Below are 144,179 nucleotides of genomic sequence, written 5' to 3'. Positions count from 1 at the left end.
TTGGTGATGTGCTAGCCACCTTGATGTTATCAAGATCCAAGTCCCATGCTGCGTACCAGGCTTACTCAGCACCATCTGTTTAATCCAGGTCCTCATTGTGAGGGGCCTTGGCAAATATACTTGCAGGCTGTGAAGCTGACTTTTCCTTCAGGTGTTCAGCAACAGGTCAGTATAGGCCGGAGCCCTCCCTCCCTGCAGCCACTTCATGTGTTTGGCATAAATCCACTTCACTGCTTGATCCTGGACTTTGCAAATGGGTCGGAAGGAGCTTCTCCACTTATTTTGTTGGGAATCATTTATAATACTTTGGATGAGACATTAAACCGAGGCCGTTTCCTTGTTCAGATGGCCGTTCAAGATCCCATGGGGTTATTCTAAAAGAGAAGGAAGTTTCTCCTGGTGTCCTGACCAACATCCCCCAGATATAATTAGTCATTCACTTCGTGACTCTCTGTTGGACATTGCTGTGTGCAAATTGGCTGCCATGTTTGCCTACAACTACAGTCACTACACTTCACAGTAAAATCTTGAGAAACGTTTTAAGATGTCTCGATGACATGATAAAATGATATATTTAATGCAAGAAATGTTATTATCATTTTAAGTTATTCGTCTGATTAACAGTAACCTGTTGCTAGGACCTCCACAAGAATTGTTTGCTATACTCTAATCTCACAATTCTGTATCAGTATTCTACACTCCAGTTCTGTGTTCACAGTAAGTTATACAAGCCTGAAATTCCACTAATCTCAACCTGGATGATCACATTGTGACGGAGTTTAAGATGCTGATAATTGTAGAAAATGCTTCAACTCAGCATTGATTTAGTAGCAGGTTCTTTTTAAAAGCTGTGGAAAATCAGCTTCTAATTTAGGACTGAATGTAAGAATTTTCCACAATTTTTTGCAGTCTTGAATTTTAGGACAAAATGGTCTTAATAGATAAAACGTAACAGAATTTTAGACCTACGTTTTGATAACAATTATTATCTATTGCACCGTGTCATCTCCCAATCTGTATATTTCCTAGGTTTTCATTATATTAAAAAAGATACATATTTAATATCACACCCCGAAAGCTTTGACATCAAAGAACCTTTTCTAAAGAATTTTAACTGTTATATATTAAATATGCTAAAGATCAATGAGCTGCATGTGTACACTTAGGAAAATGCCATTCAAGAATGACTGTTGGTATAGATTGCATTTGATATGCTGACTTCCAGTAAATGTAAAATCTGATGTAGATAAATGCACACTCATCTGACCACTCTGCATTGTAACACGTTTAGCACAGCCTACACACTTCTGGTATCATTGAACAGGAAGAGAAACTTTACAAATTACCTTAGTCTTGCAACATGCAGAATACAGTAATCTGCATACTCTGTATATTTCAAAGTAATTCAGTGAATAAGACCAGTTTGATGATCACAGGTATGGTGAAATCTCAAAATGACAAGCAGTTTAATACAGCTACCAGAAAGGATGGCAAAAGTTTTACATTTCTACATTAAAATTTGTTTTAAATATCCAATTTACAATTTTAATGTAGAAATGTAAAACTTTGTCAAGTGATGGTGCAGCATCAAATTATCTATCCTTAACAGCAGTGCTGGCTGGCTGCACCATAACATTTTGTTAGGGCTTGAACCTGATTAAATCAATCCTGATCCAATTTTCATCAGTTATCTATTCATACGTTGGCATTTCTAACAGGCCTAAAGTCTGATTCAGTGTACTGTACTTCTATTCCTCAACTCTTTCATTTTGTGGATTCAATCAAGTATTCTCCAACAGGGAAAGTTAGGAGGAGGGCGGGGGTCTCATGAGTCCAGCTAATATCTGGAGTTTTCTCTCTATAATACAACTGATAACATGAAAGTAATATTATAATAACAGAATGAAGGAACTTTGAGTCAGCACTGAACTCTTGGGGACAATTGGTTGTATTGCAGCACATACACAGTCATACGACAACAAGATTATTTCCCAGTTGCCGGCACCAAAGAGCTTTTCTAAAACAACTATTAAGGAATATTTGTGCTGTAACAAACTGTATATTGGATATTTAAACCAAATTTGAATGTAGAAATGTAAAACAACAATTAATAAAAACAGAAAAATTCAACAAATGTTAACGTTAAGTTTACAATGTTGATTTAAACCAATCTGTATTTCAATATGTATTTAGGGCTGAAAGTTGTGACCTGCTCTGTGTCAATTACCACAGGTGATAACTAATGTATTGTTGATAAATAAGCCCAGTTGATGGATGGACTGACTGTATATGTGACCACCTATCCTGACTAATTACAATGGTCAGGCCTGAAGCCAGTCTGTGGCAGCCACTGGACCTCCTACTCTGGTTTGGCTGCAGTATTGGAGTCCCAGATAGCGGCATATTAATTTAACTCAACTAATAATAATCTAGTTAGACTGTAATCCTGTGAACCATTCCAATGTTCCTACCCAGACTGGCAAATCCATGTCAGTTTCGGTTCACCTTGTGATGGCATTGTCTTATTATGTTTTCAGCCTGGCTCAATTGACAGCACTCTTGCCTCTGAGTGAGTTGGAGGGTTGTGGATTCAAGTTCTGGATCAGGGACTTTGAGCTCATGGTCTGGGCTGACACTCCAGTGTAGTGAGAAAGGAGAGTGACATTGTCAGAAATGCCATACTTCAGATGAGATGTTAAACCGAGGTCCCAACTGCCTGTTCGGGAGGACCTTATAGATCTCATGGCATTATTTGATGAGAGAAGTGCTCATCCCGGCGCTCTGGCCACAAATCCTACAGATAATATTGATCATTCACTGCCTGGCTCTTTGTGGGTCATTACTGCAGAAACTGCTGGCCATGTTTGCCTGCAAAATACAGTCACTTCACTTAATGGTAATTACCATGAAGTGCTTTGAGATACTTTTAAATAATATGACAAATATAAGGATTATTATTGCTTGGAATCATTGATTAGGTACTCAATCTCAAGAAGGATGTACTAGCTTTGGAGTGTGTCCAGAAGATATTGACTAGATCAAATACATAGGCAGAAGAGGCATAGCTGTGATGAGAAGCTGGATAGCCTAGGGCAACTACAACAACAACAAAATTACATTTATAGAGCGTCTTTCACGTCGGGAGGACGTCCCAAAGCCCTGAACAGTCAGGTGTTGGGATCCGAACATGGGGGAGGGGTGGTTTAGGGGTGAGGGAAGGCAGAGAGTTGGGAGGGCGACCAAAGGCACGATTGAAGAGAAGGGTCTTGAGACTGGCTTTGAAGGAGGCAAGGGAGGAAGCGAGGCGAAGGGACCGTGGGATGGAGTTCCAGACTAGGGCACAGGAGGTTTGTGGAGGGATTTGATTGCGGTATTTTAAATAATGCAAGTAACTAACTAGTGGGATAGCAGGCACGAGTCTACTTCATGTCCCTGCCCTACTTTCCCCACCATCACCGGGTGGGCTTTACAATAATAATAATCCTTGCATTTGATATAGTGCCTTATCTCACATCTTCGAGATGTCTCAAAGCGCTTCACAGAATATACTGTAAAGTGAATTGACTGTATATTTGCAGGCTTTCAGCTTATCTGGCCACAATTTTTGGACTCCATCCCGGAGTGTATCCGAATTATTCCTACATGTTGTTCAAGATCCATCTCAAGTCCTACCTCTTTGATCGTGCTTTCGTTCATCTTTTCTCTCCCATCCCACTCGCCAACCACTCCCAGCTCAGGTGCCCAGACAGTACTGTTAAGTACTTTGGGATGTCCACCTAACATGAAAGGCGTTATATAAGTGCAAATTGTGCTGGATATTTCAAATTAATCTGCTGTTTTGAACAGTTTTGCAAACATCTCTTTTATGTGAAAATTACCATATAAACGTGTTGTTGAAAACATCGTAACTTTAACTACTCTGATGATATGAAACTTGATGAAGGATAATGGAGGGAGAAAAAGTCAAAGAGAGAAAAATAAAAAATAGATTTTGTAGAATAAGCAAAAAAGAACTACTTATTACTGATTAGAGTTGAATGTTCTGGGCAAATGATGACAAATGTGATAGTAGATGGATGCAAAACATGAGAATAGATTTTTTTTCAAGAGATGTCAATTCGTTTGATTACCCTCAATTATTGCAATTTCCTTATTTGCTTTGTGGTGTGTGCCTTATTAAGTTGTCACTGCACACATATAAATGCTTGTGGTCTCAGCCTCTCAAAAGATTTTAGATTCTTTGGTTTCAAGGTCACCAGATACTAGTCAGTGCTCTCAGCTGCCAAGTTGCAGCATGTCTGGTCAAATAAAAAGTTAAATATTTTCACACTGTAACTAGGCAACACCCATTTTACTTCCCTGGTTCGTAAAGTGATGTCAATCATTGAATAAAAAACATTCTCATTAATTAATTGTGTGCTGGCCACAACTAGTAAAACCTGATTTGTGTTATTTCTGCTGCACAAACACTGCACCATTAAACTATTGTTGACTTGGCTGGTTGTCATTAGTTCCTCTGGGAAAAAAAAGGTACTGTTTCAGGTGTCAGACACCGGATGTCTGAATAAAAGGGGCTAATCCCCTATTTGCTGACTATTTTCTGAATGGCTTGGGGTCATGGAAGAGCCAGTTCTATAGGTAGTGTGATATTGAAAAGAGTACATTATAGTTGGAGACTGTTAGTGATCCCCTGTCTGGTCTTGTGTTAACAAAACACAACATGTGGAGTCCTATTTCCTTACTCCTGTTTCCTTATTCCTTACTTGGAGCAAGTTTCCTTACTCCATATGCCTAGTAATAATCCCTCAAGAACAAAAACAATAATAAATTGGTCACTTCAACAACAACAACAACAACAAGATTCCATTTATAAAGCGCCTTTCACGTCAGGAGGACGTCCCAAGGCGCTTCAATCCATGACTATTTGTGGGACACTACTGTGCACAATTGGCTGCCGTGTTTCACCCACAAATATACAGTCAATTCACTTTACAGTATTTTCTGTGAAGCACTTTGAGACATCTAAAAAAAACTTGAAAAGCGCTATATCAAAATGCAAGGATTATTATTCTTATACTGCAAATGCTGGAAATCTGAAACAAAAACAGAAGTGGCTGGGAACACTCAGCAGATTAGGCAGCATCTATGGAGAAAGAAAGTGGGTCAATGCTTTGGGTCCATGACCCATCAGAACTGGGGCATGTTGGGAGGGAGAGGCTTTTAATGGCTAACAGAGAGAGGGGGGAAGCAGGGTAAGGAAGACAAAGGTGAAAATGGGGTAGAGGACAGGGGATGATGGGTTAAAGAGGTGTTAATGATGCAAAACAAAGTGGGAGGGAACTGGCAACAAAACAGACAGACCAGAGAGAGAAAAGGGGTGTCTGGGACCCAGATGATGTGGTAATGGTCACAAAAGAGGGAGAAGGTGAGCTGTTATGGTCTAAAATTGTTGAAATCAACATTGAGGTCAGATGGCTGTAAGGTCCCTTGCAGATAAATGAGGTCTGTTCCTCGAGCTTGCGCTGTGGTTCATTGGAATAGTGTAGGAGACCGTGGATGGAGAGGTCAGAGTGCGAGTGGAAGGGAGACTTGAAGTGGCAAGAAACCCGAAGCTCAGAGTTGTGCTTGCGGACAGAACGGAGGTGTTTAGCAAATCGGTCACCTAATCTGCATTTCGTCTCCCCAATGTAGAGGAGACCACATCGTGAGCAGAGAATGCAGTATGAGCCAAAGCGCAAGCTCGAGGAACAGCACCTCATTTATCTGCTCCCATCCACTTCTGTTTTTGGTCTTGTGTTTTAGTCCAAAGCGAGAAAAAAGTGATCACTGCACTCATGATCAGATCCTCAAATGTGTAACAATGAACTTACAAGATTTCTGAAATAGTAACATTGCACTAAGATTATCAAGAAAGATAATTCATGAGCTGCAAAAAAAACACTGCTAATTGGAATTTAGGGATTCCAGCTTGGGCCAGCCTGTCTCATTTATCAGCAGGACTGGAGGGGCAGACAGGTCATGGGGAGCAAGGATCCTTCCCATCAACTCCTGATCATACTACAAGCAAAAGCCCCAGTCAGTAGAGTGATCCAAATTAGACAAGCAGCTGGAAGCTTGCCAGACAGGTGGTATACATATGTGGAACTCTCAATGTGGTTGGGTTACTCTTAAGGAGAGTTTCCAGATATGTCATGCGCCCAGCTGACCAATAAAGAAACCTTTGAACACATGGGCCAGATCGTGCATCTGAGCGGGTGGTAATAGAGCCAATCTGTTCCACTTCTCAATGTGTGACCCTGCCAGCTCTCCACAGAATGGGATGCATCTTGTGCGGAGTGTCAGGGGCAACTGATATCCAGCTGTTCCACGACTTCAATTGCAAGCATATCAACAGGGTGCTTGAATGCCCATCATTGAAATGCCAACAATGTTTAATCCAATTAGAAGAATCTTTGAGGAACTGGTTCTTTACAATGGGCATAGACTTTTCTCCTACTACAGCTAATGGTAGCCGGGCAACACAAAAAATACCTACACAAAATGGAATCCCAAGGAAACCAACTTGACAGGTGACATTTGAAGGGACACAGTCTTTGTTCAAACGTGTTTGGCAAACTTTTGATGCAATAGCACAAGTTCTACTGAATCCCATCATTACATTGCAGCAATGTCATTGTGGTATGAGTGACACATGACTCTTCTGAATCTTTCTCTCTCCCACCAGCAAGAGAGTGCAACTTCAAATAAGAGTAGACAAAAAGGCCAGAGTACCTTTGACATTTTCTTCTCAATAAAAAAGCTTTAAAATTATGATTCGTCACTTCAACCTTTTTGCACACCGTGAGGAAGTGAAATAATATGAAAATGAGGGAAAAAAAGTAAAATGAGTTATTTAATTTCAACAACTGCAACTATTACAGAAGGAAATGAACAAGGAATGTTTAATTTAAAAAATACTTATCCAGGTAGTGAAGATGTAAAACTGACAGGTCTGTGCCTGTAGCAGATCTCTATAATTGTTTGGGGTTGTGAATCATTCATGTGATCATTAGTTATGGTTAATAATTTTTGCATATATGCTCTTTTACTTTGTCCGTTGTAATCATGCTCCCAGTGTTTCACTTTTCTGTAAGTGCAGCAGCTTCAAAGATGAATTCTATCAGGTTTTAATGCACTATTATATCACCAAGGAATGTGAAGCTAACCTGCACAACAAAATCTTTCTTCTACTTAGTTGAATGGAATGTAGAATTTGATTAAACAAGGAAATTCTTATCAGCACAACAAATCAAGTAAAATAGTAATAATATTGTAATATTCACAATATTAATGCATGAATCATTTGTGGAAAATGCAAACCTATTTCTTTAGTTTTCTAAAAATAATATGCTATTCAGTTCAATCAAATCTTTTAAGGTGCTTATATTTAGTAACATTTTATGTTTAGGTAAGCTGAATCTGGGGCAGAATCCCTTAAGTTAATTAGAAAGTTATAAAATTTGGTTCATGATTTTTAAAGGCTTCTTGCTTATAACATAGGATTATAGACAAGAACAAGAGGAGCTAATTCACCCCATGAGCCTGTTCCACTGGTGTATTAGAATCTGTCACATATTTTCATACTAATACCCCATATTTTTATTATACCATGCAATACCTCTAGTTCACAGGTATTTATCTCTCTTTTAAACATCCTGTTAATTCTTCCTCTACAGCTAGTTTTCCGGATGGAGCTATGAACATCTTCATAACCCTCTGTATGAAGAAATGCTTCGTGACCTCAGTTCTAACACTGGGAATTGAACTCTGCCTGGTGTGAGAGTGCTAGTATTGTTACCTAAGTGACAGCAAGAAGTCAACCTGCAAAAATATACATTGTGTGTTTATGAATGGATATGATTTGATATCCACACATCAGACAACTAAATGCATGCCATGTCATTGAGATCTCCAAGATTTTGTTAGCAAATTGTAAACCTGTCCTAATGTCAGTTTGGAAACTTTCAGAAGGTAAGATGTTTTGAAAAACACTCAAGTGATGTAATTTTTCTGACATACCTGAGAATTTCCTCTGTGCCTGTGTGTATCCAAAGCACATTCATATTTTAACTTAGCGGGTCGGATATTTTGAGTATATGCATAGTGATTGGGTGGCAACATGATTTAGTAAGTGCAAATTCAGGAGTATGCTGAACAGTATATCCTGTACAATATAGTGAATATTCAGCTCTTGTTATAGTTCTTCCCTATGTATTGAATCACAGAAACAACATTCAGTTCTTGTTTATAGTATTTAACACCTAATCGTATGGAATTTACATAATTTCATAACAGATTCAATGTGAATTAGAATCATAGAATTATCACATTGAATCTATTATGAAATGTGAGCCATTAAATTTTTATTTTACTGTCTTGCGTGTATTTTTACGGTAGTGGTGAGCACTGCATGAGTTGTTATTCTGGTTGAATTAGAGATGGTTGTGAGATTACATGATAATAATCCTTGCATTTGATACAGCAACTTACATGCCATTGAGACAGCTCAAAGGACTTCACAGAATTTACTGTAAATTGATGTAACTATGTGTATTTTGTGGTGAAGCCCAATTTTCATACAATAGTGCCCCATAAACAGCCATGGAGTGAATGGAGTGACAAATTTTATTTGGGGAAACCGGGAGAAATTCCCTTCACTTTTTCAATAGTACCTTAACATCCACACGGCACGGCATCTCTGACATCCAGCACTCTCCAGCACTGCACTGGAGCAACAGTATAGATCATGTGGGTTCAAAGTTCTGACATGAGGCTTGAAGCACAACCTTCTGGTTAAGAGATGAGAATGCTAGCAACTGAGCCAGGCTGACACATAATATCCAAGCAATTTTTATATCTGAAATGGGATCAATCCGAATTGGTAAAGCTGCAGGGCTCTACTATATCTGAACAAGGCAATAGGTTTGTGGTAACAGTGGTAAAGTCCACAAATTCAGGTATGGATTGCTGAATTTTAAGTGGCAATGGACCAAAGTCAAAAATCGTATTCAGAAACTTTAAAGAAAAAGAAAATATACAAACCTCAGCAAAGCAAATAAGCAGCATACCGACTTTCAGTAGATGCTCAATATAATCTGAATCTCTTGGCAACGAAATATGATTTGTACCAGCATTTGTAAAAAGAGATAATTTTATTCAGTTTCTTTCAACTGGAAGCCAAAATGAATACTTAGGAGTCATTTATCATATTTGCCTCCTGTTTGTTGTTTATTTTTACTGTAAACATATTCAAAATTATTTTGCAACATGAACCTCCCGTGTGCTTTGACTATCTTTTGCAGGTTAACATTGAAGTAGTGATGCTGTGCTCGGAGAGCAAGCTGATTGCAAAAAGCTGTACAGGCCTATAAACCTCTATCATGGTATAAAAGCAACAATACAGAACTCTCTCACTCAAGCAATTGGAACGTATATGTCAGCAACAAAATATTGGGGTCCGAATTGCGGTATTTCTCAACAGGAATCTGTAAGAATCCTGTTAAAATGTAGGAAGTTTGCCTCGGAAGTGGTTTAATTGGAATAGAGGGTTTGCATATCATACTCTCATTATCAGAAGGAGCCCCATTTACAGGAATCTGATTAAGGAATCCCATAAAGAAATCCCACATATTAAACCTCAACAACACTTTACCCAGCAACAGCTATGTGGTACCACAAACTAATTTCTTGAGTTATGAGAATGAATATGCTAACCCTAATCTTGTTGTAATCTCGGCGTGGTTTTAAGATACTGATGGCGGCACTGGTGGAGTCCTGTAGCTCAGTGATTAGCGCACTCGCCTTGCATTTCCAGACAGGGCAAAACCTTGGGCAAGTTTCCTTACTCCACACGCCTAATAATAATCCCTCCAAAACAAAACAATAATAAATTGGTCATTTTCAATCCACGACTGTTTATGGGACACTGCTGTGCGCAATTGGCTGCTGTGTTTCGCCCACAAATATACGGTCAATTCGCTTTACAGTCTATTCTATGAAGCGCTTTGAGACATCGAGAAGACGTGAAAAGCGCTATATCAAATGCAAGGATTATTATTATTTTATTATTTGGCATGCAATGAAGGAGGAAGTCAATGGCTGCACAACCTGCCAATTTGGCCAGCCGAAACTTCACCCTTCCAAAAGATGAGCAGTTTATTTTTTCACAAACGCAACTTACCCTTATTTTTCCTTTTGCAATTCATGCCTGCAGTTTGCTCTTTGGTTGAATTTTAAAGTTGTTGGCTTCAAATGGAAATAGCACTGTTGATATTTGTTGCTCTGATTTGATTTGTACCAGCATTTGTAAAAGGAGATAATTTTATTCCGTTTCTATGTCAGGACTTTGAACCTAGATAGTCCATGTTATTGCTCAAGTGCAGTGCTGGAAGCTGTGCTTCCTATAGGGTGTTTTGATGTATGCCACTAGATAATTGTTCAAATACTATTGTGGAGCTGGAGAGGTGTCATGATCATCTCCAGACGGAAAGGAACTAATAGGAACAATGGTTGAGGCATGAAATCACTGAAGCTGGATTACAGCTCACAACACACTATGTCATTGACATTAAACTTTATCTCACTTTCCTCTCTCCATAGATGCTGGCTGACCTGCTGAGTGTTCCCAACAGATACAGGGAAAAGCTACTGATCTGCTACCTGGTGAGCAAAATATATGAGTTGGATGTCAAATCCAATCCAGTTTCGTGGATGTTAGCATTGAGACTGTTGGTAGGGGACAGGGGGGATCACCTTACAGAAATTTGGAATGGATTACCAAGAATGGACTCATTTTAAAAATTCCAACCCTATGTTGTTACATTGCTATGTTCTATTAATGGCTTGTAAACATTAAGGTGGGTCAAAATGCATTATTGGATGGGCGTCAACACTAGTGACAGTACTGGTGTCATGTTGCTCGTCTCTGGTTCCACCATTTCACAGAGTATAATTTATGGCGATTTCTCATTGGTGTTGATCGTAAAGCTACCATTTAAACAAAAAAATTATTTCAAACAGCACTCGTACCTTGGCCAAGACTTATTAAGCAATTTCTAATAAAAGGATTTTTAATAAAAAATGTAATCAAAATAAGTGATGGTAATAATACAAAGATTGTTTATTCATAATCTCTTTCTGCAACAGAGCCTTGGGCAATGACCATTTAAGTCAAATTAAAATCTTGAGTTGTAATCTCATGTACTGAAAAACCATCAGGTAATTTTTAAAAGGTTAGAGAGTTTCAAAATTCAATGCACTGCTCCTAATGTAAAGAATAGTTAGTGCTTAGTTGTTTCACTCATTCAGCTGGATATGTTGTGTAGTGACGGCTTCTGTTATTTTATCTCACCAATCTATCCCAAAAGCTCAACAATCTCATCTTGTGCTTTTCCATTGACAACAACGACTTACTTAGTAAAATGCCTTGCGACTAAAAAAAATCACAAAGTGCTTTACAGATTGAGATCAACTAGAAATTAAGTGGAACGTTGTTACGGAGGCAACGACAGATGTTAACTTGCACGAGCAACATCCTGTAAACAATAATGAGATCAAAAAGCTGGGTGGAGAGAGAAGAGTTGTTAAGGTGTTTCTCGATTGCTGGAAGCAGAACCTTGTGCTTTGGCTGACCAACTTACTATTTAACTTATCGTTGCTACATGGGCTATTAACAGGTAGAGCAAGCTCCCATTAAACCTAACTATTATAAACACAGATATCCATTACTTCTCACATCCACTTTTTGATATTACATTAGAGAGACTTCTACATAAATATCTGCTCTGTAGCTGCTATTTTAAAGAAAGACAGTAAGCTGCTCTTATGACAGTCTAGTGAGTTTATTTAGTGATTAGTTGAGCCATGAAGACTGGGAAGGTCCTGTGCTCAATGCCTGGTCCGTGATGAGTTAGCTGGTCTCAGCTGAGCAGTAAAGGCATGACAACTGGTCTCAGTGATGAGGAAGAAAATATAGACAGGGTTAGCATTGCTCATTCCTGTGGATACCAAAGGAGAACAGGACTCTGGCTCCACTGAGAAATAAGCACTAATTTTTGATTTGCAGCGTGTTAGCCCCAGTTATTAATTCAACGAACTTATGATAGTTAACATATCATCTAGAAGTATTATCCCCACCTTGCCTTGGGCCTATGGTTCCCTGTGTGGAGAAGGTAACTCTCCATCGCTCTATACACCCTACACTCTACACAGTCACATTCAAAAAGCCGTCCAGTCACATTTCACAATGTGTCACATGTACTCCCAGATCACATGTGGAGTCCTGTAGCTCAGTGGTTAGAGTACTCACTTTGCATCCGAGAGACCGGGATTCGAATCCCGGCATGGCAAAATATTGGTTAAGTTTCCTTACTCCACACATCTTTGTTTACCTAGCAGTAAGTAGGAACCTGGTTGTTAGTCGACTGACAGATTATTTTTCCGGGGGTAATAATTAATTTTTAAAAAAATAAAAAATGGGTGACTTCAATCCATGACTGTTTGTGGCACACTGCTGTGCGCAATTGGCTGCATTTCGCCCACAAAATATACAGTCAATCGTAAAGTAATACACTTTACAGTATATTCCGTGAAGCGCTTTGAGACGTCTCGAAGACGTGAAAAGTGCTGTATCAAATGCAATGATTATTATTATTATCTGCTGTTGGGCATATGTTGATGATCCCAAGACACTTGAAAAGAGAAGGAAGTTTTTTTTTCCTGATCTCCTGATCTACAATTCTCCAGATAAAATTTGTCATTGACTTTGTGGCTGTTTGTTGGGCAATTCCGTGTTCAAACTAACTGTTAAATTTGCCTACAGATAGCATCACTATGCTTTACATTGTTATAGGCAACATCAAATGCAAGGATTATTAATATAAAATGTTTCGATTTACATAAATTTTGCTGCAAAATACACAGAACGGTAATATCTCTATGTGCTACAAACCAGTGGCAAAGAAAGAGGATGAACCAAATGAGGTGGAGAAAAGAAAATATGTAAAAGCGATGCAACTCAAAACTGAAGTGATATTTTACGCAACTCTCCTTATGAAGCACTATGATTTAAAACAAACTTATACGTTCTGTTTTTCATTATTGCAACAGGAAATAGAAGTATCTTGATATGTTTCATTACAGCTGATTCAAACATAACTTACAATTCCTGAAAAAATGTAAAGTGAAATAATGTTATTTAGCATCACTTATTCTCTGCCAAATTCAGATTGGTTGAGATTTAGAAAATTAGACAGTCAGTGTTTCAGACCCAAGCTGGGGGTCAGGATCAGGCAGAGTGGAGGACAGGGGGTGAAGCAGGATGATCGAAAGCACGGTTGAAGAGGAGGGTCTTGAGATGGGTCTTGAATGAGGCAAGGGAGGAGGCGACATGGAGGGACTGCGGGATGGAGTTCCAGAGGGTGGGGACAGAGTGGCAGAAGACCCGCCGACCAATGGTGAGGTGGGAGAAGCAGGGGACGTGAAGCAGGCTGGAGCACACTGAGCGGAGGGAGTGGAAACATTGGTAGGAGGTTAGGAGGTCGCAGATGTAGGGGGGGAGCAAGACCATGGAAGGCTTTGAAGGTGAGGATCAGGATCTTGAATTGTATCCTCTGTTTGATGGGAAGCCGGTGGAGTCGGGCAAGGATGTGGCTGATACGGTCATGGAGCCTGGTACGGAAGAGGACACGGTTGCAGAATTATTCCTGGGGTAATAATTCCTTTTTAAAAAAAATTCAATCCACGACTACTTGTGGGACACATTTGGGAATGTGGGAGGTAATGGAGCCACGTCAATCTCCGATGCTGAATTGTGAAAAAATACAGAACGCCCAAAAGGATGCATTTGACTTTCTTTTACAGGCTAACATTTAAACTATTAGCTCTAACTACAAAGAAATACACAGTATATTACAAAATATATAGTCATTTTACAGTATATCCCGGGAAGCATTTTGGAATGTACCACCTGACGTGAAAAGCACTATATCAAATGTAACAGTTATTATTTACAATTAGGAAATGTCCAGGAGTATAAGGTCCAAGGATTGGCCCTAGTGGGAGGTTTGCGACAGTAATGAAGTAAGTTATATTTTTACTAAGATAGAATCTGATTCTTTATTTCATGCATTCATTTCCATTGCAAATATTGTAAGTAATATTGCTGTGTCCAGGCATTCATGCCATATGGAGTTATGTAGATGATATCTGAACTGTAATCCTTGTGGCCTTTTAGAATGCTTTCAAGCTGTTGCTGGCATTTGGCTCCAGCATTTAATGCAGCAAAGAGAGAATGGCCACACAAGCTGTTTATTATTAATCGGGACCATTCATCCCTTCATAATGAGCAGTTAAAAATCTTTCAAAAACAGATTACAATTTCTTTGCAGTGCATAACACGTGGGATAGAGAATTCTGCACAGTGGTTTGGTTTGATTTTTACTATAGGAAATGTACATCGCATAGCTGTGCATCACCTAAGGTGGTATTGTGCTTGCCATGATGCCAAAGCCCACATGCCACCAAAGGAGCAAATTAATGTTATTGCAAGCTGAAGACATAACATGACTTGGTTGTTTATAGTCCTGCTCTCACCTTGGCAGTGGCAAATGAAAATTGTACCCTGGCCTTGATTGGTAGCTAATATTTTGCATATAATCACACTTCATATTTATAAACAGATTCGTCTCTAACCTGACATTTACAGAACCCAGCACAAAATTTATATTAATGTGCATTGGTGGGACTGAAACAACAAAATTACAACAGGCAAGCTCATTCTGTGATCCTGAATAGTTCACATGTATACCTTATATTTTTGAAACACATAAGATCAGAAACTGAAAACTGATCAAGCTAAATCTCGACATGCACTTACTATTACATATGCGTTCATTGTACGTTTCTCTAAATGTTATGTTGAAACGCATTACTCTATGGAGTTCAATGCAGTAACAAACAAAAGGCATGTCATTTGAGGGCACTGTTTTAACCAGACTTCCTGCCATTCGCTATTTCTTATAGATCAAGAAGTTATAATATAAAGTGTAATATTACTATAAGTTACTTATTACTTGAATATATATTCCGAAGTTTATTAATACCAAATGAAGTCCTGAATAAGCAGAGCAGGTAGTAGAAGGAATTGATGTGTTGTCTAAATGCACAGACATTTCGGTTCACCTCTGCCCAATTGTAAGCGTCCTCTGATATGATCAAGCAGAATAGTCTCCAGTGTACAATTCAACACAATGAGCTTCTTTAATCAGCTACATACCCTCTGATTAACATCATGATCAGAAATGGACTTCAAAACAATGCTTATGTTACAATGTCCTTACAGGTATTCTGGCACAAAATCCATCCAATAAGTCACTTTGTGCAATGCTGTTTCCAATATTCAGCTCAGCATAAAGGGAGTTTCTCTAAGTATCCTGGTAACAATCCCCCAGATAAAATTAGTCATTCACTTCAGGGCTGTTTGTGGGACATTGTTGCGCGCAAATAGTTTGTCACATTTGCCTTCAAATAAGACACCGTCATTTTACTCGGTATCCGGTGAAGCACTTTGAAATGCCCATCTACCTTGAAAGGCTGTGTATCAAATGTTATTTTACTTCCACTAGCATTGTCATCCCAAGTTGATTTAAGTTTTAATTCTTCGCTGTTGGAATTATATATTGGAAATATGAACTGCCACGGAGTCCTACAGCTTAGTGGTTAGAGCACTCGCTTTGCAAGTGAGAGGACTTGGGTTTGATTCCCAGTCAGGGCAAAATGTTGGGCTAGTTTGTTACTCTATATGCCACTTTTTATCTAGTAGTAAGTAGGAACCTGGGTTTTAATCGATTGGTGGATCCCTTTTCTGGGGGGTAATAAGCCCTTAAAAAAAATTTGGTCACTCAATCCACGACTGTTTGTGGGACATTGCTGTGCACAATTGGCCGCCGCGTTCTGCCCAGAAAATATACAATCAATTCACTTTACAGTATATTGGAGTCCTGCAGCTCAGTGGTTAGAGCACTGGCCTTGCAAGCAAGGGACCTGGTTTCAATCCCCGCAGAATGAAATGTTGGGCAAGTTTCCTTACTCCACACGCCTCTGTTTACCTAGCAGTAAGTAGGAACCCGGTTGCTGGTCGATTGGCGGATCGCTTTTCCAGGGATAATAATCCTTAAAAAAAACAATAATAAAATGGCCACTCAATCCACGACTGTTTGTGGGACACTGCTGTGCACAATTGGTTGCTGCATTTCGCCCACAAATATACAGCCAATTCACTTTACAATATATTCTGTGCAGTGCTTTGAGACATCTAGAAGGAGTGATAAGACTCTATATCAAATCCAAGGATTATTGTTATTATATATTATTAAAGTGCAGTGAACATGTGTATTTTACGCCTAAGGGTAATAAACCTGTGGAATAATTTTTCAGGAAAGAATATTGAACCAGATATGTTCTAGATGGAACTAGATGTGTTTCTGGAAAGAGAATTAAAGAAAGATGCTGTGAGATATTACGTATTAAGTTACATAGAGTGATATACGGCACAGAAACAGGCCCTCAGCTCAACTAGTTTGTTTACACTGAACACAAGCCCCCCCCTCCTTAAGCCCCTCCTATGTGTGGTTCAGATCAAACAAAAAGTGAGCGATTTTTCGCGAAAAGCCTCTACAGTCTTAAAAATTGTTATGTTCTTCGTATGTCCCTATCAGCTCTCCTGTGGCTGATTGAAGATTCTTTGTTTTATAATCACCAACCTTTAATTCCAAATGTCATAAAAAAATATTTTAGTTCAGCAAAATCAATAGCTCCCGTGCACTCTTTCTGTTCACAAAAAGACATACCAATATTGCATTATCATTTCCTCCCAAATCATTTAGCTGAAATCACTAGGTGTGTACCACCACTCAGTCTTTTAAACATAGAGAAATAGTCATTGTTATCAGATCTGAACATTTTAATACAAAGTATCAATGGATTTGCTCAATGAAATTGTTATTCAGGACAAATAGGGATACATCTTGAAATGGGAACTCAAAAAATAAAGTTGAGGGTGGGCCCTATATTCATACTGGGGTAAAAATGTACAAAAGTAAAGGAAACAACCTTTTGCATCTACATGAGCTGGGCCTGTGTTGTGCAGCTGACATTACATCCTGACCATGCTGAGGACTGTGAGCTGTGGTTTGTTGTACTTCCTGCTTGTGTTGTCTTCACATTTTTACTAATATTTGTCACATCATGCAAATAAAAGTAAAAAAAGATAAGTTGAGGTTAAGACTGCAGAGCTTGTTGATAAGATAATACAGACCTTTAGTAGCTCAAAGTTGAAAGACTGGACCAACATCTTCAATGAGAGAAATGTGTTAATAAATAATGCAAAAGCAAGGGATATATATTTATTACTTGAAATGCACTTCTGATAATAATCATAGTCAATGCAGAGACAAAATGCAAAACGTACTTGCTCTGAAGCAAATAATTTTGAAAGGTATCTGAACACACACTTGTAATTACCAATATCTTGAAAGAGACATTTTGAAAGTGCAAGTAGTTCTTTTACTTACAATCTAAAGAATTTGATGGATGTATTCCAGAATGTGTGTTACCAGAAGCCGATTGCTTTCTGCATTTGGTGAAGTAAATAAACTAAAATACAAACCCTTGAGAGAGACTGATTAGTTTATCAAGCTAGAAAAGTACCTTGATCATTCCAGACTACAAGATTCATTCCTTTGTTTTTGTGGTAAGCTTGAATTTTAAAGCATTGTCAATGTGGAGTCCTGTAGCTCAGTGGTTAGAGCACTCGCTTTGCAAGCGAGAGACCTGAGTTTAATTCCAGGCAGGGCGAAACCTTGGGCAAGTTTCCTTACTCCACACACCTAATAATAATCCCTCCAAAACCAAACACAATAATAAATTGGTCATTTTCAATCTACGACTGTTTGTGGGACATTGCTGCACGCAATTGGCTGCCGCGTTCGCCCACAAATATAGAGTCAACTCACTTTACAGTGTGTTCTGTGAAGCGCTTTGGGACGTCCTCCCGACGTGAAAAGCGCTATATCAAATGCAAGGATTATTATTATTATTAATTAATAATCCTTGCATTTGATATAGCGCCTTATCATGTCTTTGAGACGTCTCAAAGTGCTTCACAGAATATACTGTAAAGTGAATTGACTGTATTTTGTGGGGGAAATGCGGCAGCCAATTGCACATAGCAATGCCCCACAAACAGTCATGGATTGAAGTAACCAATTTTTTTTGAAGGAATTATTACCCCCGGAAAAGCAATCCAATAATCTACTAACAAGGGGGTTCATACTTACTGCTAGGTAAACAGAGGCATGTGGAGTAAGGAAACTTGCCCAAGGTTTCGCCCTGCCGAGAATCAAACACAGGCCTCTCACTCGTGAGGTGAGTGCTCTAACCACTGAGCTACAGGACTCCACACAATTGTAGGAGGATGGAAGGACTCTTAGGTTGTTGGAGGATGGGAGGTCTGAGGGAGATGGATTTCTATGGTATGGAGTGAGAAGAGTAATTTTGCCACAAACATTTATGCCTCGACGCTCAAAACTATAATCCTCCTTGTCTGCATGGATATACCTGTTTGGATGTAAAAAACACATTAAGGATCAAAACTATTCAAAAATTAGGAAGGCGTGCCTCCCAGAATCCTGGTCAGCAACCCCTCACATAAAATTGATCGTTCACTTCACAGTTGTTTGTGGAACATTGCTGAATACAAATTGGCTTCCACATTCGCTTATAAAGTATGCAGGCACTACACTTTATGGTAAAATCCTGTGAAGCACTTTGCAAAGACCCCCTGACTTAAAAGGCACTATATCAATTTCTAGGATTATTATTATTTTTAACAAATAAATCAACAAATGTTAACAAAATTAACAGAGAATACAGAGAAGAAAAAAGCACATAAGCATGTGATTCTACTTTTTTTTCTGAAAAAAGAAAACTAGCCTGATCTTATTAAAACCTCAAGAAGGTCATCATGGCAACTGTAAAATTTCAAGGGGGGAATTGCAACTGGGTCTAGATTTATTCAATTTTGTTAAAACTTCAGATCATGCAAAATTTTTAATATTCTTAAATATAATCTTATATTTGAAAATGGTTTCCTGTAAGTTTTTTTTAAAACTAGGAAAACAACTTCAAAGTTAAGACTTAATTCAATAATTTACCAACATTTCGGATGCTCTGAATACTAAGAAAATAGTGTAAATCTGGACCTGGGTGGAATTTCTTCCCCGTAATGTTTGGCTCCTTCATTTACAGAAAATGACATATAGACCACTTTCACTGTAACTTCCTCTTGTAATAAAGTAATCATTGGAATGCTGCCCCCAAAATAATGTTATATAGGGGAATTGCCGAGATGGAAATGCCTCAAGTTTCGTGGCAAGTACAGTTTCATGGGTTAACCAGGTGAGAAACGCAAAGATTAAAACTGAAGTGAAGGAGGTCAAAAATTGACCCACTTGTCTCTTCAGAGTATGTAGAGAAGCTTGTTAAATGTTATCATATCTATAGGTAGTGGCCAACATCCCATCGTAATGACTTTCATGTGGTTCACAAAGATGAGTAATCATAAGAAGGGGGGAAATAGTCCAGCTACAACCTAAAAAAATGAAAGCACCTTTTTCTAATGAGACATCTGGGTTCGAATTGTTACTGAAACACTGTCAAACAGACCAGGTTGAATAATAAAGAGAAATGAAAAGGAATAATTCTACAGCAAAGATAGAAATGGAGAGAACAATAGACTCTGGCCTTGTTTCCTGGAGTATCTGATATAAAAGAAAAACAATGTTTAATTATTGCTCACCCATAGCACTTTTTTGAAGGCCACAACCTGCAGGGGAAAGGCCTGATATTTAAATCTGTCAAGCTAATATTTAAGCACTTTTATTAGCAGAGAAAAACACTGGGAAATTGACTGTTGTCATTATCAGGGAGTCCAGAATGTGATTGAGATTTGAGAAAGAGCTGAGGGCTAACAGCTGCTCTGAACTGAATTACAACAGGAAATTTAAATGCATTGAATGTCAAAAGGACAACAATTACAGTTAAAAAGTGGATCAGCATTGATTTGAATAATGGGCGTATGTGTGTGTGGGTGGGGGGGGTGTTGTGCTTATTATCTTGGATTACTTTTCAGTGCTTTTCTCACTTACAGTTTTTATCCATTGAAAGATTCAGTTTTCATGTTAGCTTCTGTTTCCTTTTATATTTTTCTCTGTTTATTTGTTCCTTTTCATTCTTTACCATTTAATTCTTTCTTTTACAGTGATTTGCATACCTATTCCATCATGGTCAAAGAATAGCTCTTCAGAAACATGTGTAGTGCTTGTTTGAAGAGTCTTACACATGTGTAGAGTACAGAAATCTCAACGCAAACAAAGAGAGAATAAAAGCACAGTATCAGGTAAGTATGGATGTGTTGGGAGAAAAGTTAGGAGTGATTTGAAGCATAGGTGAATACTACAGTGCAGGGACCAGGCTAGTTTGTCTGAGTTGGCGGAAACTTGGAAGAAAAGGAATGAGTGCAGTTAGGGAAAGGAACAACAAAAGGAAAAGCGAGGAAGAATTAGCGTTGCAATGTGATGTCATATGAGAACTCTTCAATAATAATTTCCAAACAAAATATAAGCCTAAGGTTCGGTGCACAACTCAAACCACTGGGACCACAGGAAAGGGTGCAATGCCTGAAGAAAAGAGTAGAAAAGGATTCAGTGTAGTCAGTCCAATAAATGATCCAAGCAGTCAGGAGTGTAATTAGAATTGAGTCTCTGACCAGCCTGATATCCTCAACGCAGAGTATAAGCAACATGTTATACAAGGGGAGCTTTGAGGCAAGAGAACTACATAGCAAAGTAAAAAGAGGAAAGGAGTGTGATGTCTATGGAAAACAAATACCCTATTAATTTATTAAAGTGTTATTATTTTAGAGGTACTGCTCAAGGGTAGGCTGTTCAGACAATTTGTTAGTTAATTGAATACAGTTTGCAAGTAAGTTACAGATTTTGATTTATCAATTAATAGAGCACGGTGCAGAGTAAATTATTAAAGTGATTCATTAATAGAGCACAGCTTCTGGCATGTTATTAACATGATTCATTTATTAATATAGCACAGCTCAGGGTAAGTTATTAAAGTGATTCATTCGTTAATATAGCACAGCTCAAGGTAAGTTATTAAAGTGATTCATTCATTAATATAGCACAGCTCCGAGAAAGTTATTACATTAATTCATTAATAGAGCACAGCTCAGGGAAAGTTATTAAATTAATTAATTCATTAATAGATCACAGTTCAGGGTACGTTATTAAAGTGATTTATTCATTAATAGAGCATAGTTCAGGGTAAGTTATTAAAGTGATTCATTCATTAATAGAGCATAGCTCAAGGCAGGTTATTAAATTGTTTCATTCATTAATATAGCACAGCTCAGGGTAAGTTATTAAAGTGATTTAACAAATTGTTCAACATAACTTAGGGTTAGTTTTCCAAGATGATTTGTTAATTTATTAAGTTAAGCTCAGGGTAAATCATCAGGAAAAATGTTGGAATGTGTCGAAGACAGCTCTTTAGGGGGACACGTTATTAAGAAAATGTAGTAATATATAATTTACTGAGCCCAGCATGGCATCATTCATCAAGTACAATTCATATGTAATTCATTGAGAGACTTCATTCATTTATTGGTTGGAGTTTCAGGCTAACTTCCTATACTTGGCTTGGGGTTTATTCATTGGTGGTGATTTGCTCGTTTATTGAAGATAGCTCTAGGATACCCATTGATAGAAAGGAATCAATACATTTGTGGAGCACATCTCTGAGATAGTTCAATCAGAGCCATTCATTTATTTAAGGAGCACATCCTTGACGGGAATGTCTTGAATGTAATTGAATAGAATTCCTGAGTGGACTTCTGGTTGAACCACAGATAGGAGGTCATAAGACTGAACAGGGACATCACACGTATGAAGTCAAGAATGTTGAATTAACTTGAGGGGCAGTTTGTGTGGAAAGTGAGGTATAAACCATTCTATTTACAATTTACATTTATATAGTACTTTTTACATTAGGAGGAAACTCAAATGTTTCACACAGTGATTAAGAGCTGGGGAGGGAGGAGGGAAGCTGGAGGGGGGAGGAAGCAGGGCTCAGTCAAAGAGAGAGGGCTTTGAAGAGTGATTTTGAAGGGTGGGAGAGTGGAGGCAAGGCAGAGGGACTCTGAGATGTCAAATATCTTGGTGGTACCATCAGCAAATTGTACAATGTAATAAACACTCTTCTCTAACCTGCTTATAAACAATAAAGGATTCCTATGGCACCCCATGAGGTGCTGTTCCCCAGTCACACCATAATGAGTTTCCAATTATGTAATTAAATCACTTTAATACATTGGGGAAGCAGATTTATAATATTTTGCTGACGTTTAAAAAAAAGACTTGAGTGAAGGTTCTGTGTCAATCAACGAGAGGTTCTATAACTGAGAATCCTCTTTGAAATGTACTGCATCTCCAAGTGTAGGAAAAATTGTTGAAATATTAACATTGGCAGTTTCCAACTCTTTGAGTGCAACATAATAACCATTTTCTGAGTGATTCGATGGTTAAAGATTACTCCCTTTTTTTGAAAATATATATTTATTTGAAAAATATTATATATTTGGTACAACACAAAATGCAACATCTTCCATTGGAGAAATGTGATGGACCGGGCTACGTGGTGTGCACACGTTTGTGGGACGCTCCCCTTTTTTAAAAAAAATTATATTTATTTATAAATATAATATTTGGTACAACATAAATCCAAAACAAACACGACGTATAACATCTCATGTTACATTTTTTCCTTTCTCCTGATGCAAAACATTGTGTTCTTTATGTTACATTCCTTCACCGCGCTTGTTACAGACCATTACACCTCTAAGAAAGGAACCATTATTTAGATACGTTTTTCATCAAGTATCCTCAGCCAAGCACTCTTACTCTCTCATGGCGGAAAGACGAATGCAATTAATAATTCCAAGTTAAACATTACACATCACCGTATTCAAAAATGGAAAACTCGCAGAGCTGTTTAGAAGAGTATTGTCACAATTTATGCAGCAACATAAGTGAGTTAGCTCAGAAACCTTTGCACCTCATGGAGTATGCAAATTATGCAAATAAGTGTGCTTCCTTAAAGCTGTAATGTTCCAAAAGTGGCCACACTTGTACAAGTTCACACAACTACCGCATCCCATTTATAATAGCAAACAGAATCTATTATTGAACTCCCATACTTTAAATGGAACCGTATTTTGACTCTTTTTGGTAAAATCAGCCACACTATAAACTGTTAGTCACACTTTTGAAAGCAGCATTTTATTACAAAAATCATGTACAATATAGATTTGTATCAACATATATGCTCACTTATTTAATGAATAAATTGAATTGACTATTGAACTATCTCGATGCTAATATAATGGCTAGAATGCAACATTTTTTGCAATTAGATACCACACAAAGTCTTAACAACTCTGCTGCAGAAGTAAAATCGTCAGTTTGATGTGCTTCCCACCACCAAACTGATAGAATATTGGTGGTAATATTAATCTTGAGACTGACTGGTCAATGTTAAGGTGTTAGGTTGATTAACAAATGAAACACAATAATGATAACCAAAAGAAAGTTAACAGAGCATATAAAGTGTATATATCATTGTAATTTTTTTNCCATTCAATATTTCTCTCAGTACTTAATTTCATTAATTTTTTAATCCTTTATCAATGTTTTTCCATTGTATGCAGAAACTGTCACATTCTTCCTATATCTGATCATTTTCTTGATCATATTTCTAGTTAATCATTTCCATCTTTTCTTTCCTTCTTTCTGTATTTCTCTACCTCGTCTCCTGTTCATTCATTTTCAGTACCTCCTCACTGTGTGTGTGTGTGTGTGTGTGCCATAATTACCGTAGAACAGGAAGTGAACAACACCAAACCTCTTACAAGCTGTGCACAGGAAGGGCTCAGCTGTGATCAGAGCTTATTAGAAAATATCAAGCTAACGTGAGATATTGCATTGCAAAGTGACTTCACTCAGGAAGTATGGGTTCTGACCTCAGAGCCAAAAGAAACTTCTCACAGTGCAGAATAAAGATGAGATTGCCTTATGATACCATGTAGCAGTTCGTCCTTGTCCAAAAATTATACAACAAAAATACTGCCTTTCCTTTGAATATTTTGGTGAAAATCCACAATACTACCAATTCCACAATACTTGAACTGTTCAGAACATCCACACTTTGATTCCTTGTAGCAAACCTTTTTGAGCTCCAGCATTGAGTGAAGCTGAAGCTGAAAGTTTTAATTTTTTTAAATTTAAATTTTAAAAACCAATAAATCCTTTGGGATGGATTAATTGTACCCTAGGGTATTCATAGAGGCACATCAATATTTGTAAAGCACTGACAGATATTATGAGAGAGTCAAACATTACTAGTTAGATTCCTGGCTAATTTGGTAGCACTGTTGCCTCTGTGTAAGAAGGTTGGGGAGCACTGCATTTTCAGAAGTGCTGTCCTTTGGATGAGACATTAAATTGAGATCCCGTCTGCTGGTTCAGAAGAATGTTAAAGTTCCAGGATACTGGTTGAAAAGAGAGCTTATAAAAATAAAATATAATTCTTGCATTTGATTATAGTGCCTTATCACCTCATCAAGATTCATTGTAAAGTGGTGTGACTGTCCATTTTGTGGGTGAGCTTCTCCTGGTACCCTGGCCAAAAAATCCTCCAGATAAAATCATGTCTGCTTGTGAGGCATTGCTGTGTGTAAAGTGGCCACCACGTTTGACTACAAATACATAGTCACTAAATTTGAGAGCAATTAATCATAAAGTATTTTGAGACATTTCAACATTACAGGTGCTAAAACCAATACAAGGATTATTGTTATTAATATTATTGAACAGCAGCACCTCTTGTTTGACTCTGCATGGAGTTGATGCATTTCTGGGAGAAATTGGTACAGGTCATTTCATTGTCCTAAATGGTTCTTCCTGCTGGCTAGTCACAGTATAGTATTGATAACAGGTAAATCAAACTTGTGAGTCACAATACTGGGAGTGGCGGAAACAAGAGCTAAAAGTGATATATAATATTTAAAATATAAAATGACCAAAATCCTGAGGTATATTATCTCGTTAATATAAAACTGGTATTCAGAGAGTAGATTTTAGTGCTTAGCTAAACCATGAAGATTTTGTGGTTGATAAACACAGTGCAGTGTAACTCATGGTTGGATGCTTCAGAACCAGATTTTACTGAGCCAATGATCATCGTCAGGTTGAGTGTTAGAATCTGCTACAACTTGTAATGCATCCTTTAAATTATGTGGAGCTAACAAAGAGAGGGTTCAGATGTTGTTTAATCACAAGAGCACTACCATTTCTAACTGATCTGTGTGCTAACCGAGTTAATGGCTTGACTCAAATCACCAGAAAAGTGTTCGTGCTTTTGAGTGTTACATTGTTAATGCTGAGATTCGATCCTGTATTCAGTCTTAGCATTGAAATCCATGCAGGTGCACTGAATGCAGATATCTCAATTATACCGCTGGGATCTCCAGCCCTTTTTTGAGATTTTTTCCCCATGAGCTCACGTGCTGATTATATGCATAGGGATGTCAGAAATGCTGCATAAAGAATGCAGTGTGTGTATAATTTCATGGTTTTTAATTTTCTCCCCACCTCTTCTGAAGGTCACAATTCATGCTTTGATATAGTTATGTAAGAACATGGGAAAATATACAGGACCCAAAAAGATCATTAGGCTCAACATAGTCCCAAAGAGGCAAATAATAATAAAAAACTGTGCTAACGTGACCAACTTCATAGCAATTTACAATGCAAATAGAGAACATTCGGTCCATCGAGTCTGCACCGGTTCTCAGAGCAAACTCTTCTTTCCATCCCACTGCCCTGCCTTATGTTTGTATCCCTTCAAGCCTTTCATGTTCAAATACTGCTCTACTTCCCTCTTGAAACCCACGATGGACTCTGCCTCTACCATCTTATTTGGCGGGGATTTCACATCCCTATAACTCTTCACCAAATAGCTATCTTATGTATCAAATAGCCTCTTGCCACAATCTGCCTCCATTTCCACCCTGAGTCTTCTTTAAGATCATGGATACTTAAATAAGATCTTAGCTGAGCTTTCACTTTAGTGCAAACATTACCAGCTTCTGTATCACCTGATGCCTAGTTATAGCGAGCATTCCAGTTGCCCTTGTATTACTACTTGATCCAAATCCAGGGTTTGTTAGCAGCTTCTTTGTCAATCAAAATTCTCAATAATCCACCACTCTAAACCACATGTTTTGTCCCACTCCCAGTGTCTTCTTATTGGCCCTTTTGTTAATTGTCAAGTTACTCTTAAAGGAGAATCCAACAGCCCTTCACTGTGCTCCCTTCAGTGCCAGTGATAAGCATGATCCTGTCCTCTGACTCAGTCGGTAGCATTCTTCCCTCTAGGTCAGAAGGTTATGGGTTCAGGCCCCTTTAAGCTATAGCCTAGGCTAACACTCCATCACAGTACTGCATTGTTGGAGGCACGATCCTTCAGATGGTCCCGTCTAATTGTACAGGTCCCATGGCACTATTTGAAAAGAGAAGTGTCTATCAAAGCACCCAGATACAATTGGTATTTACTTCATGGTTGTGCAATATTGCTCTGTTCAATGTTGCTGCAATTTGCCTACAAATTACACAGTCATTTTATTTTACAGCAATTACTTCTGAAGTAAGGTGCTATAACAAATGCAAGGATTATTATTGTTATTAAGTTCTTTGAGATGTTTTGATATTGTAGGCATCATAACAAATGGAAGAATAATTATTATTATTATTTAACATCAGTAAATACACACACATTTTCCAGCAGAAATTGCTGATTAGCACTGAACAACAGAGTCACTGGCTGGTATAATATTATCCCTCCCAAGCCAAGGAATCAATACAGGGTCCCCACTATAATTTCTTTTGAGATAAATCATTTTAGCACAGATCACCAACGGTGTAGCCCATGTCAATTGATAGCATTCTCACCTCTGAGGCAGAAGATTGTGGGTTCAACTCCTATGTCAGGACTTTGAACTCACTTAGTCTAGGAAGACATTTCAGTGCAGTGTTGGGAGTGTGTGCTTCAGTGTCAGAGGTGACGACCTTCAGAAGAGACATTAAACCCTTTCTATCTGCCTGTTCAGGTGAACGCTGAAGATCCCACTGTGCTAAAAGAAGGGAGTTTCTCCCCTAATTAATTATGGTCATCCACTTCACAGCTGTTTGTTGGACATTGCTGTTTGCAAAATGGCTGCTGTGTTCATCTGTAAATGTACAATCACCACCCTTTACAGTAAATCCTGTGAAGTGTTTTGTGACATCTCAATGATGTAATAATTCACTATATCAATGCAATAATTATTATATCATTATATCAAGGATCACAACCTAAAACGACCTGACTGTTGCGAAGGAGACAGTGCATTTAGTCATTGGACCATCAAAGGAAACCTCTTCGCTCTCTCAGAGGAAGGTTTCAATTAGAGTGATAAGAACAGATGTGCAATATAATGGGTGTTACACAGGGGGTATGGCAATGGTGGGCAGCATGCAAATGTTATAGTCAGTAGGGAACAAGACTGAGAGACTTCTGCCACTTTATACTGATGTGCAATCAAATCACCATCAGCATGAGAAGTATCTCTGATTTATGCCAATGCCGGTTTGAAACATATAATTTGTCCAATTTATGGTGGCAGGCAGTTTGGACTTCATCCAGTTTTAGCATGAATCTGACCTTTGTGCTTCACTACAGAAAGAATCTCATCTTGTATTGAATAGACAGAACTGTGCTGTCACGCACTCCCTTCTAACGGTGTAAAGGATGAGTTTTGTGACTTTTCACACTCTTTACATTTATGCTCCTTACTCACATCCATGTGAAGGTGAACACAGCAGGAGGTAAAACTGAGATTCACACCCTCGTCTTACATAGCTGGATTTCTGGTTCTGTCTATTTAATATTCAAGCCTTTAATTATCTGAGGGTTACCAAGGTTTTACTGTCCCTTTCAAGTCTGCACTGCCCGACTTGAAAACAAGTAAATGGTCTGTTAAGTTTGATGAGCTGAAATGAATTGGAAAACAGATTTTTTTTTCACATTCACCCCACCGAGGACAAAATACATAAATAAACATAAATAAAAAGTGCAGTACAACAATTAAGCAGTTCATTAAAGAAGATACACAGCCGTCAATTAACTATAATATAGATGCACTAATTGAACTTTTTAATGTATATATTTTATATATTATGTGTTATTAATATATTATATTATATTTTCTTATATATGTATATATTCCACCCACAAAATCCATAGTATCATCACTTTATAGTATATCTTGTAAAGAGCTTTGAGAAGGCTTGACAGTGTGATAAGGCGCTATACCAAATGCAAGGATTATTTTCTTTAATATTTCAGAATACAGAGTAATAGCCAAGGAATTGTCTGAGTCCATTCCCACAACCCATGAATTCTTACATTAATGTAATCCCTTCAGGAGATATGGATATGTTATTTGCCTACAAATATAGTCACTGCACTTTACAGAAAACTCTGAGAAGCACTTTGAAACATTTTGCACTGATAAAGCACTATATCAAATGAAAATATTTTTGTGAGCAGTATTCAGTTAGAATCTTGTCCTTTAAGATATGGATTTGAATCCAGCACAGACTACAAAAACGTATAATGTCTTTAACCCCTAAAATACCAGCAATATAATTCTACATGGGCACCTTGGGCAGACATTTGTATTTTCATTTGTCATTTCCACTCTCAAATTTCTGCTTCATTTCTGAGTTGGAAATTTGACAGAGTAACTTCAAAGATCTGAACCTGTCCAGTGTAGATCTCTCAGCTTTTAATGCATTGCAAAGGCAATCTATCATGCCAGATTTGAGCCAAATAAAATAATTAAAAACACATTTGTTTATAACATTAAAAATGGACAGGAGAAGCTGGAAGAAAAAAGATTTACATTAAGTTAGAAAAGAGATAGTAAGAGGTAAAAAGTAGAAAAAAAAGTGAAACAAAAACTAACACAGAAAGAATCAATAACAACAGTAAATTGCATTCATATAGCACCCTTCGTAGTCTCAGAGTATCGTAGTAGATTCTTCCCCCTTCACTGTGTGTGAGCTAAAAGATACAGAACCATATATCACCCAGAAACAGACGTCTGTGTGTAGCTGCTGTGAGTCTGATGGTTAAAACTGCAAATAGTTCTCCACTAATTGTCCCCAACATCAGTCAAACTCAGAGAAGCAAAATGGTAGCTGATGTGTAGAAGATGGAATATATCAGCTTGGCTCAGTGGTAGCACTCTAACTTCTGAGTCTGTGCTGAGTCAGAAGGTTGTGGGTTCACGTCCCACCTTGGGACTTGGAATCACATAGTCTAAGCTGACACTCCAATGTAGTACTGGGGGAGAGCGCATTGTCTGAGGTGCCATCCTTCAGATGAGATGTTAAACCGAGATCCCATTTGCCTGTTCAGATGGACGCTAAAGATGCCTTGAAAAAAGAAGAAAGTTTCTCCTGGTGTCCTGGCCAACAATCCCTCAAATAAAATTGGTGACTCACTCCCTGGCTTTTGTGGGACTTGCCGTGGGCAACTGGCTGCTGTATTTTGGCCACAAAAGCAAAAACCATTTTACAGTAAATCATGTGAAGCACTTTGAGACGTCTCGATGACTTGATAAGGCGCAGTATCAAATGCAAGGATTATTATTATATATTATCCTGTCACGCTGGTGTATTTGAGGTTATCCTGAGCTACATTGTTGAGGCTGAGTGCAAGAGAGAAATTCACTTGTGTTTAACACACGTGGTTTAGATGTGCTTGGTGCGGCCAAAAGTCTCATATTCTGTTTTGAATCAATGACCTCCCTCACTTAGCTGTGCAGAAAACATTCACTGAAAATAACCAAACCAGATGACATTGAGAGAAATACAAGACTAAATTGCCCAGGAAAAATAGCAAGATTTCCTCTGTTAAGATTTTCAGCAAAGGTTATTTATATAATGATATAATAATTATCCTGCAGTGCCTTCCATGACTGCTTATTTGTTTCCAATCCACTTGATCACTTTAACTTTATATGCCCTACTTTGTACAGCACGACAAACATCCAGAATCCAGACTAATGAATGATTCTGTAAAATCCTGAATAACAGCCCTTTACATCGGTAACATCTCAGAGCACTTTAATAATAATAATGATAATAATCTTTGCATTTCATATTGTGCTTATCACATATTCAAGATGTCTAAAGCGCTTCGCAGAATATACTGTAAAGTGAAGTAATTATTTTTTGGGGGGAGAAACGAGGCAGACAATTGCACACAGCAGTGTCCCACGAACAGTCGTAGATTAAGTGACCACATTTTTTTACATTTATTTTGAAGGAATTATTACTCCCAGAAAAGCGATCCACCAATCGACTAACAATCAGGTTCCTATTTACTGCTAGGTAACAGAAGCGTGTAGAGTAAGGAAACTTGCCTAACGTTTCACACTGCCTGGGAATCAAACCCAGGTCCTCTCACTTGTGAGATGAGTGCTCTAACCACAAAGCTACAGGACTCCTTACAGGGACTTATCTATTGAGCAAGGGAGAGGAGAGTAGGGTGAAAGTGAGGTGGTCATAGCCATGTTCAAAGACAGAAAGAGATGGATTTGTAGAGGGAAGGCATTCCAGAGGTCCTCGGATAAGAGAAAATAGTATATTTTTGTACCCTAGTTTTGAGTATCTATGGATTTAATGATGGTGATCTTGTCTTTTAATATTATAAATCAACTTTTATCATAAGTTCTATAGGCTCCAGTTTGCTCCTTTTGATAATCATGTGCGTTAAGACAAGTAAACTGCTGCTGTAACCTTTAAGAAGTAAGAACTGGTAGAATACTTCACATTTGTTCCGTAGAAGGTGAATAACACTTCCTTGTATTCAAATTTTATGAATTTCTATTCCTCACACACCCTTGACATTTGATTTCCATTCGCAGCCACTGACCCGCACTGTACTAACAGTCTACACTGTTACTGTACTGACACTCTGCACTGAGCTATACTTGACAGTCTACACTGTACTGACTGCCTACACTGTACTGACAGTCTACACTGTTACTGTACTGACAGTCTACACTGTTACTGTACTGACAGTCTACACTGTTACTGTACTGACAGTCTACACTGTTACTGTACTGACAGTCTACACTGTTACTGTACTGACAGTCTACACTGTTACTATACTGACAGTCTACATTATACTGTACTGACAGTCTACACTGTTACTGTACTGATAGTCTACATTGTACTGACTGTCTATACTGTACTGACAGTCTACATTATACTGTACTAACAGTCTACACTGTTACTGTACTGACAGTCTACATTATACTGTACTAACAGTCTACACTGTTACTGTACTGACAGTCTACATTATACTGTGGAGTCCTGTAACTCATGGTCCTGTTGGGTTGGCTGCCCCAGCCCCAACCTATGGGATAATGCCATCCACCTGACTGCTCGCTCCCGGTCCCCGCGTGCGCACTATGACTGCCGCTCTGACCCGAGCCCCCTCACCCCCTCCCTCCCTCCTCCCTGCTCTCTACCCCCAAACCCTTCCCCCTCTGCATCTCTCCCGCTCTGTCATCCTCTCTCTCTGTGCCTCTCGCCTTCTATCCCCACTTGACCCTCCTACAACCTCCCTCTGTTCCAGCCTGGGAATCCTCCGCCGGGCTCACCGTGGCACTCAGCGTTGGCTGTCCAGCAGCAGCCACACCGAATGCCCCATTCCCCACCACATTCGCCAGCCACCCCGGATACAGACCCGGGGAGCCAACCTCTCCTCCTTATCCCCATTTCCCCCACCCAAGCTTCACAACCTGGACCCCCCTCCCCTCCCACACACCCTTCTGTCAACCGCTACCTCCACATCAGACTACAAAACGTCCGCTCCCTCTGTAACAAGGCCCTGGTCATCAACGATCTCATCCTTGATGAGAGCGTTGACATCATGGCCTTAACTGAAACCTGGCTCACCCCAGGCGACACCTTCCCCCTCACGGAGGCCACACCACCCGGCTACACCTCCCACCACATTCCTCGCCCCAACCGCCGTGACGGTGGTGTAGCCCTTATCTCAAGGACATCACTTGCCCTATACCCCTACTCCTCTGGCTCTTTCCCCACTTTCGAGCACCTCACCCTCTCCCACCCCTCCTTCCTCTCGCTCAAAATCCTCCTCCTCTACCGGCCCCCTAAAACCTCTCCCACCTTCATCTCCGATATTTTGACACTTCTTACATCTCTCTGCCTTTGCTCTGATCGCCTCATCATCCTGGGTGACTTCAACCTGCACTTCACCCCCTCCTGCTCCATTTCCTCAGACTTCTCTTCCCTGCTCTCCTCGCTCAACCTCTCCCTCCACATCAACTCCCCCACTCACAGTCACGGCCACCCACTCGACTTGGTGATCACCCGGGGCCTCAGTGTCTCGGATGTCACTATCACCGACAAGGCCGTCTCCGACCACCACTTCATCTCCTTCACCACCTCCACCCCCCTCCCCACCTCCACCAGACCCACCACCATCTTCTACCGTCCCTGGAAGAAGTTACCCCCACAATCTGCTGCCTTGGAGTCCTCTGAACTCCTCTCCCTCTGGCCTTCAACCCTCATTGACCCCTCTTCTCCTCTCACCCTCCTCCACAACACCCTCTCCTCCACACTCGATACTCTTGCCCCCATCACCTCCCGTACTGTCTCCTACTCTCGCTCCTCCCCCTGGTTCACCACCCACCTCCGCTCACTGAAGAGCCAGGTGCGGGCCGCTGAACGCACCTGCGTCAAATCTGGCCTAACGGTCCACCGACAAATCTGGCTGGACCTCCTCAAAATCTACCGCTCCACTCTAGCCTCGGCCAAGTCGTCCTTCTACTCCAGGATAATCCTGGAGGCGAAGAACAACCCCAGGCTACTGTTTTCTACCACATCCCGACTCCTCCGTCCCCCCCGCCACCCCGCGCAGGTCATCTCCTCCAACCTTCACTGCGAGGAGATGCTGGATTTCCTTGAATCCAAAATCAAGGGAATTCGCTCCGCAGTCACTTCCCCTACAACATCCACCCACCCCCCAACCCTTCCTCCCACACTCCGACTCCTACCCATCCTCCCCTACACACTTTCGTACCCGTTTCCCCACCCTCTGTCACCAAACTCATCCTATCCCTGAAACCCACCACCTGCTCCCTTGACCCCATCCCCACTCCACTCCTTATCTCCCAGCTCCACCTCCTTGCCCCACATATCACAGACATCGTCAACCTGTCCCTCTCCTCTGGCTCTGTTCCCATTCCCTTAAAAACTGCCACCATCACTCCCACCTTGAAAAAACCCTCCCTTGATGCGTCGCAGCTATCAAGCTACCGGCCCATCTCCAACCTCCCCTTCCTGTCCAAGGTCCTGGAACGAGTTGTCGCCTCCCAGCTGCGCTCTTTCCTCTCCACCCATTCACTATTCGAACCCCTTCAGTCGGGTTTCCGTGCTGCCCATAGCACAGAAACTGCCCTGGTCAAGGTCACCAATGACATCCTGACCATCTGTGACCAGGACTCCCTCTGCCTCCTTGTCCTCCTCGACCTATCGGCAGCATTCGATACGGTTGACCACGCTATCCTCCTCCACCACTTGTCCTCCCACCTCAACCTTCAAGGTTTAGTTCGTACCTCTCCCACCGTCTTCACTTTGTTTCCACGAATGGCTTCTCCTCCAGCCCCCGCACTGTCTTGTGCGGTATCCCTCAAGGCTCTGTCCTCGGTCCCCTCCTCTTCACCCTCTATATGCTCCCCCTTGGTGACATCATCCGCAGACATGGGGTTAACTTCCACATGTATGCGGATGACACCCAACTCTACCTTTCCTCCTCTACCCTCAACTCCACGACCACCGATGTCCTGACAGCTGCCTGTCCGACATCGAGTCCTGGACGAGAGACAACTTTCTTCAGCTCAACGTGAGCAAAACTGAGGCCCTCCTGATTGGCTCACGTCAGCGCCTCCGCACCTCAGGCGCTGACAGCATCAGCATCCAAGGCTGCACTCTCCACCTCTCAAAGCCAGTCAGGAACCTCGGGTTCTGTTCGACCCTGAGCTGTCCTTTCTCCCTCATATCCGCGCCACAACTGGCACCGCCTTCCATCACCTCCGGAATATCGCCAGACTACGGCACTACCTCACCCCTCACGCTGCTGAAACTCTGGTCCACGCCTTTATCACCTCAAGGCTGGACTATGGGAACTCTCTCCTCGCCGGCCTTCCCACCACCTCCCTCCACAAGCTGCAGGTCATTCAGAACTCTGCAGCTCGTGTACTGTCCCGCACCAGGCTTCGCGACCACATCACTCCCACCCTCGCTCGCCTCCACTGGCTCCCCATCCCCCAGAGGATCGAATTCAAGATCCTCATCCTCACCTACAAGGCCATTCACGGCCTTGCTCCCTCCTACCTCTCCGACCTACTATCCCCCTACTTACCTGCCCGTACCCTCCGTTCCTCTGGCTCCGGTCTGCTCCACATCCCCCGCCCCAACCGCCCTACCATCGGTGGCCGGGCCTTCAGCCTCTCAGCCTCTTGGCTCTGGAACTCTATCCCCCAGTGCCTTTGCCTTGCTTCCTCCCTTTCCTCCTTCAAGGCCGGTCTCAAGACCTTTCTCTTTGACCGTGCCTTCAGCTCCCCTCTCGACTCTCTACCCCTCTTCGCTCCCTCCCTTCCCTCCCCTCACCCTGACCATTTCCCCCCTGCTCGAGTCCTGACCCAACTGTACAGCGCCTTGGCACGTCCTCCCGACGTGAAAGGGGCTCTATAAATGGAATCTTGTTGTTGTTGTTGTTGTTGTTGTAGAGCACTCGCTTTGCAAGCGAGAAACCTGAGTTCAATTCCAGGCAGGGTGAAACCTTGGGCAAGTTTCCTTACTCCACACGCCTAATAATCCCTCCAAAACAAAAAACAATAATACATTGGTCATTTTCAATCTACGACTGTTTGTGGGACATTGCTGTGCGCAATTGGCTGCCGCGTTCGCCCACAAATTCAAGTCAATTTACTTTACAGTATATTCTGTGAAGTGTTTTGGGACGTCTAGAAGACGTGAAAAGCGCTATATCAAATGCAAGGATTATTATTATTATTGTACTGACAGTCTACACTGTACTGACATTCTATACTGTTACTGTACTGACAGTCTACACTGTACTGACAGTCTACACTGTACTGACAGGCTACACTGTACTGATAGTCCGCTCAACTACGATATCCAAAATCTGGAATCATTTTGAACTTTAGGTTACTCCAGTATGTCTCTTCCATTTGTTTGCAGCCATTCAACTCAGGTCTTATACATGTTTGCAACCCTGGGTTTCATTTAAAGATACTGACCTCTCAATGCATTTAATTGATACTTTTGAATACTGCAAACCTGATAAAATCATAGTTGTTTTCTGCCTATATTCTATCATATTTTACCCATATTGTAATGCTCCAAGGTGCTATCCTACATGAAGGGCGCTATATAAATGCAAGTTGTTGTTGTATTTGTTTCCAAACTACCAGTGGAGGTCTACCTTCAAGCATAAACTAGCATGAAAGTAGCAGTAGTTACTTTTTAGATTGTGTAGTGTACAATAAGATGTGATTCTGAATTATTATTTTTGAGACAAATTTCAGTTTGGAATAAGGGATGATCCATAAGCACCACTTGTGACAAATGACATTTTGTCCATCTGCGACCAGGGTTCCCTCTGCCTCCTCATCCTACTTGACTTCAATGCCTTCAATACTGTGGACCACTCTATCCTCCTCCACTGCCTCTCTTCTCACCTTAACTTTCATGGTTCTGTGCTTGAATGGTTCAGATCCTACCTCTCACACCATCTCCACTTCATCTCCACACACAGTTTCTTCTCTATCCCCTGCACCATCTTGTGTGGCGTCCCTCAGGGCTCTGTCCTTGGTCCCCTCCTCTTCAATATATATAGGCGCCCTCTTGGTGACATCATCCACAGACATGGGGTCAACTTCCACATGTATGCGGATGACACCCAACTCTATCTCTCTGCCTCCACCCTTGACTCCAGGACCACTGCTGTCCTGACAGAATGTCTGTTAGACATCGAGTCCTGGGTGAGAGTAACTTTCTTCAGTTGAACGTCAACAAGACCGAGGCTCTCCTGATTGGCTGCAGTCAGCGCATCCACATCTCATGCGCTGACAACATCACCTTCCAAGGATGCACACTCCATCTTGCTAAGCCAGTCCAAACCTTGGCATCTTATTAGACCCTCAATTATCCTTCCTACCCCAAATCTGTGCTGTGGAGTCCTGTAGCTCAGTGGTTAGAGCACTCGCTTTGCAAGCGAGAGACCTGAGTTCAATTCCAGGCAGAGGGCGAAACCTTGGGCAAGTTTCCTTACTCCACATGCCTAATAATAATCACTCCAAAAAAAAACCCCAAAACAATAATAAATTGGTCATTTTCAATCTACGACTGTTTGTGGGACATTGCTGTGCGCAATTGGCTGCCGCGTTCGCCCACAAATATAGAGTCAATTCACTTTTCAGTGTGTTCTGTGAAGCGCTTTGGGACATCCTCCCGACGTGAAAAGCACTATATCAAATGCAAGGATTATTAAGACCTGCTCTGCCTTCCTTCACCTCCACAACATCGCCCGGCTTCGCCACTGCCTCATACCGCAGGCCGCCGAGACCCTCATACACGCCTTCATAACAACGAGGCTTGACTATGCAAACTCCCTGCTTGTCGGCCTCCCCAACTTCTCCCTCCATAGGCTGCAGATCATCCAGAACTCTGCAGCCCATGTCCTCTCCCGCACCAGGCTCCGTGATCCTAATGCCCCCAACCTTAGCCGACTCCACTAGCTTCCCACCACACAGAGGATACAGTTCAAGATTCTGGTCCTCACCTCCAAAGCCCTCCATAGTCTTTGCTCCCCCCTACCTCTGCATCCTCCTAACACCTTACAAACCTACCCACTCCCTCCACTCGGCGGGCTCAGGCCTGCTTCCCATCCTCCGCCTTGCCCACCCCACCATAGCAGGCGGACATTCAGACACTCTGCCCCCACCCTCTGGAACTCCACCCCACAGTCCCTCCACCTTGTCCCATCCCTTCCCTCCTTCAAGACCCATTTCAAGACCCTCCGCTTCGACCGTGGCTTTGTTCATCCTCCGTCCCCCCTGCCCTCCACCCTCCCCAATCCTGACCTTCAGCTTGGTTCCAAAACACTGAATGTCCAGCACCTTGGGATGTCTTCCCATTGAGAAAGGCCCTATCCAAATGTAATTGTGTTGTTGATGTTGTGATGAGTGTCTTTGCTGGAAGTATTTAATATCGTCTCTGTTATTGAATTTGGAAAACAAATTTTAATTAAATTTCTGTGTGAACTTTACAGAAACTGCAAGAAGCACTAAATCTGAGAAGCCTCCCAGCAGGAATAGCAACTGTTCCACTGTGTTTGATAATATACAACAACAACAAAATTACATTTGTATAGTGCCTTTCATGTTGGGAGGACGTACCAAGGCGCTGGCACTACAGTCTACCTGTGTAACATACAGGATGTTGTACAGTATATACTTAAAAACGTAAGAAAAACATGAGTTTTCTAGCAAAGTGAACAGTGGACAAAGATTAATCTATGTTTAATGTTATATCTATCTGTGGGGTAAACATTTTGTATGTGATGCATAAATGAGGACCAGTGACAGTTATCACACACATATTCCATTTTCCATACCTATATACTCCATATTCTAGAATTTAAAGAATAGGAAAGAGTTTTAAACTGTTTATTCTCTCACGATATATAAAGTAAAACACCACTGGATGGAGACTTTAACCAGTCAATAAGCCTAATGAATAACAAACTAGTGACAAAGTCCCAAGTGTATTACTTTGTCAGGATGCTTCTTGAAGAAATATCACAATTACTAAGACACCTGTGTGATTGTTTTTATTGTTATGTTCCATGGATTTTTGAGAGTAATTATTTTTAATGTTTTAAATTAGGGTTATTGAAAAAATTAAGTTTGGAGGATCAAACTTTTCTCTCTAAGTCAAAATGACATTGTCATGGTAAGACGGAAAGGAAAGGTTCTGTGTGGTTCACTGGACTCGTGGAGACTGTCAGCCTGTGCATTAGGCCATTTAAATCTTACGATTTCAAACCAAAATATAATGTTAACATTGAGCAGCTAAAATCCTAATCACTGGTTTTGGAGGGATTATTATTAAGTGTGTGGAGTAAGGAAACTTGCCCAAGGTTTCGCCTGCCTGGAATTGAACTCAGGCCTCTTGCTTGCAAAGCAAGTAAATATACTGTATTTAGATAGTACACAGAATAATCACAGATCTTGCACAGCAAAGTTATTGATGCTGGTGTATATTTTTACTCCTTCAGCTATAGTGTGGTGAAAATCGGAAATATTGTAATCATATTTGTCTCATTCTTACCAGCCAGTCAGGTATGGAGCTTCTATAATGGAGATGGAAAAATTCTGTGTTCTGTATTCTACGTTTTGCTTATTCCTTGTGATTAGGGGATATCTATATGAAGCTTTTCTCTAGAGATAAAAGTAGGTAGAGCTAATACCATGATAGGATAGGCTTTGCATGCCTGAGGAAGTAGCAAGCTTGATTGGTCAAATGGTCTTCCTTCATTACATGCATTCTGATGTTTTGCTTATGAGACATGGACCATTCCATCTTCCTCGATCACCTCTCCTTTCCTCATCCACTTCTATGGGACCACAATTTCCTGGTTCAAATTCTACTTGATCGACCGCCTCCACTTTGTCTCCTCCAAAATGTTCTCCTCCCACGCTTGCACAGTCACCTGGGGTGTACCGCAAGGTTTTATTCTCGCCACCCCCCATACTTTTCCTCATTTACATGATTCCTTGGTGACATCAATCTCAGACATGGAGCTAAGTTCCACAAAAAATTGGATGACCTGTAAATCTACTCTTACTCCCCTAGTTGTGATCCCAGGTCTATTGATATTCTGCTTGCCTGCTTGTTAGATATCAAGGCCTGGGTGTGCACCAACTTTCTGCAACTTAACATGGACAATAACAACAACAACAACAACAAATGACACTTGTATAGTGCCCTTCACATTGGAAAGATGTTCCAGGCCAAAATATGACAAGACATTGGCCACATTTGCCCACAAAATACATGGTTAATTCACTTTACAGTATATTCTGTGAAACGCTTTGATAGTCTCAAATGCATGATAAGGCACTATATCAAATGCAAGGATTATTATTATACCCCTTGTCTCCTGCCAACATCTCCCCACCTCCAGCTCAAACTCCTTACCTCCCCGGCCCATCTCTCAAACTCACTGAACTATTGTACAGTCTTGGTGTCTGATTCAATGATCAGGTGTCCTTCCTACCCTCATTCAGTCCTTGATCAGGGCTGCTTTCCTCCTTCTCCATTACGTTGCCTACCTCCGACCCTAATGACAAACCAAATGCCATTGAAACCCTCATCCATACCACATCCATATCATCTGATTCTATACATATCATAGAATTTTACAGCACAGAAGGTGGCCAATTGGCCCACTGTGCCAGTTCTTTGATTTCTTGATTTCTCAAACACTCCACATTGGTGTCCCCAGTTTCACCACTCACAAGAGCCAGCTCATCCAATACTCCACCACCCGCATCCTCATCCAGACCAAACTCAAACTCTGCATGACCATTATCCCAATCCTCACCAGACTCCACTGGGTCTTGACTTCAAGATCTTGAAATTGATATCCCTTCACATCCTAGCACCTCTCTATCTCTCTCTCTTACCCACCTCTTTCACTCAGATAACACTGGTTAGTTGCGTGTCCTCTGACCTCTTTGTGCCATCATTGGTGGCCGTGCCTTCAGTCACTATGCTTCTAATCTCTGGAACTCCACCTCGCCACCCTCTTTGCCTATCTTTAAATGTCACCAAAAAATTTCTACCTCATCTGTGGACACCTCATCTGCCCTTCTTTACCTGGCATCCAGCCCCACTACTCTACAGCACTCTGCGATGTCATCATACGTGAACGGCACTATATATATACAAGTTGTTGGTTTTCTGTAAATAGATTACCACTGCACTCCATATGGAAACATGGCTTGTGAAGTAGTTATTAACTGCTGATGGAATATTAACTTGTTTTGGAATATGTGCCCTATAAGACTTTAAGCGCTATTGATAAAAAGCCACCAGGTTGACTATTCTTGATCATACTCAAGAATCACTGAATAAAGTTTAGTAGAATTGCATGTAGAATTGCATGGCAACTAACACATACCCACTTATTTGCATTGGGCTCCAATGTAGAAGTGAATGCGAGATTCCGATAATGGCAAAGAAAATTTGGTGTGCTTGCTTATTATATATTTTCTGAGCCCACAATTTATCTGCGTAGTGCAATTGAGGGCAAGTCTGGTAGCCTTGTAACTCACATGTGCAACCTTCATCTATAACCTCTTGCATGCACACAACTGGAATTTTTTTGATTTAGACGTGTATAGTTAGAGTCAGAGAAAGAGATTGAGAGCAACAGAGAGAGAGGTACAAGGTTAGAGAAGGAGAGAGAGAGAAAGAAATTTAAGAGAGAAGGAAAAAGTTAGAGGAGGAATCGGAGGGAGCGAGAGACAGTGATACATTTTGGTAGCAGTGGCAGCATAATTCCTAGTGCAAGATCTTTTTGTCAGTTCTGTATTTTGAGTAACAAGTCTGATCAATTATCCACACTGTTTTTATATCCACAAACACCTGATCCCAATTTGTGTGGATAATCAGCTCTCAGCTATACACTATAATTTACATTTATATAACGCTTTTCATGTTGGGAGGATGTTTCAAAGCATTGTTTGACAATGCAGGCTGGACACCCAGCCCATATAACAATGATAATATGAAACGTGATTTGCCTAAACTAACCGAAAGGGAATCCTATTGGAATGCTGTAATTGAAGCAGTAATGTGCTTCCCAGCCTGTGATAATTCCAGGTCATACACCAACTCTTTTTAAAAAAATGCACATGGAGAATACTCCTCTTGAGATTAGCTCCTGACAACAGTAAAGTACTGTCCTACCCACCTGTCTTGAAATTGGAATTCAAGTAAATACAGTGATTAGAATACACTGCAAATGTTTTGTTAATCAGACTAGTAGGTGGTCTCCTCTTAAATTATCTAGCAAAACTGACAGTTTAATAGTTGAAGTATGCCCAAGGGGCTCTTAACCTGCCAGCAGAATTCCTAGTCAGGTTATGAGTTATTGCCATTTCCTTTGCACACTGAACTTGCTGATACACGTCAGCCTGAGATCTCGTTCACACTACACTTTAGTTCACAACTAATGGTTCTCTTTGCAAGAAGGGTACAAGATTGTTGATCTAATGGATAAACATTTCTATGCAGGATGCCTATAAAATATGGTGACTATACTTTACAGGAATTACGTGGGAAGCCTTTTGAGACATTTTGACATTGTAGTGGCTATATTATATCAAGGGTTATTATTAAATGAAAACCTAGCTGGAATTAAGATTTTAATACTAATCCTTTCATTTAATATAGCACTCTAACACGTCATCGAGACTTCGCAAAGTGCTTCACAGGATATTCTGTAAAGTGGATTGACTGTATATTTTGTGGGCGAAATGCGGCAGCCAATTGTGCATATTAGCACGGTCCCACAAACAGTCATGGATTGAGTGACCAATTTTATTTGGGAGATTGTTGGCCAGGACACTGGAAGAGAGAAAGTCGCTTCTCTTTTCGAATAACTTCTGGGATCCTGATGTTTACCTGAACAGGCAGTTTATCATCTCATCTGAAGGATGACAAGTGACAGTTAAATTAGTTGCTTTCACTTATGTCAAAAGCCCAAGATAATAGATCTCTGATAATAAGAAGTTAATTTTTGAAAATCGGATTTAACCTTATAATAATAATAATCCTTGCATTTGATATAGTGTCTTATCACGTCTCTGAGATGTCTCAAAGTGCTTCACAGAATATACTGTAAAGTGAATTGACTGTATATTTTGTGGGTCGGAGTGAAAATTTGAGCAAATGCTGCATTTGTGATTCCTTCTGAAAGCTGATTGGAAGCCTGATCTGGAGAAAGGGGATGGAAGGAATGTGACTAAAAGGACAATCAAAAAGAGATATTTTTGCACTTTAGTAGAAAGAGAAACTGCCTAACTCGAGAAATGTACAGATCGAGTTTGCTCTTGCTGAACCGTATGAGATGTTTAGAATATATTAGCTGTCTGCAGAATAGCTGAATTTGACTAACTGACTAATGTAATAAGGAGGAATATTGTAGAGATGGAGAGAAGGGGGGAGGCAGAGCAGACTCATTTGGATAATGCTGGGTATGAGACGATATAGATATTTCCTGATATTGTCCTAGGCCAACTTACCCTGCTGCCTTGATATATCTGAAACTACTGTTACTGGTATATTATTTCTAACCCACTAAACATCTTATATACCTGTAATAAAATATTCCCTGAGACATAATGACACATTGTTACATAAAGAAATACGGTACGGAATCAGACCATTTGACCCAAATAGTCCATGCCAGTATTTATATTCCACATTTATCTTTTTGAGCTTGAAAAGCCCTGTCGTATGCAATTGTTTATATGCAGCTTATCCGTCCATCAATGGGGATCAGCCTTAGTGAATGTGTCAGCTTGGCGCAGTGGTTGCACTTTGACCTCTAAGTGAGAAGGTTATGGGCTCTAATCCCAAGTCAGGATCTGAACTCACATAGTCTAAGATAACATTCCCATGCAATGCAGGGGGTGTGTTGCATTGTTCGAGGTGTCGACCTTCGGATGAGAATTAAACTGAGGTCCTGACTGCCTATTCAAGTGGACGTTAAAGATCCCATTGCACTATTCGAAAAGAGAAGAGAGTTTCTCCTGATGTTCTGGCCAACAATCCTGAAATAAAATTGGTCACTCACTCCATGGCTATTCGTGGGACATTGCTGTGCGCAAATGGCTGCCACATTTCACCCACAAAATACACAGCCATCCCATTCATAATAATTCCTGTGCGGCGTTTTGAAATATCCTTCAAACTTGATAAGGTCCTATATCAAATGCAAGGCTTCTTCTTATTATTATTAATTCTTATTGCTCTTTTCTGCTCTGGGTCTTGGATCCGTGCCCCTATCATGTCACAACATTGTATAGACGTTATGAGCAACAAGACAATTAACATCCAAGGTCTCTTTCAAATTGTCCTGTTGAAGTCTCATCCATAGATGTGCCTCCTATTATTAACTTCTTACATCAGTACCTTGCATCTGTGTTGAACAATGATTGAAAAGTAGCTTGAAGAAACAGGTGAAATTTCTCAAACATGAATAAAATATTTAAAACTTTGGAGTATCTGACACCTACCAACATGTTTTCACTTGCTACTTAATGTTATAAACCCTAAGAAGTTCTTTCTGGTTAAATAAGTATTTTGAAAGTCAAAAGCGTGGGAGAGGATTGTCATAAATGTCTTAATAATGATGTTGAAAGGAAGCCAAAGAAAAGCTGGTCCCAAATGACAGAAATTCAAATTCAAAACACTTGAGAGTTTTCATTTTTTAAAAATTATTTCCAGCCCAATCTATTCCCCTCCTCTCCCGATTGCATTGACATAAAGTTTAATAGATAGTGACTACCTTCTGGTACCTCTCCCATTTTCCCAATCTTTAGTTATTACCCCTACTCCAACATCATTTCCACGGCTAATCCTTAACTCAGACAACATCTCTGCATGTATACTTTCCAGCTGGATTTACTAGATGGTAATCAAGGTGGAACTCTGTGTTTTCCTACATCGTAGCCCAGGGTCACTAAGCCAATTGTAGCACCCTTACTATTACTCCAATTAATACAGACCAAGAGAGAATCTATAGAAACTGGGCTCTCAAAAATCATAGAGACTACAGCACAGGACGCATCAGAACCTAGACTGATGCAGCTGCTCGGTTGGATCCAATAACTCCAATCCCAATTCTCTGCTCTTTCCTCATACCTCCTCAAATATTTATTTAATTTTCTGTTAAGTGTTAATAATAATAATAATCCTTGCATTCAATATAGCGCCTTATCATGTCTTAGAGCCATCTCAAAGCCCTTCACAGAATATACTGTAAAGTAAATTGACTGTATATTTTGTGGGCAAACTTCCTGCTTGTTAGCCTCCCCAACTTCTCCTTCCAAAGACTGCAGGTTATCCAGAACTCTGCAGCCCATGTCCTCTCTCCCACATCAAGCTCTGTGACACTATCACCCCCATCCTCACCCAACTCCACTGGCTTCCTATCACATAAAGGATACAAGATCCTGGTCCTCACTTTCAAAGCCTTCCATGGTCTTGCCCCCCTACCTCTGGACCTCCTAACACCCTATCAACTTTCCCGCTCCTTCCGCTCAGCGGGCTCCGGCCTGCTTCACCTCACCAGCCTCACCATTAGCAGGTGGGCCTTCAGCCACTCTATCTGCCCCTCTGGAACTCCATCCTGCAGCCCCTCCACGTCGTCCCCTCCCTTGGGTCCTTCAAAACGCATCTCAAGACCCTCCTCTTCGACCATGACTTTGTTCCCCCTTTTTCCCCCTCCATCCCCCACCCTTCCCCAGCTCAGGTCCAAATCAGTGATTGTCCAGCGCCTTGGGATGTCCTCCTGATGTGAAAGGCGCTATACAAATGTAATTTTATTGCTGTTGTTATATTGTAGACTCGGGTTCAGTAACCAAAAGAATCGTTTAACAAAAATAACACTGCATGAAATAAATCTATCTTCCTCCTTAATTCTTCCAGTGATAATCTGATGCTCTCTTCTTACTCATTTACCAACCAGTAGAACCTTCTTGGTCCATGTGTGTTCAGTACCACTTTGGACAGTGCATTTACTAACTGAGTTATCCATGTTTCTCCTGACAGTTCAAATCTCTGCTAGGGCTGAGTAGGGAAGCACATACATTTGTTAAATATAGAATAGGTGGAGTTCATCTGCCAGATGTCTGAAACCATATTGGATCTGAAGATTAAAGGCAGAAGGGCACATGTGTATGTGAGTCAATACCTTCAGCTTCTATGACCCTAATGTCTGGAACTCCCACCTCAATCCCTCCTTCTTGCTCCCTCTTTATCTACCTGTACATCCCATCTTAAGACCTACTTCATTGGCCTATGTTGCTATGGTCACCTCTTCTTTTCTCTTGCTCGGCAACCAACCCTATAATAATAATAATAATCCTTGCATTTGATATAGCGCTTTTCACGTCGGGAGGATGTCCCAAAGCGCTTCACAGAATATACTGCAAAGTGAATTGACTGTATATTTGTGGGCGAACGCGGCAGCCAATTGCGCACAGCAGTGTCCCACAAACAGTCATAGATTGAAAATGACCAATTTATTATTGGTTTTGGTTTTGGAGGGATTATTATTAGGCTCTGTGTGGAGTAAGGAAACTTGCCCAAGGTCTCGCCCTGCCTGGAATTGAACTCAGGTCTCTCACTTCCAAAGCGAGTGCTCGAACCACTGAGCTACAGGACTCCATGGACCCTACTACTGTATCCGAGATACTATCCTGGGTGAAGGGCTTTATAAATGCAAGTTGTTGTTGTTAGAAGCATAAAACATAAAAACACAGAAACATAGAAGCATAGAAAAAGGAGTAGGCAATTCAGCCCCTCGAGCCTGTTCTGCCATTCGATAAGATCGTGGTTGATAAGTACCTCAATTCCAATTACCCACCATAGTCCCATACCCCTTGATATCCTGACCTAAAAAATATCTATCTGCCTCAGTCTTGAATATATGAATGGATCTAGTTCCCACATCATTTGGGGGAGGGAGCTCCAGATTTCCACTACCCTTTAGGTGAAAAACTGCCTCCTAATTTCACCCCTAAATGGCCTACCTCTAATGTTAATATTATGCCCCCTTGTTCTGGATTCCCCGACCAGAGGAAATAGTTTCTCTGTATCTACCCTATCGAACCCCTTTATTATTTTACAAACCTCAATCAGATCACCCTTCAACCTTCTAACCTCAAGGGAATAGAGACCAAGTTTATGCAATCTGTCCTCATATTTTAACCCTTTAAGCCCTGGTATCATTCTGGTTATTGAATAAGAGGGAAGAGCGAAGAGAAAGGGAGGGGACAGCGACAGATAAGTATTTGCGTGCATAAGAGTTGGAGAATTGTTGGCCAGGGCATCGGGAGAACCCCCTTTCTCTTTTTAAATAGTGTAAAAGTCCATCTGAACAGGCAGGCAGGATCTCACTTAAATGTCTCAACCAAAAGAGAGCACCTCTAACTGTGCAGTGGTTCCCCTCCATTGCAGCATAAGAGAATCTGCGTGGTGTATGACGAGCTCAAGTCCCAACATGGAGCTTGAACTCACACCTTTTGACCCAGAACAAAGTGTGAACAATAATAACTTGAAAGTGTGTTAACTTGAGTAATTAATGGACATGTATTATTGTATTACAACAACATTGTGATCCATAATTTATAATGGAGGATTTAATGCATTTTCATTTTTTTNAAATCATCACTTCAAGTCATGAATCAGTGTTGGATAGAAGCACTCCTGGGTCTGTAGACATCTATCACTTACTGGCAGCAGAATGTGGGTACAGTTTGCTGATGTACAGAATAGTTATTTTAAAGGCAGTAATGTAATTGAGAAGATCAGATAATATCATAAACAATGAGAGCTTAGCTCAAGTGGTTTATATGGGAGTCCTGTAGCTCAGTGGTTAGATCACTCATCTCGCAAGCGAGAGATCTGGGATCGTTTCCTTACTCTACACACCTGATAAAAATCCCTCAAGAAATAAAAAAACATAAAATTGGTCGCTTCAATCCATGACTGTTTGTGGGATACAGCTCTGCGCAGTTGGCTGCCATGTTTCGCCTACAAATATAGTCAATTCACTTTACAGTATATTCTGTGAAGCGCTTCGAGACATCTAGAAGACGTGAAAAGCACTATATCAAATGCAAGGATTATTATTATAACTCATCTGGACCACCCAAACAAAGGCCAAAAATTATTCATTGTTTTAGCTATAAAACTATTGTCTTGAAAAATAGGATTATGATGAATTTTGGAAAATGCTTAAATTCAGTCTTAATTCGGAAGGCAATTTTGAAGAACCATGAGGAATTCTGAACGTTAGATTGCAGGTTGAAATCATCCTCTGATATTTTTTAATACAGAATTTGCAATGTGTAACAGTGAACGTTCTCTGTCATTTTTTGCACCAGCTACTATTGTCGGAGCAGAGGCTGAGCATCAGTAAATTCTATGTCCTTGATATAATTCACACCAGAGGATTAACAATTAGGACATCATTACTACCAGTTTATTGAGAAATAATCTGCATCTGATTACTGGGAATCGCTTTGTCCATTACTGCTTGTAAAATTGTGAGGACTGAAGAGACATTATCATAAAAGTTCCTAGTGCTGTGGTGCACTCCAAACAGAATTTGGCATTTTCCATTGAAATGCAAGTGCAGTGGTATTTCAGTAAACACGTGCTGTTTCTTGAATATTCATCGCACTCTCAAGTTCCTGGGGTGCTGTGAAAGAATTGAGGAACACTAATATTACTGGTAAAGGCACCAGCATGCTGTGCTTCCGCATCAATCAGCATTCTATTAGGAGGAATGTGCAGGTTGTGTTCTATTTCAGTAAACCAGTCATTCCCGTAGTAAACAGATGGCTCCATAAACAATCTGAGCTGGTGAGGCAGATCTGCTTTGCACTCCAATTTTTCTTTAATGGTCATTTGTGACTGAACCACAATTGTACCTCGAGTGAGCTATTTGACACATTTTGATCTGCACACCGTTTCTCTCCAGCTTTGTTCGGGTGCCAAGTTGTACCTTCCTTACTGGCTTTGTACTGTAGAGTGGGAATGAGTCTGTCGTGTGACCTTTCAGTTCAAGTGATCCTGGCGATGCTGAGCTAGAGCTCCATCTCACACATCTTTTCAAATGAAGGTTGTATTGCTCGTCTTTTCTGCCAACAACCACATGGCATGTTACAAATGTGCCAGGCATTATTAGGTTCAAGTTCTGCGTCACTGAACCTCTCGTGCCAGACACTCTCAACTGATGAAGATGAGGATCCTAGAGCCAGCTCTGGCTTCTCTCGTTTGTTGCTTGTTTCAGCCGAATAGCAGCCGTGGTACAGCACATTTTTTAAAAATAGAACAGCTGCATGGTCTGAACAGCTACAGAGAGCTCTGCTAACTCAGTCCGTATCAGTTATTGGAGAGCAACAGCAATGTTTTATATATGACAGCAGAGCAAGCCAACTCTGAGAATGTAGCACATCCACAAATTGCACTTATATAGCAATTTTCATGTAGAGCATCTTAAATTGCTTTACATGGATTGCGTGGCACCTCGAGCAAGGTGGGAAGAAGGGAGATGAGAGAGGTGACTGAAGGCAAGTCCAAGAAACAGATATTCATAATGGTTTTGAAGTTAGGGAGAGAGAAAATGATGCGGTGGGTTATATAGGTAGCTATATCCCATTTATTAAAACTCCTCACACAATATTATTTGTTATTCTTTCCCCTCCTGAAATTGCAGCTTGCATCACTCCAAGATTCACCCAAGAAGCTATTAAGCCAATATCCTAATGGGTTGGGCGGTCATAAAGTTTTAAACCCTGTCATTGGGAAATACTGCCAAGTGTAGCCACTATTTTTGTAAGCAAACTCGATTGCAAAAGCCATTTGGACACAGTGAGAAACTTCCTTCTCATTTTAAATGTTGTAACGGGACCTTAAAGCATCCACCTGAAAACAGGCAGATAGGATATAAACAAGTGGTTTAAAAGTCTCACCCGAAGGACAGCACTGTGACAACATTCGAAATACAAAGGAGGCACAACAATGGAATAAAACATGGTTGGAGTTACAGGCTGAAATACTATTGAGACTTTTCAACCTACCAACGAAAGGCATGCAGGTTTATAAAGTCTTGCCACAGACTGTTTCACATAGTAATCCACTTCCACAAAACTGAATGATCACTTTAACTGTAAATGTTGAAACATGTTATCGTCCAAATATTATTCCTCCTGGATACATTTCTAGAATCAACTATTAGAGTTATGTAGTTATGTGGAATTCTGTAGTTTAGTGGTTAGAGCACTAGCCTCGCTAGCGAGAGACCTGGGTTCGATTCCCAGGCTGGGCGAAACGTTGGGCAAGTTTGTTTGTTCCACACGCTTCAGTTTACCTAACAGTAAGTAGGAACCCAGTTGTTAGTCGATTGGCGGATCCCTTTTCCGAGGGTAATAATTCCTTCGAAATAAATATTAAACAATTTGGTCACTCAACCCACGACTGTTTCTGGGACACTGCTGTGCGCAATTGGCTGCCATGTTTCGCCCACCAAATATATAATCAAATCACTTTACAGTATATTCTGTGAAGCGCTTTGAGATGTCTCGGAGACATGATAAGACGTTATATCAAACAAACATTCAGAGCTCTTCTGATAGCTCTTCTGATAGCTTCTGATTAATTGTGACACTATCTCATACTGATCAGACAAAGTCCCACATTAAAGAACAATGACTGTGTTTTGTGGCCAAACTCAATATCAAGAAATAATTTTTTTGCATTTCTTGTTTGTCATTCACAAAAGCAATTATCCAGCAAAAAAAAGGATAGTACTGAACACAGAAGTGAAACATGTCATGCGATTTCCTATCATCCAAAAGTTGGGATCAGTGATTGCACTCACTGGCTCGATTCCTAGATAAAACTGAAAACCTTCTGGGAGGAAAATTAATTTGCTCAGTAGACACAGAGAGTTACAAATTGGACAGGAATGAAAAGTTATGGAGCTAAGACCGCTGCAGACGTCTTTCTCTTCCGCACACTCCCTTGCTCCTATCCTCCCCAAGTTCCATTGTACAATTTAAAAAGTTTAAAAACTTTATAATAATATAAAAATAATAATCCTTGTATTTGATATAGCAATTTATTATATCATTGAGACTCAAGCACTTCACATTGCAGTGTGGGCGAAACGTGGCAGCCAACTGCTCACAGTAATGTCTCACAAACAGCCGTGGATTGAGTGACCACATTATTCTTTCTTTATTTCTTTTTTGAAGGAAATATTAACTCCAGAAAAGCGACCCTCCAATCAAGTAACAAGCAGATTGCTACTTACTGCGAGGTAAGCAGAGTGGTGTGAGTGGAGAAAGGAAACTTGCCTGAGGTTTTCGAAGAAGTCCAGGAGATCACTCAATATTTTTAATATTAATAAAGAGTTAATAGGAGGATTGATTTCAAATCCTTTCTAAAAGAACACATCTTCAACTGTGCTTTCAATCATCTCCCTTCTACCTTTAATATGCTGTACAAATGTAATCTTGTTGTTGTTGTTGGGTGGTGGGGTATTAACAACAACGACAACATTACATTTGTATAGCGCCTTTCACATCGTGAAGACCTCCCAAGGCGCTAGACAGTCAGAGTTTTGGACCTGAGCTGGGGGTCGGGGAGGGTGGAGGGCAGTGGGGGAAGCAGGGTGATCAAAAGCACAGTCAAAGAGGAGGGTCTTGAGATGGGTCTTGAAGGAGGCAAGGGAGCGGATGAGACAGAAGGACTGCGGGAGGGAGTTCCAGAGGGTGTAGGCAGAATGGCAGAAGGCCCGCCCACCAATAGTGGGGCAAGCGAAGTGGAGGACATGAAGCAGGCAAGAGCCCACTGAACTGGGGGAGTGACAGGATGGTAGGGGGTTAGGCAGTTGCAGAGGTATTGGGGAGCAAGACCATGGAGGGCTTTGAAGGTGAGGACCAGGATCTTCTTCATCTGTGTGATGGGAAGCCAGTGGAGTCGGGCGCGGATAGGGGTGATAGGGTCACTGAGCCTGGTGTGGGAGAGGACACAGACTGCAGCCTGTGGAGGGAGGAGTTGGGGAGGCCGACAAGCAAGGAGTTTGTATAGTCAATCCTCGATGTAATGAATGCGTGTACTTGGGTTTTGGCGTCCTGCGGTGTGAGACAGTGGCGGAGCTGGGTGATGTTGCGGAGGTGGGGGAAAGCAGAGCAGGTCATGGTGCAGATGTGGGGTAGAAAGGATAGTTGAGGGTCAAACAGGACGCCAAGGTTCTGGACTGGCTTAGCAAGGTGGAGGGTGCATCCGTGGATGGTGAAGCTGTCAGCGCCTGAGGTGAGGAGGCGCTGACTGGAGCCAATCAGGAGAGCCTCCGTCTTGTTGACGTTCAACTGAAGAAAGTTATCTCTCATGCAGGACTTGATGTCTGACAAACATTCCGTCAGGACAGCAGTGATACTAGAGTCACAGGTGGAGGCAGAGAGGTACAGTTGGTGTCATCTGCATACCTGTGTAAGTTGACCCCATGTCTGCGGATGATGTCACCAAGAGGGAGCATACAATCCATCTATGTGAAGAACTTTGTGACATTTTCCTTTGTGAAAGGTGCTGTATAAGTGCAAGTTATTGTTGTAGGTACTTTTTTTTGGCAACCTGCAAATGTTTTTGATATAGATTTTTTCAGTAGTATAAGAATTCCTTTCTCCCACAGAAGTAGAAAAAAATTGAGGTTACACGTAATTTTCTTCAACTTCCCACCAGTGTACAACAAACAACAAACCACACTCATTTACAAAGGTCAAGTGCTGCATTTCCAGTTACTAACCTAGTTAATTTGCAAGACTCATTGAACTTTCCATTGGACAGTCTAACAAACTATTGACTGTAAAGTATCAAGCAAGCATTCTGATGATGCTGCACTTCTGTGTGTAACAAATTTGGCAATTTATATGTGTTTATATTCACATATAAAATGTTAATTTGGGCATTGCTGAGACTAAGTTGCATTTTGATCTCACTCATTTGAAATTGTTAAGAGAATTTAAGACATCATTTAAACAAATTATTGGGGACTGAATTAATTTATCATTTTCCAATATTTTAAGTCTTTATCCTGCTGTATAATACTATGGGTCCCAATAGGACCAGACTTTAATGGCACTCGTGATTAAAACCTGCATAATAATAATTCTTCCATTTCATACAGTGCCTGTTCACATCATTGAGATGTCTCAAAGCGCTTTCACCGAATATATTGTAAAATGGATTGAATGTGTATATTGTGGCGAAACAGAGCAGCTAATTGAGCACAGCAGTGTCATGGATTGAGTGACCATATTTTTCTTGTTTTTTTTGGAGTGATTACTACCCCTAATTGTGATTATGAAAGTAATCTGCCAATGGACTAACAACCGGGTTCCTACTTACTGCTTGGTGATCAGAAGTGTTTAAAATAAGGAAACTTACCTAAAGTTTTGCCCTGCCTGAGAATTGAACCCAGTTCCTCTCGCTTGCAAGGCAAGTGCACTAACCACTGCACTAACCACTCAAAGCGCTCAGAGACACCGTCCGGCATGGAGGGCGCTATATAAATCCAAGTTGTTGTTGTTGTTGTTGTTACACGACGGGACTCTACATATAAGTGCAAAAAGGATGGCTTTGGATAATTTGCTGCCAGAATGAATTTGTCCAAAATGGAGCATGACATAAAGGTGTGGTTTGATGGTGAGGTGAGAGTTGGTCTAATTCTGGGTGAAAGGAAGAAGAATCTTGATTTTTCTGCCTATGATATCAAAACATTTCAAACTCTTTACAATAATTGCTGTGTATTTGTAAGTGGACACAGCAGTTAATTTGCACACAGCATCCCACAGTCAGGTAGTGATCAACACCAACACCAACAACTCTCAGAAGTCATTCCCTTCTCATTTCGAATAGTGTCATGGTTTGTTTAACTTACACCTGAACAAACAGACATGACTCATCTGAATGTCTCATCTGAATGACTGCACCTATTACAATTATTTAGCAACCTCTGCCCCAACTCTGCACTAGAATGTCAGTCTAGACTGTGATCTCAACATCTCCCATATGGGGCTGGAACCCCCAGCCTCCTTCTAAACTAGAAGTGAGAGTGCTACCAACCTCAGTTAAATTTTCTCAGAGGAGCAATCAATTAGGAAATAAAGGCTCAGTGGGGAAATCATGACTGAACTGTGCATGGTTAATATTATACAGTAGCTAATGTGCCTTAGTATCTAACTCCCTTCTCTTTTTGAGTAGTGCCATGGAATCTTAAACATCAGTGTAATGCCTCATCTGAATTAAACAGCTTAATGCCTCCACAATACAGCCCACCCCCAAGCACTACACTGGAATGTCATCCTGGAATTTGAGTTCAAAGCTAACTTTCAAACGTGAGGCTTGAACACACAACCCTCTGACTCAGATGCAAATTAAAATTGGTGCATTGATCGATTGATCGATCGATAGATTGATTGCTTGAAATGTAAAATTGTTACATAAATGTGGCACCAAATACTTTTATAATTTTGCCACAATTGAAAGAAGAGATTTTGAGATGGACTTTGAAGGAAGTGAGGGAAGGGGCAAGGTGAAGGGACTCCAGGATGGAGTTGCAGAGGGTGGGAGCAGAAAGGCGGAAGGCCTGACCACTGATGGTGGGAAGGGCAGGGCAGGGGGCCTGGAGCAGGCCAGTGTCGCCGAGCGGAAAAAGTGTATATGAGGATCTTGACTCAATCCTCTGGGGGATGAGGAGCCAGTGGAGCTAGGATGGGAGTGAAAGGCTCGCGGAGCCTGGTACGGGTGAGGACACGAGCTGCAGAGTTCTGAATAATCTGCAGCCTGTGGAGGGAAGAGTTGGGAAGTCCTGTGAACTGAGAATTAGTGTAGTCAAGCCTGGACATGATAATGCATGGATAAGGGTCTCGGCCCAGGGGAGAGCTAGTGGCAGAGGAGGACAATGTTGCAGAGGTTGGGGAAAAGCTGAACAGATCAAGGCATTTATGTTGGGTTTAAAGTACAGTTGGGAGTCAAATAAGACACAGAGGTATTGTCCTGACTTGGTGAGGTGGAGAGTGCATCCATGAATAGTGATGCTGTCAGCGCTGTCAGCAGGTGAGAAGGCGCTGACGGGAGCCAAGCAGGAGGTTCTCTATCTTGTCGACATTCAACTGGAGAAATTTAGCTCTCATCCAGGACTTGATGTCCGACAGGCAATCGGTCAGCACAGAAGTGGTCCTGGAATCAAGGTGGAGGCAGAGAGATAGTTGGGTATTATTTGCATACATGTAGAAGTTAACCTCTTGCCTGCGATGATATCATTGAGTGGGAGAGCACTGAGAATAGAGCCCTGAATAGATGTAGTATTAGAGTATATTTCATTGAAGGTACACATACCTGTACAATGAGTTTTCTCTAATCCCTATCTTGCATTACAGAGCTAAGAAGCACTCATGAAGAGACCGGAACCTGCAGAACTGTATTTTTCACAGGTCACCCAAAACAATGAGTATACTAAGTCGAACACAACTTAAATCACCTCTTGTGATCAGTGACCTTTAAACGGATGGTTTTTTTTGCTACACTTTCAACCCTCACATTCAAAAATCAGTGGGAAGTTCATCAGCCACGAGGAACAAGCTCTGAGTGGAGCTCAACCACTTTCCCACAGGGAAGGAGATCCTATACGATGGAAGGAGCATTAAATCACTCTCCTGCTGGATCTCCATATAAGCTGTAGAGCAATATTTGCTGAGATCTGATAAAGTAGGTTGTCTTTCTGCCCTTTCATTCCTGAAATGTATCTGATGTGGTAAAGGCAGTGGGGAAACTCTAGTGCGAAATGGAATAGAAAATGGACAATGAAATTATCTCTTGCTAGATGTGACTTCATTTGTTTGTTCAATTTCATTGTGTTTCTTTAGCTACACCTTTTATTGTCCCATGATTAGAATCTGCTTGAGCCAGGAAATATAGACAAGATCTCTCCAACCTGCATCTAGTACTCGCCTGAATGAGGTAAGCAGGGTGCAGCCCTCCAGGAAGAGTGTGAGCATTTCATTCCAGACACTGGGAAATCTGCATGTGTAGGCGATGGCATTACATATATGGAGCTGTCAGTCTATTTTAGATATCCTTAATTGTGGTGAGCAGTCCTTCATATTTCTGACCAATAAAAACCTCATAAAAATCAATTGGAGAACAGTTCTCAGAAAGGTTTGGTATTTTTCAAAATACTGTATGTGCCTAACATGTAAAATGTGAAAATCGATCTGCATTAGAGTTCTCATGTGATTGTTGCAAACTAGAATTGAGGAAATGGACAGACACAGAGATAATTTCTTAAATTATACCAAGGCAGTATGAAACACAGTCTGAACAACTCTCCATTATGTTTGTTGAAACCATGTTGAAATTAAAAACAAAATGAGACAAATCGGCAGCATATTGTAGTTACCTATATTTTGAATAGCTCGCTCTGAACTTGCTTGTTGTGTGAGGGTAGTGGTTTCACCAATACTCAATATGAGCTGAGCTTTAGTACTCATTTTATCAGTATACTGTATTGCAATATAATCTGCCTGTCAACTTTAATGTAGTGCAGTTTGAAAATACGATATGAAATTATACTACATGTTAAATCTGGAAAGTTTCATGAAACAGGTCGATGTGCTCAATTTAGTGGGGTGTTTGAATGCATCATCGGTAAAGAAAAAGCTACAAAATGTTATCTCCTGGAAAAATTTAGAAATTCGAGTGAACTCCTGTTGTCAATATAGTTTACTCATAGTCTTCACTTGATTTTAATTATAGGGCGATTAACTCACATTTTGCATTTGTATTGTGCCTCAACGAGAAAAGGAATGCACGACAAGAAGGGTGTGAAGTGAATCTGTAATGCAGGCAACGTGAAATATGAGGAAACACTTCATTGGGTTATCTTTCCACTTCAGACCTCTGGGAGTGGGGATGTGTGTGCAGGAAGCTCTGCAGCGCGCCATCTCGTGGTCCCTGTTACAGGGACCAACCGAGAACTGTGGGGATGATCACCAGTCTTCCAATACTGCATTTCATTCACGGTCATTTAACTTCTGATCAGCAAATAAGTTACATCAGGGCTGCGCACAATTAGCCCCCAAAAGAAAAAGAAAAATGCTTTTGCTATTTTAACTGATTTTGATGTGGAGTAAGTAGCACAATTATAATTGCAGTCGTGTAAATTGGAAACACCCATTGCCTGGAAAGGTAATGAACCTGGTCATTTTATCTCTTCAGCTTTGCTCAATTTGAGCCGTGCATCAAATGTTACCTTAAAGTCCTGCAGTTGCTTTTCGCAGCGAACTGTACATCGCAAACTCTAAACTACATCATTTCAAACTCTAAACTAATATTTAGGCTGCATCTGTTTGGGATCCACCTGGCGATTAATAAAATGTTATTGTTCGCTGTGGCGCCTCTCTAAACAGATCAGTAATTATTTCTGGTGTTAAACATGTTGTAAAATGCACACAAGGTAAATGATACCTTACGGGGGAAAACTAAGAATAGTGCCTAAGAATTTGAATTCTTACTTAATATCCTAATGCTCTGAAAGTTTTTTTTTAAAAAGTGGGAAATATAAATAAAACATCTTCCCTCGTTAAATAACTAATGCATATCCACTCAAGAACATTGCAGATAAGTGCAAGTTTCATCCTTTTTTTTAAAAAAAAATCCTCAATAATTCTCACATTACCCTCACGGGGATGACAGTATCTATTAAAAAGAAGTATATACATATATATATATAAATAAAAAAGAATGTTCTCTGGTCATAACATGCATCTGTACCCTTAGGTTTCTGAAGCCCCCAATTTGCAGTGTTAGATTTACATTATTTTATTCCTTTCTGTGCACTGGATGGGGGACAAGTTCCTTGTGGTTATCAGCAAAGTGATACAGTTATCAGCTGGAAACCAACACGATGCATTTCTGATGAACAAGTTTCACTGTCAGGTAAAAGAGCCTGTCCTGATAACACAGGCCACTCAGTCTCAAATCTCTTCATATCTACGAGGCAATGCAACGCCCCATTTGTGAATCAACCGTAGGGGAGAGAGAAAAACAAGGCTAATCGTTTCCTTCGCTCTCAATTCGAAGTCTCCTTCAATGCCAAATAATGTCACTCTTTGAACATCTTTTTTTTGTTCTCACCTGGAATTCCTGCTGTGGCTGCCCCCTGATGAACGCACAGCGAGAGCAACATAGTCTGTTACATCAATTTATCGTTAAGTGGCGTTATCTGTCAAACCCGCGTTGCAATGCCTTTTATTAAGAGCAATGCCCAACTTGATTCGATGTCCCGGTTAAACAGCACCACCGAGAGAATGGGAAATGAAGCTGTGCTGCAAAACAGCAGAGCGCCCACCAAATCCTTTGATTCCTACACCCGACCCTGTTAATGCGTTCTCGTGTGTAAACCACTGCCTGAGCCACTAATGGGTCTTTAATGGGGCCGGAGGACATGGGAAGGAGTGCGGTGCCACCTCACATTAGCCGGTGCACACGATCCGCACTGCAGAGCCCATCTTCTCTGCACACGTGCGCTTAAAAGATAAATGGATGAAAAGAGACAGCGGAGTATCCCGAAGCTTCCCGGTCAAGGGATCTGACCTCCTCGCACTTTTCCCACCAACTTCCCGAAGCCCGGCATCTCAGTGCCTTCACAATATTGGACCGAGGAGGCGCCCGGCACAGGGCAGGGCTTATTGCCCTGATAGTGAGATACAGGCAGCGTGTGATCAGTCTCTCTCTCTCTCTCTCTCGTGTTCTCTCCCCACTTAACCCCTCCCCACAAGGCTAATCCCAGAGTGATATCTTGGCTCCCGAGGGGGCGGGGGGGGGGGGGGTGGGTGGGGGTTGGGGACGGATTTCTCAACTGAGTCCATGTCAGTAGGGTCTTTGAGCTAAAAAAAAACAACTCATTCTGGTCAGAGTTTCCCCCCAAACCCGAGGCACTTCTGCTGAGCTGCACTGTTAAGACCGATCGGTTCAAAACTAGTGCGTAGTTTCATGAAACACATATGTACAGTACTCTCCACACCCCATACGCCCCACTCTCTCTCTCTCTCTCTCTCTCTCAAAACACTTCTCAAGGGGTGCACTGCTGACCTGCTGTGGGAGTGGGTGGGAGTTGGTGTGTTGAGTGCAAACTATGTCACACTCCCTCTCGTCCCACCTAAAACATTCACTCGTCCGGTCCTGTTTGAGAGTAACTTTTGCTGCTGTACCAGACGAGGATTATATTGTACCAAAGTGCTGCGATCATCGGCAGTAGTTTAACGGGGGGGGGGACGTGGGGAGGGAGAGGAGAGGGTGAGGCGGCTGTGAACCTCCCCGAGGGGTGCACTGGGCGCCCTCCCGGGGAGGGAGGAAATAAAATAGGGTGCACTTGCCCTGGTGGGTGGGTGTCAGCGCTGGGAGCCCACTGGGTGCTTTGACTGCCTTCCAGCACAGCACTGCACAGCACTGCACGGCACCGCCCGCCCCAACCCCCCACCCCCTCGCCCTCCCCTTTCCTGTTGCGGTTCACCTCCATTCAACAAATAACGACGGCGGGAAGTGTTTGCATATGTTGACGGGGCTGATTTCCTGCGAATCAACCGTGTACCCGCCACGTCCCCGGCAGTGCCCGCGCCCTCCGACTGCCCTGATATGATCGCTCGCTGTTTATCAGCGAATCGCGTGGTACAGGACGCTGATCCGGGACCGGCTTTAGCGCACCAGCTGCTCGGTCGCGGGACCCGGAGCGCCTTTCGCTGCTGATTCGTAGTGGGGCGAAAGGCAAGAGAGCGCGAATTCGTTGCCAGTCCACTCCGCTCTCTGCACTTTATTCCGGAGAGGAGGGGGAGGAGGAGGAGGGGGAGGGCAGCACATCAGGACAGGACATTAATGCGTCAACAACTCCGAGGTCCCTGTCCCTGTCACCTGCCCAGAGCGCTGCCTTCCTGAAAACACCACTTGACAGGTCGGCGGGTGTCTGTGCCACAGCTGTGTTGGGGTGAGTCCTGGACAGTGCTCGCGGCTTCACACCGCAGTCAGTGTGTGTGTGTGTGTGTGTGTGTGTGTTTTTTTTCGTGTACACTGTGTGGAGAACTTGTTGTTGTGTCTCTCGGTGCAATGTGTTCTGGTTGTAAGGGCTACGTTTGAGTGTGTTGCGTCGTATCGTTGGAGAGTCGACCTATGCAAAAAGACACTTTTTAGTTCGTTATCTAAAGAAAGCTCCTTTTTTTTGAGGGGGGGGGGGGGGGGGGGTGAGGGCAGTGTTTTTTTGGGCTGAGTTAAATGTCACACTTTTTAAAAAAAAACTTTTTTTTTTTTGGCACGAATGCCGGATCGCCGCTGTGTAAGTTGGCTGTACAGGAGGAGATGCTCTCAGAGCATTCGTCTTCCACATCCATGACATTACTGACCATTGCTAAATCAAATGAGGTATTTCTGTAATCACTGGTGGTACTGTGTATAGTTTTGTGGCATTTGTTCGGACGTGTTACAAACACAGTTTGTAAATATTGATCTAAGTTGGTTCTGATAAAGTATTTTAATGGAGAGGTGTATGTGTTTAATGAAATATTTCTGGTTCTGTTTTATCAGTATCATACACAGCATATCTATGTCTTCACTTCCTAATAATTTAGAGACAGTTGGATGTTAACTCTAAACAGTTTGAGATCTTTATAGGTGTTCAGCTAAGTTTGTGTGATCCATTCCTGCTTTAAAATTTTATCATATTCATCCCATATGTTATTACATTTGTGAAGATTTTGGCTAAGGTTACATTGTTAAATAACCCTTTGAATTTATACATGGATTCCTCTATATATAATATGTTTAACCTTAAGCTACATTAAAAATATATATCTTAAATTCAATGTTCTACCTGAACAATATTCTAGTGTTTAATCCCTGCGCTTTCAAATTCTGATGTGAAAATAATAGCCATATTAACTCATATTAAACAAAAATGAAATATAACAGTTAGTGCTAACATATTGTGAAATACAGTATGTTTTAAGGAAAGATGTCAGATTTGAAATGTTGATCAATAAATTCTTCTCTCAGGTCAAGCCCTTCTCTCCCATTGCTTTGTAATGCTGTTTTTAAACCACCACAATCTCTGCTCTCCTACAACAGATTCTGTCTCAGTTCCAGTTCTGGTACAATCTTTTCTTCCAGCCTTGTATTCTCTGCCTCAGGTTATTTCTGCATCCGAGCTGCTGTGATATCTCCCTGAACCCACCTTTCTCTTCCCAGCCTAGTTAGTCACATTCTCCATTCCAGTCCCCTGCAGTTTCTTCTCTATCCTGCCAAAAGGAAACTTGGGCCATTGGGAGACCTATTGAAATCTTCTTGCACATAAGGATCCTCCTCAAAAAGATCTCTAGGAAAGGTGAATTGTCCTTGGTGTTGTGCGAAGCAGAACATTTTCTGTCTACGGTTCCTGAATCTTGTACTTTTCTGCATCCTGGTATAACAACATTTATCGTGAAGCACTAAATGATATCCCTTCATAGTAGAGACTGAGCCCTCTGTTAGACCATAGTTTTAAAGCAATCAAACACATACGTGAAATCTGTATATTAGTTTCATAATAGCCCTGATTCCAACTATGAAGCTGACTTTGTGCAGGTTAGCTTAATATGTATTGTGTTTATTTATGTTATGCTATTATAATAGTTATGTTAAGAAAAGGTGGCAAAATCATCTTCTTACAAGTTGTGTATTTAATGTAATCTTTTATCTCAAAGTTCAATAGGTTCTTAAAATAAATAAATAAATCTATTTAAGAAGAAAGTTCACTTTATCACTTAGTAATATCTTATGACTGATTGAAAGATGATATCTTGGGGGCCCTGCACAAAATCAGTACAGGTAAATTTACAATGTTTTATAAGGTTTTATACACATGTTGTAATTCCTATATTTAATGAGACCTTAAACCAACAGATACTAAACTATTTCTGTCATCTATCTATGTATAATTTGATCAGCAATAACTTCTAATACAATATCTATTAATAACTGGTCTAAAAACTGACCTCAGCTTAGGTATTGTTGAGTAACATTTGATATTGATTTTGGCTGTTCTCATTCATTTCTATTTTAATTAAAGTTCAGCGAAGATGTAAAATCTCTGCAAAATAATACAGTAGGTGCTCAGAGCATATTATTCTGTGACAACATGAGACTGCTTGGGCTGAGAACTAGCCCAAGATCTCGAGATTGTGGTAATTGAGCAAAGAGATTGTACAGATACTACCACAGAAAGAGACTGAAACAGACAGAGAAACATCAATACTCTATGTGGAAGGAGCAGCAATAAAATTAAAAATACTGTAATCAGAATAAAAGAGGCAAACTGGTCAGTGAAATAAGGATGAAAAGTGCAGACAAAGAATGTGGGAAAAAGTACAAAGCAAATCAAAGCTGTAAATTAGTAGCATGAGAAAAACTGTGAAATAAAACAAACAGATTAAAAGAGTACAGAATTAAAAAAAGTACGATATACTTTTTCAATACAGAGAAAATAAATAGGATTCACAGGGACAGGTGTTAGTATGGACAGCTGTTAGTACAGTTTATTTGAAGTACATTGGATTGGAAAACAACAAAATGATCCCTGGAAGATTTATACTTTAATACAAAACAAACCTAGACCAGGTGTGACATAGGCTCGTAACAATCTGAGCTATTGCTCTGTTTCATTTGCCCAATGTTGTCCTGAGTCTCAGAAAACTGTTCAGCTGTCTGCACCATAAGCATCTCCACCCTTCACACTTCCAAAGTGGGGCTTCAGATACCAAATAACATCAGAGGGTTTAGTGAAGACATGCAACAGGGAATAGTCCCAAACAATTCAGAATACATTCAGTGCTCAATTCAGTTCACAAGGGGAGAGTGTCGCCATGCAGGAGTACAATTAGTAGAACCATCTAGAAGTCCACTAGATGTCTATACTCCATACACCAGAAGTCCACTAGATGTCTATACTCTATACACCAGAAGTCCACTAGATGTCTACACTCTATACACCAGAAGTCCACTAGATGTCTGTACTCTATACACCTAAAATGCAGGGCTTCTCTATAAGCACAACTTTACATTCAAAAAAATAACTAGATGAGAATCAGACTGGACTAAAAGCATTTTAGTTGTCATTAAAACATCTAGCATTATTAGTGTCAGGTGGTTTAATGACAGCCAAACATGCCTTTGTTTTAAAATTTAATAACACACACACTTGTGAAAAATTCTTAAATTCACTCTTAATGTATAATCTGTTCTTCAGCAGTTCTTAAACTAGTTTATGTATTAAGACTGAGTTTAAGTAGATTCCACAATTCTGTACGGTATTAAATGTTGAGACAAAATAGTCTTCCAGGATAAGACTAGGCAAAAGGGTGTATGTACCAATATACAAATAATGATTTAAACTGTAACAATATCATTTTACTTCAAACTTCTTGAGGTGAGGTAACTTATTACGATTCCTTATACAAGCACAGGGCTAAAAGATGAGATTCATACTAAAAATTAATTTAGCATATTTATATCTTTTCAACATCTATGCTCTGTAGTTAAGTACTGTATTTGTTTTGGTTATAAAAGTCTGACTAAATGTATTTCAAATCAAACTACGTATTTGTATTGTTATCTAGCCTATTGTATATGTTCCTGACTACGCAAATTGTATCTAGGTTATCCATGCAATTTATACGACTTTGTTCAAAATGGGCATTTAAGATAGAGCATTAGATTGATTTGCAATTGCGTTCAGAGGATCTAATGTCTGAAACTATTGTTATACAGTGTGTATTTTATAAGACTAAATAGCCAAGAACAAAGAGCAATCACTAAACCATCAGGTTCTTAAGCACATAAAAAATGACATAACCACCAGGTATTAATCCCTCACTCACTGGAATTGCAGAGACTAAGATTCATTTTCTTCCTCCTTCTCTTCTTTCATCAATGAGACATCTGAGACTCCAAACTCCATAGGTACGTCCTTCCACAATCATTTGGGACCCTCTTGCTAAACTAACAAAAAAAAGATGCAAACCATAAGTGTCATTGAAAATATTTTAGCATTGGATTTAAATATAGTTTAAATTAAGCAAAGAAGATCTTCTCTCCCTTTAATTTTAAGGTACTCTGTCTCAGGGATTCGGGCAGTCTGTGAGAATAGAAGAGATTGAATGCAGGGATTCCCACTGCTTGACCTGGGATTCCTTCCTGTGGGACTCACTGGTTGCTAAAGGTTCAAAAATATTTTCCAACCCTAAAATCCTTTGCCTTAATGAGCATAAATGTTTACAATGCAATCTATCAACTTTTTGTTGACAAGCTCAGTGGTTGAAGTGCAAAGCTTTTGGGGCAAAACAGAAAATAAATGTTCAATAGATTATTATGTTTAAAGGAAGAGGTCATGTCAAAACATTAAAATCTGACCCAGCCCAAATTGGATCAGTTCCAATGTATTTAAATAAATCCAAATTTGGATTCTGTGTGTATATATTTCTGCACGTCCTTGCCTTTAAATGTACTGCAATAGACCTCATGATAAAGGTGAAATTGTTGGGTTGTCAGGATTAAAGGAAAAGTAATTGAATGGAATAAGTATTTGAAACAATTTAATCAGTTGAACAAACAATTGATAGTTAGAACCAGGTAATAGCGATTTCACTTTTTTAATCACTGACTTTAATTTGTGAAAGATGCAACAGAAAGGTAGGGATCCTTGGTGAAGCACAATTCAACAATTTTATGAAGAAAACCTTTACTCTGTGAAAGGATTAACCTTGGATTAAACATGCTGACTTTGTACAGTACAGACTGTTAAAAGATAAGTTTGATATATGTATTATGGGTGAGCTGTATGCTATTTGTGCAGGAGGTGAATGCATTCAGAAGACTGTTGTGCCTAATTGAGATGTTAGACAAAGAATGCTCATTCCTTTGACACTCAACTTCTTTCCAATAATATTCCTATAATTTGGCTTCTCTGAAATATTGGCAATATGACATAGTCATTTTGCAGCATATAAGTGACATTTAATTCCATACATGAACGAGAGTGTGCCTTTGACCTAAAAATTCAGAAAGGTCAAAAATCTGACATCTCCTTTGCGAAACTCCATGGTTTTGTTCATGGTAAACATGAACCTTTTGACAAACACATGTCCCTAAAAACTTACATTTTGCGGAACAATTCTTATTTATTTTAAATAGTGTTGCCGGACATTCCCAATTTGTAAAAAAGCTATTTGACTGTGTCCTCGGCCACCTCCCCCTGCTACCTCCATCCCTCCTTAGGTTCCCCACTCAGTCTTTTTAAAGCACTTTTATATTTTTCCCTACATGAAATGTGATACAAAAGTGGAAATTTCTATTTATTTGCCTCATATTCGGATGGTGATCTATGAACATTTTTTCTTGCGATTCCAAATTGATTTTATTATTCATAATATTTATTTTGCTAATATCAAAATGATTGCAGTACTGTCAACAAATACTGAAGCTTTTATAAAGTTTAATATAAAGGCTTATCTCATAATAAATTTGTATGGCAAATACAATTTTACTTTTAGTCGCAAAGGTTTTTTCCCCTAAATTTCTCCCTTTCTGCATCTGTCCAGAATGCACTGATTTATGATACAAATGACAGCAAGATTCAGGTATCTCCCTCACATGGTCATTCATCTAATGATTTTGAACAGTGATTAGCAATAGGGTATTCAAAGACTTAGTGCACCCAGGACTGTCATGACCCATTATACACATAGGTTCACTTTCCTGCAAAAGGAGTCAGGAGATAGGAGTACAGAGGAGTGATCGGGAACAGGAACTCATGTTGGTTTATTTTCTGTCTTAAACCAGAGGCACTGTGCCATCACTGGCTGAGATGAACTATGATAGAACAGACCAAAGTTTTGGAGAGGAGTTTAATTGATCTTTCCGATAGTGAAAATGTAGTGTCTAATTAAGCATTGCACTTTGTAGATGAAGCTGAATTAGAAGCTCAAACTATCATTGCTTAATGCTTCAGATGTGAATTTTAGGAAAACAAAATTTAATATGCCAATTCTTGTTCGCTCTCTTGTGTAGAACTTGCATAACAATAATTCCAGGAATTAGGATGGGTGGTCAAGGGTTGTTGTTTATTCTGGCAAAATATTCTTGTGTGTAATCATTTCATTTTTATTTGAGCTAAGTGTGTATTAATAAGTGTTACAACCCATGACTGAACAATATTAATGTTGCAAAATCACATTGTTTTACGTTAATTGTTGTAGGTTCAATTAATAGTCGATATTAATAAATGGATTTGCACATTTGTGCATTTTGGAATTAAACACGTATTGCAAGGGTAAATCTTTAAATGAATGCTTACAAGGCTATACTTGCTACAGTCAAATGCAATGTATCCAGAATACTAGGGGTTAAGGTTTGCATTTTGGCTGAAGCCCACACTGCCAGTTGGATACTCTGTTAGATCAGGCCTGAGGCATGTCATGTTTATGTGTAATTATTTCCTGTCTCCACTAAATGGTGTTTTGTCTCTTTGTAAATATCTAGTTTTCTGTCTGTCAGGTGCAATGACTCCCACTCTATCTCCTGCCTACATAGGTTAAGGTGGTTAAAGAGTGCCAATTTTTCCCACATGTTTTACTTATTTGCCTGTGATTAAATGTACACTAATTTATATCCTGAAAGTGGCCTTTGAGGCATTGAAGATCATCAAATGCACTGGCACATAGGGCTACTTCCATTGTGCAAAGACCCAGGGCTACACATGGAACAGCTTTGAAACCGCATTGTGGCATTATTTTATTCTGCCTTTGTGGAAGTGAGTGAATACGTAAATAAGACATTTTACACTTGATATAAATTATCTCTTAAATTTTTTTAAAAGCACCTAAATTGACCCAAGCACTGCTATTTCCATATGAAATGCGTGTCTGAAATCAATCATTCCAGATGCGACCTTAATTCTATAAACCGGTTATGACTTCATTGTTTGCAAGTTCAAAAGCCAGTCACTTATGGAATCATTTCCATATCTCTTGAATGTATTTGTATGTATTAATCAGATATGGGGCTCCGGCTTCCAGTGTAGCTTATATAGGAATAATAAGTTATCTGAATCTACAGGTAGACATAAGCAAAATTGAGCCACTTTGCAAAAACTCTCCTGTTGACATTTGGGAGGTGGGTAAGGAAACTGTTGTACTTGACAGATTTTATCATCCATCCGTGGATAAAATAGACATGAGCCGCCCACATATCTTTATTATGTATGATGTATATAGTCAGTCTTGTTATGACAAATCCATGGGGTCCAATAAAAGGAGTTCTTATCTGGGATTCATCTTGTTACGGTCTGAGCTCCTCTGCTGACTATAATAAGGCTGCTTCTGGGACTGAAGGAAAGGTCTGTATTAAGTTTTTTTTAATGAGGTTAAGCTATATGAATGAAGTCAAGTTCAAAGGCACAGCGCTTCATTTTGTGATTTACCTTGCTTAAAGACAAAGTCTATTATGAGTTATTCATTTTACCCTTCTAATTATTCTGTAAATGTTTTTTATTTAAAGGTAAGCCTTCAGAAACTCAATGCTCACAAAATTCAGTGTTCTGTATGGAAAGCAATGTGACTTTAGCTGGTTAATTTCCTACAGTGCCCCCAATGCACACTCTGGGCTCCCGACACCTTGGCTTTTGCCTAATATTCTCTGAAATTAGCTAAGCGAGGTGGGTCCTTGCAGGTACATAAGAGTGTGATATAGTACCTTTAAGGACGGTGATGAGTTTCCTCACATGTCAAATAGCAGCTATCGAAATAAAATCACCCTCACATAGCAACATATCAGGAGACTAATTCGCTAATTCATCTGTGGCCGCCAGTATGCGTCTAAGGAATTGAAGATTAGTTGAACAAATATGCCCCATTGGTCAAAAGATCCGGCAGAAATAATATCTCCCTTAAACTTATCAGGCAATGTGATCACACTTGCCTGATATTAATCAAATGTTGGGTTCTCAAGGTGATTAATGTTTTTGCTCAGATTTTCGTATAGATCCAAACCCTGAGAGATTTTACCTGATACCCACTGGCAACGTTTCATGATAAACTGCTTATTTCTGACACAAACCCATAACTATAGTCGTTTGTTGACAAAAAAAAGTCACTACAGTTGACAGTAATAACTTGTGAAGTGCTTTTAACAAATTTGACGTGATAAGGTGCTAAAGAATGCAAGTTCTTTCTTTCTGAAGCTTTGAAGTCAGAGAGCTTTAATCCCAGCTTCAGCTACTTGGAACATGCCTACCTTCACTGGATGGGTTTTGCCAGTTTTCCTTTGGGTATCTGGATGATTACCAATGCATAACACTATAACCTTCTATCTGTGGGGTGGGAGGCAAGGAAATTGGCACTGTGGAAAAAGCACATTTGTTAGCCAAGCATTGAGTGGCAGAAAGGATTTGCTGACCAAACTGCACATTGTGGACAGACTAAAAGAGGATGCATGGCATCAAGAGGGTACCAAATGGGAGTGCAAGTGGTTTTAGGGGAAAAAAACACACACACACACAAAAATGCAGCAAGCGTACAGCTTTTGGTGGAAAATGCAGAATTTAAATACCCACCTGCGCACATGCATAAACATGAAGGCACATAGGTACAGCCTGAACCCAACAAATGCAGAGCTTGCGTGTGCAAAGCATACCCTCAGCCTTCGTCTGAGCGTTGCACGCGTTTCGTACGTACGTGTAGTGTGTGTCCATGTGCGGGTGGTTGGTTGGTGTGTCCTCTCTTCCTGCACACGACACGACACGACACGAGCTCTCTGGCCTCCCGTGTTTGTTGGCATGTCTGTCGCCTGCATGTGTGTGTGTGTGTGTGATGTGTCTGCGTGTGTATCTGTCCATGTGCAGGTGATCTGTGTGCGCAAACCATCCATTCTCTCTCTCTCTCTCTCTCTCAATCCCTTCCCTGCTCTCTGGCTTCTTGTGCGGGATATGATCTCCGGCTGTTGCTGCTCTGCTGCTGCTGCTGCGATGTGATGTGTTTGTGCAGTGGGTGGAAATAGGAAGAGGAGGTTGGCTCTGAAGCGCCTCCCGATGATCCAGCCAACCCCTCAGCTCACGGCGAGCCCGGGCTCTGGTGTCCCTGTACCATCGCCTGTTCGCTGAGGAAACCTCAGTCAAGTCAGTCAGTCAAGTCAGTCAGTGACAGCAATGACGGGTTAAAAAAAAAAGCTCCTCCTGTTTGTTGTTGACTGGCTCCCCCCTCCCTCCCTCCCCTCCCCTCCTCCCTCCTCTTCCTTTGCAGCCCTGAGGCTGAGCCCGGGCTATAATAACTTGATCATGTGGTATTATTATCTGTAATAAATGCAGAGCCCTCTTACAGTAATCAAGCTGATTAAAAATTCTTGCGCGCCAGCCGGAAATTGTCCTCCTCTCCCTCTCTCTCTCTTTCTCTCCTCTCCTCTTTCTCTCTTTCATATATTATTCCCTCCCTCCTCTCCTCTCCTCTCCCCTCCCTCCCTCTCTCTCCCTCTCTCCCTCCCCAACACATTTTTTTTTGCTCTGACAGTTACAAGGAGTGATGCAATCGAAAGGGAGCCAAAAAATGGCAGAGCCGGACTGCACTGCCGGCGCCTGAGAGACAGACAGACAGACAGACAGACACACGGGGAGGGGAGGGAGGGAGGGGGAGAGGGGAGGGAGGGAAACGTGATGCTTGTTTTCTGAAGGCTTATTTTCTCAGCACTGAGGGGAGAGGAGAGGAGAAAGGAAGAGGAGAGGAGTGATGTGTCTGTGGGAGCAACTAATAATTTAATGTGAAGCCGCTTCGGCTCCGTCCTGACTGAGAGAGACAGACACACAGAGAGACACACACACACAGAGACACACACACACAGAGAGACACACACACACACACACACAGAGACACACACACACACACACAGAGAGACACACACACACACACTACACTCACAGCTTTTCTCTCTCTGGGCTTTTAAACAAACAAAAGTCAATGACTTTCTCGCGTTGAAAGAAAAAGAAATTGTCACATTTCAGCCCCAAGTTTTATTTTTTCCAATTTTTTTTTTGAATTATCACAAGTCTCTCTCTCTCTCTCTCCCCCATAACCCCCAACACCTCCTCCTCCAACCTCTCTCTCTCTTCACACTCCCTCCCCTCCCCTTTGCCTTCCCCCAAATCTAAGGATATTTATTTTTATTTATTTTTTTGCAGTGGTGGTAGTGGAGGAGGAGGAGGAGAGGGGGAAAAAAAAGGACAGACTTTTTTTGGGGGGGGGTTTATTGTGTGAGAGGGAGGTGTAAATTTTTGCCCTCAATCTCTCTGTGGAGAGGGAGAGAGAGAGGAGAGGAGGGGAGGGGAGGGGGTGGTGGTGGGGGGGGGGGGGGGTATCAGTGCAGAAACCCACCCCACACACACACACACACACACACAAAAACGTGCGGCTCTCTTTTAGTTCTCAGGAAGAGTCCCGAAGTGAAGAGTTTGCGAATTTTTTTTTTGATTTTTTTTTTTTTTTTTTTGGGGGGGGGTCTCTCTCTCTCCCTCTCTCTCTTTCTCTCTATGTCTTCGAAGTTTGGTGTCTGAGCTCCGCGCAGAGAAGTGGGTGAGTTTTGTTTGCGAAACGCAATCGTCTCCTTTTCCGATACTTTGTGTTACCTGCGAGACCAGACGGGATACCACGGCGGGGAGTGTTGGTGCGTGAAGCCGGGGAGAGCTTCCCACAGTTTGTTTCTGTGTCCGTCCTTCTCTTTTCTTTCTTTATATATATTATCATGATATGTCGTTCGTGAAATAAAAATTTTCTGAAAAAAAATAATAAATAATAATATAAATAAAATGTCAACGTGAAATCCTGGAGTGGAATTCGCACATTGCACGGGACCGCAATAGTGTGTGTGTGTGTGTGTGTGGGGGGGGGAGGGGGGGGAGGGGGGAAAGTTGTCAAATCAAAGGAGGAGGAGGAGGAGGAGAGGGTGAGATAGGTGCTTTTTTTTATTCGCTGAACAAGGTTGTGTTGCCTGTTAGCCTTGTGATACCTGGATGAAAATGCATCTGTCTGCCTTTTAGTAAAGGGGAACTCGGCTCATCGTAGCGTTGAATGGAAAAGGAAATTTGCTGTAGTGCAGAGGAAGAACAACATGTGCTCATAGTTGTTCTCCCTCGTGTTTATCGTGTTGTCTTGCAAAGGGCACCTATAAACCGCGGTCGCAACCATTTATCATCTTGTACCAAGTCAAAATTGGAACACTTCGAGATGCGAGCATTGCTTTCCGATGGGCACTATTGGCCTGGAGTCTCAACTCTGACCCGAAAACTTAGGGGGAAATGAACCGTGATTAAACTGAATGATATGTCAGATTTAGGGTATATCTTAATGCCAGATGATGAAGTTATCCTTGCGTAATTCCACCCTATATCCATGAAGCCTGTTCTGAAGAATTTGCATCTTGTCTTCTTTAAGCAGCTGCGTGGATATACTATGCTTAAAAAGGTTTTGAATACAGCCTTACTACTTTTCAAAAGTTTAACAGTAGATTAATCTGGACGCTCCACATGAAACCTTTATAGTTGTTGTCGAGTTTGACCTCAGTAATATCTTGAAGTGGTTTTCTTTAAACTTGGTAGGTGATCTCTGAGTTGGTGGTGAGCATGGAAAATCCCAGTGAAACATTGCAAGTGAAGGAGAATTCAGAAAAAAACAACAATCACATTGATCCTAAAGGTCCCCCGGCTAAGATCCCCCGCTTGGACCAGAATGGGAGTCTTTCCACCCGAGGCAGACTGGGTAGCATGGGTGCAAAAGTGACTGGAGGTTCGCTGAAACACACGGGCCAGCTGATGAAAATCGGTAATAAAAAAGGTACCAATGTGTGCTACCTATTTTTATTAGTGTAGAGATATTTCTAGGTGCTTCAGGATTCTGTGGTAATTTGCTTCGCAATCAATCCACTTTTCCTTTACAGCCCGGTTCAAATTTATGCAATCCTTTCACAAACAAGAATATTTATGAAAATAAAATAGTTTGAAGGATAGAGTTTATTGTTTGAGCTGCCATAACATTTATCGTACAATCATTTATTTTTCCTCTGTTTGCAGACAACAAGGAATGTATTATTTATGAAATGAATGGACACAGCAGTCTGTATTGTTAGATCTTTATCTATTAGAACTGGAAAAAGGCACTTCAGCAAATTCCTTGGCCTCTGCTTATGATTGCCCTATTTATTGATTGTTAGCCAAGTATATATATATTATATATATATACAAAGGAAGCCAGGTTACAAGTACCAAAATGATAATTTATTGTGGTTTTTGAATAGAGTGTATTAACATCCACCATCAGGAACTGGAGCAGAATCAAAAGGTCTTATGATCCTTGAAAAGTTATAAGTGCCATAAATTCCTGAATAGAAGATTTCAGCTGTCTCTGGTATTATATGATATTCGCAGACTGTGATGCCAGTTCAGTTTTAGACAAGGATTCTACACACTTGATTACTTCTTACAGCCGATGTGTTGTTTACATAGACTCATAAACTTAATGTGAAAGCTTTATGCTGCCTTTCGTATTTATATCATCGAGTATTTTTAGAATTGATCAGTGACCATCACTTGCTACTTTCACACTGGGAGGTTATAAAGTTGCTGGAGTTGGAAATGGTAGCCAAGTATTAGTAATGGTGAAGAGGTAGTGGAGTAAAACGACCACAAAAGATTATGTACTTTAAAAGAAGGAAGTTGATGACAGTTTGGAAAAAAAATGTTAGGGAATTAATGATGTCATATTTAGTCAGTGTTCTGAGTGCTGTATAAACAGTTTTTTAAAACTACCAAACATATGACATTATGTGACTTAGGTGGTTCTACCTAATATCCTCCTCCAAGGAATTGATTGAATAATAGTTGTGACTTTTGTAAAGGCAGAATATAAATTTTGAGTAATGCATGATTGTGTGCATAGCTCAATGTTTTTGATTCACTGAATTTTTTTAAAAAAATTATTTACCATTTGATATAGCTAAACTCGTGATCAATATCGTTGGCAAATTAAAGTTTTTTTTAAAAAAATTGACGTCCTAAAATGGGACCTTCAGATATCGGAGCAACCTGATCTCATGAGATGCTAAAATGTATGATTCAGATATATCTTTAGTGTAGTTTACCATGTTATGTTTTTCTTTCTAAAGTTACACTTTGCAATATTTTATAAAGCAATAGCACAATAATAAACATCCATAAACCTGATGTGATGTACTTTCCTGAACTGGCAAAACAACCCATCTGTGATAGAGTACTAAAATACATAAACTTATTTTTATTGTTTGCAGGAAATATGCTCCCTGTTTTCTGTGTGGTGGAACATTTTGAAAGTCCCATTGAGTATGAAAGCAAAGAAGAACATGCAGAGTTTGTTCTAGTACGGAAGGACATGCTGTTTAATCAGCTAGTAGAGATGGCACTGCTTTCTCTTGGATATTCCCATTGTTCTGCTGCGCAGGCTAAAGGTACATCATTTTATATTTATATCCTGATTTAGAAAAAAATGTTTTTCTCTGTGTGAATTAATAAAATATTTCTTCGGTAATGTTTTTAACAGACTGGAAAAGCAACAAGTGTTTTATTTTGGGTGATATGTTCAAGTATTGTTCACCTAAGGTAATGGCAAGCGTGTTCTGCTCAGATTTAGAACATGGAAGAGATGAATACAAAAAAATCTAGTGATGTGATGAAATGCCGAAGAGATTTTCCGTTATTTATGATTATGAATGAAGTTTCCCAGGTCAGCGCTGATGATTTTGAAATCGGAGAATAGTGACTAGACATTTGAAGGTTGTGAATTATTTTTGTAATGGAATTATCGTAGTTATTTTTCTTAAAATTTGTAAACTGAAACAAATCGAAATAATTAGTTCATTTAAAATTGGAGTTTAAGGGATTAATTTTACATACAATGTCCTTTTCCTTTCTGACATAAGGTGTATTGTTGTAACATCACCAATGTAAAAGGATGCGCATTTACTTTATGTAGTTTGCTAGTTAATGAAAATGCTTGCAGACATTGAATAGGTATTTTGCACATAGCATATTAAAAAATCTATTGAGAATATTAAACACAGTTGGAAGCATGGTATATACATCTTAAGATAGGACTTGATTGTTTTTTTGGGTGGGGGATTTTGTTCTTCATGTTTCTTTTGGTCATGTAAACAGGGATCAAATAGAGAAACATCAATTCCATTTTTAATGATCTGTGTTTAGTAAGAGCAGTTTATAGTTCAACAAAAGACTATAGCAGCACATCTTAAGTAGTTTTGTATTAATCTTTTTCCATTTAGGTTTCCTCCAAAAATCAGTAGCTTATATCTGTTGAAATCCAGTATAAAATAGTTTAGAATCATAGATTCTATAATTACTTGTAATAGCAGTCATTTCTACTAATAGCAGTTATTGCACAGTACGTTTGAGACAATTATTGGGAAGGAAGAGAGAAAGAGTACTTAATCACTTATCATTCAGATTGATTGATTAATGGTAAATCTGAGCTGTATTTTGTGTACATTAGCACAATAAAGGAAACGTAATGTTGAACCAGACAGAAATAATTTTAAGGAATGTTATTTGTTTCTTGTTTGGAAGTATTAGCACTTTATAGGTGAATTAATGACCAATGTTTCTCACCCTAACCAATGTGTCTGTCACAGGCCTGATCCAGGTTGGGAAGTGGAATCCAGTCCCTCTCTCATATGTGACAGATGCACCGGATGCCACAGTAGCAGACATGCTGCAGGATGTGTATCATGTGGTCACACTGAAAATTCAGTTACACAGGTTAGTCACAATTCACAAGTCCCCAAGCCTCGACTATTGCATGGCATCATTATTATTTCATCTCTGTCTTTAACTCCCAGATCTCTAAATGCCTGAATTATTTTACCAAACGCATTGGAGCAAGAAGGTAGAAGTAACAAGAAATAATAGTCGCCACATGCAGCTGATGTATAATTCATGCATCAATACAGCAGATGTGTTGTATAAAGTAATTAACTAATCAGAACAATCAGGAGACTGAGAGCAATCTCTAGATGCATCTGCTTGATGCACCAAATGAAATCTGTCTATCTTGAAGGAATGTTGCACCAAGAACCTGTTCTGAAGTGTACTGTTTTTTAATATGATTTTTTCTATTATGCAGTTGTCCAAAACTGGAAGACTTGCCACCTGAACAGTGGATGCACACAACTGTTAGAAATGCTCTGAAAGAACTACTGAAAGAAATGAATCAGAGCACACTGGCTAAGGAATGTCCCCTCTCACAGGTATTTATAGTACTTTTCATTACTAACTTTGTAAACAGTTATGGCAAATAAAATATGAACTCCAGATTTGAACCTATGTGTATAGCATCAAATATGAACTACAGTACAGTTGGTTTGAACGCTATGATGATTGCACCAAAACTAGAAACCAAAAAGATGAGATTTTATTATTTTTCCCACAAAAATTCAAATTTAGATAGGATCTCTGCTTTTCTCATTTACATCACATTCCATTAAACTGTTGTAAAGATCTTCAATGAGCAATTGGAAATTTACATTTCCCTATTGTATATTGTAAAAAAAAATCTCAGTAGTTCATTGCAGATTTATTTCTGGGAAACCATCACAATAATGTTCCAAATTAGTGTAATATTCTTTGCAATTTTAATTTGGCAATCGGATGTTCTGGAAAATTACACCAATCCTGCTATTTACTTGCAAACATCCATACAGCATAAATGTCATGCAGAATATCCGTTGCTGGGGAGTGAATTAAAGGCTGTGATATATTCTTTGGGCTGAGATAAAATTTATACACTTCAAGTTTTGCTTTAATGTCTGCTGATTCCTTCAGTTGGATTGCAATTCACTCCTAGTTATCCATTATTCAACATATACTGTATATGAAATAAATTGATTTGGAGCTTTAAACGTATTTCTGTCTTGAAGGGGTTAATGCTAGATACACCATTTTTCATCACAGTAGAATGGCATGTTCTGCTGAAAGATGTCACTTGATGTTACAGTAGCAACATTCTTAACAGTGGTGTGCTTCAGTTTCCAAGGAGCAGTAGATAAGGTCAAGGTTTCCATGCAAATCAGATAAAATTTCTTTCAAAAGATTTGAAGAGTTCTAGGTCCACATCCAATATTGTATATCATGAACATATACTTCCCCTAGGATGTGCGAGAAGGATAATATTGCTTCTATAAATTAAATAAGCAGTTCCTGAAACAAAATTGCTTTCAATGGCAGTTCTGTTAATATTAAAATAATAAAAATATTGTTCGTTGTGAAAATATCAGTTTGTTATTAACAATAATATTTGTGAACTGGTTCACAAAAAATAGCAGTAAGTCTAGCAAGACAACACTACATATTAACACGCTTGTTTGGATCATCTTAAGTCACATTTCAGTATGCACTTATCTTTATTTGCCACTGTCTTCTTGCTGTTTTCCTCTAAAAAAAATTCAAATGAGTAGTCTGTAACTGCACGCCATATTTTACATTTCTCCTCCGACTCCAGATTTGTCTATTTGCCAGCAGTTCAATTTTTGAATATTATTTGGTACACAGGGATTTCTTTCATAGATTAATCAGGGTAAAGGTTGACATTGAGTTGGTGGAGTTTATCTGGACCACCTGCCGTTCATCAGTGAAATGGCTGTTATCCCGTTTCCTTTCTAGTCTCTCCTCTTCCCGCCCATCCCCCCCCTCAAAAAAAATCCTTTGCAATATGCAGCAGCACTTAAGCCATTGCGGGCAAAGAATTAAAAACTGCTTGTTGTATACTGCAGATGGTTTCTGGTCTGGTCAACTGGATGTATTGGTGGAAAGAGTTGAAATGCTCTTTGTACATGGATCAGATGTAGTTCAGACACGTACTTGAGAGTTGCAGGTGCGCACCTAATGTGTTCCTAACAGCATGCAAGGAATTCATGTAAAGGGTTGTTGCACTGGCAATTAATAGTGTTTTGAACATGCTAATATTGATTGAAGGATAAAACGATAGAATTATTATGTACAAATAAAAAAAAGTAAAAATAATTCTTTATCAGTTTAAAAACCTTATGTTTTAAAAAAAATGTTTTAGGTTTTATGTTTCTCTAAATCTCTTTTCTGCAGTTGAGCCATTTGATTGACAACATAGTTCCATTTGTAAGCTGTGAAACCTTCAGTACTACAGTGAAACTCTTATTATAACATGTTCTATTGCGACATGGGTTTGCTTATTGGGGTTTGGATCCCAATATTTACTGACTCAAAAAATTCAAAATGCATGTGCCGGCTTCAATGATACTACGAAAAGCCAGCCGGCACGTGGGAAGCCAAATTAGCAACCTTCTGGTCATTAGATTGTCGCCAATGCCACATTCCCCACACTGCCTTATGTTCTGAATCGCCGACGGAGCCGTCGTTCTTTCTGTACTCATGTGCAATGAATACTGAAGCGTAATAGCACCCTGTTTATGGAGCTGGTTGGAATATTATAATAAGCCTTGCATTTGATGGGAGTCTGGCTACCTGTTATAACTGGGGTCTGTTGTATATGGCATATTTTTGGGGCATTTTAGACTTCTACATGTTAAAACTGGTCAAGTTCAATTCAGAGTGTGTTTCCCTCAGCAAAATGCCTTTTTTCAAGTTTCTTGATTAATAGTCTCAAGATTTAAAATGCATTTGCTGCTATACACATGACACACGAGGAATGCCTAATAATTATTAAGATAAGAACAGCGAATATTTAGGAAAACTTCTATTGCTTTGTTCGAACTTCACAGAGCCTTTCTGATCTTTAATGTTAATACACCAGAGTTATCTTCCGCAATAGCCTTTGAATTATTAAGTTTTTTTTACCAGCTTTAAAATGTAAAGAAAAGGATTATGGGGTTACTTTATGTCTGTTGCAGAGATACATAAGAAATCTACTCAAACCTACTTACTGTTTGTCATGAATATTTCACATTCATTAGAACATCATTATGTATATTTTAATATCAGCCATTTTAAAAGGGTGATGGCAAAAGAATATAGGAGTAGTTCATTTAAAAAATTCTGAGCCACTCAATTACTGTACATCAATAATTAACCTCTTCATACAGATTTGTGAACCCTAAGGCATTGCGAAATGTTCATTATATCTGTGTTTTTTCTACCATGATTAATTGAAATAAAATGTCAAAAAAATCCAGTTTACTAATAATCAATTAAAATGTAAGTGTAACTTTGTTCACTATTTTGCCAAACCATCTATTGGTATTGCTACAAATTACTACTTTTCTTGTTGCTATGGATTTTAACAAATTCGGCCCATACCATTGTTCGGTCTAGAGGAATCCTAGTAAGGTGCATGCCAAGTCAGTGTTGTTAGAGTACAGAACAAAACATATAAAATATAGGCAATAAAGTTCTCTAAAAATTTGACTTACTTTTGTAGGAGGAAAATAATTCTGTAAAGATTACCATAATTTTCAGTTTAATGATGGCATATACCCATTTCATGTGAGTTTCACTTTAATGTTTCAGAATAATTTTGAAGAGGTTATAACACAGCTTTTGCTTTAGGTTTAGAAATGGATCTTGAGCCAGGGTGCAGTTTGGCTTGCAGTGCAAAGATGGATTGTTCTAACATCTTTTCAGTGTTTTGAAAAGAAATTATGGTGGTATCCCGTTCACCCTTAATCACACAAGGTCTCTGAACTAAAATTCATCTCAGTCTCATTTGTTAAAGTGAATGTGATTGAATATCACATAGAGATTTTTTTTAAATCCGAGGAGCACCTATAAAAAGCTAGATATTTCCAGAAAGATTTTCATAATTATTTGAAGTAGATTTTTAGAGTATTCTCAATAATTAATTATTTTATTTTACTGTCTATACACCAGATTACAGGAATTCTTGTGCACTTAGGTAAAGCTGTCTCATGTATCATTTTCCACTGAAAATCTGTGATTTTCTAACAAAATATTGCGGTGAAATGAATGCCAGCTATTTTATTAAAGAAAAGCCCTTTGGTTCACAAGCTCTTCGAGAATGGATGAGTTGAATAGACTCTGCTGCTGAGACTTTCAGTTTACTTTATTATTTAGGATCATTGCTCTGGGTAAACCCTTTAAAGCTATGTAACCCCACAACGTTCTTCAGTTCATTCTGAACTCCTTTTCCAAAATAGTCTTCACTGAGTCTGGATCCAATTCCTTTTTAATGACATTGAATGTAAAGTTTGTTGCATTTCCCTTCAGAGCTGTGAGACAGCCATGTGGGTGTAACTAAGATCATAGACTTCACTCTTGACAGAAACTTGTGGTTCTTGTCATGCCCACATGACTGACGAACTCACTGTAATGATAAACAAATACAACAAAATTTACCATAGAATAGTAATTAAAGGGAATTTGGTTCTGTGAAGTCTTATGTTTTTTCCCCAGTGATTCGTTTCTATTACGTATTTTAGAATTAAAGACAACTCTAGAGATTTGCCAAACATAAGTATGTATTTTAATATATTGTGAACCACCCCACATTATAACTTACCAATTGTATGTCCAATAATACCATGGATATTTTACATCTGTAAAATGATGATGTGGCCAATGAAATTACCGATTGTGAGCATAAAATAAGTGATTAATATACAAGACTAATTAGGTAAAAAATAATGCCATATATATTTACTTTAGAAATCACTCGGTTTTAATGTAAACATTTTTCTTAAAACACTTTAGAATAACACACTTGAATGGCATGCTGTGTGGTTATGCTAATGCAGATACGCATATAAGAATGGCAGTGACACGATCACACCTGTCACTTCACTGTGACGCTATAAAAATTGAAGGGGCTACAGGAAGGAAGGTTTGTGTTCTACAATCATTTCAGTTGGAGTTTCTAAGAAAATGCACCTAAAAAAAGGTCACGTCCGCATGTTCTCTCTTCACCCTTCCCCTCTTAGAAGAAAACCATTTTTATTAAAATCAAACTACATCCCCAGTGGTTTAGTGGGTCGAGCACTGAGCCATAACGACAACTATTATGAAAAGTGCCTCTTGGCTAGGGAAGGTATAAAATCAAACATGGTTCATTATCCATTGATTCATGCTGGAAAGTGCATAAATGTTGAGCAAGAATAGGATCAAGGTTCGTTTTGACTCTCTCTATAGTTAAAAGCCTGACCAGCATTTCCAGTTTAGCCTCAAACTGGGAAACAGGGCATATGGGCCAAAGCTACTAGGATTTATGGGACCATAACCCAAAAGAGTTAGTTCCAGCAGGAGGGAAAAGTAGAACATTGGGGGAAAAATCAATTGTATTAGATTTGTTGTATCATGACTTCCACCACTAGGCAATTGATGCAAACAAGAAGTATACATGATCTTATCTGCTTCTACTGGTTTATTTAGGCTGTAGCTTGAATTCCAGACCTATCTCTGAGCTTGATATTCCTGTGTTCCCTAATTATAATGAAAATGTAGGCATGTGTAAACAGGGAAAGAATGTGAGGAGATTGGGCCAACAGATGAATTATCCGTGTTTAATGCTACTCTGAGAATTGTTATTCCTCTGAAACCAGAGTTAATGGTATCATTCCTTCCACCTTTTGGTACATATAATAATAATAATAATACTTGCATTTGATATAGCGCTTTTCGCGTCTTCTAGACGTCTCAAAGCGCTTAACAGAATATACTGTAAAGTGAATTGACTATATTTGTGGGCGAACGCGGCAGCCAATTGCGCACAGCAATGTCCCACAAACAGTCGTAGATTGAAAATGACCAATTTTATTATTGTTTTGTTTTTTGGAGGGATTATTATTAGGCATGTGGAGTAAGGAAACTTGCCCAAGGTTTCGCCCTGTCTGAAATTGAACTCAGGTTTCTCGCTTGCAAAACGAATGCTCTAACCACTAAGCTGCAGGACTGTACAAATCTTTTGATGTCAAGCCTGTATTATTCTCTACTTGTTGCTAAATTACCAAAGGGGTAAGAAGACCCATGTCTAGAACTAAGCTGAATGATCAATGCCAGTGTCTTTGCTATCATTGTGAACTTGGTGCTCTCAGAAATAGTGCCTACTGCCCTTTGTGTAGTTTTGCAAAATGGAACAGGACTGCAACTGAAACAATCTCCTTAAGATTTTCATTGATTTGGGAGTTTCTTAATCTGTACATTGTGGCTGTCTACAGCCTTCCAAGAAAGTTGAAGGCAACCTTGATTGTATTTTGGGGATTTGTCACCCATTATTCTCAGCAAGCAGCAGTTTGAGCATTTGTGAGGTTCTCCCACGGACCCCATGGTCTAAGGAGCAGCTGTAGATGACTTCTCAAAGTTGATTTGACCCATCTTGTAATTCATGTTTCTGCAATACCTTTTATTTAAAATACTTTGAATTTCATGGGAATACTGGTATGTTATACATGTTAATGTTTTGGTGGTGTTAAGGATCCCCGGTGTTCTACAGGCAAGTTGAAGTGCAAAGCTGAGTGAGGCTCAAATTCACAAAGGGTTGCACTTTATTTGCACCTGGCTGCACTTTTCTGCAACAGAAAAATCTAGAAAAAAGATAACGTGAAGTTTAACTTTGAAATTCTATATCACTTAAAATATGACAGTTAGCTGCTTCTATAAAGTGTATGTTGCACAGCCCCATGTAATTCCATTTTCCCCCAGAATACTGTTAATTGAAAAGTATATTTTTGTAAGTTGCAGTATTGATTTGGTGTCTATTCAAATATTTTTAAAAGTGTCTTCATTTGTGTTAGTTCATCTCTGTAAAGTCCTACTTTAAGTAATGCCTTTCTATCATTAAATAACATGGTGATGAAATTCAACCACATTGTAACAGGTCAAACCTCTTGAGGATGAGGACTACTGATAATTTACTCTTTCGATGAACTTCTCCCGTTTCCCTACCCCCACCGCTGACTTGGGCTCTCAGTTAGTTGTGTAAAGTACTTCGAAATGTCCTCCTGATGTGAAGGGTACTGTATCAAATGCAAGCATTATTGTTATTTTATATTCAGTCATGGTTTGCAAAGTCATGTTACAAAGCAACATTACAATGCAATATTGTTACTGAGTCAAGTTAATTTTATGCAAGTAATGCAGAAATAGGAGTTCTTATACCATATTAACTTATACCGTCTACAAATAAAATATAACTTTGTGCAGATGAATCATTAATCAGGAAATATGCTATTGTCCAGTAGAAGTAAAACAAAATAGAAGTGGTCTTTCCTGAAAGTTTATCGCAGCTTACAACCAAGTAAGAAACGATAACTATCCGATTATTGATTTCCAAATTGTATATGTGTTATATACAAGGGTAATATGTATGAAACTCACAAATTTGTGATTCAGATTCGTTTGCATACATTCTGCAAAAGCTGCAGATGACCATCTGTGACAGAATTACATGAAATGTTACAATACAGTAATAAGCCATTCACCCCAACGAGTCCATGCCATATTCCACATGAGCCTTCATTTCTCCTGATCCCATATCCCCTGTGACTAAATTATTTCACTGGGTTTAAAGAGTTTTCGAGCTATAATTGATATCAATCAATAATTATAAAGTTGCAATTATGAAGAGAGGAAGAATATTTAAAAACAAGGAAATAAAAACCTAAAGTGAATTCTTCATTAAAATAGCTGTTACATAGATTTACTGTGGATGCATGCAATTTATCTTAAATATTTTCTTTGTAATGTCTGCCTATGGTTGAAACTAGATTGAAATTCTTTGTTACTGACTGAAGGTTTTATGTGTCTTTTTCGATACAGAGTATGATTTCCTCCATTGTAAACAGCACTTACTATGCAAATGTATCAGCAGCAAAATGTCAAGAATTTGGAAGATGGTATAAACATTTTAAGAAGACAAAAGATATGATGGGTAAGCAAGAATAATCTGGGATCTGTTTATTCAGATGTTCATGTTAGGCGCATACCTTTCCACTATGTGCCTGAAACTATGTCTTTCTCTGTATGGATAAAATAATTTTAATCAGCATGCACATTTGCTTCAAAACTTTTATTTGAATGTGAGAAGATTGTGGATCTGTAAAAGTGGTGATGCGGTAATTATTCAGAAACCAAAAGGAGACAGTTCTGAAACCGAATTTCAAAAAAACCTCACTGAACAAATATATAGTTGCATAGTTGCCAATGAGAATTAGCTAGAATACTGTTGGATTTAATTATTCCAAAAGAGTTACATTCAACTGAAAATCGTAGGATCCCTTAATCTGTGTGTAGAACCATAATTAAAAATTTAGGACGAAAGTTTAAATATGTCTTAAGTATCACTGCTGGCAAAAGTATTCTTAATATTGTTAAATGATCATATGGAGGAGGAGGGGGCATCTTGATAATCAGAAGTTTAGACACCAGCACACAAAATTCCTCGAACTGTATTTGTCATTTTAAGAGATCAGATTCAGCATATATGAATCACACGCAATGCAGATGAAGGCCCTTGTTTCAGGTAGGGTAAAAGCAGCATTGTCACAATACTATCTAGAATATCGTGTTGTTTGTAGTAGGACTACATTTGACCTTATATTGTTGCCTATTGTCGCTACATAGATAAAAGTGAAAAATAAAAGTTATGATTATTCACCATTGCCAATCTTCTACCCTTGAAACCAAATGAATAGAATAGCAGTATAGTGAGTTATAAGGGTGTAAGTTCAAGTGCTCCAGTACCTGGAATGACCCTGGTTTAGAACTCTTAAGTGAGATAATGAAAAATCCTCCAGGAAATTATGACAAACGTTTCTATATAGTAAATTTTGCCCATTTGTATGATACTCTGAACGATTCAAATCTGAAACATTTTTTCAGTAATCATTTTTCATAGCCTCAATATTATTCATCAAACCACTGGACTATAAGAGGAAAATTGCCGTATTAGGACCAAAAGGTGAAGCAACACTTTTCAAAATAATGTCACAGCGAAAATGATTGTTGTTAACGACTGAAATCAGTAATTATGATGAAAAAATGATCGCAGATGCATTTTCAGAATCTAGCCCCAGGGGTATTACATAACGCACAATAAATAAATTACATGGACATTTTCTATGTGAAATGAAGCAATGACACATTTTGCTACAATGTTGTGAGATAGCAATATTTTAATGAAGAAAAAAGAAAAAGAGCAAGTGGATTGGTTTATGCTAACGTTATCAGGAAAGCTATAACCTCCTGACAATAAGTGTCTCTTAACAGGACATTTGAAATCCAAAATTGTTGCGCTTCCATGATTTCACAGATGTTTGTTGGAAGACCTCTGTGTAAGATAATGTAACATTCTCAACGTAATGCTAATATGTTTTTCTCATGTAGTTTCTATCTGGAATTCATGATTATACCACATAGTAAATAAGCGAAGAAGGCATAGTGAAACTCAAACTGCTGTCTCTTGAATAATAACAATAATCTTATTTTACCATAAAAGGCAGTTGTTTCAAATTCATTGAGCGGATTATTATTTATACCTTGTAAGATTCCTTCTGGGGAGTGTAACTTTTTATTTCCCAGACTAGAAAATCCAACCTAGTGTAAATATATAATATATAGCTGCATATATGATAACTATTTCAGGTCTGTTTAAGCTTTGTACTGAAAGTAATTGATTATGTCATTGATTATTTGAATAATTGATTGGATACACATATTATATTAAGAGTCATGAAAATCGTACAACCTCCTGCTTCAAGAGTGCTTTCATCATTTTGTACAGTGTTTAAGTATTAATGGATGGCTGTCTGTTCTGTACCCTGGAATTAATGGTAACTTGAATACTGATCCCTTATCGGGGGTGGCTCTTTCAACTAGCATCTCTCTCTAAATCAAGGACAGGAAGCAAGAAACTGATTTGTGTTCTTTCTGTCATACCTGTAGCCTCCAGCGTCTTTCTCTCTCTTTCTCTGCATCACAACCTGTCTTGTCTTTCTCCATTTTATTAAAAATTTAGTATGTGTCCCCAATTCAGAATGTGCCCCCAAACTCTGGAAACAGTCTCTAGATGTCCTTTCTCCTCCCCCAAACTCTCACTTTGTTCAAATCAAGCTTATCTGGAGTCCTGTAGCTCAGTGGTTAGAGCACTCGCTTTGCAAGTGAGAGACCTGAGTTCAATTCCAGGCAGGGCGAAACCTTGGGCAAGTTTCCTTACTCCACACGCCTAATAATAATCCCTCCAAAAAACCAAAAACAATAATTAAATTGGTCATTTTCAATCTACGACTGTTTGTGGGACATTGCTGTGCGCAATTGGCTGCCGCGTTCGCCCACAAATATACAGTCAATTCACTTTACAGTGTGTTCTGTGAAGCGCTTTGGGACGTCCTCCTGACGTGAAAAGCGCTATATCAAATGCAAGGATTATTATTATTATTATTATTATCATACTGCCTCCTAATCAAACTCTTTACAGGTATCTTTATAGGGTGTCATTGTGAAATGTTTCACCTGTATCTTCCTCCTGCAATCTATAGGCCTCTAAAACCTAGCCTTAATGTCACCTAATTCATACTTCATTGTTATACATTACCTTGATTTTCTTTTTGAACTTTTTGAACTTTCAAAACTTGTGCTTTGATTCACATAGAACACACCTGGGCAATGGGGCCATTATTGCTTACAAGTTGAAGAGGAGAACTCATAAAACCAACAAATTAAAATTGTATAGCACTTTTCATGTAGGGAGGATGTCCCAAGGAGCTCAATATTTCCCTGCCTCATGTTAAAGCATGCTGTGGCAGTATCTTCAGTAGACTATCTTCTTGGGGGGAGAGAAAAACAGTCTCCTAGGAGCTAAACAAACTCCAAGGTGAGATGCTTGTCAATAGAATGTTAGAAACAGGTCAATCATTTGTGGTTGACAAGATAGTCCGGTTCCTGAGCTCGGCAGCTCTGCAGTACTCCAGCTCACCTCCAGCCAGCCCGGCATTTTGGCGTGGCTTGATGTATCTTGTTAATACTCCAAGCCAATGACCTAATAAGCAGAGTGGTCGTAGCTGGACAAGCGGACAGCAGACATTGCTCTCAATGGCAAACTATGTGGCTTTATCTCCAAGAGTACCCAAACACACACTCTAGTGTCCCCAAAGCGTCAACCTGCACCTAATACTCTACGGAATTAGGTAAGCAGATTCTGGATTCCATTTCAAGACACAGCAATATCCATGTGCAGGAAGGATGCATGGAACGCTCATAAGCACAGTGAGGGGTTACTGCGTGTGCCAGAGACTCAGCCAACCAAACACACATCTGGTGGAAGCTGATTATTCTCAATGAAGCTTGAAGATACTCAACAGCGTTCAGCCAATCAGAATTCAGTATAATATTTCCAAATTCTGCAATCAAATAAGCCCGGGTTACATCAGCTCGGTAGGAGAGACCAGAAAACATCCAACCTTCTGATTCCAAAGTCATATCTCTCAATCATCAGCAACAACAAATTGCATTGATTTAGCGCCTTTCACGTCCGGAGGACGTCCAACATTCAATTTCTCAATTGATTTCAATAGTAGAATCAAAGGCATCCTCTGGCGCAACATCCTCTATGGTACGGGTGACAGCTAATCTTGATACTGGTTGAAATCTTATTGGGAACCTAATTTGACACTATTGAAGTCAAACTTAGGTGAACCCTCCCGCTCTCCGCTCCCTCCAGCTTAGTAGGACTGTATTTTCTACCAACGCAGAAGTCTGTAATTCAGATAATCGTAGAATATTACAACACGGAAACAGATTATTTGGCCCATCAAATCTGCACTATTTTTCTCGACCTGAGCTACTTTATCCAAACCCACTCTCGTGCCGGCAATTCACATTGTTTACTATTCCTCTTTTTCAAGCACCTATCTAATTCTCTTTTTAGAAAAACCTATAGAATCTACTTCATCAACCATTGTGGCAAAGAATTCCCACATTCTCTCTGTCCTCTGTGTAAAGGAATTTTATCTAACTTAATTCTTGAATGAATTGAAGACTTAAAATTAAAGGCATTTGAAGTTGGTCGACTAGTCAATTAACTGATTAATATAACAGGCTCCAGAAGATCATATCCAGTTAGTCGTTTGGCCAGTTCAGACTCAAGTCAGCAGCACAGTTGCTGACTAGTGAGAACAGCCTGTAGTTTATCCCTCAGCCAGGGTCAGATGGCTTTTAAAGTTTACAGTTTACATACTGGGACAAACTATAATATTGCATTAATAAGGCAACTCAAATTAGCTTTATTATTGTAACATTAACTCTATACAACTTGAACAGATAAAAATGTTTTAAAAAATGTCTCTGTCCTTTATTCTCTTTCTTGGTACTGTTCTTCCTCTCTTTTTAGTTTCCTTATTGTTTATCTTTTCATTTAGTAACTTTCGTGCTAGTTTGATTCACCTTCTTAATGTAATAATGTAATATAGTTTGTTACAGTGTGTGAACTGTAAATTTTAACATTCATGCTAAAATTCTAGCCACATTGTGTGTGGTGGGATCAAAAGCTCCATGATTACATCTAAATGAAATAAATCATCTGTAGCATTCTAAAGGGTTAATAAAGAAATAAAATAATTTAAAATGAGATCTGCCCTTGTAGCTGTGGACATGACATTAACTACACAATACAACATTGTTTTTAAATTGCCAGAATTGATCATTGTTAAAATGCAACAAAGTGCTATGATCAGCCCCAGTCTTTGGATCTATATCAGCCGATTGACGATTTTGCTGCAAATAAAAGAAAAAGCTACATTTTTTTTTAAAAAAGTAATGAATCTTCCCCCACCTCCCCAGTTTGACCTGCTAGAATCTCTTTGCAGGATTACCAACAACAACTTGGGTTTATGTAGTGCCCTCCACGCCGGACGGCGTCTCAGAGCGCTTCACAATAACAGATCCCGGGGCCAAGCCAGGGGGACGGGGAAGAAGGTGACCAAAGGCGCGGTCGGAAAAAAAGGTCTTTAGCCGACAACAACAACAACACAATTTCATTTATAGAGCGCCTTTCATGTCGAGAGGACGTCCCAAGGTCTTTAGCTGGTCTTTAACCAGTTTACTGTTGTGTTCTCTGTCTGATCACAACTGATCACAATTGATCTGTGCGGTTCACAAAAATAATGATACATACTTCATTTAATACCTATTGTATAGATAGATGTAGCAAGCAAATGGATATGTTGATTGATTTTTGACTATGTGATCTCTTTCTTATTCTTCTTATAAGCTGTTGTTTTTAAAGTATGCTGTTGCAATGATTCAATTTAAGGAAGTCTTAAGGTGTTATATAGTGGTAGGTTGATTTGGTATCAAAGGTTAGTGCTGGAGGTTTAGTTGAATGCTAAATTCTACTATTTTAAAAGTGCAATATAAAAAATATTTTTATCCCAACTGTTGATAATAAGAAGGGTTGTTCAGAAATCAGTGTGATGTAATGGATAGAGCAACAGCTTATAACAATAATAATGATAATAATCCTCGCATTTGATATAGTTCTTTTCACGTCTTCTAGACATCTCAAAGCGCTTCACAAAATATACTGTAAAGTGAATTGACTGTATATTTGTGGGTGAAGCGCGGCAGCCAATTGTGCACAACAGTATCCCACAAACAATCGTGGATTGAGTGACCAAATTATTATTGTTTTTTTCTTGAAGGATTATTATCCCCTGAAAGCGATCCGCTAATTGACTAACAACTGGGTTCCTACTTGCTGCTAGATAAACAGATGTGTGTGGAGTAAGAAAACTTGCCCAACATTTCGCCCTGCCAGGAATCAAGCCCAGGTCTCTTGCTTACGAGGCGAGTGCTCTAACCACTGAGCTACAGGAATCCACATATGGATGTGAAGTTCGTGGGTTCAAATTCTGTGTTGGTCTCAGCAAGGGCTGCTAAGTTGGCTCTGGCTATTCCAATGTTATGGAGAAAAATAGCCAGTGTTCCTATTCAAGGTCCCTGTATAGTACCCTTTTCCGGTAGTGCATCTTTGTGGCAGTTGGGTGAAGGGAAGTCATGCTCAGCTGTCATCCCCTATACAGTCAAGTGGCATTCACTGCCAAGGCCTCACACATAGCTACATGGGTGGGATACCGGAGGGCAGCCAGTGCTTACTAAACCACATCCCAAAATGACCAGACTGGGACCAGAACCAGAAATTATAAACAAAAGGTCTTTTCAGCAATTTTGTGGAATCTGTCTATTAGCTGGTTTGATAATTCAATTAATCTAATAAACTATAAGGTTTTTTAAAAAATTGTGATATATTATAACTGGTTATAACCTCCTTCAATGAATGATTCACTTGTGCTGCATTTTCAAATGTTTTTACACCAGCCATCGATGATTATGAAAGTTAATATAATTTTGGTCTTCAGTCATGGTAGGTATTTTCCTATAGGAAAATGTCCTTTTATACTTCTAAAGGAAAACATTAGAATTCAGTGAGGATGATCCCCAGTGTTAGAGAAGTGAGCTATGAGCAATCATTAGGCTGGCTAGGGCTCTTCAATCTTAAAACAGCTGTCTCAGAGGGCACTTCATAGAGATATATAAGATTTTCAATCGGATTAAGAAAGTAAAATCAGAACAATACTTCTAAGAGAACTTAAATTTAGAGTTGCAAAGGACAATTTCAGGACAGTCATCAGGAATATTTATTTACCTAGAGAGCAATTAACAATTGGAACTGGTTTACCAGGAAGGTTGGTTGAGACCAGGACACTGGACTCAATTTTTTTAAAAAAACTGCTAGATGGTGTGATGGGAGGTTGAATATTCTGGAGTAGTGAAATTAAATGAACCAAAGGGCGTTCTTCACCCAAACCTCTTTTGTGATAATTAAGCAAATTGCCTTACAAAAGTGTTATAAGAGAGCAATATGCAAAATGTATGAAGATCCTGAAGGGTCAATGCTTCTCATATGTATAATTTTCAGTTTGTATTTTGTTTCTGACTTTTGTTTTTTTGTTGCTCTAGCTGAGATGGAGACCATGTCTGAACTATCCGTTTCTCAGTCAGGAACAAACCATATAAATTTTGGACCACCATCAGTCCCTGGAAATGGTACTGAACTGGCCCAGCCGCCATCTCCTGTTCAGCTTCCGCACAGTGGACAGACCCCTGCCCGATCCCAGCTTTCCAACCTGCACCCTGGACTTATACCTGCACCACTTAGCCCACAGCTGGTCAACCAACAGCTGGTTATGGCCCAGATATTAAATCAACAATTTGCTGTCAACAGACTTCTGGCACAGCAATCCCTGAATCAGCAATATCTGAACCACCCACCAGTCAACCGAACCATGAACAAACCTTTAGAACAACAGACTTCGTCAAATGCTGAAGTGTCTTCCGAAATCTACCAGTGGGTTCGTGACGAGCTGAAGCGAGCAGGCATCTCCCAGGCAGTGTTCGCTCGTGTGGCTTTTAACCGAACTCAGGTGAGACGTAAAAATTATTTTCTATTGTGTACTTGGCGGAACTCCAAAACAGTAGGTGGAGCCTTTTCACGGTTTACCTGCACCATCAGAAAAAAATATTTCAGTTTTAGTACAAGGAAAGGTAATGTGAAGACATTCTGCAATTTTTAGAAAGGTTTCAGCAAACCACAGACCTTTTCACTGCCTTTGATGTTCTCTGAAGCTGATAAAATCTATTTGAATCGGTAACTACATCTTTAAAGTTATGAGACCAGACAGACCATGTTTTTATGTATATCAACAGACCCTCTCAATTTATCAACTCTTTGTTTTCATAATTGCAAACAGCTTTTGAAGGAATTTGGTAAGGTTTCATTCTACATTTCTTTTGCCATACGATTAAACTTAACGTGTGACAACTTGTTTTTTTTAGCAAGATACGAAATATAAAATTTGAGTAATCTTTTTCTTCAATTACATTTCAATGACTGGAGATAGCACTATACAGCTGCAAAACTGTAAGAAACAAAATTTATTTTAGAATTCTCCCTCCCACCCCCTTCATAGAAGATGAGATATGTTCTGGCCTCTAACTTATATGTCAACAGTCTGTGCCCCATTTAAATGTTGGTTTGTAATCAACTCCGCATTCATACACCAGAGTTACTGAAGTGGCTGTTATATATATATTCTGCTCAAGAGAACCTTTTTTGTAATTCTTTTTAAACTAATTTAGAAATAATAGGACACGTTCACAAAAAAGTAAACCTTCCTGTGAAAGTTCTTTTATTTTGAAGATGCTAAAACACACAAGGAGCAACCATGTAGTTGGTTAAATATGCTTAGAGTGCAGACCTGACTGATTGGGCAGTAAATCTGTACAGGCTACAAAAATCAGTAACCTAGTAGTTTAGTTTTCTCTCAACATAGCAAGCATTTTATTATTTTTCTTAGCTTCCGTTGGCTGTTATTCAGAACTATTGAAAGTTTATTCCAGCTTCTACAGTTAGAATGTTTTTGTCTTTGTTCACAATTTTATGTTATACTTTTTATATTATATTTTTTATGTTATGTTTTATGTATGTAATTTTATCCTTTTATGTTTTATGTATGTTATTTTTTCCTTTTTCTGAAAACTATGGCTGAAAATCCTACATATGTGTGGTCAACATATGAAGGATTACGGAAAATACTGAACACATGGAAGTGTTTACAAAGCAGCAATTTTAATGAAAGTGGTTGAGATGATATCAAGAGCAAAGACCAAGCAGTTTGTAACAATTTATCTGAGCTTCTCATTGAGATTATTGCTTGAAATCATTTCCATCATCTTAATACTACATAATACAATGAACTACAGATTTACATTTATAGATTGCCTTTCCCGTTGGGAGGACTTTCAAAGGCGCTTTTACAATATTGAATAGTTTGTGGAGTAGATTTTGTGTTTATTTTGTTATTGTTGCTGATATTGTTTTCAGCGGGTATCTGACACATGCAGAAACCATGGTTAAGAGTATCAAAACCAAACTGAGAGCTCCATACATCTGACCTATACATGGAAATTCCTGTGTATTGGAATGGAATGCACACTCTCTCCCTGGAGGGATGCATCCTGCTTACCTAATTGCAGAAAGCAATAGTCACAGGTTGACAAGAGCCAAGGCTTGGGGACCCGAGAGTGTACATTGGGGTACTGCTGGAGTCTAACCAACTAAAACCGCATAGCTTGTCATTGAAAGCACTGTCTTGCAAGCTTTCCTGCTGCTTGTCCAACTAGGACTAGCCTACCCATTAGGGCTCTGGCTTGCAACTCAACAGGATCTGAGTTGATCTGCCCCTCTCGGTTTTACTGATGATCCAAGCTGGCTGTGCTGTCATCAGCAGTGCCCAGGATTACTGCAGACCCGCCTGGCTCAGGAACTGGACTACTGAGACCTCCACAGAGGGTTGACTTGATTCTGACATTCCATTAGCAAGCATGCCACCTTGGTGCCAGTTCAGCTCTAAGGAGACTCTGCTTACCTGCCCCCTCTCCCAGGAGAATAGTTGCTTGTTGGTAATTTGATATCCGACAAGCAAGGGTTGAGCCCTCACAGGACCAGGAACTGTGTGGTGAGCAATGTACCTCAGCATGAAATATATGAGAGCATTACCACTATCTTCCGGTCCATAGCTCGGCACACATCTCTTCCTATTGAATGATGGTTCCATCAGTTGGAGATGAAGAGCTTGAGCTGATCACGAATATCATTGTAGACATTGCGGACAGTCTGTTTATCTATAATCGGCTGTTGCGTCCTCATTGAAGAATTCATGATTGTAATATATTCAAAAAAGTTATTACATTACAGTCCACAGTTAATTACTAGCTAAGGTATGTAGTATATATATGAAATGTATGTAAAATTATTTTACAATGTTCTAGTAAAATTTGATTTTGGGAAGAAGGCATAAAAATTTTCCTTAAAATAATCCAGTATGTGGATTTAGCTGTGACGGATGGTTTAAGTTTCAATTTAAGGCAAAAGTACCAGTAGAGTTTAAGGTTGATGATTTTATTTAGTCATGTAAATTGCAACTTTTTTATGTGTGATTCAAATAAGTTGTATACTTTTCCAGATGTCCATCAGATTTCTTGTTGCTGGATATATACTATAAAGTGCAGTGATGTGTGTATTGTGTAGGTGAATGTGGCCGCCAATTTGCGCACAGCAACGAACAACAAACGGCCATGGTGAATGAATCAATTGTACTCGGGTGATTGTTGCCCACGACACTAGGAAAAACTCTGTTCTCTTTTTGAATAAATTGGTAATAAAATAAATAATAAATTGGTCACTCAATCCACGACTGTTTGTGGGACACTGCTGTGCGCAATTGGCTGCCACGTTTTGCCCACAAAATATACAGCCAATTCACTTTACAGTATATTCTGTGAAGCACTTTGAAACTTTGATAAAGTACTATATAAAGCAAATGCCAAATAAACCACAGGACACTGATTCTGCAACAAAAATGCAAGGATTATCATTATTATTAATAGGGCCAAGTGATGTTTTACATCCACCCGAACAGGGACCTCGGTTTAACGGCCATAACAGCTCAATACCACCAACAATGCAGCTCAAATTGTATGAGGACTGCATGCTCAGCACTGCATTGAAGTGTCATCCTAGACTATATAAGTTCAAAGTCCTGACAAGGGGCTTGAACCCACATCCTTGTGACACATTCCTCCATTTTTATGAAATAATGGCCCAATGCAGACATAAATAAGGCCACTTTTCATGAGTAACTTTTTGAAAAAAAGGTTATTTGCTTGTGCAAGCATGAATTGAATCACAGTTGAACATAATGGATTTGTTTGTGCATTCCAACTAGTTATACATTGCCTTGCTTGAAAATGTTCATGATTTTTAAAACAAAATCAAGTTGTAGTTTTGCAGCAGCAAAGAAATGAGCTGAGTTTGTGGAAACTTAAAACTGAAAACTTAGTTTTCCAAATAAATATATTAGATCAAGCATAAGATTGTCACTACAAACTCTAACACTGAGTGTGTAAGAGAGTGGGAAATTGTCAAGATTTTTTAAATAATTAATTTGCTTGAGATTTTGAAAAAATAATATTTGGTTAAAAAAGAAAGTAAAAGATTAGAATGTTTCCCTGATTCTAGGTTGATTGCTGAGTATTCTGTTCTGCTTTTGACACCTTGGCTGTCCTCCCAACATGAAAGGCGCTATACAAATATAATTGTGTTGTTTTGTTGTTGCTTATTTTATATAAAGAAGTTAAGTTTAATGCTTCCATGTATTAAAGCTGTAATGCCTTGCATTTTAAGAATTGTGATTTGGAGCTGTAGTGGACTATTCATTTGGATGTGTTGCTATTTTGTGGGGCATGCTGAATGGATTTATAGCCATATTAAAATGTTCAGATATTAGGTTATTTTACCAGGGTTTGTCCAATATCATCATATCCCATGGCACTATTCATAAAAAGAATGGATTTCTCCTGGTGTCCTAGCCAACCATCCCCCAAATAAAATTGGTGATTTACTCCATGGCTCTTTGTGGGACATTGCTGTGCAGAAATTGGCTGCCACAATCATCCACAAATCACACAGTCACTACACTTTATAGTGTATCCTGTGAAGTGATTTGGGAATCCTCCTGGAAAGGGGCAATACCAAATTAAAGGATTATTATTATTATTGTTATTAAATGGTGAAAAGATCTTTACCACTAGAAGCTTTTACTGTGTAGATGTTTTTCTTTACTCAGAGGGTAATCAATTACTGGAACAGGTTGCCAGGAAGGGTGGTTGTGGCCAGGACACTGGACTCATTTAAAAAGCAACTTGTTACTATAAGGGACACATAGGGTGTTCTGCAAGGATGTGATTGGATGGGCCGTAGGGCTTTCTTCATCCAAACCAATCTTGTGATCTTGTGATGTCTGTGCTCTTTCTCCTTGTAGGCAATCAGCCATCAACACTTCCAATTACCCCACAGTTCCAACAGTCTTCAGACTGATATTGTCCACCCTTTGCTACTTCAGCCCCTGCTATATGGCTTCCAATTGCTCTGTTGATCTTTGAATTTCAAAGGTGTACATTTGAAGATCAGAAGGTAGATTGGACTTCAGTGTAGTACAGCATATTTTGTGCATATGCTGCTGCTTCCAGTTTGAAAAAATGAAAATCTCTGTTTCAAATTGTCAGAATGAACATATTTTACTTTGTATATAAGTCAGAATTTCAACCTCCCAACTGCAGACAGGAATACTCATGGTGAAAACTGTTGGCAAGTAATAAAATCTAGCTGTGGTAAATGCTTTTGCACAAAGTGATATATTTTCCTTATGCACTCATGTCATGTGGTGCACTTTCTGTAATAAACTCAATTTCGCATGTTTCTCCTTAGCAGTTGTGACAAGAATGGTAGGAGTTTCAAAGTTTGAAACTTTTGAGGGCTTTGAGGTTGTCTTCCACAAACTATTTCATCTCTATTATGTTTAGGAACATGAATTAAGTGCAACATTTAAAGGCAACGTTGATTAGGGTTGGCATCCAAAGATTTTAGATTATTGTCTCCAGAAAAAAATCTCTGCTGCTGACAAATTGTTTAAAAAGCTTGGACACAAACAAAAAGGAGCAGTGCAGATGCTATTCAGACTTCTGTCCACTGTTGTTCTATTAAAGACACCTCCCCACTGTGTTGCACTGATTCTTGTTGTAACATGCACTTTACTATAACACTCTACTTGGCTAGCCTCCAAGCAGTGCATTATAGCAAGCGTTTGCTGTACTTGCCTGGTAAATTTATCCTCTAAACAATTAGCATTTTTTCACGCTTTGATTTTCAGATATTTTGAATTAAACCTCCTTGATGTGCATCAAAAAGAGTTAGTTGATATCATCCCGCTGTCAATCACACAGGATCTGGGAAGAAGTAAAAGCTTCTCCCCAAATGCCATGTGATTGGCAGCAGGTTGTTTTGTCATTCAGTTCTCTGAACACCCGCTCCCTAATCAAGCTTGGCAAAGGTTTTAACTTAAAGCTTCATAACTCCACAGGACTCTTTTTGGGGGGAGGATTATGTTTTGAAATGATGAAACATGTCTGAGTTTTACTTGTGGGAATGTTAATTGTGCCAGGGGTGGTAGAATGCAAATCAAACCTCATACCTCGGCTGCATAGGCCAATTTCCCCCTTGTGTATAATATGTAAAATTCTATTAGTAAGCATTTTGGTATTCCATCACTTTACAAAGAATTGAATACCTAAACACTACCTTCCCCATTGTATGTGAAAGTATTTTCCCATTGCATGTTCCCCTTCAGTGAACGAACACTTCTCTACTCAACTGACTTGTCAATGTATTCAATGCAAAGTTGCATTTTAAGATTGTCTTGCTAGGATGAACACAATTAATCCAGTGATAAATAAAATTACTCCAATTTTGTTTCATTCAAAAATGAACTGTTACATTTTTTAAAATTAATTTTTGCTATTTGGACATGGTAGTGACCACCTCGCAGACTTCTGACAAGTTGCTTTTGAGCTAACAGCATATAGGTGGCCTGGGCTGAATTTCTCTGATTTTTCTTTTACCTTTCCTGATCTGTGGGGATGCACTTTACCTCAGTTCAGCAGCTACCCTAACCTCATAGCCAAGACTAAGAACTCACTGTGAGCACAATTACAAGCATTAACACTCCTCACTCTTAATCTGTAAGAATTACACTTTTTTTTCTCCTTGAGTTAAATTTAATTGTTCTTAAATGATTGCATTCCTTTACACAAGCTTTTATTTTAAGCTAACTATATTCTCGAACTGTTTTAAAATGATGATGCACTGCATCTTCAACACTTTCCTTGTTAAATGCCTTTCTAATTAAGTAATCCTGTGTTACTGATAGCAGCTAGTAAAATTATTTCAGTAACATGTAATCTGAAACCAAATTTAAATAATATCAAGAAACAGGCATTGCTTTATGAAAGTATGTGGGTCTTCGCACATAATTTACTTATGAAATATGACCTACTTAATTGTTGATTATAAATAGAATTGAGACTGTCGTTCCTTAAGATTTGATGAAAATCAGAGTTGTTTCCTCTGAACATAATGACTATGATTTCAGTCAGTATTGAATCTGGGAGGAAGGTGTTTGTAACGTATTGCACAGCTAACTTATCTGGTTATCATTCGGTAGTGAGGCTGAAGTTGCTATTGTTGTTCATATTCGTGTGATAATGTTCTTATACTGCATTGAAAATGTTAGAAAATCTGAAATGGGCATTTGCATTTATTTTCCTCTTTTCTCTTTCTTGGGCAGTTGATTCACACAAAATCTCATAAAATGTAATGGACCCAACACAGCTGTTACTTTGTACTTTTCTGCTTCAATAATTACTCCTTATTTAATGGACTCTCAAAACCATATTTAGATAACTGCTTGCAAGCTGAAAGTGGAATTGCTAGCCAGCCAGTACAAAATTGTTCAGTGTGAGGATTGTTAAGCATATTTCATTAAACTAATGAAGAACAATTTGTACATTTACTGAGGATGCTTGCATATTTTCATATTTTATTTACTCAACATTAGTAAAGTTGATCTAATCAAGAGAAAGAATTTATGGACTGTGTTCTATTAAGATCAAGGATGTGGCAATGGATTATTTTGTTAATTGAATAGTTTGGTAGATTATTAGAATAATCAATTGACTATCAGTTTACATTAAACTATTATAAAAATGTACAACTTCCAGGTTAAATGTGTGATCAGTGTCTCGCACATTAATGTATTGATGCTTCACGCCGAGTTGAACACCCTACAAATTGAGATGACATTTTCAGTCAGTACATGCATGCATTTTCCATCTAATAAGCTAAAGATAAAAAGTATTTGTTTTGTTATGCCAGCAGTATTACTAGTCATTTGTAGAAGAGGATCGGAACAACAAATGTGTACTGTACTTGTCCACACTGATTGGCTTGATGAGATAGATTAATTGATCACAAATTGTAATGAAGTTGATTTGCACAACTCTGTATGAAGGATTATCAAGGATAAGGTAAATTTGCCTTTTCTCTTTAGTTTTGCAAAGGCATATAAAATTATCTCTTTACCTATGTTTGAATTTATGTTGCTAGTTTGATCGTAATAATGTTTTTTTCATTTAAATGTGATTGCAGCAATCTCTTTACTGACATCTGAGTAATCAATTTGGGACTATATAGGATTCACTGGATGGTTCATTTTCAGTGTTGTGAAATTAACAATTGGCCATGGATTGCATTTTTAATAACATGGGGTATTGCTCCAAATTCTTAGCTTTCCCTTCCCCCTTTTTTATTGCAAACCAGATAATGGTCCTGTGCACAGCTGCAACCATCCATAAAGTGGTTAAAAGCATGGTGACTGTTCCAAAATGAGCATTAAAGGTAGTCAGCCATTTTATGCACAGTCAGGTCTATAAGGAACAAATCTTTTTTGTTGCAGAATCAGTACCCTGTGGTTTATTTGGCATCTGCTTAGGAGTTACTGAAGTGTATTCTAACACTCGCTCGGCATCACTTTGCAACAATATGTTACCTGCACTTTAAAGTTATAGAAGTATAACTGATGCAAATAATTAATAAGAGAAGCTTTCTGAGAACTACATCGATCTCTCTTTTAGGTATTTGTGTATGTATGAACAAAGAATTTGTGCAATCTCAGCAGCTGACGTCAACTAACATTTGTATCTATTAAGATATTAAAAAATGTAACCTTTTTCATGGGCGTCTTTCTACATCTAGAGTAGAATCCATAAGCGGATGACAATGAAAGACATTAACATTTATGCACATAGTGAGTGTTCCATACTCGTCAGACGCCTTGCAGAAATGTTTTCTTGTAGGCACATACCTCAGAAACATCAGAAAATAATTGGGTTTTGTTTCCTTTTGCCAATTATTTGCTTCCTGGCAGAAAGTACTTTTTGTTTTTAAAATACATTTTTTTCATGGAAGTATGTTTACTACTTCAAAAATTGTTAATATATTTTAGTTTCTGAAGAATGTGCAGAGAAACCTGTTTGGAAGAAAAAAAATGCATATGATTTGTAGTAAAAATTGCCCTCATTAAAACTGAAAAGCTGTTCGCTTACTATTTCAGTAGCATCTCTTATATTTAGCCTTTCACAATTGAGTAGTTGTTTTTCCACTTTAAGTTTGTGGAAGGACTGTATAGTGATCATCTATTTTCTGTTTTACGCCATGAATGTGCGTGCACTGCTAGAGAAGACAGTTATAAAATTAGGGATACAATCGGGTCTTTCTTTCAAAGTACCTAATTGAGCACTAATGTATTCTTAGTGCCATTGAAGGTTCACTGAATCTCCAGCAATGCAGTGAGTGAATAATTAGCAGTCGCTGGTCAAGTTCAGTTGACAAAAATACCATTATCTTGTTTGTACTTTTTGCAGGGTCTGCTGTCTGAAATCCTTAGAAAGGAAGAAGACCCAAAGATGGCCTCACAGTCTTTGCTGGTCAACCTGAGGGCAATGCAGAACTTTCTGATCCTTCCTGAAGCAGAAAGGGACCGTATTTACCAGGATGAAAGGGAGAGAAGCCTCAATGCAGCCTCAGGGATGGGATCTGCGCCTTTGATAAGTTCTCCCGGTCGTCCTCAACAGGTAACTTTTTGAAAATGCCCTACTTTTATTTTTCTCCCCGTTGCCCCTCATAAATCTATTTTGAGACAAAATTCTCCATCACTTCACCAATTAAGAAATGCAGTACTTTATTTGGCAATTATTTTTTCTTTCAAAGGATATTTTGTTCTTCAGCATGATATATTATGATTTTCATTTAATTTCTTTTTCTCTGTACCTTTCTCACATTTATTCTATGTTGTCAACTTCAGCAATTAAAAAATATTCAAAAGAATCATGTTTGCAGATGTTAGATCTGCCAAGCAAAAACTGCACAGTTTGAAAGCACTAAAAGAAGTGCTTTACTGAGACGTTTAGCCATCCTTTTCATTTTTTTAATCGTTCAGTTTGGAGATTACCAGTGTGGTTTTTTTTTTACACACCCTGTGGGGAAAAGTGCTGAGAACTTGAGTGATTGACTAAAATTATGCCAGTTCCTTTTAACATTTATAAAAATAATTAGGGTATTATATTGCTTTAAAAATGCAAGGAATATTATTTTGGGGGAGGAGAAGAGCCAAGAGGTTCTTGCAGATTTTTTAGATTGGCGGAGTGAATAATAGTAAATATTAATCCTTGCATTTGATATAGCATCTTATCACATCTGTTAGACATCTCAAAGCGCTTCACAGAACGTACTGTAAAGTGAATTGACTGTATATTTTGTGGGTGAAATGCGGCAGCCAATAGCACACAGCAGTGTCCCACAAACAGTTGTGGATTGAGTGACCAAATTATAAATTTTTTTTAAAAAGGGATTAGTATCCTGGAAAAGCGATCTGCCAATCGACTAATGACTGGGTTACTGCTTACTACTAGGTAAACAGAGGCGTGTAGAGTAAGGAAACTTGCCCAACATTTCACCCTGCCCGGGAATCGAACCCAATTCTCTCGCTTGGAAGCGAGTGCTCTAACTGCTGAGCTACAGGACTCCACAGTGAATACAGCTCACTGACCTTTCACCTTTGGATACTCGTCTGTGTCTGCAGGGCTCATAAGCAAAATGAGCTTGAACAGTCTCAGACCAATTCCCAGTGGCTATAAATCCACAGCACAAAAGTAGTAAATAATAATCCTTGCATTTGATTTATCATGTGGTCAAGTCTCAAGGCGCTACACAGGATTTTACTGTGAAGTGTGGTGATTGTATAAAAAGTACCCACTTTTTGGTTAAAACTGACGTTAAATTGGTGGTGTCATTCAGAAAGAAAATGGGTATTCTTTGGGGAGATTAAAAAAAAGTAACAGTGGACTTTCAGTTGTTATCGGTCTACCACATTTTCTGAGGTGTTTTTTGCTGCTCAAACCAACAACTGGACTTGATCAACTCTGGTTACTTCTTCGAGTTCACAATGATTTGTTTTACAAAAGTATACTACGTTTTTAAAAAAAGGAAAGAAATGCAATATTATAAAATGTTCTCTGTTGTTGCATTGAAAATCTGGAACCTTTTGATTTTCATTTAAGAAGTCTTGCTTTGTTTTAAATACTGCCTGATGAATTATAGTTTTCAGCAGAACCACCCACTCAATTTCACAGACTTTGACCCCATTACTTGTATTTGTCTCAATATTATAATCATTCATTGGAGAAAATCTACTATTGTAGTGTTACATATTTTCTGCTGTCCTAGTGTTACCTACTATCCTAGTGTTACCTACTGTCCTAGTGTTACCTACTGTCCTAGTATTACTTACTGTCCTAGTATTACTTACTTTCCTGGTATTACCTTTCAATATATTGGCCTAACAGTCCACCGACAAATCTGGCTGGACCTCCTCAAAATCTACTGCTCCACTCTAGCTTCGGCCGAGTCGTCCTTCTACTCCAGGATAATCCTGGAGACGAAAAACAAGCCCAGGCTTCTGTTCTCTACCACATCCCGACTCCTCCGTCCCCCCCGCCACCCTGCGCAGGTCACCTCCTCCAACCTTTACTGCAAGGAACTGCTGGATTTCCTTGAATCCCAAATCAAGGGAATCCGCTCCGCCGTCACTCCCCCTCCAACTTCCACCCACCCCCCACCCCTTCCCTCCCACACACCGACTCCTACCCATCCTCCCCTACACAACTTCGAACCCGTTTCCCCGCCCTCTGTCACCAACCTCATCCTGTCCCTGAAACCCACCACCTGCTCCCTTAATAATAATAATAATCCTTAATAATAATAATCCTTGCATTTGATATAGCGCTTTTCACGTCGGGAGGACGTCCCAAAGCGCTTCACAGAATAGACTGTAAAGTGAATTGACTGTATATTTGTGGGCGAACGCGGCAGCCAATTGCGCACAGCAATGTCCCACAAACAGTCGTAGATTGAAAATGACCAATTTATTATTGTTTTTGTTTTTGGAGGGATTATTATTAGGCGTGTGGAGTAAGGAAACTTGCCCAAGGTTTCGCCCTCTGCCTGGAATTGAACTCAGGTCTCTCACTTGCAAAGCGAGTGCTCTAACCACTGAGCTACAGGACTCCATACCCTTGACCCCATACCCGCTCCACTCCTTATCTCCCAGCTCCACCTCGTTGCCCCACTTCTCACAGACATTATCAACCTATCCCTCTCCTCTGGCTTTGTTCCCATCCCCCTAAAAACTGCCACCATCACTCCCACTTTGAAAAAACTCTCCCTGGTGCGTCGCAGCTACCAAGCTACCAGCCCATCTCCAACCTCCCCTTCCTGTCCAAGGTCCTTGAAAGAGTTGTCGCCTCCCAGTTGCGCTCTTTCCTCTCCACCCATTCACTATTCGAACCCCTTCAGTCGGGTTTCCGTGCTGCCCATAGCACAGAAACCGTCCTGGTCAAGGTCACCAATGACATCTTGACCATCTGCAAGCAGGGCTCCCTCTGCCTCCTCGTCCTCCTCGACCTATTGGCCGCATTCGATACGGTCGACCACGCTATCCTCCTCCACCACTTGTCCTCCCACCTCAACCTTCAAGGCCCTGTCCTTGAGTGGTTTAGGTCGTACCTCTCCCACTGTCTTCATTTTGTTTCCACAAACGGCTTCTCCTCCAGTCCCCGCACTGTCTTGTGCGGTGTCCCTCAGGGCTCTGTCCTCGGTCCCCTCCTCTTCACCCTCTATATGCTCCCCCTTGGTGACATCATCCGCAGACATAGGGTTAACTTCCACATGTATGCGGATGACACCCAACTCTACCTTTCCTCCTCTACCCTCAACTCCACGACCACCGATGTCCTGACAGCCTGCCTGTCCGACATCGAGTCCTGGACGAGAGACAACTTTCTTCAGCTCAACGTGCGCAAAACTGAGGCCCTCCTGATTGGTTCGCGTCAGCGCCTCCGCACCTCAGGCGCTGACAGCATCAGCATCCAAGGCTGCACTCTCCACCTCTCAAAGCCAGTCAGGAACCTCGGCGTTCTGTTCGACCCTGAGCTGTCCTTTCTTCCCCACATCCGCCCCACAACTGGCACCTCCTTCCACCACTTCCGGAACATCGCCAGACTACGGCACTACCTCACCCCTCACGCTGCTGAAACTCTGGTCCACGCCTTTATCACCTCAAGGCTGGACTATGGGAACTCTCTCCTCGTCGGCCTTCCCGGCACCTCCCTCCACAAGCTGCAGGTCATTCAGAACTCTGCAGCTCGTGTACTGTCCCGCACCAGGCTTCGGACCACATCACTCCCACCCTCGCTCGCCTCCACTGGCTCCCCATCCCCCAGAGGATCGAATTCAAGATCCTCATCCTCACCTACAAGGCCATTCACGTCCTTGCTCCCTCCTACCTCTCCGATCTACTATCCCCCTACTTACCTGCCCGTACCCTCCATTCCTCTGGCTCTGGTCTGCTCCACATCCCCCGCCCCAACCGCCCTACCATCGGTGGCCGGGCCTTCAGCCTCTCAGCCCCTAGGCTCTGAAACTCCATCCTCTGGTGCCTTCGCATTGCTTCCTCCCTTTCCTCCTTCAAGGCCGGTCTCAAAACCTTTCTCTTCGACCATGCCTTCAGCTCCCATGTCGACTCTCTACCCCCTCCTCGCTCCTTCCCTCCCCTCACTCTGTCCATTTCTCCCCTGCTCAGGTCCCGACCCAACTGTCCAGCGCTTTGGGACGTCCTCCTGACGTGAAAGGCGCTCTATAAATGAAATCTTGTTGTTGTTGTATTACTTCATAATTTCACTGACAATGGTGCAAAGGCTGGTGCAGCAAAACGTATCCCAAGAGTTTTAAGTAAACAATTAAGCACGAGACACACAAATGCAAAACGTCTTCTTCTCTGTGGGATTGAATATTGTGACAATTTTAATGTGATAATTCAGACCAATGAAAGAAAGAAAGGATATAAGACAATATAAATTACCACTTCACAATTGGCATGCCATTCAAGAATTTATTTCAAGGCTACGTATGATTCCAGGGAGAGTTCTCCTCCACAGACTTTTTAAAACGAAACTGCACCTAGTTCTGAGTATTGCACTTGTTTAAGCAAACGTGTGCTTGTTGTGAGTTATGGATCACATTAATGAACTCCAAAGTAACACGCTGTCAATGGGAAGATATTGGGATATCTTTATATTATATTATATTATATTATATTGGGACTTGTCTCAATGTACATTATTAACTGAGATTGAAACTTTATCTAGGTCAAAACGTCCTCCATTATAACTGAATGGAATGGTAAATCAGAAGGCTGTCCACTTAATATTAATGCTTCCATTTATGATGAGATTCAGCAGGAAATGAAGAGGGCCAAAGTGTCCCAAGCATTATTTGCTAAAGTTGCAGCATCAAAGAGCCAGGTAAGGCTGAGATGTTGTTTTGTACAGTAAAGATGTATTGATGTTCGGGCTAATTGTTCTACCCATTGCATGTTCATTTGTTTTTACATTATAAAAAGGAAATGTTACTTCACAGTAGATGGCACAAATTATCAAGAGTGTTGAAAGTAATCATGAACCAGCTAGTACTGTCTAATTATTGGTTTCTGACAGTTGATCACAAGCACATGTGGTATTTTGATTTTTTTAAAAATAAGGTTATTTTATTCTGCCATATTTGTCTCCTTGTAAAAAAAACAGTCATTGCTCCTTTATGTGAGAGTGTGGCGTGATTAGTGTGACAGATTTCTTCATGACTGCTTCAAATGATTCAGCAATTGGGTGGCACTGGTAGGACAGGCGCAATAATGTCAGTGTTTCCTCTTGAGTTCAAACACTTATCCTCCACCTAGCTGTGCACATAGGCCCTGGCCAAAGTTTCCCAACTAATCTGAGTGAGTGCACCCTTGGGAGTTGGGATTTATGGTTTAATGCTGTGGTGTTAAGTGTTCAAGAACTGTAATGGACCCCTTCTATCTTCTTCCTGTGTTTTCCTGTCACACATTAATATATCCAGTGAGTATATATAGATAAGCTTTAATCTCATCATATTTAAAAAAGAATGTGACAAAAAGCAAAGGGTGTTTAAATTTAGTATTACCTTTCCTATTATAACCTTGCAGCACAGTGTTTCCCTGACTGAAATTTCTAAAGTTGTGAGTCAGTCAGATTTGCCTTCTACATATGGTGTTGCTGACATCTACACTTCTTTCCCCAAATTAAAAATAAATGACACTACAGGGGAGGGGGTGTCCACACAGGGGTAGGTCTAGTGCCATGAAAAACAGAAGCAGCTGAGTGAATGAGAGGTGTGGAACTTCTCATTCCCAAAATGAAATATTGCCATGTTAGCATAAGTACTGTTGACTGAAAATAAACAGAAACTGAGAAGTGGCCTGGTAGCTTTGCAGTAGGGCCCTGACATCCAAAATAAATTAATATGGGCTCCCAGGGGCAGAATGAGTCGGTTTTTTCCCCCTTTTAAATTCAACTTCCACAGATTGGAAAAGTTTAGTCAATTCTCTGCCGAATGCTATTGAAGGGATTCAAATTAGCAAAATGCTGCTTAAAGTGGAATGGAGAAGAAGCCATGACAGTCTCCCCATAATGTGAACAAACACATACCTCCTGTTTCGATGATAACAGAGCAGCGTTTTTGCAGAAATCCTGTGGCCGTGCAATCCTGCTCACTGAAGCAGGGCTCTGTCAAGGTTGGATAACGTAGGGAACAATCTGGGCTGTGCACAAACATAGAATAAAAATATAGCTGAGAACAGTTGTATGTTTTATATTATTTTGGAAATATGTATTTTGTATGAATGTGAAGCATTGTAACCAGTCTGCTTGTGACAAAATAAATTAGATCTTCGGCGGCATGTTGCTGTGTAATAGGGGACCTAATCCTTATTACCGGTTTGTTGATGCAAAAACTCCTTCAAATTGACCATTTCAACACATGGTTTCCCCTGAAACTAGCTGTGATAATTAGCGTAGGTCTAATGAGACAGAATGTCACTGATCCTGTGCTGAACTGTTGTGTATCAACGCCGCAGACAAGAACTGTCAAGCCTGCCATCTGTGACAAGTCCTGTGCAGGCCTGGCATGTTAAAATTGCAGGCTTGTGCATGCTCACTAGAGTGTGATGAACCAATGGCCTATCCTCATCTTTGCTAAAGCTGTGTTGCGTATTTTTTCCTCTGGCAGACCACACAGGGGCTTGTTCTGAAGAACATTTTCACTAATCTGATCAGTCAGCCAAATACTTCGGGAAAACTGCTTTAATGATCCACTAATTACCACAAGTCAATATGAACTATATTATTAGTCTGAGGGAAAATATTCCATTAGGTCTCCCTCTTGGGAATCCCTCTGCTTTGTGATGTCACGGAGTCATAGCCTCTGCTTGTAATTAATTTTATTTACACACGCAGACTCAGAAGGTCACACCTGCACAACCCAAGTCAACCAGGGAGCTGGTGGCACTCAGGTTTAATCAGATCTGTCATAATTACCATTATGCATGTTTCTGACACACGCTGTGAAATATTTCAATTTAACTGCCGCTAACAGAAGAACCAGATGTACTGTGAGTACAGCAGTACTGGAAATATTATTCCTAAAGATAAGCTTTCCCTTTCCTCTGTAGTTAATGTGCCACAGTAGCTGAAATATCCAGTAAATTATGATCTCGAAAGCAGAGTAGGGTTGATAACAGCCGATTAGACAGTTTAACCACAAACAGCTTGTTCATTTTTCAGAAATGCAAACCACATGTTCTAAATAATTATGCATTTCCTGGGTATTTTACAACTTATGTTACTTGTGTTCCTATACTATTGATTTGCTCTTCTGTTTCTGGGTATTTTTGTAAATTAATCTTGCAGAATTGATGGACAATCGAAACATGCTCTTGTGGCTGTGGTTAACCCTTTGAATGCCTGGGCAAGTTTCCTCCCCCTACCTCCCCTACCCCGATCCTTTGCATAATTTAGGTTACTCGTGGAATAGAGCTCATGAAGAACTGTATTCAGTTCTGTATCACTCTCCAGTTTTCCTACATGCAATTTAACACCAGAAATAAACACTTACATTTTCAGATGTAGCAGACCTCGTTTTAAAAGCTGCAAAGGAATTGCAGTAAAATGGCTTTTCAGGGCACCTGTCAGCAAGACTTGCTTTTTGATCCGTTTCATCAGTTAAACAGCTTTTATTCTTCTGAGCATTTATCATTGATATTTAGGTTAGCAGCTGACTACAAGAGAAGAGTTAGTGGGGTTTTCTCACCTGGTGATAATTATAAAACTGACAACCAGAATGCAGGTATTAAGTTATATTTGAGTAATATTTATACTTTGTAATTTCAGATATAAATAGTAATCCTTGTGTTAATATAGCACCAACCGCCGATACGTTTTAAAGTACCTTGCAGGATACTTTAAAGTGGAGTGACTGTATTTGTAGACTAAACTAGGTTTAATGTGATGATATCAGTGGAGTAAAAGGTGCAATTTAACTCATTATTGTGAATGGGAAATCCAATCAGTCTGAGATCATGCTCAAATTCTGAACAGTTATAAATTCAGAGGTGAATCAGTTACAATCTGGTCAAACCTTGTTGCATACCATCAGACTCTGGGTTCCAGACAGAAGACGGTACATGTTTGCCAGTTATGCTGTAACTGAACAGGAGATACAGCAAAGTCAAAAGAGGAAACTTTGCCCAAAGGGTGGGGTCCATAGGCTCCAAATATGTTTAGACCTATCAGGAAAATCATGTAAATGGAGGTTTGGTTTGGTTCAGGTCCTACCTTTCACACCGCCTCCACTCGCGGCAAACGGTTTCTCCTCCAGCCCCCGCACTGTCTCGTGCGGTGTTCCTCAGAGCTCTGTCCTCGGTTCCCTCCCTTTCACCCTCTACCTGCTCCCCGTTGGTGACGTCATCCGCAGACATGGGGTAAATTTCCACATATATGTGAATAACACCCAACTCTACCTCTCTGCCTCCATCCTGAACTCCAGGACTACTGAGGTCCTGACCGACTGCCTGTCTGACCTCAAGTCTTGGACGAAGGCCAACTTCAACGTCAGCAAGACCAAGGCCCTCCTGATTGGCTCGCGCCAACGCCTCTGCATCTCGGGCGCTGGCAGCATCAGCCTCCACGGCTGCACACTCAACCTCACTAAGCCAGTCAGGAACCTGGGTGTCTTGTTCGACCCTGAACTGTCCTTTCTCCCCCACATCCGCACCATGACCGGCACTGCCTACCACCACCTCTGCAACATTGCTGGACTCTGCCACTGCCTCACCCCTCAGGCTGCCAAAACCCTCACCCACGCATTTGTCACCTCAAGGCTCGATTATGGAAATTCCCTCCTCATCAGTCTTCCCAACTCTTCCTTTCACAAGCTGCAGATCATCCAAAACTCTGCAGCTCGTATACTCTCACGCATCAGGCTCGGGACCCCATCACTCCCACCCTCGCCCGACTCCACTGGCTCTCCATCCCCCAGAGGATCGAGTTCAAGATCCTCGTCCTCACCTTTAAGGCCATCCATGGCCTTGCTCCCTCCTACCTCTCTGACCTGCTGACTCCCTACCAACCTGCTCGCTCCCTCCGTTCATCAGGCTCAGGCTACTCCCATGTCTCCCGCCCGACCCGCCCTACCATCGGTGGCCAGGCTTTCAGCCTCTCTGCCTCCACCTTTTGGAACTCATTCCCGCAGTGCTTTCGCCTCGCTCCCTCCCTTGGCTCCTTCAAGGGACGACTCAAGACCCTCCTTTTAGACCCCTCTCCTGTAACTTTGCATTGGGCTCTCCATTTTGCCCATGAGCAGAAGTGTTGTATCTTGTACTACAGGATGGATTGCTGCAGGTGTGTCAGTGTCTGTAGAAGCAGCTGCCTGAAATACTGTGTGCGGAGGGAATGCACCTGAAATGCAAAGTCCAGAACACTGAATGATTGAGAACATCAACAGGAGAATAGGATGGGTTGGGGTTTGTATGGACTATAAACACTTTTCTTCTATTTGTACAAAAGCAAATGGAAATAGTTCTAAACCTGTTATAAGTGGATACATGATTGAAAAAGGATATGATTGTTAAGTGAGTAAAAAATCACAAGTCATTTTAATTTTAAAACTAGTTGTTGAAAACCTGCTTTCAATTTGGTAAGATTATTTTGCTTGTCCTGCTGCAGGCAATTGATAAACAACAACATGCATTTAAATAAAGTAGCACCTTTCACAAAGGGAAATGCCTCAAACAAAGGGGAATGCAAAATGCAAGACTATTCAAGTGTACTAATCCCAATGTTTAGTAAGTGCAAATTCAAAAGTACATTTGCTAAAGATAGCTCCAGTAAGTGTCTCAAAGTGTTCTTTTGTGTGTGGGGAGGTTAGTGGGGAGAACCAGCTTTTCATTTTGAACTAAATAAATTTGGATAGTTTCATTTATTTTAATTAAACTTTCCAAACTCTGATCTACTCTAACAATACAATTAACTTTTGTACAATACAATCTACAATTGATTATGTATGATGTGTTAGCTAATTTCTTGATGAAAATATTTGGATACTTTTTCATGAAACCTACAGCAACAACAAAAGCTTGCATTATATAGCACCCTTCACACGGGGTGGCGCTCGGAGCGCTTAAAATCCAGATAAAGTCATTAACTTATTTACCATATTGAGGTTGTGTAAAAAGAAAGTTATGTAAAATGTCTATTTTGCCGCACTCACTTAGAAATCGGGATGGGAAATTATTCAGAAAGCAGTTATTTGACCTTGGGCAATACGTTAAAATGATTGGTTCAATATAACAAGCCTTAACATAAAGAAATTGATCAAAATGAGTCCTTAACAAGTATAACAATTATCAAAGCATACAATTTTTTTGGACTAAAGGTAACAAAATAATCTTTCTGCAAAGACCTTTAAATGCAATCCTTGTTTTTTTTTATTGGGGAAGGAGAAAGAAGAATGGGGTGTATCTTGAGTCCAGCAGTCCAAGATTATGGAACATCTTCTACTTTTTAACTCTACCACATAATAACCTTTCGGTCAAATCAACACCAGTTAGATTAGGGGAAAACTTGCAACACATGGCTTGATCTTTTTCAAGCCTAGCAAACCCTGTTTGGTTGAAGACAATATCAGTCTTGGTCATGGTACCCCATATTCACGTAGTTTGCCAATAATTGCTGGTTCAGCTCACTTGAAAATTGGCACTCTGAGCAAGATACTGGGGTTCAGGTGGAAGCTGTAGAATCTTATCCTAACACGAGTCCAAGATAAGAAACGGAGAGAAAATTAGAAGGAGAAAAATAGAACAGCTTAAATTGGCATTTGCTCACTCATTGTGGGATGTGATTTGTTTTGTCAATCCTATGTTATATAACGTGGTTAAATAATAGTTAAATAATTTGAGCAAATTGCAGTCTGTTCTATCTTACTATAGTCAACACTCCTGTTGCAAAGTAATCCAGTGTTGTGAATTTGAGATGAGCAAATTAGCTCAATCCAAATATAAATTATAGATTTAGATTCTGTATGTATTCTTGTGTGGTAGAGGGGAAGAATTTAAATACCAATGTCGATTTCTTAGAACAATGGAAACTGCAGTTGAGCAATGTAAGATAGTGCCCATCAGAGCATTTACAATGAAATAAGCAGAAATGGTGTTCCACACCTAAAGTACTCAGAAATAAATTCAAATTTAGAACATATTAATATTGCAAATTGTAATCTGATTACATTTGAATATGGATGGTTATCCATGATGCGAAGAGTTGACTCAATTTTTTTTTAATGTATTAAATTCTGATGGATGTTACTTAGTGACCCAAAAAAATCAATATTGATTTTTCAACAAGGTGTATCAAACTGCACAAATAGTATAGTGATACAAAATAAGGATGTTGTACCAAATAGTTTTGTATTTCGCAATATATCCGAAACCTAAAACCAGAGAAGTACAGGTCTTAAATAAATATTATTCCATAGGGGTCTGAATTTCTGAAAATAAAAAAACCCAATGCTTATCAAATTTTGTGCTGTTCAAATGATTTTGCAATAAACTTCTAGAATTGTTAAGGAAGTGTTTAGAAACTGGACTCTTTTTTCTCAAGACAAAGTAAATCACTGCCCAGTGCCTGGAATCTGAATTTTTTCAACAAGTTTTATTGGGCTTCAAAGCCTAAAAAGGGCCTTAGTATTGTACCTATGAAAATAATATTATAGTATTCCTTCTGTGTAAGTGAACTTTATTGCTGGCCATATTGTAATCAATCTCTTGTTAATTTTAACAGGTAGATAACTATTGCAAGATTCACGGCAACTTAGTTTTAAATGTGTAACTATGTTTTGCTGACAGCCTAGAAGTAATGGCACCATGAAGTGTCTCCAAAAGCATGAAGTAAAATCTACTCCAATTCTTAACACTAAAAACTGGATTCTACACTCTGAGGTCTATTACGTGCATTGTGTAAACATATATGCAGGTTCATGTATACAGAGGGAATTATACATGTCCTTAATTATATGAGTATTAATAATAATTAATCCTTACATTTGATATAGAGCCTTTCAGATTGTTTGGACGTCTTGAAGTGCTTCACAGGATATATATATTACTGTCTTTCATTTTCTTTTACTTAATCAATATATTTTTAATTTTTCATTGGTTATTAATTACTTAATTTAAGGACACCTGTAATTGCCACTGCACAAGAATAAACTTTACCTGTAGTAGCCTTGGTCAGTTGATGAAGGATTTCTCTTTCATCAATGTGGGGAATTCTCATTCATTCATTGCATTCATGAACATTAACTTATCTTAGTAAATTTTAATCCATGGTGATTACAAATAGTGCAACAATAACCAGGAAGTTATTGGCTGTTCCTGGGGACCTTTTCTCTCCAGGTACTCTCTTCACAAGCATCCAAGCTTAGGTCCTGTAAACAGGCTGGAACTCAGCAGGCACAACACTGGGAGGTTAAAAGTACTTATTTCTGAAGCAAATTGTTAACACTGAATTGAAAATTAGCCATAAATATTGATAAGAATTAGCATATTAAAACTACATGGAAACACAAGTTAACAAAATACTTTTGACAGCTAACTTTGACAAGAAGAAGTTGATTTCATTTTGGCCTTTTTTAATGACTAAATAAACGCAGAAATAGTATTTAACGTATTCAAAGTGACAATAAAAATTAGTTTATTTTCATTATGTCAAAAGCCATGGTCTCTGAAAACAAGAAGTTATTTTTTTAAATGGGATTTAACCCTAAGTGGAAATTTGAGCAAATGCTGCATTTTTGAGGTCTTCTGACTGAAAGCTGACTGGAAGCCTGATCTGGAGAAAGAGGAGGGAATGAGACTTAGAAGCACCATTAAAAGGGATCTTTGTGCCCATCAATAGAAATAGAAACTGCCCAGCTTCAGAAATGTACATATTGCGTTTTCTGAACAGTATGATTGAAAGTGGATAGCAGAATGTTTAGACTATATTAGCTGTCCTCAGAATACCTGAATTTGACTAACTGAACTAATGTAATAAGGAATAATATTGTTAGAGACGGAGAGGTGAGGGGGAGGCAGAGTAGATTAATTCAGGTGATACCGGGTATCAGATGATATAGATCTGAGGAGAGGTTGGTTAAATTAGGACTTCTTCCATTGAAACAGAGAACATAGAGGGGATATAATAGAGGTCTTTAATATTCTAAAGGGACACGATAATGTAAAGAGGGAAAATAATTTCCTTTGTTTGGGGAAATCAGTGACAAGGGGACAGAATCTCAAGAGTATTGTTAGAAAAATAAGTAGGGAGAAGTTAGAATTGTTTAAAGTTGAGAGGTTGTTAAGGTGTGAAATTCAAAATAACAAGTAACTGTTGAGGATGGATCAATAGAATCATTACAAAAGGGAAGTAAAAATATTGAGGATATGGAGAAAGAGCTGAAAAGTGTGATCAATAAAGGGTGATAATACCTTCATTTTGTTATGTTATACATTACAGGTATTGAATCTGGTTTGCCTAGATTACAGATTAGACCCAGTGTAATGCCTGAAACAGTTGTGGTAAATGTTTCTTACACACCAGCTTGCCCAGCTTGTTATTGTGTCTCATTTGATATTTATGCTTTTTGAATGATTTCCAAAACCACCTGTCAACATTAGTATTGTTCTCTTGTCTTGTGGTAGGAGAGCTCAGAAAGTGCCCTTACCTCTGACCTCATTGCCTACTTTTAGAAGCTACACAAACAGAATGATTTTAGATCAAAATTAACTCCACCTTTATTTGTGGTAAAAGGGTTAGCTCATAGGAAAACATTGCTTGCAATGTACACCAAGTTGGCAATAATAACCTGAGACAGTTCAGCAACACATGAGTCCTACACGGGAATGCTTGATTTCTGACACTGGATGTTCAAAGTATAGCAGTGTTAAGTTATCCAAAGCTACTGCTATCTACCTCTGTATACTTCATTGAACAGAAATACCGTATTTACAAAAAAACATGGAAAAGAAAAGATTTTGTAACAGCAGGAAAAGTGCTGCTTGCATGTGAAAGTTGCAGAACTTCTTAAAATAGTATGGTGTGTTAGCGCAAATTTCCTGCAGCTGAATATCAGCAAGACATATTCTTTGGCTGCTGTCAATGTCTTCTCTCCTGTGGGTCTGAACTCCTCAAACACCCCAGGCTCTCCCTCAGACTCTCCGAACACGTGCGTAACTTAGGCGTCAGGTTCGATCCCCAGCTTTTCTTTTAACCACACATCCATTCCCTGACCAGGACCTGCTTTTTTCCACCTCTGTCACATTGCCCGCCTCCGTCCACACCTCACAACTGACGCAGCTGAAACTCTCATCCACGCCTTTATCACTTCGCAGCTGGACTATTCCAGTGCCCTCCTCACTGGTCTCCCCAGCTCCACTATACACAAAATCCAATTAATTAAAAACTCCGCCACCCGGATACTCACCCACACGAAACTCCTTACCCCCATCACATCAGTCCTTGCCAGGCTCCCAATCACTGAATGGATTGATTTCAAGATCCTTTCACTCATTTTCAAATCCCTTCATGCGCTCGCAACCCTCTACCTATCCGATCTGCTTACTCCCCAGTCCACCACCCGCTGCATCTGCTCGCTGACTCTGGCCTCCTGCTTGTCCCTCATGCCCTCTGTTTTACCATCAATGGCCGTGCCTTCAGCCACTACGCCCCGAAACTCTGGAACTCTGTCCTTCGATCCCTCCGCCTTGCCCCGGCCCTCCCTACCTTTAAATCCGGCCTAAAAACCTTTCTGATTGTGCTTACAGTCACCTCCCCTCTCCCTTTCCCCTGGCTCGTTGTCAGATAAGCTCGGAGCTATATTAAATGCAAGGAGTAGTTACTGTTGTTGTTGTGTTAAGGCAATACCCCTATGCAAAGACCTCAGCAACCAAACCTTTTTGAAAAGTGCAAACTACTTTGAATCTTGTAACATGTAAAAGGGCAACTCTTCCATCTCTATTGTAAGCTCAAATGTTTTTTTTACCGCAGGTGCCACAATTTATTATCTATAAAACCCTGGGAGAGTGGATCTCAGAATTTACTTTTGAGGTTGGCCATGCACAAAATATTGACTTTAGTGCTTAAGTGTACTGGACATTTCATTGTGTATTACTTTTAACACTGATGTGAGCCTACTTAAAGCAACCATTAAAAAAACTACAGCAACGAAGAAAGCCAATCAGGTCATTGTGCCTGTTCTGGCTCTCTGAAACAGCTGTCTGATTATTTCCATTCCTCTGCCTTTCCCTATATCCTTTTAAACAATGACACTGTATTATAACGCACTTCTTAAGAAGGCGGGTTGTGTTATAGCAAAAATGGGATGTGGACCACACTGACTGCTCATGTAGGCAGTTATCCAGCAGCCTGTACTTGGGTTGTACGAAAGAAGGGACATGGGCAGCAATGCTCCATTTTTAGTGCAGGATTTCGCTGGTGCACAGGACGTGAGACAGTGTACATGTATAGTGACTGGCTGTTGTGGCCCTGTCATCAAGCAGATTTTGATTTTATGGCCCGTTCTTCCCCCTCCCTCCAGTTACCATCTAAACCCTCCAGCTAGCAACTCAACAACAGCAACAACAAATTAATTTGTATAGCTCATTTCACGTCGGGAGGATGTCTTAAGGTGCTGAACTCACAGGCCAGCAGATATAACTTCTCCCTGTTTAATTTTTCAAAATCCTTCATAATTTTAAAAGCTCTACTAAGTCTCTTCTCATAATTCTGTGTTCTAGGGAAAAGCAGATAATTTGTCCAGTATCTTCCTCATAAGTAAAACCTCTCTCCCATGTAGTGTCCTAGTAATTCTTCTCTACATCTTCTCTATGGCTTTCACATCCTTCCTATAGTTGCCTGGACATCCTTCCTCTTGTGGATTGCTCAAATGAAAACATCCCAGTTTATGCACAAATATGTTTGTCCCATGAAAAGCAAATAATGCAATTAATTCAGGTGAAATAGGGTAGAGAATCCTTTTTTTCAGTTTAATTTAATGCAGGAAAGACAACAGATAATAAGGTTAAATGAGCCGCTCAGCTGGCTCTGGCTTGCTCCACATCCCCCGACCCACCCATCCCACCATTGGCGGGAGAGCCTTGAGTCACTCTGCCCCCACCTCTGAAATTCCATCCCTCAATCACTCTGCCTCGCTCCCTCCTTAGCCTCCTTCAATCCCACCTCAAGACTCTCCTCTTTGACTGTGCCATCGGCGACCCCCCTTCCCGACCTCAGCTCGGGTCCAAAATGCTGTACACTGTTCAGCGCCTTGGGACATCCTCCCGACGTGAAAGGCACTATACAAATGTAATGTTGTTGTTGTAAATGGTTTACTTGTATGTGAACTATTTTCTTAAAAATTTGCATGAGCTGTGTGCAAAAACTGAGCAGCTGAAAAACCAAAGGAGAATACACCCAAATTTGAACTGATAAGAGATGGACTATAAATAGGATTAGTAGATGACTTTGCATTATAGTTTGTCAAAACGGTTTGTCTCTGTTGTGGAGAGCGAGAGAATTTGAACAGTTCCTTGTCTGTTTTTTGTCTCAGGATCTTCGCTACAAGAAAAGTGATGATGTATTTAAATTGACGCATTTCAGCACAAATTGTATCATCACATCAAATGTTTGGCAGACTAGCAAAATATACATTATTTGATTAGACTATGTCCTTCAACAGAAACAAAAGTGTAGTCTGAGCCAAGCTTAGACGTTCAATTATGACTGTCCCCTCTACTGGTAATAAATCTGCCTGTTGTCTGAAATTGGAGCCCATTGTAGTGCATTAAAATATAGGTGCCAGTCTGGCTCAGTCAGTAAAATTATTTAAATGGGGCTCTCCGAGTAAAAAGGTTGGTACCATGTCAGGACTTTAAGCTAGGCTGACACTCCGGTGAAGTGCTAGGGTAATGCTGCATTGTCAAAAGTGGTGTCTTCCAGATGAATTGTTAAACCAAAGTACTGTCCCTCTGTTTGGGTGAATGTTAAATATACCGTGGTGCTATTTGAAAAGAGAAGGGAGGTTTTCCCAGGGTCCCGGCCAACAATCCTTCAGATAAAATTAATCATTCACTTTGTGGCTGTTTGTGGGATATTGTTGTGAGCATTGGCTGATGTGTGCACCTGCAAGTACACAGTTAATAATGAGGCATTTCATTGTTAAAGATGGTATATCAAATGCAAGGATTACTATTGGTATAAACAGTAGCAAGGTGTACATTCTTTTAGCTTCCAAGTTTACAGATGAGAAAATAATGCATTTAAAATATAAATGTGTAAAGCTAAAGTGGGCTAACGTTTCCACAAAATGGACCACCAATCTGAATATCTTTGGCTGAATCTGCAAGCCAAACAACTTTGTAATTACTAATTGACCACTGGACACCCAGGCAAAGGGCACCATAGAGTGCAATTTATAGCTGTTATTGAAACATTCCAGTCCTCAGCAGTGAATTTCACTACTTCTCAACCAAATTGCTGGATAAATTACTTAATTGAGTGACAATGGCCTCTCAAGTGGAATAAAATCTGGTAGGACCTGTTTTACTCTTCATAAAGGTACAACGTGGTTATGTTAGCTGAGCATGAAATAGCATTGACGATGAATATAGAGAAGTCCCAGCACCAGGATGTCCATCCCATTTCAGGAGGAGGATATTCAGCTTCACTGGAGACAAAGTAAGGAAAGGGAGGCTATAAATAGGCAGCATTAGTAAAATATTTATACACTTTAAATTATCAAATTGAAATTTAGCTCTCCCAGCTGGTGGAATATATTTGAGTGACTTCTGTTTTTTAAAAAAACGCAAGAGAGAGGACCAGTTTTTAACCATCTAGTCAAACAGATGAACTGTAATAACAGGCCATAGGGATGAACAATATGAAATGATCGGCCTTTTTTAAAGTGAACAGACTGTGTAGTGGAGGTTAGATGTGTTTAGTGTATTCTAATAACTTGACTAAATACACACTTAATCACTTAAATGCTGTAGTAGTTAAAAGTGATATAATTTACAACAATATTTAGAGAATTAACTAATTGCATTTCTGAGCAAAACAAATAGATTAGAAGTACAGTGTGACCACTGAACCAGTTAACTCTAAATCCCACTAGTTGTCTGGTCAATATGCCACAGTTATTAACCAATTGTATTTATTTTGCTATCACTATCCAGAAGAAATATCTTTTCATAGCTGTGTCTAATGTATATATTTTGTACTGAACAATCTCTTTTTCCTAACCATCTATATATTTTATTATATTCATGAAACACTGTGATAATGAAATTGTGATTGTGGCATTTGTATTAATTCATTTGCAAAACCACAACATTATGGTGTAAATCATGTTGAATTACATAAATCTTGTTGCATGCATGCGACATTATTGCAGCAAGAGATTTGTAGCTCTTTTACATCTTCCTGCTTCTCCCAAAACTTCAGAGTTTGAGGCGTTACTTAGTCCACCAGTTGAGGGAACTGAGTTAACTTCAGCAGAGGTACAATCATTAATCTGGGGTGCTTTAGCGATCTTATAATTTCAACTGTGTATGATAATTCAGCTTCTTCACACTCCTTAAATTATTATATCCTCTCAGACATTTCCCTAAAAATATTGAAAAAAGCAGCAACAGAGGGTATTGAATGTCATTTCTGTGACTTGTCTAATTTTCTGAAGAGGGCCTAACAGTGAAATTCAAAGATATTTACATAAGAACAAAATTGCATTTTTATACCACTTCATCATTTCTCAAAGTGCATCACAAGTAACCATTATCAAATTTAGCAACTGTTCGTAGAGAAACATAGGCAGTCATTTGCACCAGCAAGAGCCTACAAACAGCCATGATCAATTTATTTTGAGACTTGAGAAACTTCCCCCATCTTTCGAATAGTGTCATACAATCTTTAATGTTTGCCTGATGAACAGGCAAACCACATCTTACTTTTAAAACCTCCTCCAAGCGTATGGCACCTTTAATAGCGTGATAACAATGGGTGTCAACCTCGCTCAATTTTCGGACTCAGAGGTGAGAATGTTACCACTGCACCAGACTGACACACAGAACAGATACAGACACTACACTTTAGAATAATAATAATAATCCTTGCATTTGATAAAGCGCTTTAAATCCTTTGAAGCACTTTGAGCGGCATGAAAGGCACTGTATCAAATGCAGAGATTTGTATTATTCCCCCATTACTCAGTGTCACCCTTTGACTCCATTTGGGGAATCTTCTGTTTATAATATTTACTGCACAAATATACTTGCCACATTAGAGTAATGTTCAAGGTTGTTCAAATATTGATTCTGAACAGTATAAGAACAATTTCCCAATCTTCAAATGCATTTAAGTTTTGAACTACATGCAGTTTTAAAACGAGTTATGCTGAGATATCATTTTAAGTTAAACCAATAATACATAAAGATCTGTTTCAAATCAACATCAACAAAACGTTAGACAATCATTCATATGTAATTTGTCTAATTTAGAAAACAGTTTCAAAATATATTGTATATTTAATTGTTCTGGATTGAGGAGAACATGTTTGATCAACTTTATTTGTAGAGCAAATATTAAGTCTGATTGCTAGTATCACACATTGCAGTATATTTTGTAGATAGCCCTGTTAATCAATATACTCATGTGAAATGAAGTCTTTTTTTCAGCTACCAATTACACTTGCTGTGCATGTTATTACTGAATGAGGTATCTGAGAAAGAGTCAATCTTCAAATGCATTTAAATTGTTCGGATAGTTGCAAGGTGAAAATCATTTTCTCAATTTAAAAATATTACCTCCCCTAAATGTTTTATAGAACAGTGAATGGAAATGCAAATATCTGCAGGGTAATATTTGGATGTTTTGCTTATTTGTTCATTTCCAGATACAAATTTAAACAGGGAAATTAAACACTCCCTTTAAGACGACCTCTAATCTTAGGGGACAATGTTCCCCCAATACAATGAAATCTCTCCCAGCCCAGGTGGCAATAAGAACCTTGTTTGAGATCTGTACTACAGGGTTTATTTTCTTTCATCGATGTCAGTCGAATTACTGTTCCAAAACATAGAAAAAAAATTAAATTCAATGTTAATTTGCCTTGCTCCCATGATTTATTACGTCAGTCAGTCAGGCTTCTTCCCTCTGTTAGCAGCTCACTAAGTATAAAGAGGTATGAGTTTTAGCACTATAGTAACTTCTTCAGTCTTTTGGAGTGTGAGGTCCCACGGTCTTTTTTTAGTTTATGATCCTTCCTTACTTCAAGTCTGTCATTTAGTTTATTTCTCTGACAATCGTCACAGTTTACCTCCTTTGGCAAGAAACTTTGTAGGAGGTACGTGAAACCTGATTCTTATTACACAGTATGTGGGTTTTATATAAATCCATGATTTTGTATCATCCATAGTTCCTCACTTTGAAAATCTTCACACACATTGGTCTAAAATTCTGTGCACAAATTAAACATTCTAACTTTGATAGTTTTGATGGTCTTGTGTTTGACATTTGGAATTTGTCAGTGCTGAGATGCATTTCATGGCTGTTTGTATGACATTGCTGTGCGCAATGTGTTGTCTTGTATGCCTAGGATTACATAGTCTCCATTTCACAGTAAATTCTGTGAAGTGCTTTGAGATGTCCTTCCTATGTGACTGCAAACATTATTATTATATTATGTAAGACCATACACAAGGTTTTTGCCTGAAACCTTTTTTGGAGTTTAATTTATTTCAAGAGATCACAGTACTGAAATATTGTATATCATGACGTACTTTCTATTTTGTTGATGTTTGTAGAGGCTTCACTTTTATATTGAAGGAAACAAAAAAATTCCCAGTAAGCGCAAATATTTGTTTGGCTCAAAGACACTGGTTAAGCCAAGCAACCATTACTAAGCAACATATGGCTACAATGTAACTACAATATACTGTAGTATTTATTCCTTAACTAACCAGTAACAACCAAGCAAGTACATACTATGATCATTTCACAGACTACTAAATAAAAGGTTGCCTACGACTTTATCTGTAAGATAACTTTATGAAGTAGTCTGTGCATGTTTTTATAAGTATTACTAAAACCAATTGTAGCTCCTATCTCCACTATTTTTCTGTTTTGATGTAATACATTCTTATGTGGGGATGATTTTACTCATTTTGAAAGTAGTTCATTTTCTACATGCAGAATGAGTTCCCTCCAACTCCCTCTGTTTTCTCTCTCCATTTTTTATTGTAGAGATGTCTCACCTCACCTAAAGAATATCAGTTAGAGATTCCATAGTAACAATAATATCACTCAGTAAACAAATAATTTTGTCCGGCAAACTGAAACAACTTGAGCATTCGTTTCTAATCTTCAAAATCAATTTATGTGGCAACCATTTCAGTTCTGAATCTCGTGATTTGATTCCAGATGTTTTTCATACAGTTGGTGACTTGGTTCCCAGCAGCTCTACATCCAAAATGTGAAAGGCAAATGTGAAATTGTTTACTTCAGACAGCAGAATGCAGACATACTGAACGCCTTGTTGGAGCCTAGCTCCTGGGTGGTGTTCTATGCTTCCAATGTTTTCCACACTCTCCAAGCAATATTCCTACTGACAATCATTGCTATTATTGTCTTTGTCTTGGCTTAACTCCTTTTGGCTTAACACAATCTTTTCAGACGCATCATTAAAAGGAAACCTCATTCTGGAGAAGTAATCTAGAAACAACACAGGGAGAAATTATTATTTTGAAAAACGATAATAGAATCTAAAATGTGATATTTACAAACTATTATGTTGCAATGTCTGCTTTGAGGTTCATTGTTTTGAGATTCTGACAAATGCTGACATATTAACCCCAAAGTTGGCAAAGGCAAAAAAAGGTCATCATTTTAATCAAAACCTCCGCTTGGACTTTTTGGACCTTTTATTAGACAAAAATAAATGTCAGTTGACTTCAGGTTTGCGAGTAAGTGTTTGGCTATTGGGCTTTTTTTGGTTATGAAAAGGTCCAAAATGTTCAACAAAAGAAAATAATCTAAGCTGCATAGCTGAACGAAAATACATAACAAGCTTCATGAAACCACGAAGTCACATCACCTCTATTTTATGATGAAGAAAAATAAATGGAAATGTGTGAATGTCACTGAAAGGAACTTTATATTCCTAGGCTGCAGTTTTCTGAAGCAGTTTATAACGAATTGATGATTCTACGGCATAGTTACTTTTTAATGGAATCAAACAGACAATCAAGTTTAACATTTAATTTGAAATCAGCTGCAGTACAAACCAGTGTTGTACTGAAGCTGATGCATTGATTTCATTCCTCAGACCATCCTGCAGAATTGGAAGAAGGTTCTTTCTGGGGCTTTGAATCAACAAAATAGAAATAAATAATAACGGAAGGCAGGAGCATGATTATTTAAGTGAATTTTGGCTTTATTATTCAGTAAACCTAGTCTTAAGGCACTATTTTACACCCACAGTTGATGAAAATGTGTTGTTTGAAATGGATTAATGACTTTAGTTCTTGAGAATTTATCAGACACTGTTATGTTATTGCTAATTGCAATTGGGATATGTAGTTTTAATATTGTTTGCTTAATAAAAACAATTCGATAAAGAGATAGAGGATTATGGGAGGGTCCCACTAGGAGGTTTATCTTGTGTTAGAAAAGAATACAGTTTTCAGTTTGTCAGAGCAAATTAAGTCAATGTTTAGTAATAAGGATAGGAATAGTAACCATCCAAGTTAAATTTGTTCTCAACTGCCACAATTCTGTCTCCAATCTTAACAGCCTCACTAACATTGCAATTACTAGAGATGATAATTTTCTGTTCCATATTCACATCTGTCAAAAAAAACTTCAAAGGTCATAAAATTGTTATTAAGATTGGGTAGTTGATACACACAACCAAACAAAACCACACCAAGATGATTCGTGGTAACGATTCATTACATTTTTTAAAAAAGCCTGTGTGAATAAGCTTCTTTAATATAGAGGCTGTCACTGTGAAGTGCATATAAAATCCAACGACAAAATAATCTAGCATTATACCAATTCAAACCTAGGCTCTAAGCAGGAATGAGTTACGGCAAAAGGTATGAATGCACCTTATTGTGAATTATGTCAACAAAATTATACTTACATTTCTTTTGAATGACCGTTTGGTTAATTTCTGCTTCGAAATTAACACTTGCAGTACTTAATACCCCTCCCTAAACACACACACATACTCTTCTACTAATATTTTTCTTGTCACTACCAATAGATTCAATTAATTTCACTGATAGCAGTTCACAACTATTAGTCTATTTTCAAAATCAAGTAATATTCCACAATATTATTTCTGTGCATTTTGGAATGCGCCACCTTTGGGAGATGAGGCATAAGGGAACTCACAGCAATCTGACCTCGTAATGGTTTGTACTTCATAGAATGATTATCTCTTTGGTTGACAAACATAAATTATGTTTTCAGAATTTTCTTTTCAAGATATGTATGTATATACATGTAATAAACCTGGATTGTCTTTTAACATTGTGAATTGCACTTCGATGTTTATTAAGTCCTACATTGGGACCTGAGACCATAGTTTAGACTGACACTCCAGTAAAGTGCTGAGAGAACTCTGCATTATTAAAGGTGCAGCCCTTTCAGTGAGATGTTAAATCAAGCTCCCATCTGCCTGTTCAGGTGAACATTAAAGATTCCCACTATTTGAAAAGTGAACAGTTTCTCCCAGCCAACAATTCTCCAAATAAAATTGGCCATTCACTTCAAGTATAATTGTGGGATATTGCTCTGTGTAAATTGGCTGTCACATTCACTTATAAATACTTAGTCATTACACTTCACAGGAGAAATCCCGTAAAATACTTTTGGGACATTCCAATGATGTGACAAGATGCTATATCAAATGCAAGGATTATTAATGTATCAATCCTATTTTAGAAATGGGAAAGTGATTTTCAAAACATTTTCAGCATTGCCAGGCTACTTGAGATAGTTTTCCACCCAAGTCACACATTGAGAAGTTGTGGAGGTCCTTCACACCTGAGCCCAATCTGTCCTCAGACAAATACATATACAAGTGTGCGTAAATCTCACCCCACTATTCTACCCTCCCTGCTTGGCTTTTGTCTATACGAAGCGCTCCAACGTGTTACTCAATGTGAAAAACACTATATAAATTCAAGTTGTTTAGATGGGATGCAGGAGGCAGAAATTTACCTATTGGAAAAAAGAAGTGGCAAATCACAAAGTTTCACGTGTATATTTGTTCTATGAATGGTTTACAATTTTGGGTAAATGGGTAGGCCTAGTGCGATAGAAGACGGTTTAGTCGATATCTCGTTATAAATAGAAACAGAGCTCTTCTAATGACCGGAAGGAATAAAGGCACAGCCAGAATAGGCCAGAAGGTTCTAGTTCAGATTTTGATCTGTGCCCAGTTAGCTGATCTCAACTAGGATAGCATTTGGAGCAATACAATTGGTCTCAGCGCTCCTGGGTTAGGAATTGGAAACCAAAGTTCACAATCCAGTGATCCGTATCCTGTAAGCCCTGCACTGGAAGGAGTTTGTGTCTGCAATGCTGTGGGGGGATATTGTCATATGTACCTTCCTTCAGATAGATGTTAATTCAAGTTATGTCTGCCAGTTCTCCCACGGAAATATTTGAAAAGACGAGTGACTTTCTCTTAATTATTTACTTCATTTGTGGAACTTTGCTATGTGTAAATTAGCTATTGCGTTCACTTACAAACACACAATCACTAAACTTTATAAGTTTTGTGAAGCACATGGTAAGGCAGTATATCAGTATATTATATAGCCTACTATCACTCACTGTCGAGGCTCACATGTGAATACAGGTTACTTGGGTGTGGTATCCAAACTAGCACTTAAAAATTTATTTTTAAAAAGTGAGGCCATATGAGTTTTACCTGTTGATTTATGAAGTTTAGCCAATTTAAGTAACAATCCAGGTTTACTTCTGATTTTGTTATGCAAATGAATAACTGAGTTGATGTTTTTTGGCTTTGGTCTGCCTTTATTGAGGAGCTAAATTATGCTGCAGTAGAGGAGTGGGAAATAATTTGGAAAAAGAAATCGGGTAACGAGACCCAAGCAACTAAAATTATCTTTTTATGGCCAAATGTATGATTTATATAAATTCAAAATATTTGTGTCAGCTCTTTAATGCTTTGCTAAACAAAAAATTCACAGAATAACATTGCCAGGAGCCAGAGCAGTGTGACCCAAACAAGCTTAAATTAACAACTGGATGATGATGAATGTTAATGGAGGGCAAGGCCGGGGCAACTCACGCGTCACTTTTACTGAGGCATATAATTAGTACATAAACGTAAAGTCCTATATGTCAAAAATAAGAATGAAGCCTGCCAATACCTGTATTAGGATATGAAACAAGCTCTTTTTTAAGCTGCAGCAGCCTTTTCGTTCAAAATTATATTTTTATTTCCATGTAGGCCATTATGTGCTGAACTCTTACAAAAGGCTGATTTAGTTGCGAGCACTCTCACCTCTTGTGAGTTCAAGCCTCATGTAATAATCCCTTAAGTAAAATAAATCCATGACTGTTTGTGGGACACTGCTGTGCGCAATTGGCTCCTGTGTTTCGCCCCCAAAATACACAATTCACTTTACAGTATATTCTGTGAAGTGCTTTGAGACGTCTCAAAGACACGATAAGGCACAATATGAAATGTAAAGATTATTATTATTATACGTCAGGACTTTGAACTCACTGGCTGATATTCCAATGAGATGCTGGGGAAAGGCAGCATTGTTGGAGGTACCATCTTTTGGATGAGAAATTAAACCAATGACCCATCTGCCTGTTCAGGAGTTTTTTCTGATGTTCTGGCCAATATTCCACCAAGTTAAAAATGATCATTCATTTGTTTGTTGGGCATTGAGAGTGCACATTGGCATCCTGCATTCACCTCTCTAATCACTACACTTGACAGCAAATGCTGTGAAGAGCTTTGAGGGATATTCCTAACGTGGAAAATGTTGTATCGAATGCAAGAATTATTATTTTACCCACATCAGCAAAACAAAGTTTGTTTTCATTTTGGAAAAGTCTGCCCTGCAAATCTTCGTTCCATCCATCCTCTATGGAATGTACATGGCTAGCTAATGCTTGATTGATGTTGTTTAGGGGCCCACGATCCAAAATGCCATCTGATATTTGTTAGGTAAGGGTATCAAGGGATATGGGGCAAGTGCAGGTAATTTCATTTGAGGTACAGATCAGCCATGATCTTATAGAATGGAGGAACAGGCTTGAGTTGCTGAATGGCTTACTCCTGTTCCTATGTAACACCAGTAGGTGAGGAGAAAAAAACACATTCTGTTGGGACAGGTATCCGAGTTAAGGGAGGATCCTGGTGTGTGGCCTTTTTTTAAGAAAAAAATCCTAAAGTCATCATGCTTGGTGAGTCCCAAGCTACATGAGCTTACTCTCAAAATATAATGTACTGGGAATACAGCACAGTTACCATCAATTAAATGCTGCTCATCTTGTTGAACTAATGCTAAAATTCCAGCACAAATTGGGTTAAAATTGCACCAGTTGAATTCCGAGCCATGCTGCTAAAACTACCTCCAGGATGTGGTTTACAAATAGAATCAATACGATCAGCTGAGGTACAAGCCCATTCCAAAGAAAGTTAAACCTTGAAGAAGCATTTTAATGTAATTGTGAAATGGTCACGCAAGTTGCTTCACTGATAGAAATACAGTAAATAACAAATTAAGTAAATTTTATTTTGCTTTTTCTTTCCGTTCTGGTACAATTCTATTTCATCTACTACCAATGCCAAATCATTCTGCAACTAATAGCAAAGGAAATCTACAAATAAAGTCATATACTCTCACATTCCTAAAATATTCTGTTATAAAACATAAGTCATGATCTGGGCCAATAGAAAAGTGCAGATATATTTGCCCAAAATTGCAGGGAAATCTTGCAGAAAATGTTGAGGCATTAATTGGTGCTATTGAGGAACATTTTACTGCCAACCTACATTTTTTCACTTCATTGATAAAAAATAAACATGAGGAAATAGCATATATTAGATTGTTGCAAAAAAAAAATTGCTTCTTTAACAAAAAACTGGGTGGCCTTATTTTTGGGGGGATGGGGAGGGGGGACCAGCGAGGTTACAGGAGCTCTCAGTACCCAGCACCACACAGACCCAGAGAGAGACACCCACAAACACACAGAGGACAGGGAGACACAGATATACTCACACAGACACTCACAAATAGAGAGAGAGACACACACAGGCACTCACAAATGCATATAGAGACACACACATGTGATCATACACTCTCACACACTCTCTCACACACACATAGACAATCACAACAGCGAGGCCTCTGAGTGAAGCCTATTTGCCGCATCGCGCATGCACTTTCAGAGTCACCTCACCCACAGTGACGTCAGTTAAATAGCCAGGAAGCCCACAGGCCAGAAACTACATTGATAGCGGGTTTGTAGCGGGTGAGGGTGTTTGTGATGGTTTCCATGGAAAGGTGCTGGCCCAGGCCACAGTGTAATCAGTTCTTATCGTAGGTTGATCATGACGAGTCAAATGAATTGCCTTGCCACTCACCAAAACCAGTGGATCTTATTTAATGTGAGATGAGAAGCATTGATTATGGTGCGCTGGGCAAAACTTGCTTCGGTGTTTCTTGTAAACTTGTTTTTTTGGTTATCGCACATAAAACCATCATCATGCTTAAGGATATCCAAACCAGACTGAGAATTCCACTTATACATTCCATCTAAGTCTGGAAATTTCTCTGTGTTTGGAATGTAATGTATGCTCTCTCTCCCTGGAGGGATGCGCCCTGCTTACCTAACTCCAGGAAGTATTTCAAGCAGGTTAGCAACTCTTCAGAGTCCCCAGAGTGTCCTTTTGGGGGTACTGTAGAGTTTAACCAACAAAAAACGCTTGCCATTGAGAGCACTTTCTGGCAAGCTTCCTGTTGCTTGTCTGGCTATGATCATTCTACCTAGTAGGGTTTTTGCTTGCAGGGTAAACAGAAGCTAATTAGGAATAAACCCTGTTCCCAAAAATGGTTTGACAATTCTGTGTAAGCATTTTTTTATATTAATATTTATGGCATCCTATGGCGCTTTAAAACTAAAAGGCCACAATTTTCCACGGAATTTCCAGACCAAAGGGCTAATCTTAAATAAAGTTTGGTATTGAATAATGTACTTATCATTAACATATGCCATTACTTTGATGTGTAATGAATTTTGTTGTTTGTGTAGGCAAATGAAATAACCAATCTTGGCTAACATCCCACAAACAACAATGAGATAAGTAGCCAATTAATTTAAAGTTTTGCAAGCTAATTTTGGATGATGGAGGAATAATGGGCAGAACACACCCTATTTGCATTTAAATTTACAGTGAAATAAAAGGAAATTACAAAAATCAGGAGAGGGAGAACAAGAAAGAAATGATGTGGGAAAAATGGGCAACATAGAGGTAGGGAGATTGGGTCTGGAGTGTCGACGAATACGTACATATACAGAGGTTTAGTGACTTAAATCAGGCATTGTTTAGCCATAACTTCTGAGCGGTTTTATGCACTCTGGCTCAAAATTGAACGAGACTCGCAACTGTAATCTCTCTCCATCCATCACATGCTGTCTCAGAGCTGAATTGGCAATCGTTTTTTTTTTAAATTTCTCTCACTCACATTTGAGTTTTGTGAAATAAAATATCACCAAGATTGGACACATCTTATTCAAGTAGATCATTAGCATCAGCCACTTAGGGAGTTATCAACAAGGATTTAATCACAACCCAATTGGATCTCATTGATGCTAATGCCAATCAGATTACTGTAGTTAGTTCAGGTGTTTTGTATTTGCACTTGTAGAGCAGATAATTGGAAAATTTGACCTCCTTTTGCCTCTTTAAATAAAGCTAAAACTGTGATTCAAATTTAGTAAGGTCTATTTAAATTTTTACCTGAGACAAAAATGTGGGTATGCTCCAGGGATCATTTGGTTCAGAACCAATATATTGTGATGGAAAGTCTGATCACATATATTGTGAGGTTTAGAAAATGTTTTGCAGAAGATGTGCACTAGTTAATAGAGAAGAACATTTTAAAGCTTGTTTTCCCCTTTATTTCATAATCTTAATTTTGCACTTTTTAGAAGCTGATCTAGCGATATCTAAAGTTTTGATCTAATGTCAAGAAATGCAGTTAATCCAGAGCTAACTTCTGTGTCCAGCTGTGAACACTGATTTAATGCAGTAGTTATACACTTGGTTAAACAGTGTGGTATGTATTAACATGCTTAGTATCTCTCAGTATTGCACATTCATCCTGAAGGGGTTGTTCTTTACTTATATGCATTTCCACAAGGATCATGGATATGTGAAGCAACAAAGTGGCTGAACTACTGCTGTTATTAACAGTCACTTATGTATGCGAAAATCAAATACTGACTCTGCCTTCTTATTAAAAGATGCCTGAAAATTTGCTTAGGTGCCTCTAAAATGAGGTTTCCAATTGTACTATTTGCTACTTACTGATGGAAAACATTCATTGATGCTGACATAATGGACTAGGTTATCGTATCTTGTACACTCTATGATGTAGATGACATTTAAATGCAGCTAAAAAGTAGCTTTATGATACCTTCATTGTATTCCTCTAATGTAAAAAGCAACATTGAACACACACAGGTGATATTGCTTGTAATTAAGTACACCGACTCTGACAATGTATGCTTACAATAGGACTTCCCTAATCTAAGTGCACACTGTCAAAGTCACCACATATAATGGCAGGTAGAATATCACAACTATTGGGCGTCTTAAGAAGCATTTTTGTGGCATAGTTTCTGCATGACTAACAGAAAAAGTACCTACTATGTAAATAGACTCCTTGCTAGGGAATGCCCTATATATGACGTAGAATCACGAGACTGACTTTGATAAGCAAATCAATGACATTTTTTGGGTTGGGTTGGTTGGATGGACCAGTGGTCTACCATTGCCTGTAACTGTTTCTGTGTTACCATCTAACTAATTACATTTGTGAAAATCCTAATTTAACAACAATTATTTAAGTACTGTTTCCACAATTACTTTAACAATAACTTTCTCAGCTGGTAGTACGAGCACTTTGGAAACTGACTGACCAAAAATGATTTAACAAAGATTTTCTCTACAGTTCAGCATTGGCCATTGAAATTTAATCAACACAGTTCACATTTTAGAAACAAATATACATTTTATGACATTTAATCATAATGGTTTAATTCCCTATAAATATTTTTTAGAAAAAAGTACGTGAAAGAGGTCCAAAAAGATAGGTTTACAATTAGAAAAATTAGCAGTATTTGGGAGTAAAATACTACCAAAGTTCATTCTTGCCTTCCAAATATAGAAGCAATTTCCTTATAGAGAATTCTTTACTTCTCTCATCTAACTTAATGAACATCTCTACAAATGTAATTTTGTGTTTTGTATTTTAAATACATAGGAAGACCAAAGCAATCTTGCGTGGATTGCTAGGAAGTTACATCCCTTGAAACAAAGCAAAGCACAAGGGTGTTTCATCTGCCAGCTGCTTGCTACACATAATTTTGTTTCCTGTGTCTTTTGAAAGTTAATAAAATCCAAATGAGAGTCAGAAAATTGTTAATAGTTTCATTGTGTACATTTCTACATTTATGCATGAAGCTTAAGAATCTGAACCACATCGTTTCAGTAGACTCACAATAACTCTACGCCCTCAAATGCAAATATGGGTGAACACATTTCCTAATATTTAAAACTTGGATTTAACTAAAGAGACTGTTTGCTAGATGCTGGTTATTCTACGTCTCTGAACATTTAGGCCAGTCAACTTCATCAGACCCAATTATCATGAATAAGGATAGGATGGAGGGTTATTATAAAATATGCAGGAATATTTGATTGAATGAATGTGGTGTGAAGCAGTAATGGCACACATGCAAGCTATTGGACAGTGGCAACTTGCCAAGAAATGTCATTCATTAAGGGTTTACAATGCACAATTAAATTCAGATCTATATTCTGGAGCTTTGATTGATTGATCTTTGGGAAGTGGCAAAGAGAAACTTGCAGAACCTACGTTCAGCAGGTTAAGTGGTTTAAACGGGTTTCGTCAAAGCACAGATTGTCGAATGTCTATGAAGTGATGGGCTAAATGGCTGCTCTACCTTCCACAGTTTCCTATGTTCTTGTAGTAATTGTATGCACCTTAGATTTCTAACATTACACTACAAATGTATTGGATAATTTGCCTTCACTATAAATGTTTTGATAAGTTTTTATCAGATGAGATGACCAATTATGATGGTACCATATTTTATAAGCAATGTGATTAAACACTGTTTTGTTAAATAGCACTGTGGATGGAACAATCTGCAAGTTTCTCACTAGCACTTCCCAAAGGTCAATCAATCAAACTATTTTTGTTTTATTCACATTCTTGTCATCAAGGGATGGCTGTGTGAGCTTTTGCGCTGGAAGGAAGACCCATCACCAGAGAATCGGACGCTTTGGGAAAATTTGTCATTGATTCGAAGGTTCCTGAACTTTTCTCAGGCTGAAAGAGATGCCATTTATGAACAAGAGAGCAACTTAATCCATCACCATGGAGACAGACCAACCCACATTATCCATGTTCCAACAGAACCAATACAGGTGAATTTACCTTGAATAACTACTATTTATACATATGCGAATTAAGAACTCTCTCTGAAAAGAGGAAGTTATTTTGTAGTTTCTTCTAATAATTGGAAACTACATAGTGAATTGATACTGATATGTTACCAAGCAATTTAATATTGAAACACATTAATAGTTATTGTTATTATTATAATTTGTATTATTTTTACTAAAGATAGAATTATATAGATGTGTTAAAGATAATAGAAACTTGATAGGTTTTTGAAGGGTTTTGACAGAGTTACACAAAGTAATAAGGCATGAAAACAAGCCATTTGGCCTAACTTGTCCAGCCCCTAGCTCCCTCCATTTCATCTGGCCTACCCGCTCCCTCCATAAACTCTTGAATTTTATGTTATGTTTCTGGAAGGGAAACACAAAAATACTGCTTATGTGGCCTGCGGATGTTTCTCAAATAGGGCATCTGTCCCACAGCAGACTAAAGTTTGGACCACCCAATCCCTTCCCACCAATCCAATTCCACTCACCTCTTTCCCTTTTCCTTCTCCCTCATGTATGCATTAACTTTTCTCTTCACTACATTGATGCTGTTTGTTTCAACCACAGCTTCTGGCAGCGAGTTCCACATTATGACCAGCTTCTAAGTGAAAAATGTTCCTCCTAAACTCCCTATTAGATCTACTCCAAGCTATCTTATATTTGTGCCCTCTAGTTACAGCCAATGAGACAAATTATTTCCACAGATTGGTGAGTTGGTGACTATAGAGCATTACTAAAAGATAGTTACAAAATAAAAGCAGACGGGATTAGTAGGAATTTATTGCACTGAGTTGTTAGGATGTGGAATGCCCTGCCAGGAACAGTGGTAGAGGCAACAACCATACCAGATAGACCCATAGAAATCCATAGCCCAGAAGAAAGCCATTCAGCACATCGTGTCTGTGCCAGCAAGATAGATACCAAAAAGAAGTCATTTGTAGGGATATGGGGGAAAGACAAGTAAATGGGACTAAATGATTGCTGCTTCAAAGAGCTAGCACAAAGGCAAATGATCAAATGGCCTTCTTCTGTAATGTAAGGTGGTTCAATGGTTCTATTTTTCTTCTGCATTGCCCTAAGTGTGAATGAGGATGGGATTAAAATCATAAGGACAGTAGTTTTATAACGTAAAGATAGCAGATGGTTTATCAAAGGTTGCTTATAGAATGTTGTAAAGCCAGTACATTTATCAATTGCTCTCTTGCCTACAGCAACAGTCAGCAGCACCCCGGCTTGCACCTAAGCAGCCCACGGCATCACCAGCAGAATCAGAAGATGAGAGTCGCCAGAAGCCTAGATCTCGCACTAAAATATCTGTAGAAGCCCTGGGGATCTTGCAGAGCTTTATACAAGATGTGGGCCTGTACCCAGATGAAGAAGCAATTCAGACTCTGTCTGCTCAACTTGACCTACCCAGGTTTACCATCATCAAATTTTTTCAAAACCAGCGTTACCATCTAAACCATCATGACAAACTGAAGGACCATGCTGGTTTGGAGGTAGATGTGGCAGAGTATAACAAAGAAGAGTTACTGAAGGACTTGGAGGACTCAGAGGAAAGTGAGGAAAACAAAAGTTCAAAGGAAATATTTTCAGTTAAAATAGAAGATACCTTGTCAGGAGAAGGGACAACAGAAAACATAGATTGTGATCAGGAGCCAAATGACTGACTCCTGATTTCACATTACAGTAGCTTATCATTTCTTTCCTCAACCTGTGCCACTAATGTAATTGTATGAAAAACTGTCTACTTTCCTGCATTATTCATCAGAAAGACCAATTTGTCTTTACAAACTTGCACAAAACAAACCCCGATAAACAATCCCAGTAAAAGACTGAACAATTTTCCTGTGGATAATGCAGACTGCACTAAGTTTTTCTTTTTTCATGCAGACACGCAACAACAACAACTTGCATTTATATAGCGCCCCTCATACAGGGTAGCGTCCCAGAGCAGCTACATATGAAGTATTTGGGATCGTCTTGAACATTTTTGTAATTGCTGTTTACGGATTAATGACAGCTTCTGTGCACAGTACCAGCAGAGGAAACTGGCACTGTTTGTTATTTGACTGTATTGGCTGTCAAACATAAAATTCAGGAGCCTTCCGCAAAGCATTACAGATTACCTGGTTCTGAATGGATCAAACACTCCAGTTTCAAATCGCCATTCATACCAGTGTGTTTTTTGCAATTTACAAAAAAAATCTGGCCTTTTAAAAATTTTTAAAAAATGTACAAGAGGATAGTTTGCGCTTAGCTATATATCATAAAGTTGCAAAAAAAATCCCTATTCACTGCAGAGTGCAGTGTTAATGGAAAATATGCCAATAATTGCCTTGTGTAATATGGCACTGCCATCATTCAATTATTCTGCAAAAGAGCAATCACTGTAACTGTCTTGTCATTACCTGATTTTAAAATGTGAAACACACCTTTTTTTAATTTTGTGTAGTCTAGATTATTTATTTTCAGAAAACTTGGCTTCATGATGTAATTAATTTTTTTGAAGTTTCTGTTACATGTAACATGCTTTTTCATACTGACCTTTTCTATTTATAAATGTATTTTGATGGGCAGTGATACAAAGTGTCTTAAAAGTTTCAATTGAAAAATTGTGCTTTAAAATTTGCCTAAACAAACTGCTGTATGTTATCAAAGCAATTTCATACCATGGGCTTCACTCTTAATGGTGTATGCAATTTTCTATATTAATGTTAAATCATCATGCAAACAACCATAGGTCAATAAAAATAGAACATGTTAGATAACTTATAAAATTCACACAAAAAATAGATGTTTTGCAATGTGTCTTCCTTCAGTTTACAATGGATTTGAAGCTTTTTCAGTATAAATTTCTGTATGAAGATTACAAGTGTATCTTTTTTTTATGAGTTATCTTGCTATGTGAAACTATGAGATCACAAATTATTTTGTTAAATCTGACCATGTTGGACCCTTTTTTAAAGCATATCACAATTTTTCTTTATGCAAAAATGTTCAGATATGGATGGTTATTAATTGTTAATTGCACAATTAAACTATCTTTGTATAATACAATATTGCTTGTCTGCCTCTATCTTCAATCTTGTTGAAATATATGTTTTGGGTACAGCTCGTCACATGTATAGTATGGTTCAACAACAAAATGTTGCATTTATAGAGCACCCTTCATGTGGAATAATGTCTTGGAGCACTTAAAAGCTCACTTCAGTTAATCAAATTCTATCCGGTCTAATATTCTTTATTTTCTGATGTACTTGATACACATTTTTTTTAAATGGTGTGGAAAAACCTTAGGCAAGTTTCTTTACTCCAGTTGCCTCTTTGCCTAGCAATAAGTAGGAACCCAGTTGTTAAGTCGATTGGCCGACCGCTTTCCGGGGCTAATAATCCCTCTAAAAAAAATTGTTCACTCAATCCTGTTTGTGGGACACTGTTTTATACAATTGGCTGCCACATTTCTCCCACAAAATACACAGTTAATCCACTTTACAATACATTCTGTGAGGCGCTTTGAGACGTTTCAATGACGTGATAAGGTACTATATCAAATACGAAGATTATTATTAAATGTTGTGCTGAGGAGGGGAAGAGTTGCTTAGAAATTGAATTCTTTCCCATTTTCAAGTTTAGGCACCTATGTGGTGTTAGTAACATGCAATTTAAATGCAGCACAATCAACAACAACAACAAAATTACATTTATAGAGCGCCTTTCACGTCAGGAGGTGTCATTCCATTTACGGAGTCCTAGGAATATGCAGAGGCAAATAATACCCCTAATACATCGCCATTTCCTCCTGAAATGTCCATTTTGTCCTGAAAACAGCGATTTTGTAGTGGGGTGGCCCATTCTTTTTGAAAGTATATTGAATTTGTTCAACTTAATTTCGCTATCAAAATCATAAGAAATTAAACTGAAAGAAAGAACGTGCATTTTTATGACACTTTATAGATCGAAACATCTCAAAATGCTTTACAGTAATTACGGTCGAGTATGGTGGCTGTTTTTTGGTAGGCAACTACAGCAGCTATTTTGTGCGCCGCCGTGTCCCACAAACAATAATGAAATGGATGACTGAGGGAAGCTCTCCTCTCTTTTAGAATAGTGTCATGGGTCTTTAATGCCCGCCTGAGGAGAGGCAGGCAAGACTTCGAATTAATGTTTCATCTGAAGGATGACACTTCTGACAACATAGCACTCACCCATTACTACATTGGATTGTTAGCCGGTACATGGACTCATAATACAGTATATATTCTATAATTATAGTCATCTAAATCCAATTTGTGTTGATATGGAGGTGGAAATAATCTGGTCCAGAGATAACAAAGGAGGAGGCAGGTTAATTATAAATTTAAATGTTTGACAAGTCTTGTTTGAAGATATTAAAGAATGTACCCAAGCCCCTGATACTTCACTCACCGTGTCCCCATTGTAATGGAGTTTAATTTATTTAATATGTCAACCTTATGTCAACCTCTCTCAGTTGATAGCACTTGAACTTCTGAGTGAGACGGGTAGGTTCCAGCCCCACATTGGGACATATATGGTCTATTGACACTCTAATATAGTGCTGGGGAAGAGGTGTGTTGCAGTGTTGGAGTTTCTCCTGATGTCCTAGCCAACAATTTCACCAAATAAAATCGGTCATTCACTTCATGATTTCGTGGGACATTGCTGTGCATAAATTGGCGGCCCCATTCATTTACAAAATACTCAGTCACTCCAATATTCAGTATATTCTGCAAAGTGTTTTGAGGCATTTTCCTGATGTGAAAGGCACTACATAAATGCAGTTTGTTATTTCTTTGTGAGATTTACAAGTGGATTTGTAAATAGTGAATTCGGGAATGTGTCAGAGCCAACCCTCAGGAACTCCGCTTGAACCCAACTTCACAGAAGTTAATACTGAGATTGAAATCTGAGTGGAGTTTCAGAGAATTGGTCGGTAAAACATCCGAGACTCACCATTCAGAAACATTTTTCAAAGCTTGCAAATTAGACCCGAATGGCACTTGAATTGATAATTCTGAAATAGGCTTTCTAAAAGGTGATGGTTTCTAATTTTAGGTTGTAGCTGCACAGTCAGGCAGCTGGAAGATAAAAGAAGGAGGTAAGCGAGGGCATGCAGCATGAGACTGGAAATATGCCAGCAGTCAATTGGGAATAGCACATTATGAAGCTACTACCATTAGGTTTGATCAAAGATATGTTTTTTTTTATCTGCAAATCATATACCTGGACTATTCAAACCATTAGGTTCCCAATTCTGTTCAAGTTTATATTCAATAATCATTACATTTCCTTTGAATTATTTCCAGCTCCGTCCTTTGTTTGCTGTCTGTTTTCACATGAGGAACCTGTTACAATTTCTAATCATGACATTTTGCTGCAGGATCCACATCTTTTTAACTTTACTGACTGCTTTAAACAGCAGAAATGCCAAATACTGGGGGAGGGAAACTTGGGAGGAGCGATTCACTTCATTCTAGTCTAACAAACAAGGAAGGCTCACTGGGGTTTGTAAAATCTTAGTTATGATGGAACAATTAAATTGTCAGTATTCACTCACTTGGGAATTTCTAGAAATCCCATAAGGTTTTTATCTCTTAATTACAAGTGTAAGCCACATATAAGACTTGGGGATTCTGCTTTTCTCTTGTGGACAACTAGTGCCACTTGATTGCAAGTAGCTGCTACTAACTGAACTGGATTACAAGAGGGAGAGATCCTGTATTTTTTTCATGTGGCAACCTCTTAAATTAGAAACTAAGTAGACTGGCTAACCAGGAAATGTCAGATTTTCTGCAGGAATGTTCCTGACACAAAGTAATGAACCAAATAGATTAAATATACCATGTAAAAGGTCTGGAATGAAAGAAAACATCTTCTGGGTTCACATTACCCACGACTATGACATTGTAAATATATTGATAGCAGTGAAGGACCAGTCTGCAAGAAACGGTGAGATGTATTTTCTGCAGATTGTTCCCTCGCTCATTATCTGAAAACAACATCCCCTAAATGCAGATTTATCATCAAGTATATGTGATGTTATTCCAATTAACAATTCTCAGCAATACATCCTAATGTTATAGTTAGAGAAGACAAAGAAACAGGTAGCACAAATTGAAAGAAATTAATTTTTCAAAAGTAAGACCGACTATAAATACACAAAGAGTAATTATTTAAACTGCAAGTTATTTCATATTCCTTAAACAATACATCTGCAAACACAGTCACTCACAGGAAATCACAGGAGGTACACAGGAAAACCTGTGAAGCGTTTTGAAACATCCTCCCTATGTGAAAGGTGCTACTTTCAAATGCAAAGATTATTATTATAAGTATCTTCCAAGTCTAATGGATTTTCTTTAACTCTTATCATTTCTGGTCTGTTGTCGCTGTCTGCCTCATAGACAAGCCCCTACTTTTTCAATTTTAATTTCTAATTTTGGCTACTATAATTTAATAGAACACTTTTGTCAAACACTTCAGCCCAAAACTATATTAGTGTTATTGATAACTCTATCACATTATGACATCACCGAGATTGTAGTGCATTGAATTATTGTAATGTTAAAAAGGATATTTCCTATAATATATTGAGTTCATCCCTTAACTGATATTTGATTCTCAATGAAGCCCTCTAATGAAGCCTCATTATCATCATTTTTCACCATTTATTTAACTTCCACAAACAAATGTTTAGGTAGCCATTGAAACTGATAGCAAAGAAGGCTCTTGGGAGGCTGTCTTTTTTACATTTGACATCTCATAGTGGCGATGCAGGTACATGTATGGCCTTCCTCCAGTCATCATAGCATTTGTTGTCTCATTCTGTCTTTGCACCCTGAAACCCAGCGTTTATAAAAAAAATCACTCTGCTGCTATATAGTGGGGAAAGCTCTCTTTTGTTGTCGAAATTTATTCTTCCATGGCAACTTTATAGTCCAATCTGACACTCCAATGCTGTAGCTGCAGATGACAGAAATTGCCTGTGATGCACCAGGAGACATTTTAATGTTAAAAGTGCAATATCAAATAGCATGATTATTAATATAGTAGCTTATTAACATTTTATCCACGATTCACCAATTTTTTATTTATTTGTCAGATTTATGATGCTGGACACAAGGCAATTGCCATACAAATGGATTTGAACCCTGAGCAGTGTAAATTGAGAATCTGGATAGACAATACCACAGTTCATAAACAAAGACAGATAGACTCATTCTGAACTTTGGGGCCAGAATACAGATTTAGCATTGTTCTCAAATATCAGTTCTATTCATATCCCAGTGTGATGCAGAAAATCATGGCAGATACCATCATCACTGACAAGGTTCAACTTCAGGAATGGACCCTCCTTTGCAAGGCATCTCATGTGATATTTAAGAGATATACTTATTGAAAAATCTTACAGACCTCATAGCAACCTTTCAGAACAAAGGCTGTTAAGGTTCACTGTGAAACCAAAATAATCAAACAATCACCCTCAAGAATCTCAGTCTCTTGGACACGTAACCAAGATTTTACTTCTCTCATCGACGATCATTCATAATACCATACCAATAGCTACATTCGTCAAATAAAACAATTCTCGGGCATGTTGGAACTGAACACTGGCCATAGCAATTCAATACAGGCAGAATATGTTGTCACAGATGAATAGGCAGATCTGGCACAGCTCCCTTACAGTCTCCATTTGACAGCTTGCTTCTTCGAATCATCAAATGTTTACAGCACAGAAAGAGGCTATTTGGCCCTTCATATCTGTGCTGCTGTTAGCTCCTCCACTGGAGCGATCTACTTCAATCCAACTCCTCAGTTCTTTCCCCATTCCTTTTAATATTATTATTGTTATTCTTCTGGTATTTATCGAACTTCCTATAAATGCCATTATGGCATCAGCTTCAACAACTGTTTGTAGTAAGGCATATTCTGACAATGCTCCCTGAAATGATAATTCCTCTAATCTGTCCTTTTTGTTGTGACTATAATCTCAAATTATGCCCTCTTGTTATTGACTTCCTGATTATTTTACGCCTATTCACTTTACCCTATAAAAAACATTCAGAATTTTGAAACAACAACAAAATTAAATTTAGAGAGCGCCTTTCACATCAGGAGGACGTCCCAAAGCGCTGAACATTCAAGTGTCGGGGCCCGAGCATGGGGGAGGGGTGGTGTAGGGGTGAGGAAAGGCAGAGAGGTGGGAGGATGACCAAAGGCACGATCGAAGAGAAGGGTCTTGAGACCGGCCTTGAAGGAGGCAAGGGATGAAGCGAGGTGAAGGGACCGTGGGATGGAGTTCCAGAATGTGGGGGCAGAGAGGCTGAAAGCCCGGCCACCAATGGTAGGGCGAGTCAGACGGGAAACATGGAGCAGGCCAGAGCCCAATGAATGGAGGGAGCGGGCAGGTTGGTAGGGAAAATCATTATAAGATTCTCCTTCATCTTCTCTGTTCCAGCAATGGTAAAGACTCTCCACAAACAGTGCAGCTTTGTAATAACGGGCCTTACAATAGCCCAAAATCACATAATTGCACCAACAGTCAAATCTGCTATTGTACCTCTCTGTAACATGGGATTGGACTTTATGGATCTGAAACACTGCATTATAACAGGGCAAATCATTCACAATTATAACTTATCATCACTGATATAATTCTAGTGAAAGCTCTGCTATATATCCTCTCCATGGGTGTAAGATCCTTTCTACAAAGAGTTAACCAAAAGTGAATGCAGTGCTCTTAATTGTGACTAGCAAATGTCTTGTATAAATTGGACATTACCTCCTTGTTCTCCTGTATTCAATGAGCCCTATAAAAAAATTAATTCCATTAGCTTGTTACAATCTTGCAAACTCGCCTGACCATTGTTAAACAACAACACAAAAGTACATTTGTAAAGCGCCTTTCACATTGGGAGGATGTCCCAAGGTGCTGGACAGTCAGTGTTTCGGACCTAAGCTGGGGGTCGAGATTGGGCAGGGTGGAGGGCAGGGGGGAAGCAGGGTGATCGAAAGCAAGGTCGAAGAGATGGGCCTTGAAGGAGGCATGGGAGGGGGCGAGGTGGAGGGACTACAGAATGGGGTTCCAGAGGGGCCAGTGTGGCAGAAGGCCCGCCCACCAATGGTGGATTGGGCGAGGCAGGGGATGTGAAGCAGGCTGGAGCCTGCTGAGCGGAGGAAGCAGGCAAGATGGTAGGGGGTTAGGAGGTCTCAGAGGTAGGTGAGAACAAGGCCATGGAGGGCCTTGAAGGTGAGGACCAGCACCTTGAACTGCATCCTCTGTGATGTGATGGGAAGCCAGTGGAGTCAGGCGAGGATGGGGGTGATAGGGTTGCGGAGCCTGATGCAGGAGAGTACATGGTCTGCAGAGTTCTGGATGATCTGCAGTCTAAAGAGGGAGGAGTTGCGGAGGCCGTCAAGCAGGGAGTTTGCATAGTCAAGCCTTGATGTTATGAATGTGTGTATGAGGGTTTTGGCAACCTGCGGTGTGAGACAGTGGCGGAGCCGGTGATGTTGCGGAGATGGGGGATGGCAGAGTGAGTTCATGGGACAGATGTGGGGTAAAAAGGATAGTTGAGGGTTAAATAAGATGCCAAGGTGCCGGACTGGCTTGTAAGGTGGAGTGTGATCCATGGATGGTGATGCTGTCAGCGCCTGAGGTGAGGAGGCACTGACGGAGCCAAACAACAACAACAACAAGATTCCATTTATAGAGCGCCTTTCACGTCGAGGAGGACGTCCCAAGGCGCTGTACAGTTGGGTCAGGAGAGCCTCGGTCTTGTTGACGTTCAACTGAAGAAGATTAACTCTCAACCAGGACTTATAATAATAATAATCCTTGCATTTGATATAGCTGTATAAAACACGGCAGCCAATTGCGCACAGCAATGTCACACAAACAGCCATAGATTGAAGTGACCAATTTATTATTGTTTTTTTTTCTTGAGAGATTATTATTAGGTGTGTGAAGAAAGGAAACTTGTCCCAAACTGACATTTTGTCAGGACAGTGGTCCTGAAGTCAAGGGTGGAGGCAGAGAGGTAGAGTTGTGTGTCATCCACATATATGTGGAAGTTGACCCCATGTCTGCGGATGATGTCACCAAGAGGGAGCATTTAGATATTGAAGTGAAGGGGACCAAGGACAGAGCCCTGAGGAACGCCGCACGAGAGGGTGTGGGGGCTAGAGAAGAAGCCATTTGTGGTTTCTTCACTCGTGTAAAGACCCGAGATGTAACCTGTCTTATGACTCCATGCTACCAATTTGAATATGTTTCTTGTCTTTGTTTTTCCTCCCAAGATGTACCACTTCACATTTCTCCACATTGAATTTAATTTGTTGCGCTGTGCCTATCCCGCAAACTTGCCTATATTACTTTGTGGAGTCCTGTAGCTCAGTGGTTAGAGCACTCGCTTTGCAAGTGGGAGACCTGAGTTCAATTCCAGGCAGGGCGAAACCTTGGGCAAGTTTCCTTACTCCACACGCCTAATAATAATCCCTCCAAAAACCAAAAACAATAATAAATTGGTCATTTTCAATCTACGACTGTTTGTGGGACATTGCTGTGCGCAATTGGCTGCCGCGTTCGCCCACAAATATACAGTCAATTCACTTTACAGTGTGTTCTGTGAAGCGCTTTGGGACGTCCTCCTGACGTGAAAAGCGCTATATCAAATGCAAGGATTATTATTATTATTATTTGTAGTCTCCTATACTGCCACTCACAATTTGCCATACCTCTAATTAAGTAAATTTAAATAACATGCCTCCAATTCCAAAGTTGAAATAATTTACATATTATATTTGATACTTATTGAACATGCTATTGAATCTGTAATTAAATATTTTCTCCTGTATATATGGAAATTAAAGAGAAGCCCTAACACAGACCCTTTAATCCATGGATTCATTCATGTTATTTTATCATCTTTATTTTTGCAACTGCAATATCACTTTGCTAACGTTTGTTTATATTTGCAGAGATAATACACTCCAAATTCAATTTACTCTTAGTCAGTAAGACTATTTTGTCTTAGACTTTAAGATTGTGCAGAACTGTTGAAAATTCTTAAATTTGGTTTTAATTTGGAAGCAGGTTCTTTTTAAGAACGGTGGAACAGCACTTTCCAAAATTAAGATTGAATTTAAAAACCTTCTGCAGTTCTGCATGATATTAAAAAGAACAAAATGTTCCTATTGGTTAAAACCTGGTAAAATGTCTAGCCTAATGAGTTTCGTACTCTGAGCAATAGATCTACCTTATATTATTTGACCTTCAGATAAGGCTGCATTAATGTTTTGGCTGAGGCTTGTATCTGACTTTCATCTGTTTTAGGAAAAAGCAGTGACAACATTTTACAAGTCACTGCAGCATTCCTTTCTGGAAAGTGCCACCTTGGTTTAAACATGCTTGCAGAATCATGTTTTTCTGAACCAAAAGAACTAAGGATATACAGTAAACTATACCAAGAATATACTAAACATAGCTCATCACCCTCAAGGGAAAAGAGTTCAGCGAAGATTTCCGAAGTGGTTAGTCAGGGCGTGGTTTCTCCCAGGCCACCAGGGGGTGTTGTGACAGGTGGGGGCATTTAGCGGACGTTGACCACCTATGCTCAGATTCAGCTCAGATGCCTCTATTGGAGGGCAAGTCCGTGGCCTCCCGCCCTAACATGATCCTCCAATAGACCAGAGGCCTCTGTGATAGGGTGATCATTTGTCCCCAGTTTCAGTAAACGGTCCCTGGGTGAGGTATTGTTTCCCTCAGACCAAATTTGCCCCGTCTTGAGTTCAGCAACAAACTGAGCAAGAACAATACAATTCTAAAACAGATTCAATCATCAGAGAAATACAGCCATTAATCCAACAAGCTTCTCCAGCACTGCCAGCACCAGCAATTGTGGTGAGTTCAATTTTTTTTATATATGTGCCCCCAGATTTGGTTTCCACAAATATGGTCACCCTACTCTGTGATGCATCTGAGCATGCACACCCAACCTCCACCAAGCTCCTGCACCAGTCACAGGATAGAGTGGGATGCCTCTGCAGTGCAAGACACTATCTTCTGGGACATGTTATCTGATCAATTTTACATTGTAAGGATTTACAAGAACTTTTAGAATATGACCTGCTAACATGTTAACTGGAGTGACAAGTAAAGTGGATTCCCTTATTAACATTATGAATGGGAAGTGTCCAGGGTATTGACAGCGTGACAATTGAAGGAATAGTGACAAGCTAAGCAGGGGTTGAATTATCAGAAGTTTACCGTATAATAAAAATAAGAATCTTTGTACTTGATATAGCACCTATGACAAGCAGTTCAACATAGATTTTAAGTGCTCTGAGACACCGTCCGGCGTGGAGGGTGCTACATAAATCCAAGTTGTTGTTGTTGTGGATAAGATAAGCCATCCTCCTTCCAACATCTCTCACTTCAGGTTTTGACCATTTCAATCTCCCCAGCCTCTTTCTCAAACTCACCAAACCAGTGTGCCAATCTCAGGGTAAAGTTTGATCATCACCTCTCCTTTCTTCCTTATATTCTGTCTCTGACCACAATTGCTTTACTTCACCTCCGCTACATTGCCCATCTCCACCCTGATCTCTCACCAAATGCCTCTGAAACCCTTATTTACACCTTTGTTACTTCCCTCCTAGACTTTCAGATACATTCATAGCTGTATCTCTAGATCCAGCATCCATGAACTCCAGTTAATCCAATCCTCCGCAGCCCACATCCTTACCTGCATTGAAATTTGCACCTTCATCACTCCTCTTCTCAATAATCTCCATTGGCCCTGTTTCCAACAGATCAACTCTTCATCCTTACCCTTACCTATAAATCCCTTCACGCCGTAGCATCTTCCTACCTCTGTGATATTCAGTTACCTCACTCTTTTGCTCAGCCCTGCCACCCTGTTAACTTGCACTTGCCCAAAAACTCTTGATCATAATTAATGGATGAGCCTTTAGTTATTATGCCCCTTTCCTCTGTAACGCTCTCTCTCTAGCTTGTTCAAGTGGATGTTAAAGGGAGTTTCTTCTAGTGTTCTGGCTAACAATCCCCCAAAAAACTCGTTATTTACTCCATGGCTGTTTGTGATATATTACAGTGTGCAAATTGACAGCCATGATTGCCCACAAAACACACAGTCAATCCACTTTACAGTATATTTTGTGAAGCTCTTTGGAAAGTCCTAATGTTAACAGCGCTATACCAAATGCAAGGATTATTATTATTATTATCTGTCTTTAAATCCCACTTATAAACCTACCATTGACCACATCTATGGCCACTTTCCCCTTCCCTCTCTCCCTTCTCTCTTTGCTCTACATTCAGTTATTATGAAATGTTCTGAGACGTTATTCTATGTGAAGGGTGTTTATATAATGGAAGTTGTTGTTGACGTCTTTATGCAATTCACAGGTACTTGCTGTCAAATGTAGTAACTTGATATTTTAGTCTGGGTATCTCAGACCAGTAAAGACATTTATTTTTTTATTGTAAGTATGTAAGTTTGATCTG

At 39.4% G+C, this 144,179-nt stretch overlaps 1 protein-coding gene across 6 annotated transcripts; it reads left to right on the top strand.

The window, feature by feature from the left end:
• The first annotated feature begins 59,039 nt into the window (after positions 1-59,039).
• Positions 59,040-133,682, top strand: LOC103181251 (DNA-binding protein SATB1). Of its 6 annotated transcripts, none has more exons than XM_007897578.2 (11): positions 59,213-59,244; positions 70,921-71,155; positions 72,624-72,800; positions 73,998-74,124; positions 74,489-74,612; positions 82,123-82,234; positions 89,317-89,780; positions 98,734-98,943; positions 103,573-103,728; positions 130,403-130,606; positions 131,842-133,682. In XM_007897578.2, exons 2-11 carry the CDS (start codon positions 70,945-70,947, stop codon positions 132,298-132,300), a joined length of 2,244 nt encoding a protein of 747 aa, XP_007895769.1. In that variant the 5' UTR covers positions 59,213-59,244; positions 70,921-70,944; the 3' UTR covers positions 132,301-133,682. The 6 variants fall into 6 exon arrangements, with proteins under 6 accessions (XP_007895772.1, XP_007895769.1, XP_007895770.1 ...); XM_007897579.2 differs by lacking the exon at positions 59,213-59,244 and adding an exon at positions 66,652-66,678; XM_007897583.2 differs by lacking the exon at positions 59,213-59,244 and adding an exon at positions 69,821-69,898.
• Positions 133,683-144,179: the final 10,497 nt, after the last annotated feature.

The sequence above is a fragment of the Callorhinchus milii genome, unplaced genomic scaffold, assembly GCF_018977255.1.
Source record: "Callorhinchus milii isolate IMCB2004 unplaced genomic scaffold, IMCB_Cmil_1.0 Scaffold2, whole genome shotgun sequence".
Lineage (NCBI taxonomy): Eukaryota > Metazoa > Chordata > Chondrichthyes > Chimaeriformes > Callorhinchidae > Callorhinchus > Callorhinchus milii.
The sequence above is the reverse complement of the archived record's forward strand: the minus strand, read 5'-3'. Positions and strand labels throughout refer to the sequence as shown.

Coding starts and splice junctions, on each gene's coding strand:
- LOC103181251 (XM_007897578.2), top strand. CDS start 70,945: ATGGAAAATCCCAGTGAAACATTGCAAGTGAAGGAGAATTCAGAAAAA. Junction 89,781..98,733: donor TGGCTTTTAACCGAACTCAG/GTGAGACGTAAA, acceptor TACTTTTTGCAG/GGTCTGCTGTCTGAAATCCT. Junction 130,607..131,841: donor TTCCAACAGAACCAATACAG/GTGAATTTACCT, acceptor TCTTGCCTACAG/CAACAGTCAGCAGCACCCCG.